Raw genomic sequence first — 134,461 nt, forward strand, 5'->3', positions numbered from 1 at the left:
GCGCGCACCGTCTCTTTGCGATTTAAAGGGCCGGTGCGACACTGATTGGCGCACGGTTTTAATTAGTGTGTTCACCTGTGCACTTCCCTATATTACCTCACTTCCCCTTCACTTCCTTGCCGGATCTTGTTGCCATTGTGCCAGTGAAAGAGTTCCTTGTGTGTTCCTAGCCTGTGTTCCAGACCTCTTGCCTTTGCCCCTGACTACGATCCTTGCTGCCTGCCCTGACCTTCTGCTACGTCCGACCTTGCTCTTGTCTCATCCCTTGTACCGCGCCTATCTCAGCAGTCAGAGAGGTTGAGCCGTTGCCGGTGGATATGACCTGGTTGCTACCGCCGCTGCAAGACCATCCCGCTTTGCGGCGGGCTCTGGCAAAACCAGTAGCAACTTAGAACCGGTCCACGCCAATCCCTCTCTGACACAGAGGATCCACCTCCAGCCTGCCGAATCCTGACAGTAGATCCGGCCATGGATCCCGTGAGGTCCCACTGCCAGTTGTCGCTGACCTTACCACGGTGGTTGCCCAGCAGTCGCAACAGATAGCGCAACAAGGCCACCAGCTGTCTCAACTGACTGTGATGCTACAGCAGCTTCTACCACAGCTTCAGCAACCATCTCCTCCGCCAGCTCCTGCACCTCCTCCGCAGCGAGTGGCCGCATCCAGCCTCCGTTTGTCATTGCCGGACAAGTTTGATTGGGACTCTAAACTTTGCCGTGGTTTTCTCTCGCAATGTTCCCTGCATTTGGAGGTGATGTCGGACCAATTCCCAACTGAAAGGTCAAAGGTGGCTTTCGTGGTCAGTCTTCTGTCTGGGAAGGCCCTGTCATGGGCTACACCGCTCTGGGACCGCAATGATCCTGTCACTGCCTCCGTACACTCTTTCTTCACGGAGATTCGAAGTGTCTTCGAGGAACCAGCCCGAGCCTCTTCTGCCGAGACTGCCCTGCTGAACCTGGTCCAGGGTAATTCTTCAGTTGGCGAGTACGCCATCCAATTCCGTACTCTCGCCTCCGAATTATCCTGGAATAACGAGGCCCTCTGCGCGACCTTCAAAAAAGGCCTATCCAGTAACATCAAAGATGTGCTGGCCGCACGAGAAATCCCTGCCAACCTGCATGAACTTATTCATCTAGCCACCCGCATTGACATGCGTTTTTCCGAAAGACGTCAGGAGCTCCGCCAGGATATGGACTTTGTTCGCACGAGGCGGTTTCTCTCCCCGGCTCCTCTCTCCTCTGGTCCACTGCAATCCGTTCCTGTGCCCTCTGCCGTGGAGGCTATGCAAGTAGACCGGTCTCGCCTGACACCTCAAGAGAGGACACGCCGCCGCAATGAGAACCTATACCTGTACTGTGCCAGTACCGAACACTTCTTGAAGGATTGTCCTATCCGACCGCCACGTCAGGAAAGACGCACTCCGATTCTGCACAAAGGTGAGACAGCTCTTGATGTGAACTCTTTTTCTCCACGTCTTACTGTGCCTGTGCGGATTTCTTCTTCTACCTTCTCCTTCTCAGCTGTGGCCTTCTTGGATTCCGGATCTGCAGGAAATTTTATTTTGGCCTCTTTCGTTAACAGGTTCAACATCCCAGTGACCAGTCTCGCCAGACCCCTCTACATCGCCTCTGTTAATGGTGAAAGATTGGACTGTACTGTGCGTTACCGCACAGAACCCCTCTTAATGTTCATTGGACCCCATCACGAAAAATTTTTATTTCTGGTACTCTCTAACTGCACCTCTGAAATTCTTCTTGGACTACCTTGGCTTCAACGCCATTCTCCTACCCTTGACTGGACCACCGGGGAAATCAAGAAATGGGGTACTTCTTGCTACAAAAAATGCCTTATGTCTGCTCCCAGTCCTGTCAGTCAAAACCCTATGGCTCCTCCGATACCAGGTCTCCCCAAGGCCTATCTGGACTATGCTGATGTTTTTTGCAAAAAAACAAGCAGAGACTTTGCCTCCTCACAGGCCTTATGACTGTCCAATTGATCTCCTCCCTGGTACTACTTCACCCCGGGGCAGAATCTATCCTCTTTCTGCTCCGGAAACACAAGCCATGACGGAGTACATCCAAGAGAATTTAAAAAGGGGATTTATCCACAAGTCTTCCTCCCCTGCCGGAGTAGGGTTCTTCTTTGTCTCCAAAAAAGACGGCTCCTTACGACCTTGCATTGATTACCGCGGTCTTAATAAAATCACGATAAAAAACCGCTATCCCCTGCCTCTTATCTCGGAACTCTTTGATCGCCTACGTGGTGCCAACATCTTTACTAAATTGGATTTAAGAGGTGCATATAATCTCATCCGCATCAGGGAAGGGGACGAGTGGAAGACCGCGTTTAACACCAGAGATGGACACTTTGAATATCTGGTTATGCCCTTTGGGCTTTGCAACGCCCCTGCCGTCTTCCAGGACTTTGTAAATGAAATTTTTCGTGATTTATTATATACCTGTGTTGTGGTCTACCTGGACGATATTTTGATTTTCTCTTCTAACCTAGAAGAACACCGCCAGCATGTCCGCATGGTTCTTCAGAGACTTCGGGACAATCAGTTATATGCCAAAATGGAGAAATGTCTCTTTGAATGCCAATCTCTTACCTTCCTACGATATTTAGTCTCTGGCCAGGGACTCCAAATGGACCCGGACAAACTGTCAGCCGTGTTGAATTGGCCCCGCCCCTCCGGACTCCGAGCTATCCAACGTTTCTTGGAGTTTGCCAATTACTACAGAAAATGTATTCCACATTTTTCCACCATTGTGGGCCCAATTGTGGCTCTTACCAAGAAATACGCCAACCCTAAGTCCTGACCTCCTCAAGCGGAAGAGGCATTCAACCGTCTCAAAACTGCCTTTTCTTCTGCTCCCGTACTCTCCAGACCTGATCCATCTAAACCCTTCTCTCTGGAGGTAGACGCCTCCTCGGTGGGAGCTGGAGCTGTACTCCGACCAAAAAACTCTTCCGGACATGGTGTTACTTGTGGTTTCTTTTCTAGGACCTTCTCTCCGGCGGAGAAAAACTACTCCATTGGTGATCGAGAACTACTGGCCATAAAACTGGCCCTCGAGGAATGGAGGCACCTGCTGGAGGGGTCCAAATACCCAGTTATTATATACACTGATCACAAGAATCTCTCTTATCTTCAGTCTGCTCAAAGGCTGAACCCTCGCCAGGCTAGGTGGTCGTTGTTCTTTGCCCGTTTTAACTTTGAGATTCATTTTCGCCCCGCTGACAAGAACATTAGGGCTGATGCCCTCTCTCATTCTTCTGATGCCTCTGAAATGGAAGCTTCCCCGCAACACATCATTCCTCCGGACTGTCTGATCTCCGCTTCTCCAGCCTCCATCAGGCAAACTCCTCCAGGGAAGACCTTCATCTCTCCACGCCAGCGCCTCAGGATTCTCAGGTGGGGACACTCCTCACACCTCACCGGCCATGCTGGTGTCAAAAAATCCATCCAGCTCATCTCTCGATTTTATTGGTGGCCTACCCTTGAAACAGATGTTGCTGATTTTGTTCGGGCTTGTACAGTCTGTGCCCGGGACAAGACTCCTCGCCAGAAGCCTGCTGGTCTCCTCCATCCTCTGCCTGTTCCTGAGCGACCATGGTCTCAGATTGCTATGGACTTTATTACTGACTTACCTTTATCCCATGGCAACACAGTTATTTGGGTGGTCGTTGATCGTTTCTCCAAGATGGCACATTTTATTCCTCTTCCAGGTCTTCCTTCTGCGCCACAGTTGGCGAAACAATTTTTTATGCACATTTTTCGCCTTCACGGGCTTCCTACGCATATCGTCTCGGATAGAGGCGTTCAATTTGTGTCTAAATTCTGGAGGGCCCTCTGTAAACAGCTCAAGATCAAATTAAACTTCTCGTCTTCCTATCATCCCCAATCCAATGGGCAAGTGGAAAGAGTTAATCAGGTTCTTGGTGACTATTTGCGACATTTTGTTTCCTCCCGCCAGGATGACTGGGCCGATCTCCTACCATGGGCCGAATTCTCATACAATTTCAAAGTCTCTGAGTCTTCCGCTAAATCCCCATTCTTTGTGGTGTACGGCCGTCACCCTCTTCCCCCCCTCCCCACTTCCATGCCTTCTGGTTTGCCCGCTGTTGATGAGGTGACTCGGGACTTCTCCACCATCTGGAAAGAGACTCAAAAATCTCTCATACAGGCCTCATCCCGGATGAAGAAACATGCAGACAAAAAAAGAAGAACTCCTCCTGTCTTTTCTCCTGGAGACAAAGTGTGGCTCTCCGCCAAGTATGTCCGCTTTCGTGTCCCCAGTTATAAACTGGGACCACGTTATCTTGGTCCTTTTAAAATCAAATGCCAAATCAACCCTGTCTCCTACAAACTCCTTCTTCCTCCTTCTCTCCGTATTCCTAATGCTTTTCATGTCTCTCTCCTTAAACCACTCATCCTTAACCGCTTCTCTCCTAAGGTTGTTGCTCCTACTCCTGTCTCTGGGTCCTCTGACATCTTCTCGGTTAAAGAAATTCTGGCATCCAAGACGGTCAGAGGTAAAAAAAAAATTCTTGTAGATTGGGAGAATAGCGGTCCGGAGGAGAGGTCATGGGAACCCGAGGACAACATCCTTGACAAGGACCTTATCCACAAATTCTCAGGTTCTAAAAAGAGGGGGAGGCCCAAGGGGGGGGGTGGGGGGGGGGTACTGTTACGCCGAGCGCTCCGGGTCCCCGCTCCTCCCCGGAGTGCTCACAGCGTTCTCCTGCTTGCAGCGCCCCGGTCAGACCTGCTGACCGGGTGCGCTGCGATAATGTCCCTAGCCGTGATGCGATTCGCGATGCGGGACGCGCCCGCTCGCGGTGCGCATCCCGACCGGCTTACCAGACTCGTTCCCCGTCTGTGCTGTCCCGGCGCGCGCGACCCCGCTCCCTAGGGCGCACGCTCGCCGGCTCTTTGCGATTTAAAGGGCCGGTGCGCCACTGATTGGCGCTCGGTTTTAATTAGTGTGTTCACCTGTGCACTCCCTATTTATACCTCACTTCCCCTGCACTCCCTATTTATACCTCACTTCCCCTGCACTCCCTATTTATACCTCACTTCCCCTGCACTCCCTATTTATACCTCACTTCCCCTGCACTCCCTCGCCGGATCTTGTTGCCATTGTGCCAGTGAAAGCGTTCCCTTGTGTGTTCCTAGCCTGTGCTCCAGACCTCCTGCCGTTGCCCCTGACTACGATCCTTGCTGCCTGCCCTGACCTTCTGCTACGTCCGACCTTGCTCTTGTCTACTCCCTTGTACCGCGCCTATCTTCAGCAGTCAGAGAGGTTGAGCCGTTGCCGGTGGATACGACCTGGTTGCTACCGCCGCTGCAAGTCCATCCCGCTTTGCGGCGGGCTCTGGTGAATACCAGTAGCAACTTAGAACCGGTCCACTAGCACGGTCCACGCCAATCCCTCTCTGGCACAGAGGATCCACCTCCAGCCTGCCGAATCCTCTAAACTTGACTTGACTATGTGCAGGACTTGACTGGTTTCAGTGACAGCAGACATAGACTTGTAGACTTACTGGAGAGACTTGTAGACTTACTGGAGAGACTTGTAGACTTACTGGAGAGACTTGTAGACTTACTGGAGAGACTTGTAGACTTACTGGAGAGACTTGTAGACTTACTGGAGAGACTTGTAGACTTACTGGAGAGACTTGTAGACTTACTGGAGAGACTTGTAGACTTACTGGAGAGACTTGTAGACTTACTGGAGAGACTTGTAGACTTACTGGAGAGACTTGTAGACTTACTGGAGAGACTTGTAGACTTACTGGAGAGACTTGTAGACTTACTGGAGAGACTTGTAGACTTACTGGAGAGACTTGTAGACTTTGGGGTACTCCAGATGCTGATCACTTGTGATCTCTGTACTTGCTGTGCTCAGTAGCAGATGGTACAAGAGAAGAGTTAGTAGCAAAGAGAGTGAATTGTTATGGCCGCCCCTTTATATAGTGGGGGGCTGGACTAAAGCCTATTGGTCAAGCTGTGGGTCATAGGTTAAAGCTGGTGCTCTCTGTGAGTACATGTGACAACAAATCATGTGACTGTATAACATAACATGTGACAAACTTATACACAGGTCCTTGAGACCTCCACAGGTCCTCTATACTATCCTGACATAGGGATCCTGTCTATACATTAAAGTGACATACACACCTTTATAAATCCAACAGGGGGAGACCCTGCAGGGGAGCCCCAGATCACTGAGGGACTCAACCTGACAAGGCCAACAGGAAGTACAGGACCGTGGACCTGTACTGGGACATCACAGGATCTTATTTAGATAGAACCAGGACTATGTGCAGAGGGAACATTCTACAGTCCTAGATAGGACCTTATATATATATATATATATATATATATATATATATATATATCACATTATGTCAGTGGAATATAAATGATATCATATATATATATATATATATATATATATAGTTAGTCTACCCTTATACCTTTACAGTAAAGAATCTCCTGGTTGGTCTACCCTTATACCTTTACAGTAAAGAATCTCCTGGTTGGTCTACCCTTATACCTTTACAGTAAAGAATCTCCTGGTTGGTCTACCCTTATACCTTTACAGTAAAGAATCTCCTGGTTCATCTACCCTTATACCTTTACAGTAAAGAATCTCCTGGTTGGTCTACCCTTATACCTTTACAGTAAAGAATCTCCTGGTTGGTCTACTCTGATACCTTTACATTAAAGAATCTCCTGGTTGGTCTACCCTTATACCTTTACAGTAAAGAATCTCCTGGTTGGTCTACCCTTATACCTTTACAGTAAAGAATCTCCTGGTTGGTCTACCCTTATACCTTTACAGTAAAGAATCTCCTGGTTGGTCTACCCTTATACCTTTACAGTAAAGAATCTCCTGGTTGGTCTACCCTTATACCTTTACAGTAAAGAATCTCCTGGTTGGTCTACTCTAATACCTTTACAGTAAAGAATCTCCTGGTTGGTCTACTCTGATACCTTTACAGTAAAGAATCTCCTGGTTGGTCTACTCTAATACCTTTACAGTAAAGAATCTCCTGGTTGGTCTACCCTTATACCTTTACAGTAAAGAATCTCCTGGTTGGTCTACTCTGATACCTTTACAGTAAAGAATCTCCTGGTTAGTATACACCTTGAGTCATAGTGAATAATATCGCCACCAACTTCTCTTCACCTTTTATAAATGGAATAATCCTGGTCCGAGTGTTGGGGAGAAGAGTTGATTATGTGTGAGGGGATGAAGGAGCTTCTAAGGATCCCTCCTCCTCCTCCTTTATTATCTCCTGGTCTCCTCCTCCCTCCTGGTCTCCTCCTCCCTCCCGATCTCCTCCTCCTTTATTATCTCCCGGTCTCCTCCTCCCTCCCGGTCTCCTCCTCCTTCATTATCTCCCGGTCTCCTCCTCCCTCCCGGTCTCCTCCTTCCTTATTATCTCCCGGTCTCCTCCTCCTTTATTATCTCCCGGTCTCCTCCTCCTTCATTATCTCCCGGTCTCCTCCTCCTTCATTATCTCCCGGTCTCCTCCTCCCTCCCGGTCTCCTCCTCCCTTATTATCTCCCGGTCTCCTCCTCCTTTATTATCTCCCGGTCTCCTCCTCCTTCATTATCTCCCGGTCTCCTCCTCCCTCTCGGTCTCCTCCTCCCTTATTATCTCCCGGTCTCCTCCTCCTTTATTATCTCCCGATCTCCTCCTCCCTTATTATCTCCAGGTCTCCTCCTCCTTCATTATCTCCCGGTCTCCTCCTCCTTTATTATCTCCCGGTCTCCTCCTCCTTTATTATCTCCCGGTCTCCTCCTCCCTCCCGGTCTCCTCCTCCTTTCTTATCTTCCAGTCTCCTCCTCCCTTATTAACCCTCCCGGTCTCCTCCTCCCTTATTATCTCCCGGTCTCCTCCTCCTTTATTATCTCCCGGTCTCCTCCTCCCTCCCGGTCTCCTCCTCCCTAATTATCTCCCGGTCTCCTCCTCCCTTATTATCTCCCGGTCTCCTCCTCCCTCCCGGTCTCCTCCTCCTTTATTATCTCCCGGTCTCCTCCTCCTTTATTATCTCCCGGTCTCCTCCTCCCTCCCGGTCTCCTCCTCCTTTCTAATCTCCCAGTCTCCTCCTCCCTTATTAACCCTCCCGGTCTCCTCCTCCCTTATTAACCCTCCCGGTCTCCTCCTCTCTTATTATCTCCCGGTCTCCTCCTCCTTTATTATCTCCCGGTCTCCTCCTCCCTTATTATCTCCCGGTCTCCTCCTCCTTTATTATCTCCCGGTCTCCTCCTCCCTTATTGTCTTCCAGTCTCCTCCTCCTTAATTATCTCCCGGTCTCCTCCTCCCTTATTATCTCCCGGTCTCCTCCTCCCTTATTATCTCCCGGTCTCCTCCTCCTTTATTATCTCCCGGTCTCCTCCTCCCTTATTATCTCCCGGTCTCCTCCTCCTTTATTATCTCCCGGTCTCCTCCTCCCTTATTATCTCCCGGTCTCCTCCTCCTTTATTATCTCCCGGTCTCCTCCTCCCTTATTATCTCCCGGTCTCCTCCTCCTTTATTATCTCCCGGTCTCCTCCTCCTTTATTATCTCCCGGTCCCCTCCTCCCTCCCGGTCTCCTCCTCCTTTATTATCTCTCGGTCTCCTCCTCCCTTAATATCTCCAGGTCTCCTCCTCCCTTATTATCCCTCCCGGTCTCCTCCTCCTTTATTATCTCCTGGTCTCCTCCTCCCTTATTATCTCCAGGTCTCCTCCTCCCTTATTATCTCCCGGTCTCCTCCTCCTTTATTATCTCCCGGTCTCCTCCTCGTTTATTATCGCCCAGTCTCCTCCTCCTTTTTTATCTCCCGGTCTCCTCCTCCTTTATTATCTCCCGGTCTCCTCCTCCCTTATTATCCCTCCCGGTCTCCTCCTCCCTTATTATCTCCCGGTCTCCTCCTCCCTCCCGGTCTACTCCTCCCTCCCAGTCTCCTCCTCCCTTATTATCTCCCGGTCTCCTCCTCCCTTATTATCTCCCGGACTCCTCCTCCCTTATTATCCCTCCCGGTCTCCTCCTCCCTTATTATCTCCAGGTCTCCTCCTCCCTTATTATCTCCCGGTCTCCTCCTCCTTTATTATCTCCCAGTCTCCTCCTCCCTTATTATCCCTCCCGGTCTCCTCCTCCCTTATTATCTCCAGGTCTCCTCCTCCCTTATTATCTCCCGGTCTCCTCCTCCTTTATTATCTCCCAGTCTCCTCCTCCCTTATTATCCCTCCCGGTCTCCTCCTCCCTTATTATCTCCCGGTCTCCTCCTCCCTCCCGGTCTCCTCCTCCCTCCCGGTCTCCTCCTTCCTTATTATCTCCCGATCTCCTCCTCCCTTATTATCTCCCGATCTCCTCCTCCTTTATTATCTCCCGGTCTTCTCCTCCTTTATTATCTCCCGGTCTCCTCCTCCCTTATTATCCCTCCCAGTCTCCTCCTCCTTTATTATCTCCCGGTCTCCTCCTCCCTCCCGGTCTCCTCCTCCTTTCTTATCTCCCAGTCTCCTCCTACCTTATTATCTCCCGGTCTCCTCCTCCTTTATTATCTTCCGGTCTCCTCCTCCCTCCCGGTCTCCTCCTCCCTTATTATCTCCAGGTCTCCTCCTCCCTTATTATCTCCCGGTCTCCTCCTCCTTTATTATCTCCCAGTCTCCTCCTCCCTTATTATCCCTCCCGGTCTCCTCCTCCCTTATTATCTCCCGGTCTCCTCCTCCCTCCCGGTCTCCTCCTCCCTCCCGGTCTCCTCCTCCCTTATTATCTCCCGATCTCCTCCTCCCTTATTATCTCCCGATCTCCTCCTCCTTTATTATCTCCCGGTCTTCTCCTCCTTTATTATCTCCCGGTCTCCTCCTCCCTTATTATCCCTCCCAGTCTCCTCCTCCTTTATTATCTCCCGGTCTCCTCCTCCCTCCCGGTCTCCTCCTCCTTTCTTATCTCCCAGTCTCCTCCTACCTTATTATCTCCCGGTCTCCTCCTCCTTTATTATCTTCCGGTCTCCTCCTCCCTCCCGGTCTCCTCCTCCCTTATTATCTCCCGGTCTCCTCCTCCCTTATTATCTCCAGGTCTCCTCCTCCTTCATTATCTCCCGGTCTCCTCCTCCCTCCTGGTCTCCTCCTCCTTTATTATCTCCCGGTCTCCTCCTCCCTCCCGGTCTCCTCCTCTTTTCTTATCTCCCAGTCTCCTCCTCCCTTATTAACCCTCCCGGTTTCCTCCTCTCTTATTATCTCCCGATCTCCTCCTCCTTTATTATCTCCCGGTCTCCTCCTCCCTTATTATCTCTCGGTCTCCTCCTCCTTTATTATCTCCCGGTCTCCTCCTCCTTTATTATCTCCCGGTCTCCTCCTCCTTTATTATCTCCCGATCTCCTCCTCCTTTATTATCTCCCGGTCTCCTCCTCCTTTATTATCTCCCGGTCTCCTCCTCCTTTATTATCTCCCGGTCTCCTCCTCCCTTATTATCCCTCCCGGTCTCCTCCTCCTTTATTATCTCCCGGTCTCCTCCTCCCTTATTATCCCTCCTGGTCTCCTCCTCCTTTATTATCTCCCGGTCTCCTCCTCCCTTATTATCTCCCGGTCTCTTCCTCCTTTATTATCTCCCGGTCTCCTCCCCCCCTATTATCTCCCGGTCTCCTCCTCCCTTATTATCTCCCGGTCTCCTCCTCCTTTATTATCTCCCGGTCTCCTCCTCCTTTATTATCTCCCGGTCTCCTCCTCCCTTATTATCCCTCCCGGTCTCCTCCTCCTTTATTATCTCCCGGTCTCCTCCTCCCTTATTATCTCCCGGTCTCCTCCTCTCTTATTATCTTCCGGTCTCCTCCTCCTTTATTATCTCCCGGTCTCCTCCTCCTTTATTATCTCCCGGTCCCCTCCTCCCTCCCGGTCTCCTCCTCCTTTATTATCTCCAGGTCTCCTCCTCCATTATTATCTCCCGGTCTCCTCCTTCTTTATTATCTCCCAGTCTCCTCCTCCCTTATTATCCCTCCTGGTCTCCTCCTCCTTTATTATCTCCTGGTCTCCTCCTCCCTTATCATCGCCCAGTCTCCTCCTCCTTTATTATCTCCCGGTCTCCTCCTCCTTTATTATCTCTCGGTCTCCTCCTCCCTTATTATCCCTCCCGGTCTCCTCCTCCCTTATTATCTCCCGGTCTCCTCCTCCCTCCCGGTCTCCTCCTCCCTCCCGGTCTCCTCCTCCCTTATTATCTCCCGGTCTCCTCCTCCCTTATTATCTCCCGGTCTCCTCCTCCCTTATTATCCCTCCCGGTCTCCTCCTCCCTTATTATCTCCAGGTCTCCTCCTCCCTTATTATCTCCCGGTCTCCTCCTCCCTTATTATCTCCCGGTCTCCTCCTCCCTTATTATCCCTCCCGGTCTCCTCCTCCCTTATTATCTCCAGGTCTCCTCCTCCCTTATTATCTCCCGGTCTCCTCCTCCTTTATTATCTCCCAGTCTCCTCCTCCCTTATTATCTCCCGGTCTCCTCCTCCTTTATTATCTCCCGGTCTCCTCCTCCCTTATTATCCCTCCCGGTCTCCTCCTCCTTTATTATCTCCCGGTCTCCTCCTCCTTTATTATCTCCCGGTCTCCTCCTCCCTTATTATCTCCCGGTCTCCTCCTCCTTTATTATCTCCCGGTCTCCTCCTCCTTTATTATCTCCCGGTCCCCTCCTCCCTCCCGGTCTCCTCCTCCTTTATTATCTCCCGGTCTCCTCCTCCCTTATTATCTCCAGGTCTCCTCCTCCCTTATTATCTCCCGGTCTCCTCCTCCTTTATTATCTCCCAGTCTCCTCCTCCCTTATTATCCCTCCCGGTCTCCTCCTCCTTTATTATCTCCCGGTCTCCTCCTCCCTTATTATCTCCAGGTCTCCTCCTCCCTTATTATCTCCCGATCTCCTCCTCCTTTATTATCTCCTGGTCTCCTCCTCCCTTATTATCGCCCAGTCTCCTCCTCCTTTATTATCTCCCGGTCTCCTCCTCCTTTATTATCACCCAGTCTCCTCCTCCCTTATTATCCCTCCCGGTCTCCTCCTCCCTTATTATCTCCTGGTCTCCTCCTCCCTCCCGGTCTCCTCCTCCCTTATTATCTCCCGGTCTCCTCCTCCCTTATTATCTCCCGGTCTCCTCCTCCCTTATTATCTCCCGGTCTCCTCCTCCCTTATTATCTCCCAGTCTCCTCCTCCCTTATTATCTCCAGTTCTCCTCCTCCCTTATTATCTCCCGGTCTCCTCCTCCTTTATTATCTCCCAGTCTCCTCCTCCCTTATTATCCCTCCCGGTCTCCTCCTCCTTTATTATCTCCCGGTCTCCTCCTCCCTTATTATCTCCAGGTCTCCTCCTCCCTTATTATCTCCCAATCTCCTCCTCCCTTATTATCTCCCGGTCTCCTCCTCCCTTATTATCGCCCAGTCTCCTCCTCCTTTATTATCTCCCGGTCTCCTCCTCCCTTATTATCTCCAGGTCTCCTCCTCCCTTATTATCTCCCGATCTCCTCCTCCCTTATTATCTCCTGGTCTCCTCCTCCCTTATTATCCCTCCTGGTCTCCTCCTCCCTTATTATCTCCCGGTCTCCTCCTCCTTTATTATCTCCCGGTCTCCTCCTCCTTTATTATCTCCCGGTCTCCTCCTCCCTTATTATCCCTCCCGGTCTCCTCCTCCCTTATTATCTCCTGGTCTCCTCCTCCCTCCCGGTCTCCTCCTCCCTCCCGGTCTCCTCCTCCCTTATTATCTCCCGGTCTCCTCCTCCCTTATTATCTCCCGGTCTCCTCCTCCCTTATTATCTCCCGGTCTCCTCCTCCCTTATTATCTCCCGGTCTCCTCCTCCCTTATTATCTCCCGGTCTCCTCCTCCTTTATTATCTCCCGGTCTCCTCATCCTTTATAATCTCCCGGTTTCCTCCTCCCTTATTATCTCCCGGTCTCCTCCTCCCTCCCGGTCTCCTCCTCCCTTATTATCTCCCGGTCTCCTCCTCCCTTATTATCTCCCGGTCTCCTCCTCCCTTATTATCTCCCGGTCTCCTCCTCCCTTATTATCTCCCGGTCTCCTCCTCCTTTATTATCTCCCGGTCTCCTCCTCCTTTATTATCTCCCGGTCTCCTCCTCCCTTATTATCCCTCCCGGTCTCCTCCTCCCTTATTATCTCCTGGTCTCCTCCTCCCTCCCGGTCTCCTCCTCCCTCCCGGTCTCCTCCTCCCTTATTATCTCCCGGTCTCCTCCTCCCTTATTATCTCCCGGTCTCCTCCTCCTTTATTATCTCCCGGTCTCCTCATCCTTTATAATCTCCCGGTTTCCTCCTCCCTTATTATCCCTCCCGGTCTCCTCCTCCCTTATTATCTCCCGGTCTCCTCCTCCCTCCCGGTCTCCTCCTCCCTTATTATCTCCAAGTCTCCTCCTACCTCCCGATCTCCTCCTCCCTCCCGATCTCCTCCTCCCTCCTGCCTCCTCCTCCTCCCTTATTATCTCCCAGTCTCCTCCTGAGCCAGTTTTTGGCTTTGTGTAACCAATTAGGGGTTAAATTGTCTTTTTCGTCTGTTTTCATCCTCAATCTAATGTTCGGAGGATGAATCATAAATGCAAAATAGAAAGTTCTAAAACAATAATTTCATAAAACCAGAATTAGTGACATAATTAGATAGTGAGGTAAAACTGCTCCAAACCGGCCCTGGGTACGTGCGGCCACCGGATGGACATAAAATAGGGACCGCGCCCGCTACCATCCACGTGACCCCCTCACCCTGTGTTATAGGGGTGCGGTATAATGGAAGGACATTCTCCCTGCTCGATCCTACATTATACCGCACCCCTATAACACAGGGTGAGGGGGTCACGTGGATGGTAGCGGGCGCGGTCCCTATTTTATGTCCATCCGGTGGCCGCACGTACCCAGGGCCGGTTTGGAGCAGTTTTACCTCACTATCTAATTATGTCACTAATTCTGGTTTTTAGTTATTAATACAATTATTGTTTCTATTTAGTATTTATGTTAATGAAGTTCGATGATTAAGAGGATAAGAGGATATCCCGTACATGACTGAGAATCAGTGAGGGGCAGCATGAGGGGCAGCATGAGGGGCAGCATGAGGGGCAGCATGAGGGGCAGCACCTCAGATGTTACATAGCACATGATGAGTGGGTCTAAATAATGGGAAGAACATCTCTATAGTAGTGTCCCCGCTCTTCTGTGTCTATAGACCTCTATAGTAGTGTCCCCGCTCTATGGTCTGTGGACCTCTATAGTAGTGTCTCTTCTCTTCTGTGTCTATAGACCTCTATAGTAGTGTCCCCGCTCTTCTGTGTCTATGGACCTCTATAGTAGTGTCCCCGCTCTTCTGTGTCTATGGACCTCTATAGTAGTGTCCCCGCTCTTCTGTGTCTATAGACCTCTATAGTAGTGTCCCCGCTCTTCTGTGTCTATGGACCTCTATAGTAGTGTCCCCGCTCTTCTGTGTCTATAGACCTCTATAGTAGTGTCCCCGCTCTTCTGTGTCTATAGACCTCTATAGTAGTGTACCCGCTCTTCTGTGTCTATAGACCTCTATAGTAGTGTCCCCGCTCTTCTGTGTCTATAGACCTCTATAGTAGTGTGCCCGCTCTTCTGTGTCTATAGACCTCTATAGTAGTGTCCCCGCTCTATGTTCTATAGATCTCTATAGTAGTGTCCCCGCTCTTCTGTGTCTATAGACCTCTATAGTAGTGTCCCCGCTCTTCTGTGTCTATGGACCTCTATAGTAGTGTCCCCGCTCTTCTGTGTCTATAGACCTCTATAGTAGTGTACCCGCTCTTCTGTGTCTATAGACCTCTATAGTAGTGTCCCCGCTCTTCTGTGTCTATAGACCTCTATAGTAGTGTACCCGCTCTTCTGTGTCTATAGACCTCTATAGTAGTGTGCCCGCTCTTCTGTGTCTATAGACCTCTATAGTAGTGTCCCCGCTCTATGTTCTATAGATCTCTATAGTAGTGTCCCCGCTCTTCTGTGTCTATAGACCTCTATAGTAGTGTCCCCGCTCTTCTGTGTCTATGGACCTCTATAGTAGTGTCCCCGCTCTTCTGTGTCTATAGACCTCTATAGTAGTGTCCCCGCTCTTCTGTGTCTATAGACCTCTATAGTAGTGTCCCCGCTCTTCTGTGTCTATAGACCTCTATAGTAGTGTCCTCGCTCTTCTGTGTTTATAGACCTCTATAGTAGTGTCCCCGCTCTATGTTCTATAGATCTCTATAGTAGTGTCCCTGCTCTATGTTCTATAGACCTCTATAGTAGTGTCCCTGCTCTATGTTCTATAGACCTCTATAGTAGTGTCCCCGCTCTTCTGTGTCTATAGACCTCTATTGTAGTGTCCCTGCTCTATGTTCTATAGACCTCTATAGTAGTGTCCCCGCTCTTCTGTGTCTATAGACCTCTATAGTAGTGTTCCCGCTCTATGTTCTATAGACCTCTATAGTAGTGTCCCCGCTCTTCTGTGTCTATGGACCTCTATAGTAGTGTCCCTGCTCTTCTGTGTCTATAGACCTCTATAGTAGTGTTCCCGCTCTATGTTCTATAGACCTCTATAGTAGTGTCCCCGCTCTTCTGTGTCTATAGACCTCTATAGTAGTGTCCCCGCTCTTCTGTGTCTATAGAACTCTATAGTAGTGTCCCTGCTCTTCTGTGTCTATGGACCTCTACAGTAGTGTCCCCGCTCTTCTGTGTCTATGGACCTCTATAGTAGTGTCCCCGCTCTATGTTCTATAGACCTCTATAGTAGTGTCCCTGCTCTATGTTCTATAGACCTCTATAGTAGTGTCCCTGCTCTATGTTCTATAGACCTCTATAGTAGTGTCCCCGCTCTTCTGTGTCTATGGACCTCTATAGTAGTGTCCCCGCTCTATGTCTATAGACCTCTATAGTAGTGTCCCCGCTCTTCTGTGTCTATAGACCTCTATAGTAGTGTCCCCGCTCTTGTGCATCTATGGACCTCTATAGTAGTGTCCCCGCTCTATGTTCTATAGACCTCTATAGTAGTGTCCCCGCTCTTCTGTGTCTATAGACCTCTATAGTAGTGTCCCTGCTCTATGTTCTATAGACCTCTATAGTAGAGTCCCCGCTCTTCTGTGTCTATAGACCTCTTTAGTAGTGTCCCCGCTCTTCTGTGTCTATAGACCTCTATAGTCGTGTCCCCGCTCTTCTGTGTCTATAGACCTCTATAGTAGTGTCCCCACTCTTCTGTGTCTATAGACCTCTATAGTCGTGTCCCCGCACTTCTGTGTCTATAGACCTCTATAGTAGTGTCCCCGCTCTTCTGTGTCTATAGACCTCTATAGTAGTGTCCCCGCTCTTCTGTGTCTATAGACCTCTATAGTAGTGTCCCCGCTCTTCTGTGTCTATGGACCTCTATAGTAGTGTCCCCACTCTTCTGTGTCTATAGATCTCTATAGTAGTGTCCCTGCTCTTCTGTGTCTATGGACCTCTACAGTAGTGTCCCCGCTCTTCTGTGTCTATGGACCTCTATAGTAGTGTCCCCGCTCTATGTTCTATAGATCTCTATAGTAGTGTCCCTGCTCTATGTTCTATAGACCTCTATAGTAGTGTCCCTGCTCTATGTTCTATAGACCTCTATAGTAGAGTCCCTGCTCTTCTGTGTCTATAGACCTCTATAGTAGTGTCCCCGCTCTTCTGTGTCTATAGACCTCTATAGTAGTGTCCCCGCTCTTCTGTGTCTATAGACCTCTATAGTAGTGTCCCCGCTCTTCTGTGTCTATGGACCTCTATAGTAGTGTCCCTGCTCTATGTTCTATAGACCTCTATAGTAGTGTCCCCGCTCTTCTGTGTCTATAGACCTCTATAGTAGTGTCCCCGCTCTTCTGTGTCTATAGACCTCTATAGTAGTGTCCCCGCTCTATGTTCTATAGACCTCTATAGTAGTGTCCCCGTTCTTTTGTGTCTATGGACCTCTACAGTAGTGTCCCCGCTCTTCTGTGTCTATAGACCTCTACAGTAGTGTCCCCGCTCTTCTGTGTCTATGGACCTCTACAGTAGTGTCCCCGCTCTTCTGTGTCCATGGACTTCTACAGTAGTGTCCCCGCTCTATGGTCTATGGACTTCTATAGTCGTGTCCCTGCTCTATGGTCTATGGACCTCTACAGCAGTGTCCCCGCTCTATGGTCTATGGACCTCTATAGTAGTGTCCCCGCTCTTCTGTGTCTATAGACCTCTATAGTAGTGTCCCTGTTCTTCTGTGTCTATAGAACTCTATAGTAGTGTCCCTGCTCTATGGTCTATGGACCTCTATAGTAGTGTCCCTGCTCTTCTGTGTCTATGGACCTCTATAGCAGTGTCCCCGCTCTATGGTCTATGGACCTCTATAGTAGTGTCCCCGCTCTTCTGTGTCTATGGACCTCTATAGTAGTGTCCCCGCTCTATGGTCTATGGACCTCTATAGTAGTATCACCGCTCTTCTGTGTCTATGGACCTCTATAGTAGTGTCCCCGCTCTTCTGTGTCTATGGACCTCTATAGTAGTGTCCTCACTCTTCTGTGTCTATAGACCTCTATAGTAGTGTCCCCGCTCTTCTGTGTCTATAGACCTCTATAGTAGTGTCCCCGCTCTTCTGTGTCTATGGACCTCTATTGTCGTGTCCCCGCTCTATGGTCTATGGACCTCTATAGTAGTGTTCCCGCTCTATGGTCTATGGACCTCTATAGTAGTGTCCCTGCTCTTCGGTGTCTATAGACCTCTATAGTAGTGTCCCCGCTCTTCTGTGTCTATAGACCTCTATAGTAGTGTCCCCGCTCTTCTGTGTCTATAGACCTCTATAGTAGTGTCCCCGCTCTCCTGTGTCTATGGACCTCTATAGTCGTGTCCCCGCTCTATGGACCTCTATAGTAGTGTCCCCACTCTATGTCTATAGACCTCTATAGTAGTGTCCCCGCTCTATGGTCTATGGACCTCTTCAGTGGGGATCAAAAGTTTGGGCACCCCAGGTAAACGTTTGTATTAATGTGCATAAAGAAGCCAAGGAAAGATGGAAAAATCTCCAAAAGGATCAGATTACAGATTAGACATTCTTATAATATGTCACCAAAAGTTACATTTTATTTCCATCATTTACACTTTCATAATAACAGAAAACAAAAAAATGGCGTCTGCAAAAGTTTGGGCACCCTGCAGAGTTAATATCTTGTACTGCCCCCTTTGGCAAGTATCACAGCTTGTAAACGCTTTTTGTAGCAGCCAAGAGTCTTTCAATTCTTGTTTGAGGTATCTTTGCCCATTCTTCTTTACAAAAGTCTTCCAGTTCTTTGAGATTTCTGGGCTGTCTGTCACGCACTGCTCTTTTAAGGTCTATCCATAGATTTTCAATTATGGTGAGGTCAGGAGATTGTGAAGGCCATGGTAAAACCTTCAGTTTACGCCTCTTGATGTAATCCCCATGGATTTCGAGGTGTGTTTAGGATCATTATCCATTTGTAGAAGCCATCCTCTCTTTAACTTCAGCTTTATCTCAGATGGCATCAAGTTAGCATCCAAAATTTGCTGAAATTTTATTGAATCCATTTTTCCTTCTACTCGTGAGATGTTCCCTGTGCCACTGGCTGCAATACAACCCCAAAGCATGATTGATCCACCCCCATGCTTAACAGTAAGACAGAGGTTCTTTTCATTAAATTCTGTTCCCCTTCTTCTCCAAACGTACCTTTGCTCATTCCGGCCAAAAAGTTTAATTTTAACCTCATCGGTCCACAGAACTTGTTTCCAAAATGCATCAGGCTTGTCTATATGTTCATTTGCAAAGTTCAAACGCTGATTTTTGTGGTGAGGACGTAGAAGAGGTTTTCTTCTGATGACTCTTCCATGAAGACCATATTTGTACAAGTATCTCTTTATAGTGGAATAGTGTACCACAACTCCAGTGTCTGACAGATCTTTCTGGAGGGATTGTGCAGTCAAACGTGGGTTTTGAATTGTTTTCCTAACAATCCTGCAAGCTGTTCTGTCTGATATTTTTCTTGGTCTTCCAGATCTTGCTTTAACTTCCTCTGTTCCTGATGACTGCCATTTCTTAATTACATTCTGAACAGAGGATATTGACATCTGAAAACGTTTTGCTATCTTCTTATAGCCTTCTCCTTCTTTGCGAGCGTCAACTATTTTCAGTTTCAGATTTCTAGACAACTGCTTAGAAGAACCCGTGGTGCTGATTGTTGGGGCAAGGTCAGATGAGTCTGGGCATTTAAAACCTTTGAGATGACATCACGTGGTCTTCCCAGATGTTGATTGAGAACAATCCATGACACTGGCAGGTCTCAGCTTAGTAAAGGGGGCAGTGCATGCTATAAATTCTGCAGGGGGCACAAACTTTTGCAGACGCCATTTTTTTGTTTTCAGTTATTTTGAAAGTGTAAATGATGGAAATAAAATGTAACTTTTGTTGACATATTATAAGAATGTCTAATCTGTAATGTGTCGCCGCTCTTCTGTGTCTATGGACCTCTATAGTAGTGTCCCCGCTCTTCTGTGTCTATGGACCTCTATAGTAGTGTCCCCACTCTTCTGTGTCTATAGACCTCTATAGTAGTGTCCCCGCTCTTCTGTGTCTATGGACCTCTATAGTAGTGTCCCCGCTCTTCTGTGTCTATAGACCTCTATAGTAGTGTCCCCGCTCTTCTGTGTCTATGGACCTCTATAGTAGTGTCCCCACTCTTCTGTGTCTATAGACCTCTATAGTAGTGTCCCCGCTCTATGGTCTATGGACCTCTATAGTAGTGTCCCCGCTCTTCTGTGTCTATGGACCTCTATCGTAGTATCACCACTCTTCTGAGTCTATAGATCTCTATAGTAGTGTCCCCGCTCTTCTGTGTCTATAGACCTCTATAGTAGTGTCCCCGCTCTATGTCTATAGACCTCTATAGTAGTGTCCCCACTCTTCTGTGTCTATGGACCTCTATAGTAGTGTCCCCGCTCTTCTGTATCTATAGACCTCTATAGTAGTGTCCCCGCTCTATGTCTATAGACCTCTATAGTAGTGTCCCCACTCTTCTGTGTCTATGGACCTCTATATTAGTGTCCCCGCTCTTCTGTGTCTATGGACCTCTATAATAGTGTCCCCACTCTTCTGTGTCTATAGACCTCTATAGTAGTGTCCCCACTCTTCTGAGTCTATAGATCTCTATAGTAGTGTCCCCGCTCTTCTGTGTCTATAGACCTCTATAGTAGTATCACCACTCTTCTGTGTCTATAGACCTCTATAGTAGTGTCCCCGCTCTATGGTCTATGGACCTCTATAGTAGTGTCCCCGCTCTATGGTCTATGGACCTCTATAGTAGTGTCTCTTCTCTTCTGTGTCTATAGACCTCTATAGTAGTGTCCCCACTCTTCTGAGTCTATAGATCTCTATAGTAGTGTCCCCGCTCTTCTGTGTCTATAGACCTCTATAGTAGTGTCCCCACTCTTCTGTGTCTATGGACCTCTATATTAGTGTCCCCGCTCTTCTGTGTCTATGGACCTCTATAGTAGTGTCCCCACTCTTCTGTGTCTATAGACCTCTATAGTAGTGTCTCCGCTCTTCTGTATCTATAGACCTCTATAGTAGTATCACCACTCTTCTGTGTCTATAGACCTCTAAAGTAGTGTCCCCGCTCTTCTGTGTCTATGGACCTCTATAGTAGTGTCCCCGCTCTATGGTCTATGGACCTCTATAGTAGTGTCTCTTCTCTTCTGTGTCTATAGACCTCTATAGTAGTGTCCCCACTCTTCTGAGTCTATAGATCTCTATAGTAGTGTCCCCGCTCTTCTGTGTCTATAGACCTCTATAGTAGTGTCCCCGCTCTATGTCTATAGACCTCTATAGTAGTGTCCCCACTCTTCTGTGTCTATGGACCTCTATAGTAGTGTTCCCACTCTTCTGTATCTATAGACCTCTATAGTAGTATCACCACTCTTCTGTGTCTATGGACCTCTATAGTAGTGTCCCCGCTCTTCTGTGTCTATGGACCTCTATAGTAGTGTTCCCACTCTTCTGTATCTATAGACCTCTATAGTAGTATCACCACTCTTCTGTGTCTATGGACCTCTATAGTAGTGTCCCCACTCTTCTGTATCTATAGACCTCTATAGTAGTGTCCCCACTCTTCTGTGTCTATAGACCTCTATAGTAGTGTCTCCGCTCTTCTGTATCTATAGACCTCTATAGTAGTATCACCACTCTTCTGTGTCTATAGACCTCTATAGTAGTGTCCCCGCTCTTCTGTGTCTATGGACCTCTATAGTAGTGTCCCCGCTCTATGGTCTATGGACCTCTATAGTAGTGTCCCTTCTCTTCTGTGTCTATAGACCTATATAGTAGTATCACCATTCTTCTGTGTCTATGGACCTCTATAGTAGTGTCCCCACTCTTCTGTGTCTATAGACCTCTATAGTAGTGTCCCCGCTCTATGGTCTATGGACCTCTATAGTAGTGTCCCCGCTCTTCTGTGTCTATGGACCTCTATAGTAGTGTCCCCGATCTTCTGTGTCTATGGACCTCTATAGTCGTGTCCCCGCTCTATGGTCTATGGACCTCTATAGTCGTGTCCCCGCTCTATGGTCTATGGACCTCTATAGTAGTGTCCCTGCTCTTCGGTGTCAATGGACCTCTATAGCAGTGTAATATAAAAAAAAACACTGGTCATCATCATTGTAGTCCACCGAATCCGAAGAAATCCCCTCCATACACATCTGAAACAAGAAGAAAAGAAAAACACAAAAATGCGTTAGTACATTTATGGTGCTCTCCTCCTCCCTGGTGAAAACGTCCATAGTGCGGTGTGTTCCCAATCAGGGAGCCTCCAGGTGTTGCTAAACTACATCTCAAAGGCTGCCTGGGAATGATGGGAATTGTAGTTTACCAACAGCTAACTCCTTCATTGCTGGGCCGGAGTAAAGCCCTCAGAGCAGATGGGAATGATCTCCTCCTACCCTCAGATGGGAATGATCTCCTGGTACCCTCAGATGGGAATGATCTCCTCGTACCCTCCACAGATGGGGCTGATCTCATACCCTCCACAGATGGGGCTGATCTCCCCACACCTTCCACAGATGGGGAAGATCTCTGCACACCCTCCACAGATGGGGCAGATCTCCTCACACCCTCCACAGATGGGGCTGATCTCATACCTTCCACAGATGGGGAAGATCTCTGCACACCCTCCACAGATGGGGCAGATCTCCTCACACCCTCCACAGATGGGGCAGATCTCCTCACACCCTCCACAGATGGGTCTGATTTCCTCACACCTTCCACAGATGGGGCAGATCTCCTCACACCCTCCACAGATGGGGCAGATCTCCTCACACCCTCCACAGATGGGGCTGATTTCCTCACACCTTCCACAGATGGGGCAGATCTCCTCACACCCTCCACAGATGGGGCAGATCTCCTCACACCCTCCACAGATGGGGCAGATCTCCTCACACCCTCCACAGATGGGGCTGATTTCCTCACACCCTCCACAGATGGGGCAGATCTCCTCACACCCTCCACAGATGGGGCTGATTTCCTCACACCCTCCACAGATGGGGCAGATCTCCTCGCACCCTCCACAGATGGGGCTGATCTCCTCACACCCCCCACAGATGGGAATTTTCTCCTCACACCCTCCACAGATGGGGCTGATCTCCTCGCACCCTCCACAGATGGGAATGATCTCCTCACACCCTCCACAGATGGGGCAGATCTCCTCACACCCTCAACAGATGGGGCAGATCTCCTCACACCCTCCACAGAATGGGCAGATCTCCTCACACCCTCCACAGATGGGGCAGATCTCCTCACACCCTCCACAGATGGGGCTGATCTCCTCGCACCCTCCACAGATGGGAATGATCTCCTCACACCCTCCACAGAATGGGCAGATCTCCTCACACCCTCCAAGAAAGAGAGAGAGAGAGAGAGAGAAAATTAGACTTATAGTATAAAAGAGACATTAAATCATTGAGTCTAAAAACAAAGGATAAAGTATATATATATATATATATATATACATATATACACACACACACACACACACACACAGATAGATATAAGATATATAGATCTATAAGGACAAGGAAGCATCTCACACAGTCCCTCAGCCCCAGAGTTCGGACTCTTTCCTGCTGGATGGACGGGATCTGCAGGGTTAATATCCAAAGTTCGGGGAGGCAGGAAGTTTTGGGAGGGGGTTGGGAATGAAGATTTTCTTTCAGTTGTCTCCCTCCTCCTCCCCCTCAGGCTTTCTTCTCCCTCTCTTGGAGGATGCTGGCAGTGCTGGGCTGACCAAGGAGACTTCAAGAGGATTGGGAGAGTGCGGGGGCAGCAAGCAGACGGATTGTCCCAGAAAAGGCTCAAACACACGAGACCGGGCTGGGTCCAGGAAAGGAAGTGGGATCTACATCCAGGACACCAGGAGTGATCTACATCCAGGAGACCAATAGTGATCTACATCCAGGATACCAAGAGTGATCTACATCCAGGAGACCAAGAGTGATCTACATACAAGAGACCGAGGGTGATCTACGTCCAGAAGACCAAGAGTGATCCATGTCCAGGAGACCAAGGGAGATCTACATCCAGGAGACCAAGGGAGATCTACATCCAGGAGACCAAGAGTGATCTACATACAAGAGACCGAGAGTGATCTACGTCCAGAAGACCAAGAGTGATCCATGTCCAGGAGACCAAGGGAGATCTACATCCAGGAGACCAAGGGAGATCTACGTCCAGGAGACCAAGGGAGATCTACGTACAGGAGACCGAAAGTGATCTACGTCCAGGAGACCAAGAGTGATCTACGTCCAGGAGATCAAGAGTGATCTACGTCCAGGAAACCAAGAGTGATCTACGTCCAGGAGACCGAAAGTGATCTACTTTCAGGAGACCAAGAGTGATCTACGTCCAGGAGACCAAGAGTGATCTACGTCCAGGAGACCAAGAGTGATCTACATCCAGGAGACCAAAAGTGATCTCCATCCAGGAGACCAAGAGGGATCTACGTCCAGGAAACCAAGAGTAATCTACATCCAGGAGACCAAGAGTGATCTACATCCAGGAGACCAAGAGTGGTCTACGTCGAGGAGACCAAGGGTGATCTAAATCCAGGACACCAGGAGTGATCTACATCCAGGAGACCAAAAGTGATCTACATCCAGGAGACCAAGAGTGATCTACATGCAGGAGACCAACGGTGATCTACGTCCAGGAAACCAAAAATGATCTACATCCAGGAGACCAAAAGTGATCTACGTCCAGAAGACAGAAGGTGATCTACGTCCAGGAGACCGAGGGGGCTCTACATCCAAAAGACCAAGGTGATCTACGTCCAAAAGATCAGGGGTGATCTATGTCCAGGAGACCAAGTGTGATCTACATTCAAGAGACCAAATGGAATCTAGATCAATGCCATAAAGTGTGATCTGGAAGGATTTCTAGAGCTAAGGGAGAGGATTGTCGGACTTGAGGTGCAGAGCTTTGTGGTAGACACTTGGACCGTAGTCTGGGATGTACAAAACGTCACATAAGGGAACATGTTCTTGGTTATGTTGAGGAACACCGCAGCTTGTTTAACTTCTGAAGGTACCACCGCCATATGGATGTATCTCCACACATCTGCCTGACACATGGTGACATCCAGCCCATAGACGTCCCGGAGAGATTCCTGGTTGATTTTTCTGATACTCTGGATTCTTCAGGGTCCCATGAAAGTCTTGACCCTCAGCTGTGGATTGACGTGTGCAGCGCTGGTGCTTGACGTTAGAGCGCCCCTCATCACGGGTGACACAGCCGCAGTCTGGTTGTGGTTTTCTGCTGAGCTCTGGGCAGTGAGGTCCTCTCATTCTTCTTGTCCCTATCTCCTGGATCAGTTATGATGAGAAGGTCTGAAATGTTGTGTTTGTTGACTTGTATATTCTACATTAGTGGAGTCTACGCTACCAACTACCCTCCTCGATATAACCTGTACACAGGGGGCGCTGCACCCCAGGGACAAGTGATGACAGCGCAGGGGGTGACACAGGCCCAGAATGGATTGCGGGCAGCAAGTCGGCACAGGTAGGTGGCAAATGTACCATCATAGGATGAAGATTCTTACCTGTATGAATGTTTTTAGTATGGTCCGGGTAGGGTATTAACCTGCATGTAGCCACTGACCTCCAGATATTGGGCGGTAGGTGATGGGCACCCACATTGTGGACAGAGAAGGACACCACACATTGGGGTAACTGACCTCCAGATATTGGGCGGTAGGTGATGGGCACCCACATTGTGGACAGAGAAGGACACCACACATTGGGGTAACTGACCTCCAGATATTGGGCGGTAGGTGATGGTCACCCACATTGTGGACAGAGAAGAGTACCACACATTGGGGTAACTGATTTCCAGATATTGGGCGGTAGGTGATGGGCACCCACATTGTGGACAGAGAAGGGCACCACACATTGGGGTAACTGATCTCCAGATATTGGGCGGTAGGTGATGGGCACCCACATTGCGGACAGAGAAGGACACCACACATTGGGGTAACTGATTTCCAGATATTGGGCGGTAGGTGATGGGCACCCACATTGTGGACAGAGAAGGGCACCACACATTGGGGTAACTGATCTCCAGATATTGGGCGGTAGGTGATGGGCACCCACATTGTGGACAGAGAAGAGCACCACACATTGGGGTAACTGATCTCCAGATATTGGGCGGTAGGTGATGGGCACCCACATTGTGGACAGAGAAGGACACCACACATTGGGGTAACTGATTTCCAGATATTGGGCGGTAGGTGATGGGCACCCACATTGTGGACAGAGAAGGACACCACACATTGGGGTAACTGATTTCCAGATATTGGGCGGTAGGTGATGCCCACATTGTTGTACAGGTCACAGATGGTTCCTCCTCACATAGATCAGTCCTGGTGATATGTCGCCCATCACCCCGTATTTCCTCTGTGCCATCATTGCTGACTTCCGTGCAGGTCATACGGGCTCAGACACACAGCGCACGTATCTGTTCACACCCATCTGCCGCCTGCACTGGGGGATTACATTACACTATATATACTGCCACTGAGTGAGGAACCATATACCGTAATATACATGGTGCCTGCACTGATAGATTACATTACACTATATATACTGCCACTGAGTGAGGAACCATATACAGTAATATACATGGTGCCTGCACTGATAGATTACATTACACTATATATACTGCCACTGAGTGAGGAACCATATACTGTAAAATATACATGGTGCCTGCACTGAGAGATTATATTACACTATATATACTGCCACTGAGTGAGGAACCATATACCGTAATATACATGGTGCCTGCACTGAGAGATTACATTACACTATATATACTGCCACTGAGTGAGGAACCATATACTGTAATATACATGATGCCTGCACTGAGAGATTACATTACACTATATATACTGCCACTGAGTGAGGAACCATATACCGTAATATACATGGTGCCTGCACTGATAGATTACATTACACTATATATACTGCCACTGAGTGAGGAACCATATACCGTAAAATATACATGCTGCCTGCACTAAGAGATTATATTACACTATATATACTGCCACTGAGTGAGGAACCATATACCGTAATATACATGGTGCCTGCACTGAGAGATTACATTACACTATATATACAGTAATATACATGGTGCCTGCACTGAGGGATTACATTACACTATATATACCGTAATATACATGGTGCCTGCACTGGGGGATTACATTACACTATATATACCATAATATACATGGTGCCCGCACTGAGGGATTACATTACACTATATTTACCATAATATACATGCTGCCTGCACTGAGGGATTACATTACACTATATATACCGTAATATACATGCTGCCTGCACTGAGGGATTACATTACACTATATTTACCATAATATACATGCTGCCTGCACTGAGGGATTACATTACACTATATATACCGTAATATACATGGTGCCTGCACTGAGGGATTACATTACACTATATATACCGTAATATACATGGTGCCTGCACTGGGGGATTACATTACACTATATATACCGTAATATATATGGTGTCCACACTGAGGGATTACATTACACTATATATATACTGCCACTGAGTGAGGAACAATATACCATAATATACATGGTGCCTGCACTGAGGGATTAAATTACACTATATATACAGCCACTGAGTGAGGAACCATATACCGTAATCTACATGGTGCCTGCACTGAGAAATTACATTACACAATATATACCGTAATATACATGGTGTCTGCACTGGGGGATTACATTACACTATATATACTGTAATATACATGGTGCCTGCACTGAGGGATTGCATTACACTATATATACTGCCACTGAGTGAGGAACCATATACCGTAATATGCATGGTGCCTGATTTGGGGGGGATTACATTACACTATATATACTGTAATATACATGGTGTCCACACTGAGGGATTACATTACACTATATATACTGCCACTGAGTGAGGAACAATATACCGTAATATACATGGTGCCTGCACTGAGAGATTACATTACACTATATATACTGCCACTGAGTGAGGAACCATATACCGTAATATACATGGTGCCTGCACTGAGAGATTATATTACACTACATATACCATAATATACATGGTGCCTGCACTGAGGGATTAGATTACACTGTATATACCGTAATATACATGGTGCCTGCACTGAGGGATTATATTACACTATATATACCGTAATATACATGGTGCCTGCACTGAGGGATTATATTACACTATATATACCGTAATATACATGGTGCCTGCACTGAGGGATTATATCACACTATATATACCGTAATATACATGGTGCCTGCACTGAGGGATTATATTACACTATATATACCGTAATATACATGGTGCCTGCACTGAGGGATTATATTACACTACATATACCATAATATACATGGTGCCTGCACTGAGGGATTAGACTACACTGTATATACCGTAATATACATGGTGCCTGCACTGAGGGATTACATTACACTATATATACCGTAATATACATGGTGCCTGCACTGAGGAATTATATTACACTATATATACCGTAATATACATGCTGCCTGCACTGAGGGATCAAATTACACTATATATACCGTAATATACATGGTGCCTGCACTGAGGGATCAAATTACACTATATATACCGTAATATACATGGTACCTGCACAAAGGGATTACATTACACTATATATACCGTAATATACATGGTGCCTGCACTGAGGGTTTACATTACACTATATATACCGTAATATACATGGTGCCTGCACTGAGGGATTTCATTACACTATATATACCGTAATATACATGATGCCTGCACTGAGGGATTACATTACACTATATATACCGTAATATACATGGTGCCTGCACTGAGGGATTACATTACACTATATATACCGTAATATACATGGTGCCTGCACTGGGGGTTTACATTACACTATATATACCGTAATATACATGGTGCCTGCACTGGGGGATTACATTACACTATCTATACTGTAATATACATGGTGCCTGCACTGAGGGATCACATTACACTATATATACCATAATATACATGATGCCTGCACTGAGGGATTACATTACACTATATATACCGTAATATACATGCTGCCTGCACTGAGGGATCAAATTACACTATATATACCGTAATATACATGGTGCCTGCACTGAGGGATTACATTACACTATATATACCGTAATATACATGGTGCCTGCACTGAGGGATTACATTACACTATATATACATGCTGCCTGCACTGAGGGATTATATTACACTTTATATACCGTAATATACATGGTGCCTGCACTGAGGGATTACATTACACTATATATACCGTAATATACATGGTGCCTGCACTGAGGGATTACATTACACTATATATACCGTAATATACATGGTGCCTGCACTGGGGGATTACATTACACTATATATACCGTAATATACATGGTGCCTGCACTGGGGGATTACTTTACACTATCTATACTGTAATATACATGGTGCCTGCACTGAGGGATTACATTACACTATATATACCATAATATACATGATGCCTGCACTGAGGGATTACATTACACTATATATACCGTAATATACATGGTGCCTGCACTGGGGGATTATATTACACTATATATACCGTAATATACATGGTGCCTGCACTGAGGGATTACATTACACTATATATACCATAATATACATGGTGCCCGCACTGAGGGATTATATTACACTATATATACCGTAATATACATGGTGCCCGCACTGAGGGATTACATTACACTATATATACCGTAACATACATGGTGCCTGCACTGAGGGATTACATTACACTATATATACCGTAATACCGTAATATAGATGGTGCCTGCACTGAGGGATTATATTACACTATATATATACTGTAATATACATGGTGCCTGCACTGAGGGATAACAATACACTATAAATACCGTCATATACATGGTGCCTGCACTGTGGGATTATATTACACTATATATACCGTAATATACATGGTGCCCGCACTGAGAGATTACATTACACTATATATACCGTAATATACATGGTGCCTGCACTGAGGGATAACATTACACTATATATACTGTAATATACATGATGCCTGCACTGAGGGATTACATTACACTATATATACTGTAATATACATGGTGCCTGCACTGAGGGATTACATTACACTATATATACTGTAATATACATGGTGCCTGCACTGAGGGATTACATTACACTATATATACCGTAATATACATGGTGCCTGCACTGAGGGATTACATTACACTATATATACTGTAATATACATGGTGCCTGCACTGAGGGATTACATTACACTATATATACCGTAATATACATGGTGCCTGCACTGAGGGATTACATTACACTATATATACCGTAATATACATGGTGCCTGCACTGAGGGATTACATTACACTATATATACCGTAATATACATGGTGCCTGCACTGAGGGATTACATTACACTATAAATACCGTCATATACATGGTGCCTGTACTGAGGGATTATATTACACTATATATACTGTAATATACATGGTGCCTGCACTGAGGGATTACATTACACTATATATACCGTAATATACATGGTGCCTGCATTGACGGATTACTTTACACTATATATACCGTAATATACATGGTGCCTGCACTGGGGGATTACATTACACTATAAATACCGTCATATGCATGGTGCCAGCATTGACGGATTACATTACACTATATATACCGTAATATACATGGTGCCTGCACTGAGGGATTACATTACACTATATATACCGTAATATACATGGTGCCTGCATTGACGGATTACATTACACTATATATACCGTAATATACATGGTGCCTGCACTGGGGGATTACATTACACTATAAATACCGTCATATGCATGGTGCCAGCATTGACGGATTACATTACACTATATATACCGTAATATACATGGTGCCTGCACTGAGGGATTACATTACACTATATATACCGTAATATACATGGTGCCTGCATTGACGGATTACATTACACTATATATACCGTAATATACATGGTGCCTGCACTGGGGGATTACATTACACTATATATACTGTACTATACATGGTGCATGCACTGAGGGATTACATTACACTATATATACTGTAATATACATGGTGCCTGCACTGAGGGATTACTTTACACTATCTATACTGTAATATACATGGTGCCTGCACTGAGGGATTACATTACACTATATATACCATTATATACATGGTGCCTGCACTGAGGGATTACATTACAGTATGAATACCGTAATATACATGGTGCCTGCACTGAGGGATTACATTACACAATATATACCGTAATATACATGGTGCCTGCACTGAGGTATTACATTACACTATATATACCGTAATATACATGGTGCCCGCACTGAGGGATTATATTACACTATATATACCTTAATATACATGGTGCCTGCACTGAGGGATTATATTACACTATATATACCGTAATATACATGGTGCCTGCACTGAGGGATTACATTACACTATATATACCGTAATACACATGGTGCCTGAACTGAGGGATTACATTACACTATATATACCATAATATACATGGTGCCTGAATTGAGGGATTACATTACACTATATATACCGTAATATACATGGTGCCTGAACTGAGGGATTACATTACACTATATATACCTTAATATACATGGTGCCTGCACTGAGGGATTATATTACACTATATATACCGTAATATACATGGTGCCTGCACTGAGGGATTACATTACACTATATATACCGTAATATACATGGTGCCTGAACTGAGGGATTACATTACACTATATATACCATAATATACATGGTGCCTGAACTGAGGGATTACATTACACTATATATACCGTAATATACATGGTGCCTGCTCTGAGGGATTACATTACAATATAAATACCGTTATATACATGGTGCCTGCAATGAGGGATTATATTACACTATATATACCGTAATATATATGGTGCCCGCACTGAGGGATCACATTACACTATATATACCGTAATATACATGGTACCTGCACTGAGGGATTATATTACACTATATATACCGTAATATATATGATGCCCGCACTGAGGGATTACATTACACTATATATACCGTAATATACATGCTGCCTGCACTGAGGGATCAAATTACACTATATATATACCGTAAAATACATGGTGCCTGCACTGAGGGATTACATTACACCATAAATACCGTAATATACATGGTGCCTGCACTGAGGGATTACATTACACTATATATACCGTAATATACATGGTGCCTGCACTGAGGGATCAAATTACACTATATATATCGTAATATACATGGTGCCTGCACTGAGGGATTATATTACACTATATATACCGTAATATACATGGTACCTGCACAAAGGGATTACATTACACTATATATACCGTAATATACATGCTGCCTGCACTGAGGGATCAAATTACACTATATATACCGTAATATACATGGTGCCTGCACTGAGGGATTATATTACACTATATATACCGTAATATACATGGTACCTGCACAAAGGGATTACATTACACTGTATATACCGTAATATACATGGTGCCTGCACTGAGGGTTTACATTACACTATATATACCGTAATATGCACGGTGCCTGCACTGAGGGATTACATTACACTATATATACCGTAATATACATGGTGCCTGCACTGAGGGTTTACATTACACTATATATACCGTAATATACATGATGCCTGCACTGAGGGATTACATTACACTATATATACCGTAATATACATGGTGCCTGCACTGAGGGATTACATTACACTATATATACCGTAATTTACATGGTGCCTGCACTGGGGGATTACATTACACTATATATACCGTAATATACATGGTGCCCGCACTGAGGGATTACATTACACTATATATACCATAATATACATGGTGCCCGCACTGAGGGATTATATTACACTATATATACCGTAATATACATGTGCCCGCACTGAGGGATTACATTACACTATATATACCGTAACATACATGGTGCCTGCACTGAGGGATTACATTACACTATATATACCGTAATATACATGGTGCCTGCACTGAGGGATTACATTACACTATATATACCGTAATATACATGGTGCCTGCACTGAGGGATTACATTACACTATATATACCGTAATATACATGGTGCCCGCACTGAGGGATTACATTACACTATATATACCGTAATATACATGGTGCCTGCACTGAGGGATTATATTACACTATATATATACTGTAATATACATGGTGCCTGCACTGAGGGATAACAATACACTATAAATACCGTCATATACATGGTGCCTGCACTGAGGGATTATATTACACTATATATACTTTAATATACATGGTGCCTGCACTGAGGGATTACATTACACTATATATACTGTAATATACATGGTGCCTGCACTGAGTGATTACAATACACTATAAATACCGTCATATACATGGTGCCTGCACTGAGGGATTATATTACACTATATATACTTTAATATACATGGTGCCTGCACTGAGGGATTACATTACACTATAAATACCGTCATATACATGGTGCCTGCACTGAGGGATTATATTACACTATATATACTGTAATATATATGGTGCCTGCACTGGGGGATTACATTACACTATAAATACCGTCATATGCATGGTGCCTGCATTGACGGATTACATTACACTATATATACCGTAATATACATGGTGCCTGCACTGAGGGATTACATTACACTATATATACTGTAATATACATGGTGCCTGCACTGAGGGATCAAATTACACTATATATACCGTAATATACATGGTGCCTGCACTGAGGGATTACATTACACTATATATACTGTAATATTCATGGTGCCTGCACTGGGGGATTACATTACACTATATATACCGTAATATACATGGTGCCTGCACTGGGGGGATTACATTACACTATATATACCGTAATATACATGGTGCCTGCACTGAGGGATTACATTACACTATATATACCGTAATATACATGGTGCCTGCACGGAGGGATTACATTACACTATATATACTGTAATGTACATGGTGCCTGCACGGAGGGATTACATTACACTATATATACCGTAATATACATGGTGCCCGCACTGAGGGATAACATTACACTAAATATACCGTAATATACATGGTGCCTGCACTGAGGGATTATATTACACTATATATACCGTAATATACATGGTGCCCGCACTGAGGTATTACATTACACTATATATACCGTAATATACATGGTGCCTGCACTGAGGGATTACATTACACTATATATACTGTAATATACATGGTGCCTGCACTGAGGGATCAAATTACACTATATATACCGTAATATACATGGTGCCTGCACTGAGGGATTACATTACACTATATATACCGTAATATACATGGTGCCTGCATCGGGGGATTACATTACACTATATATACCGTAATATACATGGTGCCTGCACTGAGGGATTACATTACACTATCTATACCGTAATATACATGGTGCCTGCACTGGGGGATTACATTACACTATATATACCGTAATATACATGGTGCCCGCACTGAGGGATTATATTACACTATATATACAGTAATATACATGGTGCCCGCACTGAGGGATTACATTACACTATATATACCGTAATATACATGGTGCCTGCACTGGGGGATTACATTACACTATATATACCGTAATATACATGGTGCCTGCACTGAGGGATAACATTACACTATATATACTGTAATATACATGGTGCCTGCACTGAGGGATTACATTACACTATATATACCGTAATATACATGGTGCCTGCACTGGGGGATTACATTACACTATATATACCGTAATATACATGGTGCCCGCACTGAGGGATAACATTACACTATATATACTGTAATATACATGGTGCCCGCACTGAGGGATTATATTACACTATATATACAGTAATATACATGGTGCCCGCACTGAGGGATTACATTACACTATATATACCGTAATATACATGGTGCCTGCACTGGGGGATTACATTACACTATATATACCGTAATATACATGGTGCCTGCACTGAGGGATAACATTACACTATATATACTGTAATATACATGGTGCCTGCACTGGGGGATTACATTACACTATATATACCGTAATATACATGGTGCCTGCACTGAGGGATTACTTTACACTATCTATACTGTAATATACATGGTGCCTGCACTGAGGGATTACATTACACTATATATACCGTAATATACATGGTGCCCGCACTGAGGGATTACATTACACTATATATACCGTAATATACATGGTGCCTGCACTGGGGGATTACATTACACTATATATACCGTAATATACATGGTGCCTGCACTGAGGGATAACATTACACTATATATACTGTAATATACATGGTGCCTGCACTGAGGGATTACATTACACTATATATACCGTAATATACATGGTGCCTGCACTGGGGGATTACATTACACTATATATACCGTAATATACATGGTGCCCGCACTGAGGGATTACATTACACTATATATACTGTAATATACATGGTGCCCGCACTGAGGGATTATATTACACTATATATACAGTAATATACATGGTGCCCGCACTGAGGGATTACATTACACTATATATACCGTAATATACATGGTGCCTGCACTGGGGGATTACATTACACTATATATACCGTAATATACATGGTGCCTGCACTGAGGGATAACATTACACTATATATACTGTAATATACATGGTGACTGCACTGGGGGATTACATTACACTATATATACCGTAATATAAATGGTGCCTGCACTGAGGGATTACATTACACTATATATACCGTAATATACATGGTGCCTGCACTGAGGGATTACATTACACTATATATACCGTAATATACATGGTACCTGCACAAAGGGATTACATTACACTATATATACCGTAATATACATGGTGCCTGCACTGAGGGTTTACATTACACTATATATACCGTAATATACATGGTGCCTGCACTGAGGGATTTCATTACACTATATATACCGTAATATACATGATGCCTGCACTGAGGGATTACATTACACTATATATACCGTAATATACATGGTGCCTGCACTGAGGGATTACATTACACTATATATACCGTAATATACATGGTGCCTGCACTGGGGGTTTACATTACACTATATATACCGTAATATACATGGTGCCTGCACTGGGGGATTACATTACACTATCTATACTGTAATATACATGGTGCCTGCACTGAGGGATCACATTACACTATATATACCATAATATACATGATGCCTGCACTGAGGGATTACATTACACTATATATACCGTAATATACATGCTGCCTGCACTGAGGGATCAAATTACACTATATATACCGTAATATACATGGTGCCTGCACTGAGGGATTACATTACACTATATATACCGTAATATACATGGTGCCTGCACTGAGGGATTACATTACACTATATATACATGCTGCCTGCACTGAGGGATTATATTACACTTTATATACCGTAATATACATGGTGCCTGCACTGAGGGATTACATTACACTATATATACCGTAATATACATGGTGCCTGCACTGAGGGATTACATTACACTATATATACCGTAATATACATGATGCCTGCACTGGGGGATTACATTACACTATATATACCGTAATATACATGGTGCCTGCACTGGGGGATTACTTTACACTATCTATACTGTAATATACATGGTGCCTGCACTGAGGGATTACATTACACTATATATACCATAATATACATGATGCCTGCACTGAGGGATTACATTACACTATATATACCGTAATATACATGGTGCCTGCACTGGGGGATTATATTACACTATATATACCGTAATATACATGGTGCCTGCACTGAGGGATTACATTACACTATATATACCATAATATACATGGTGCCCGCACTGAGGGATTATATTACACTATATATACCGTAATATACATGGTGCCCGCACTGAGGGATTACATTACACTATATATACCGTAACATACATGGTGCCCGCACTGAGGGATTACATTACACTATATATACCGTAAAATACATGGTGCCTGCACTGAGGGATTACATTACACTATATATACCGTAATATACATGGTGCCTGCACTGAGGGATTACATTACACTATATATACCGTAATATACATGGTGCCTGCACTGAGGGATTACATTACACTATATATACCGTAATATACATGGTGCCCGCATTGAGGGATTACATTACACTATATATACCGTAATATAGATGGTGCCTGCACTGAGGGATTATATTACACTATATATATACTGTAATATACATGGTGCCTGCACTGAGGGATAACAATACACTATAAATACCGTCATATACATGGTGCCTGCACTGTGGGATTATATTACACTATATATACCGTAATATACATGGTGCCTGCACTGAGGGATTACATTACACTATATATACTGTAATATACATGGTGCCTGCACTGAGGGATTACATTACACTATATATACTGTAATATACATGGTGCCTGCACTGAGGGATTACATTACACTATATATACCGTAATATACATGGTGCCTGCACTGAGGGATTACATTACACTATAAATACCGTCATATACATGGTGCCTGTACTGAGGGATTATATTACACTATATATACTGTAATATACATGGTGCCTGCACTGAGGGATTACATTACACTATATATACCGTAATATACATGGTGCCTGCATTGACGGATTACTTTACACTATATATACCGTAATATACATGGTGCCTGCACTGGGGGATTACATTACACTATAAATACCGTCATATGCATGGTGCCAGCATTGACGGATTACATTACACTATATATACCGTAATATACATGGTGCCTGCACTGAGGGATTACATTACACTATATATACCGTAATATACATGGTGCCTGCATTGACGGATTACATTACACTATATATACCGTAATATACATGGTGCCTGCACTGGGGGATTACATTACACTATAAATACCGTCATATGCATGGTGCCAGCATTGACGGATTACATTACACTATATATACCGTAATATACATGGTGCCTGCACTGAGGGATTACATTACACTATATATACCGTAATATACATGGTGCCTGCATTGACGGATTACATTACACTATATATACCGTAATATACATGGTGCCTGCACTGGGGGATTACATTACACTATATATACTGTACTATACATGGTGCATGCACTGAGGGATTACATTACACTATATATACCGTAATATACATGGTGCCTGCACTGAGGGATTACATTACACTATATATACTGTACTATACATGGTGCATGCACTGAGGGAATACATTACACTATATATACCGTAATATACATGGTGCCTGCACTGGGGGATTACATTACCCTATATATACTGTAATATACATGGTGCATGCACTGAGGAGTTACATTACACTATATATACCGTAATATACATGGTGCCTGCACTGGGGGATTACATTACACTATGTATACCGTAATATACATGGTGCCTGCACTGAGGGATTACATTACACTATATATACCGTAATATACATGATGCCTGCACTGAGGGATTATATTACACTATATATACCGTAATATATATGGTGCCCACACTGAGGGATTACATTACACTATATATACCATTATATACATGGTGCCTGCACTGAGGGATTACATTACACTATATATACCGTAATATACATGGTGCCTGCACCGAGGGATTACATTACACTATATATACCGTCATTTACATGGTGCTTGCACTGAGGGATTACATTACACTATATATACAGTAATATACATGGTGCCTGCACTGAGGGATTACATTACACTATATATACTGTAATATACATGGTGCCTGCACTGAGGGATAACATTACACTATATATACAGTAATATACATGGTGCCTGCACTGAGGGATTACATTACACTATATATACCGTAATATGCATGGTGCCTGCACTGAGGGATTACATTACACTATATATACCGTAATATACATGGTGCCTGCACTGAGGGATTACATTACACTATATATACCGTCATATACATGGTGCCTGCACTGAGGGATTATATTACACTATATATACTGTAATATACATGGTGCCTGCACTGAGTGATTACATTACACTATATATACCGTAATATACATGGTGCCTGCACTGAGGGATTATATAACTCTATATATACTGTAATATACATGGTGCCTGCACTGAGGGATTACATTACACTATATATACCGTAATATACATGGTCCTGCACTGAGGGATAACATTACACTATATATACTGTAATATACATGGTGCCTACACTGAGGGATCAAATTACACTATATATACCGTAATATACATGGTCCTGCACTGAGGGATAACATTACACTATATATACCGTAATATACATGGTGCCTGCACTGAGGGATTACTTTACACTATCTATACTGTAATATACATGGTGCCTGCACTGAGGGATTACATTACACTATATATACCATTATATACATGGTGCCTGCACTGAGGGATTACATTACAGTATGAATACCGTAATATACATGGTGCCTGCACTGAGGGATTACATTACACAATATATACCGTAATATACATGGTGCCTGCACTGAGGTATTACATTACACTATATATACCGTAATATACATGGTGCCCGCACTGAGGGATTATATTACACTATATATACCTTAATATACATGGTGCCTGCACTGAGGGATTATATTACACTATATATACCGTAATATACATGGTGCCTGCACTGAGGGATTACATTACACTATATATACCGTAATACACATGGTGCCTGAACTGAGGGATTACATTACACTATATATACCATAATATACATGGTGCCTGAATTGAGGGATTACATTACACTATATATACCGTAATATACATGGTGCCTGAACTGAGGGATTACATTACACTATATATACCTTAATATACATGGTGCCTGCACTGAGGGATTATATTACACTATATATACCGTAATATACATGGTGCCTGCACTGAGGGATTACATTACACTATATATACCGTAATATACATGGTGCCTGAACTGAGGGATTACATTACACTATATATACCATAATATACATGGTGCCTGAACTGAGGGATTACATTACACTATATATACCGTAATATACATGGTGCCTGCTCTGAGGGATTACATTACAATATAAATACCGTTATATACATGGTGCCTACACTGAGGGATTATATTACACTATATATACCGTAATATATATGGTGCCCGCACTGAGGGATCACATTACACTATATATACCGTAATATACATGGTACCTGCACTGAGGGATTATATTACACTATATATACCGTAATATATATGGTGCCCGCACTGAGGGATTACATTACACTATATATACCGTAATATACATGCTGCCTGCACTGAGGGATCAAATTACACTATATATATACCGTAAAATACATGGTGCCTGCACTGAGGGATTACATTACACCATAAATACCGTAATATACATGGTGCCTGCACTGAGGGATTACATTACACTATATATACCGTAATATACATGGTGCCTGCACTGAGGGATCAAATTACACTATATATATCGTAATATACATGGTGCCTGCACTGAGGGATTATATTACACTATATATACCGTAATATACATGGTACCTGCACAAAGGGATTACATTACACTATATATACCGTAATATACATGCTGCCTGCACTGAGGGATCAAATTACACTATATATACCGTAATATACATGGTGCCTGCACTGAGGGATTATATTACACTATATATACCGTAATATACATGGTACCTGCACAAAGGGATTACATTACACTGTATATACCGTAATATACATGGTGCCTGCACTGAGGGTTTACATTACACTATATATACCGTAATATGCACGGTGCCTGCACTGAGGGATTACATTACACTATATATACCGTAATATACATGGTGCCTGCACTGAGGGTTTACATTACACTATATATACCGTAATATACATGATGCCTGCACTGAGGGATTACATTACACTATATATACCGTAATATACATGGTGCCTGCACTGAGGGATTACATTACACTATATATACCGTAATTTACATGGTGCCTGCACTGGGGGATTACATTACACTATATATACCGTAATATACATGGTGCCCGCACTGAGGGATTACATTACACTATATATACCATAATATACATGGTGCCCGCACTGAGGGATTATATTACACTATATATACCGTAATATACATGTGCCCGCACTGAGGGATTACATTACACTATATATACCGTAACATACATGGTGCCTGCACTGAGGGATTACATTACACTATATATACCGTAATATACATGGTGCCTGCACAGAGGGATTACATTACACTATATATACCGTAATATACATGGTGCCTGCACTGAGGGATTACATTACACTATATATACCGTAATATACATGGTGCCCGCACTGAGGGATTACATTACACTATATATACCGTAATATACATGGTGCCTGCACTGAGGGATTATATTACACTATATATATACTGTAATATACATGGTGCCTGCACTGAGGGATTACAATACACTATAAATACCGTCATATACATGGTGCCTGCACTGAGGGATTATATTACACTATATATACTTTAATATACATGGTGCCTGCACTGAGGGATTACATTACACTATATATACTGTAATATACATGGTGCCTGCACTGAGTGATTACAATACACTATAAATACCGTCATATACATGGTGCCTGCACTGAGGGATTATATTACACTATATATACTTTAATATACATGGTGCCTGCACTGAGGGATTACATTACACTATAAATACCGTCATATACATGGTGCCTGCACTGAGGGATTATATTACACTATATATACTGTAATATATATGGTGCCTGCACTGGGGGATTACATTACACTATAAATACCGTCATATGCATGGTGCCTGCATTGACGGATTACATTACACTATATATACCGTAATATACATGGTGCCTGCACTGAGGGATTACATAACACTATATATACCGTAATATACATGGTGCCTGCATTGACGGATTACATTACACTATATATACCGTAATATACATGGTGCCTGCACTGGGGGATTACATTACCCTATATATACTGTAATATACATGGTGCATGCACTGAGGAATTACATTACACTATATATACCGTAATATACATGGTGCCTGCACTGGGGGATTACATTACACTATATATACCGTAATATACATGGTGCCTGCACTGAGGGATTACATTACACTATATATACCATAATATACATGATGCCTGCACTGAGGGATTATATTACACTATATATACCGTAATATATATGGTGCCCACACTGAGGGATTACATTACACTATATATACCATTATATATATGGTGCCTGCACTGAGGGATTACATTACACTATATATACCGTAATATACATGGTGCCTGCACTGAGGGATTACATTACACTATATATACCGTCATATACATGGTGCTTGCACTGAGGGATTACATTACACTATATATACCGTCATATACATGGTGCCTGCACTGAGGGATTACATTACACTATATATACCGTAATATGCATGGTGCCTGCACTGAGGGATTACATTACACTATATATACCGTAATATACATGGTGCCTGCACTGAGGGATTACATTACACTATATATATATACCGTCATATACATGGTGCCTGCACTGAGGGATTATATTACACTATATATACTATAATATACATGGTGCCTGCACTGAGGGATTACATTACACTATATATACCGTAATATACATGGTGCCTGCACTGAGGGATTATATAACTCTATATATACTGTAATATACATGGTGCCTGCACTGAGGGATTACATTACACTATATATACCATTATATACATGGTGTATGCACTGAGGGATTACATTACAGTATGAATACCGTAATATACATGGTGCATGCACTGAGGGATTACATTACACTATATATACCGTAATATACATGGTGCCTGCACTGAGGTATTACATTACAATATATATACCGTAATATACATGGTGCCCGCACTGAGGGATTACATTACACTATATATACCGTAATATACATGGTGCCTGCACTGAGGGATTATATTACACTATATATACCGTAATATACATGGTGCCTGCACTGAGGGATTACATTACACTATATATACCGTAATATACATGGTGCCTGCACTGAGGGTTTGCATTACACTATATATACCGTAATATACATGGTGCCTGCACTGAGGGATTACATTACACTATAAATACCGTCTTGTACATGGTGCCTGCACTGAGGGATTATATTACACTATATATACTGTAATATACATGGTGCCTGCACTGAGGGATTACATTACACTATAAATACCGTCATATACATGGTGCCTGCACTGAGGGATTATATTACACTATATATACTGTAATATACATGGTGCCTGCACTGAGGGATTACATTACACTTTATATACCGTAATATACATGATGCCTGCACTGAGGGATTACATTACAATATATATACTGTAATATACATGGTGCCTGCACTGGGGGATTACATTACACAACATATACCGTAATATACATGGTGCCTGCACTGGGGGATTACATTACACTATATATACCGTAATATACATGGTGCCTGCACTGGGGGATTACATTACACTATATATACCGTAATATACATGGTGCCTGCACTGGGGGATTACATTACACTATATATACTGTAATATACATGGTGCCTGCACTGAGGGATTACATTTCACTATATATAGCGTAATAAACATGGTGCCTGCACTGAGGGATTACATTACACTGTATATACCGTAATATACATGGTGCCTGCACTGAGGGATTACATTACACTATATATACCGTCATATACATGGTGCCTGCATTCAGGGATTACATTACACTATATATACCGTAATATACATGGTGCCTGCACTGAGGGATTACATTACACTATACATACCGTAATATACATGGTGCCCGCACTGAGGGATTACATTACACTATATATACTGTAATTTACATGGTGCCTGCACTGGGGGATTACATTACACTATATATACCGTAATATACATGGTGCCTGCACTGAGGGATTATATTACACTGTATATACAGTAATATACATGGTGCCTGCACTGAGGGATTATATTACACTATATATACCGTAATATACATGGTGCCTGCACTGAGGGATTATATTACACTATATATACTGTAATATACATGATGCCTGCACTGAGGGATTACATTACACTATATATACCGTAATATACATGGTGCCTGCACTGAGGGATTACATTACACTATATATACCGTAATATACATGGTGCCTGCACTGAGGGATTACATTACACTATATATACCGTAATATACATGATGCCTGCACTGAGGGATTATATTACACTATATATACCGTAATATATATGGTGCCTGCACTGAGGGATTACATTACACTATATATACCATTATATACATGGTGCCTGCACAGAGGGATTACATTACACTATATATACCGTAATATACATGGTGCCTGCACTGAGGGATTACATTACACTATATATACCGTCATATACATGGTGCCTGCACTGAGGGATTATATTACACTATATATACCGTAATATACATGGTGCCTGCACTGAGGGATTACATTAAACTATATATACCGTAATATACATGGTGCCTGCACTGAGGGATTACATTACACTATATATACCGTAATATACATGGTGCCTGCACTGAGGGATTACATTACACTATATATACCGTAATATACATGGTGCCTGCACTGAGGGATTACATTACACTATATATACTGTAATATACATGGTGCCTGCCCTGAGGGATTACAGTACACTATATATACCGTAATATACATGGTGCCTGCACTGGGGGGATTACATTACACTATATATACCGTAATATACATGGTGCCTGCACTGGGGGATTACATTACACTATATATACCGTAATATACATGGTGCCTGCACTGAGGGATTACATTACACTATATATACCGTAATATACATGGTGCCTGCACTAAGGGATTACATTACACTATATATACCGTAATATACATGGTGCCTGCACTGAGGGATTATATTACACTATATATACCGTAATATACATGGTGCCTGCACTGAGGGATTACATTACACTATATATACTGTAATATACATGGTGCCTGCACTGAGGGATTACAGTACACTATATATACCGTAATATACATGGTGCCTGCACTGGGGGGATTACATTACACTATATATACCGTAATATACATGGTGCCTGCACTGAGGGATTACATTACACTATATATACCGTAATATACATGGTGCCCGCACGGAGGGATTACATTACACTATATATACCGTAATATACATGGTGCCTGCACTGGGGGGATTACATTACACTATATATACTGTAATATACATGGTGCCTGCACGGAGGGATTACATTACACTATATATACCGTAATATACATGGTGCCCGCACTGAGGGATAACATTACACTATATATACAGTAATATACATGGTGCCTGCACTGAGGGATTATATTACACTATATATACCGTAATATACATGGTGCCCGCACTGAGGTATTACATTACACTATATATACCGTAATATACATGGTGCCTGCACTGAGGGATTACATTACACTATATATACTGTAATATACATGGTGCCTGCACTGAGGGATCAAATTACACTATATATACCGTAATATACATGGTGCCTGCACTGAGGGATTACATTACACTATATATACTGTAATATTCATGGTGCCTGCACTGGGGGATTACATTACACTATATATACCGTAATATACATGGTGCCTGCACTGGGGGGATTACATTACACTATATATACCGTAATATACATGGTGCCTGCACTGAGGGATTACATTACACTATATATACCGTAATATACATGGTGCCTGCACGGAGGGATTACATTACACTATATATACTGTAATGTACATGGTGCCTGCACGGAGGGATTACATTACACTATATATACCGTAATATACATGGTGCCCGCACTGAGGGATAACATTACACTAAATATACCGTAATATACATGGTGCCTGCACTGAGGGATTATATTACACTATATATACCGTAATATACATGGTGCCCGCACTAAGGTATTACATTACACTATATATACCGTAATATACATGGTGCCTGCACTGAGGGATTACATTACACTATATATACTGTAATATACATGGTGCCTGCACTGAGGGATCAAATTACACTATATATACCGTAATATACATGGTGCCTGCACTGAGGGATTACATTACACTATATATACCGTAATATACATGGTGCCTGCATCGGGGGATTACATTACACTATATATACCGTAATATACATGGTGCCTGCACTGAGGGATTACATTACACTATATATACCGTAATATACATGGTGCCTGCACTGGGGGATTACATTACACTATATATACCGTAATATACATGGTGCCCGCACTGAGGGATAACATTACACTATATATACTGTAATATACATGGTGCCCGCACTGAGGGATTATATTACACTATATATACAGTAATATACATGGTGCCCGCACTGAGGGATTACATTACACTATATATACCGTAATATACATGGTGCCTGCACTGGGGGATTACATTACACTATATATACCGTAATATACATGGTGCCTGCACTGAGGGATAACATTACACTATATATACTGTAATATACATGGTGCCTGCACTGAGGGATTACATTACACTATATATACCGTAATATACATGGTGCCTGCACTGGGGGATTACATTACACTATATATACCGTAATATACATGGTGCCCGCACTGAGGGATAACATTACACTATATATACTGTAATATACATGGTGCCCGCACTGAGGGATTATATTACACTATATATACAGTAATATACATGGTGCCCGCACTGAGGGATTACATTACACTATATATACCGTAATATACATGGTGCCTGCACTGGGGGATTACATTACACTATACATACCGTAATATACATGGTGCCTGCACTGAGGGATAACATTACACTATATATACTGTAATATACATGGTGCCTGCACTGGGGGATTACATTACACTATATATACCGTAATATACATGGTGCCTGCACTGAGGGATTACTTTACACTATCTATACTGTAATATACATGGTGCCTGCACTGAGGGATTACATTACACTATATATACCGTAATATACATGGTGCCCGCACTGAGGGATTACATTACACTATATATACCGTAATATACATGGTGCCTGCACTGGGGGATTACATTACACTATATATACCGTAATATACATGGTGCCTGCACTGAGGGATAACATTACACTATATATACTGTAATATACATGGTGCCTGCACTGAGGGATTACATTACACTATATATACCGTAATATACATGGTGCCTGCACTGGGGGATTACATTACACTATATATACCGTAATATACATGGTGCCCGCACTGAGGGATTACATTACACTATATATACTGTAATATACATGGTGCCCGCACTGAGGGATTATATTACACTATATATACAGTAATATACATGGTGCCCGCACTGAGGGATTACATTACACTATATATACCGTAATATACATGGTGCCTGCACTGGGGGATTACATTACACTATATATACCGTAATATACATGGTGCCTGCACTGAGGGATAACATTACACTATATATACTGTAATATACATGGTGACTGCACTGGGGGATTACATTACACTATATATACCGTAATATAAATGGTGCCTGCACTGAGGGATTACATTACACTATATATACCGTAATATACATGGTGCCTGCACTGAGGGATTACATTACACTATATATACCGTAATATACATGGTGCCCGCACTGAGGGATAACATTACACTAAATATACCGTAATATACATGGTGCCTGCACTGAGGGATTACATTACACTATATATACCGTAATATACATGGTGCCTGCACCGAGGGATTACATTACACTATATATACCGTCATTTACATGGTGCTTGCACTGAGGGATTACATTACACTATATATACAGTAATATACATGGTGCCTGCACTGAGGGATTACATTACACTATATATACCGTAATATGCATGGTGCCTGCACTGAGGGATTACATTACACTATATATACCGTAATATACATGGTGCCTGCACTGAGGGATTACATTACACTATATATACCGTCATATACATGGTGCCTGCACTGAGGGATTATATTACACTATATATACTGTAATATACATGGTGCCTGCACTGAGTGATTACATTACACTATATATACCGTAATATACATGGTGCCTGCACTGAGGGATTATATAACTCTATATATACTGTAATATACATGGTGCCTGCACTGAGGGATTACATTACACTATATATACCGTAATATACATGGTCCTGCACTGAGGGATAACATTACACTATATATACTGTAATATACATGGTGCCTGCACTGAGGGATTACTTTACACTATCTATACTGTAATATACATGGTGCCTGCACTGAGGGATTACATTACACTATATATACCATTATATACATGGTGCCTGCACTGAGGGATTACATTACAGTATGAATACCGTAATATACATGGTGCCTGCACTGAGGGATTACATTACACAATATATACCGTAATATACATGGTGCCTGCACTGAGGTATTACATTACACTATATATACCGTAATATACATGGTGCCCGCACTGAGGGATTATATTACACTATATATACCTTAATATACATGGTGCCTGCACTGAGGGATTATATTACACTATATATACCGTAATATACATGGTGCCTGCACTGAGGGATTACATTACACTATATATACCGTAATACACATGGTGCCTGAACTGAGGGATTACATTACACTATATATACCATAATATACATGGTGCCTGAATTGAGGGATTACATTACACTATATATACCGTAATATACATGGTGCCTGAACTGAGGGATTACATTACACTATATATACCTTAATATACATGGTGCCTGCACTGAGGGATTATATTACACTATATATACCGTAATATACATGGTGCCTGCACTGAGGGATTACATTACACTATATATACCGTAATATACATGGTGCCTGAACTGAGGGATTACATTACACTATATATACCATAATATACATGGTGCCTGAACTGAGGGATTACATTACACTATATATACCGTAATATACATGGTGCCTGCTCTGAGGGATTACATTACAATATAAATACCGTTATATACATGGTGCCTACACTGAGGGATTATATTACACTATATATACCGTAATATATATGGTGCCCGCACTGAGGGATCACATTACACTATATATACCGTAATATACATGGTACCTGCACTGAGGGATTATATTACACTATATATACCGTAATATATATGGTGCCCGCACTGAGGGATTACATTACACTATATATACCGTAATATACATGCTGCCTGCACTGAGGGATCAAATTACACTATATATATACCGTAAAATACATGGTGCCTGCACTGAGGGATTACATTACACCATAAATACCGTAATATACATGGTGCCTGCACTGAGGGATTACATTACACTATATATACCGTAATATACATGGTGCCTGCACTGAGGGATCAAATTACACTATATATATCGTAATATACATGGTGCCTGCACTGAGGGATTATATTACACTATATATACCGTAATATACATGGTACCTGCACAAAGGGATTACATTACACTATATATACCGTAATATACATGCTGCCTGCACTGAGGGATCAAATTACACTATATATACCGTAATATACATGGTGCCTGCACTGAGGGATTATATTACACTATATATACCGTAATATACATGGTACCTGCACAAAGGGATTACATTACACTGTATATACCGTAATATACATGGTGCCTGCACTGAGGGTTTACATTACACTATACATACCGTAATATGCACGGTGCCTGCACTGAGGGATTACATTACACTATATATACCGTAATATACATGGTGCCTGCACTGAGGGTTTACATTACACTATATATACCGTAATATACATGATGCCTGCACTGAGGGATTACATTACACTATATATACCGTAATATACATGGTGCCTGCACTGAGGGATTACATTACACTATATATACCGTAATTTACATGGTGCCTGCACTGGGGGATTACATTACACTATATATACCGTAATATACATGGTGCCCGCACTGAGGGATTACATTACACTATATATACCATAATATACATGGTGCCCGCACTGAGGGATTATATTACACTATATATACCGTAATATACATGTGCCCGCACTGAGGGATTACATTACACTATATATACCGTAACATACATGGTGCCTGCACTGAGGGATTACATTACACTATATATACCGTAATATACATGGTGCCTGCACAGAGGGATTACATTACACTATATATACCGTAATATACATGGTGCCTGCACTGAGGGATTACATTACACTATATATACCGTAATATACATGGTGCCCGCACTGAGGGATTACATTACACTATATATACCGTAATATACATGGTGCCTGCACTGAGGGATTATATTACACTATATATATACTGTAATATACATGGTGCCTGCACTGAGGGATTACAATACACTATATATACCGTAATATACATGGTGCCTGCACTGAGGGATTACATTACACTATATATACCGTAATATACATGGTGCCCGCACTGAGGGATTACATTACACTATATATACCGTAATATACATGGTGCCTGCACTGAGGGATTATATTACACTATATATATACTGTAATATACATGGTGCCTGCACTGAGGGATTACAATACACTATAAATACCGTAATATACATGGTGCCTGCACTGAGGGATTATATTACACTATATATACTTTAATATACATGGTGCCTGCACTGAGGGATTACATTACACTATATATACTGTAATATACATGGTGCCTGCACTGAGTGATTACAATACACTATAAATACCGTCATATACATGGTGCCTGCACTGAGGGATTATATTACACTATATATACTTTAATATACATGGTGCCTGCACTGAGGGATTACATTACACTATAAATACCGTCATATACATGGTGCCTGCACTGAGGGATTATATTACACTATATATACTGTAATATATATGGTGCCTGCACTGGGGGATTACATTACACTATAAATACCGTCATATGCATGGTGCCTGCATTGACGGATTACATTACACTATATATACCGTAATATACATGGTGCCTGCACTGAGGGATTACATAACACTATATATACCGTAATATACATGGTGCCTGCATTGACGGATTACATTACACTATATATACCGTAATATACATGGTGCCTGCACTGGGGGATTACATTACCCTATATATACTGTAATATACATGGTGCATGCACTGAGGAATTACATTACACTATATATACCGTAATATACATGGTGCCTGCACTGGGGGATTACATTACACTATATATACCGTAATATACATGGTGCCTGCACTGAGGGATTACATTACACTATATATACCATAATATACATGATGCCTGCACTGAGGGATTATATTACACTATATATACCGTAATATATATGGTGCCCACACTGAGGGATTACATTACACTATATATACCATTATATATATGGTGCCTGCACTGAGGGATTACATTACACTATATATACCGTAATATACATGGTGCCTGCACTGAGGGATTACATTACACTATATATACCGTCATATACATGGTGCTTGCACTGAGGGATTACATTACACTATATATACCGTCATATACATGGTGCCTGCACTGAGGGATTACATTACACTATATATACCGTAATATGCATGGTGCCTGCACTGAGGGATTACATTACACTATATATACCGTAATATACATGGTGCCTGCACTGAGGGATTACATTACACTATATATATACCGTCATATACATGGTGCCTGCACTGAGGGATTATATTACACTATATATACTATAATATACATGGTGCCTGCACTGAGGGATTACATTACACTATATATACCGTAATATACATGGTGCCTGCACTGAGGGATTATATAACTCTATATATACTGTAATATACATGGTGCCTGCACTGAGGGATTACATTACACTATATATACCATTATATACATGGTGTATGCACTGAGGGATTACATTACAGTATGAATACCGTAATATACATGGTGCATGCACTGAGGGATTACATTACACTATATATACCGTAATATACATGGTGCCTGCACTGAGGTATTACATTACAATATATATACCGTAATATACATGGTGCCCGCACTGAGGGATTACATTACACTATATATACCGTAATATACATGGTGCCTGCACTGAGGGATTATATTACACTATATATACCGTAATATACATGGTGCCTGCACTGAGGGATTACATTACACTATATATACCGTAATATACATGGTGCCTGCACTGAGGGTTTGCATTACACTATATATACCGTAATATACATGGTGCCTGCACTGAGGGATTACATTACACTATAAATACCGTCTTGTACATGGTGCCTGCACTGAGGGATTATATTACACTATATATACTGTAATATACATGGTGCCTGCACTGAGGGATTACATTACACTATAAATACCGTCATATACATGGTGCCTGCACTGAGGGATTATATTACACTATATATACTGTAATATACATGGTGCCTGCAATGGGGGATTACATTACACTATAAATACCGTCATATGCATGGTGCCTGCACTGAGGGATTACATTACACTTTATATACCGTAATATACATGATGCCTGCACTGAGGGATTACATTACAATATATATACTGTAATATACATGGTGCCTGCACTGGGGGATTACATTACACAACATATACCGTAATATACATGGTGCCTGCACTGGGGGATTACATTACACTATATATACCGTAATATACATGGTGCCTGCACTGGGGGATTACATTACACTATATATACCGTAATATACATGGTGCCTGCACTGGGGGATTACATTACACTATATATACTGTAATATACATGGTGCCTGCACTGAGGGATTACATTTCACTATATATAGCGTAATAAACATGGTGCCTGCACTGAGGGATTACATTACACTGTATATACCGTAATATACATGGTGCCTGCACTGAGGGATTACATTACACTATATATACCGTCATATACATGGTGCCTGCATTCAGGGATTACATTACACTATATATACCGTAATATACATGGTGCCTGCACTGAGGGATTACATTACACTATACATACCGTAATATACATGGTGCCCGCACTGAGGGATTACATTACACTATATATACTGTAATTTACATGGTGCCTGCACTGGGGGATTACATTACACTATATATACCGTAATATACATGGTGCCTGCACTGAGGGATTATATTACACTGTATATACAGTAATATACATGGTGCCTGCACTGAGGGATTATATTACACTATATATACCGTAATATACATGGTGCCTGCACTGAGGGATTATATTACACTATATATACTGTAATATACATGATGCCTGCACTGAGGGATTACATTACACTATATATACCGTAATATACATGGTGCCTGCACTGAGGGATTACATTACACTATATATGCCGTAATATACATGGTACCTGCACTGAGAGATTACATTACACTATATATACCGTAATATACATGATGCCTGCACTGAGGGATTATATTACACTATATATACCGTAATATATATGGTGCCTGCACTGAGGGATTACATTACACTATATATACCGTAATATACATGGTGCCTGCACTGAGGGATTATATTACACTATATATACCGTCATATACATGGTGCCTGCACTGAGGGATTATATTACACTATATATACCGTAATATACATGGTGCCTGCACTGAGGGATTACATTAAACTATATATACCGTAATATACATGGTGCCTGCACTGAGGGATTACATTACACTATATATACCGTAATATACATGGTGCCTGCACTGAGGGATTACATTACACTATATATACCGTAATATACATGGTGCCTGCACTGAGGGATTACATTACACTATATATACTGTAATATACATGGTGCCTGCCCTGAGGGATTACAGTACACTATATATACCGTAATATACATGGTGCCTGCACTGGGGGGATTACATTACACTATATATACCGTAATATACATGGTGCCTGCACTGGGGGATTACATTACACTATATATACCGTAATATACATGGTGCCTGCACTGAGGGATTACATTACACTATATATACCGTAATATACATGGTGCCTGCACTAAGGGATTACATTACACTATATATACCGTAATATACATGGTGCCTGCACTGAGGGATTATATTACACTATATATACCGTAATATACATGGTGCCTGCACTGAGGGATTACATTACACTATATATACTGTAATATACATGGTGCCTGCACTGAGGGATTACAGTACACTATATATACCGTAATATACATGGTGCCTGCACTGGGGGGATTACATTACACTATATATACCGTAATATACATGGTGCCTGCACTGAGGGATTACATTACACTATATATACCGTAATATACATGGTGCCCGCACGGAGGGATTACATTACACTATATATACCGTAATATACATGGTGCCTGCACTGGGGGATTACATTACACTATATATACTGTAATATACATGGTGCCTGCACGGAGGGATTACATTACACTATATATACCGTAATATACATGGTGCCCGCACTGAGGGATAACATTACACTATATATAGAGTAATATACATGGTGCCTGCACTGAGGGATTATATTACACTATATATACCGTAATATACATGGTGCCCGCACTGAGGTATTACATTACACTATATATACCGTAATATACATGGTGCCTGCACTGAGGGATTACATTACACTATATATACTGTAATATACATGGTGCCTGCACTGAGGGATCAAATTACACTATATATACCGTAATATACATGGTGCCTGCACTGAGGGATTACATTACACTATATATACTGTAATATTCATGGTGCCTGCACTGGGGGATTACATTACACTATATATACCGTAATATACATGGTGCCTGCACTGGGGGGATTACATTACACTATATATACCGTAATATACATGGTGCCTGCACTGAGGGATTACATTACACTATATATACCGTAATATACATGGTGCCTGCACGGAGGGATTACATTACACTATATATACTGTAATGTACATGGTGCCTGCACGGAGGGATTACATTACACTATATATACCGTAATATACATGGTGCCCGCACTGAGGGATAACATTACACTAAATATACCGTAATATACATGGTGCCTGCACTGAGGGATTATATTACACTATATATACCGTAATATACATGGTGCCCGCACTAAGGTATTACATTACACTATATATACCGTAATATACATGGTGCCTGCACTGAGGGATTACATTACACTATATATACTGTAATATACATGGTGCCTGCACTGAGGGATCAAATTACACTATATATACCGTAATATACATGGTGCCTGCACTGAGGGATTACATTACACTATATATACCGTAATATACATGGTGCCTGCATCGGGGGATTACATTACACTATATATACCGTAATATACATGGTGCCTGCACTGAGGGATTACATTACACTATATATACCGTAATATACATGGTGCCTGCACTGGGGGATTACATTACACTATATATACCGTAATATACATGGTGCCCGCACTGAGGGATAACATTACACTATATATACTGTAATATACATGGTGCCCGCACTGAGGGATTATATTACACTATATATACAGTAATATACATGGTGCCCGCACTGAGGGATTACATTACACTATATATACCGTAATATACATGGTGCCTGCACTGGGGGATTACATTACACTATATATACCGTAATATACATGGTGCCTGCACTGAGGGATAACATTACACTATATATACTGTAATATACATGGTGCCTGCACTGAGGGATTACATTACACTATATATACCGTAATATACATGGTGCCTGCACTGGGGGATTACATTACACTATATATACCGTAATATACATGGTGCCCGCACTGAGGGATAACATTACACTATATATACTGTAATATACATGGTGCCCGCACTGAGGGATTATATTACACTATATATACAGTAATATACATGGTGCCCGCACTGAGGGATTACATTACACTATATATACCGTAATATACATGGTGCCTGCACTGGGGGATTACATTACACTATATATACCGTAATATACATGGTGCCTGCACTGAGGGATAACATTACACTATATATACTGTAATATACATGGTGCCTGCACTGGGGGATTACATTACACTATATATACCGTAATATACATGGTGCCTGCACTGAGGGATTACTTTACACTATCTATACTGTAATATACATGGTGCCTGCACTGAGGGATTACATTACACTATATATACCGTAATATACATGGTGCCCGCACTGAGGGATTACATTACACTATATATACCGTAATATACATGGTGCCTGCACTGGGGGATTACATTACACTATATATACCGTAATATACATGGTGCCTGCACTGAGGGATAACATTACACTATATATACTGTAATATACATGGTGCCTGCACTGAGGGATTACATTACACTATATATACCGTAATATACATGGTGCCTGCACTGGGGGATTACATTACACTATATATACCGTAATATACATGGTGCCCGCACTGAGGGATTACATTACACTATATATACTGTAATATACATGGTGCCCGCACTGAGGGATTATATTACACTATATATACAGTAATATACATGGTGCCCGCACTGAGGGATTACATTACACTATATATACCGTAATATACATGGTGCCTGCACTGGGGGATTATATTACACTATATATACCGTAATATACATGGTGCCTGCACTGAGGGATAACATTACACTATATATACTGTAATATACATGGTGACTGCACTGGGGGATTACATTACACTATATATACCGTAATATAAATGGTGCCTGCACTGAGGGATTACATTACACTATATATACCGTAATATACATGGTGCCTGCACTGAGGGATTACATTACACTATATATACCGTAATATACATGGTGCCCGCACTGAGGGATAACATTACACTAAATATACCGTAATATACATGGTGCCTGCACTGAGGGATTATATTACACTATATATACCGTAATATACATGGTGCCCGAACTGAGGTATTACATTACACTATATATACCGTAATATACATGGTGCCTGCACTGAGGGATTACATTACACTATATATACTGTAATATACATGGTGCCTGCACTGAGGGATCAAATTACACTATATATACCGTAATATACATGATGCCTGCACTGAGGGATTACATTACACTATATATACCGTAATATACATGGTGCCTGCATCGGGGGATTACATTACAGTATATATACCGTAATATACATGGTGCCTGCACTGAGGAATTACATTACACTATATATACCGTAATATACATGGTGCCTGCACTGGGGGATTACATTACACTATATATACCGTAATATACATGGTGCCCGCACTGAGGGATAACATTACACTATATATACTGTAATATACATGGTGCCCGCACTGAGGGATTATATTATACTATATATACAGTAATATACATGGTGCCCGCACTGAGGGATTACATTACACTATATATACCGTAATATACATGGTGCCTGCACTGGGGGATTACATTACACTATATATACCGTAATATACATGGTGCCTGCACTGAGGGATAACATTACACTATATATACTGTAATATACATGGTGCCTGCACTGAGGGATTACATAACACTATATATACCGTAATATACATGGTGCCTGCACTGGGGGATTACATTACACTATATATACCGTAATATACATGGTGCCCGCACTGAGGGATAACATTACACTATATATACTGTAATATACATGGTGCCCGCACTGAGGGATTATATTACACTATATATACAGTAATATACATGGTGCCCGCACTGAGGGATTACATTACACTATATATACCGTAATATACATGGTGCCTGCACTGAGGGATCAAATTACACTATATATACCGTAATATACATGATGCCTGCACTGAGGGATTACATTACACTATATATACCGTAATATACATGGTGCCTGCATCGGGGGATTACATTACAGTATATATACCGTAATATACATGGTGCCTGCACTGAGGAATTACATTACACTATATATACCGTAATATACATGGTGCCTGCACTGGGGGATTACATTACACTATATATACCGTAATATACATGGTGCCCGCACTGAGGGATAACATTACACTATATATACTGTAATATACATGGTGCCCGCAGTGAGGGATTATATTATACTATATATACAGTAATATACATGGTGCCCGCACTGAGGGATTACATTACACTATATATACCGTAATATACATGGTGCCTGCACTGGGGGATTACATTACACTATATATACCGTAATATACATGGTGCCTGCACTCAGGGATAACATTACACTATATATACTGTAATATACATGGTGCCTGCACTGAGGGATTACATAACACTATATATACCGTAATATACATGGTGCCTGCACTGGGGGATTACATTACACTATATATACCGTAATATACATGGTGCCCGCACTGAGGGATAACATTACACTATATATACTGTAATATACATGGTGCCTGCACTGGGGGATTACATTACACTATATATACCGTAATATACATGGTGCCTACACTGAGGGATAACATTACACTATATATACTGTAATATACATGGTGCTTGCACTGGGGGATTACATTACACTATATATACTGTAATATACATGGTGCCTGCACTGGGGGATTACATTACACTATATATACTGTAATATACATGGTGCCTGCACTGGGGGATTACATTACACTATATATACTGTAATATACATGGTGCCTGCACTGAGGGATTACATTACACTATATATACCGTAATATACATGGTGCCTGCACTGGGGGATTACATTACACTATATATACCGTAATATACATGGTGCCTGCACTGAGGGATTATATTACACTATATATACCGTAATATACATGGTGCCTGCACTGAGGGATTACATTACACTATATATACCGTAATATACATGGTGCCTGCACTGGGGGATTACATTCCACTATATATACCGTAATATACATGGTGCCTGCACTGAGGGATTATATTACACTATATATACCGTAATATACATGGTGCCTGCACTGGGGGATTATATTACACTATATATACCGTAATATACATGGTGCCTGCACTGAGGGATTATATTACACTATATATACTGTAATATACATGGTGCCCGCACTGAGAGATTACATTACACTATATATACCGTAATATACATGGTGCCTGCACTGAGGGATTATATTACACTATATATACCGTAATATACATGGTGCCTGCACTGAGGGATCACATTACACTATATATACCGTAATATACATGATGCCTGCACTGAGGGATTACATTACACTATATATACCGTAATATACATGGTGCATGCACTGAGGGATTATATTACACTATATATACCGTAATATACATGATGCCTGCACTGAGGGATTACATTACACTATATATACCGTAATATACATGGTGCCTGCACTGGGGGATTACATTACACTATATATACCGTAATATACATGGTGCCTGCACTGGGGGATTACATTACACTATATATACAGTAATATACATGGTGCCTGCACTGAGGGATTACATTACACTATATATACCGTAATATACATGGTGCCTGCACTGAGGGATTACATTACACTATATATACAGTAATATACATGGTGCCTGCACTGAGGGATTACATTACACTATATATACCGTCATATACATGGTGCCCGCACTGAGGGATTACATTACACTATATATACCGTAATATACATGGTGCCTGCACTGAGGGATTATATTACACTATATATACCGTAATATACATGGTGCCTGCACTGAGGGATCACATTACACTATATATACCGTAATATACATGATGCCTGCACTGAGGGATTACATTACACTATATATACCGTAATATACATGGTGCCTGCACTGAGGGATTATATTACACTATATATACCGTAATATACATGATGCCTGCACTGAGGGATTACATTACACTATATATACCGTAATATACATGGTGCCTGCACTGGGGGATTACATTACACTATATATACCGTAATATACATGGTGCCTGCACTGGGGGATTACATTACACTATATATACAGTAATATACATGGTGCCTGCACTGAGGGATTACATTACACTATATATACCGTCATATACATGGTGCCTGCACTGGGGGATTACATTACACTATATATACCGTAATATACATGGTGCCTGCACTGAGGGATTATATTACACTATATATACCGTAATATACATGGTGCCTGCACTGGGGGATTATATTACACTATATATACCGTAATATACATGGTGCCTGCACTGAGGGATTATATTACACTATATATACTGTAATATACATGGTGCCCGCACTGAGAGATTACATTACACTATATATACCGTAATATACATGGTGCCTGCACTGAGGGATTATATTACACTATATATACCGTAATATACATGGTGCCTGCACTGAGGGATCACATTACACTATATATACCGTAATATACATGATGCCTGCACTGAGGGATTACATTACACTATATATACCGTAATATACATGGTGCATGCACTGAGGGATTATATTACACTATATATACCGTAATATACATGATGCCTGCACTGAGGGATTACATTACACTATATATACCGTAATATACATGGTGCCTGCACTGGGGGATTACATTACACTATATATACCGTAATATACATGGTGCCTGCACTGGGGGATTACATTACACTATATATACAGTAATATACATGGTGCCTGCACTGAGGGATTACATTACACTATATATACAGTAATATACATGGTGCCTGCACTGAGGGATTACATTACACTATATATACCGTAATATACATGGTGCCTGCACTGAGGGATAACATTACACTATATATACTGTAATATACATGGTGCCTGCACTGGGGGATTACATTACACTATATATACCGTAATATAAATGGTGCCTGCACTGAGGGATTACATTACACTATATATACCGTAATATACATGGTGCCTGCACTGAGGGATTACATTACACTATATATACCGTAATATACATGGTGCCCGCACTGAGGGATAACATTACACTAAATATACCGTAATATACATGGTGCCTGCACTGAGGGATTATATTACACTATATATACCGTAATATACATGGTGCCTGCACTGAGGGATTACATTACACTATATATACCGTAATATACATGGTGCCTGCACTGAGGGATTACATTACACTATATATACCGTAATATACATGGTGCCTGCACTGGGGGATTACATTACACTATATATACCGTAATATACATGGTGCCTGCACTGAGGGATTACATTACACTATATATACAGTAATATACATGGTGCCTGCACTGAGGGATTACATTACACTATATATACCGTCATATACATGGTGCCCGCACTGAGGGATTACATTACACTATATATACCGTAATATACATGGTGCCTGCACTGAGGGATTATATTACACTATATATACCGTAATATACATGGTGCCTGCACTGAGGGATCACATTACACTATATATACCGTAATATACATGATGCCTGCACTGAGGGATTACATTACACTATATATACCGTAATATACATGGTGCATGCACTGAGGGATTATATTACACTATATATACCGTAATATACATGATGCCTGCACTGAGGGATTACATTACACTATATATACCGTAATATACATGGTGCCTGCACTGGGGGATTACATTACACTATATATACCGTAATATACATGGTGCCTGCACTGGGGGATTACATTACACTATATATACAGTAATATACATGGTGCCTGCACTGAGGGATTACATTACACTATATATACCGTAATATACATGGTGCCTGCACTGAGGGATTACATTACACTATATATACAGTAATATACATGGTGCCTGCACTGAGGGATTACATTACACTATATATACCGTCATATACATGGTGCCCGCACTGAGGGATTACATTACACTATATATACCGTAATATACATGGTGCCTGCACTGAGGGATTATATTACACTATATATACCGTAATATACATGGTGCCTGCACTGAGAGATCACATTACACTATATATACCGTAATATACATGATGCCTGCACTGAGGGATTACATTACACTATATATACCGTAATATACATGGTGCATGCACTGAGGGATTATATTACACTATATATACCGTAATATACATGATGCCTGCACTGAGGGATTACATTACACTATATATACCGTAATATACATGGTGCCTGCACTGGGGGATTACATTACACTATATATACCGTAATATACATGGTGCATGCACTGAGGGATTATATTACACTATATATACCGTAATATACATGATGCCTGCACTGAGGGATTACATTACACTATATATACCGTAATATACATGGTGCCTGCACTGGGGGATTACATTACACTATATATACCGTAATATACATGGTGCCTGCACTGGGGGATTACATTACACTATATATACTGTAATATACATGGTGCCTGCACTGAGGGATTACATTACACTATATATACCGTCATATACATGGTGCCTGCACTGAGGGATTATATTACACTATATATACCGTAATATACATGGTGCCAGCACTGAGGGATAACATTACACTATATATACCGTAATATACATGGTGCCTGCACTGACGGATTACATTACACTATATATACCGTAATATACATGGTGCCTGCACTGAGGGATTACATTACACTATATATACCGTAATATACATGGTGCCTGCACTGGGGGATTACATTACACTATATATACCGTAATATACATGGTGCCTACACTGGGGGATTACATTACACTATATATACTGTAATATACATGGTGCCTGCACTGAGGGATTACATTACACTATATATACCGTCATATACATGGTGCCTGCACTGAGGGATTATATTACACTATATATACCGTAATATACATGGTGCCTGCACTGAGGGATTACATTACACTATATATACCGTAATATACATGGTGCCTGCACCGAGGGATCACATTACACTATATATACCGTAATATACATGGTGCCTGCACTGGGGGATTACATTACACTATATATACAGTAATATACATGGTGCCTGCACTGAGGGATAACATTACACTATATATACCGTCATATACATGGTGCCTGCACTACAGACCGAGAAGAGACTGCTGGAGATTTATCAGACCTGTCCAGAGGGAAAGCTGCTGAGTTTCCCATAACAACCAATCAACAGGGACGTGTGATAATAGGACGCTCTAATGTGTGATAATAGGACGCTCTAATGTCTGACGTGTGATAATAGGACGCTCTAATGTGTGATAATAGGACGCTCTAATGTGTGATAATAGGACGCTCTAATGTGTGATAATAGGACGCTCTAATGTCTGACGTGTGATAATAGGACGCTCTAATGTCTGACGTGTGATAATAGGACGCTCTAATGTGTGATAATAGGACGCTCTAATGTGTGATAATAGGACGCTCTAATGTCTGACGTGTGATAATAGGACGCTCTAATGTCTGACGTGTGATAATAGGACGCTCTAATGTCTGACGTGTGATAATAGGACGCTCTAATGTCTGACGTGTGATAATAGGACGCTCTAATGTCTGACGTGTGATAATAGGACGCTCTAATGTGTGATAGTAGGACGCTCTAATGTGTGATAATAGGACGCTCTAATGTGTGATAATAGGACGCTCTAATGTGTGATAATAGGACTTTCTAATGTCTGACGTGTGATTATAGGACGCTCTAATGTGTGATAATAGGACGCTCTCATGTCTGACGTGTGATAATAGGACGCTCTAATGTCTGACGTGTGATAATAGGACGCTCTAATGTCTGACGTGTGATAATAGAACGCTCTAATGTCTGACGTGTGATAATAGGACGCTCTAATGTCTGACGTGTGATAATAGGACGCTCTAATGTCTGACGTGTGATAATAGGACGCTCTAATGTCTGACGTGTGATAATAGAACGCTCTAATGTCTGACGTGTGATAATAGGACGCTCTAATGTCTGACGTGTGATAATAGGACGCTCTAATGTCTGACGTGTGATAATAGGACGCTCTAATGTCTGACGTGTGATAATAGGACGCTCTAATGTCTGACGTGTGATAATAGGACGCTCTAATGTCTGACGTGTGATAATAGAACGCTCTAATGTCTGACGTGTGATAATAGGACGCTCTAATGTCTGACGTGTGATAATAGGACGCTCTAATGTCTGACGTGTGATAATAGGACGCTCTAATGTGTGATAGTAGGACGCTCTAATGTGTGATAATAGGACGCTCTAAAGTGTGATAATAGGACGCTCTAACGTGTGATAATAGGACGCTCTAACGTGTGATAATAGGACGCTCTAATGTGTGATAATAGGACTTTCTCATGTCTGACGTGTGATAATAGGACGCTCTAATGTGTGATGTGTGATAATAGGACGCTCTAATGTCTGACGTGTGATAAGAGGACGCTCTAATGTGTGATAATAGGACGCTCTAATGTCTGACGTGTGATAAGAGGACGCTCTAATGTGTGATAATAGGACGCTCTAATGTCTGACGTGTGATAATAGGACGCTCTTATGTCTGACGTGTGATAAGAGGACGCTCTAATGTGTGATAATAGGACGCTCTAATGTGTGATAATAGGACGCTCTAATGTGTGATAATAGGACGCTCTAATTTCTGACGTGTGATAATAGGACGCTCTAATGTGTGATAATAGGACGCTCTAATGTGTGATAATAGGACGCTCTAATGTGTGATAATAGGACGCTCTAATGTGTGATAATAGGACGCTCTAATGTCTGACGTGTGATAATAGGACGCTCTAATGTGTGATAATAGGACGCTCTAATGTCTGACGTGTGATAATAGGACGCTCTAATGTCTGACGTGTGATAATAGGACGCCCTAATGTGTGATAATAGGACGCTCTAATGTGTAATAATAGGACGCTCTAATGTCTGACCTGTGATAATAGGACGCTCTAATGTGTGATAATAGGACGCTCTAATGTCTGACGTGTGATAATAGGACGCTCTAATGTGTGATAATAGGACGCTCTAATGTGTGATAATAGGACGCTCTAATGTGTGATAATAGGACGCTCTAATGTGTGATAATAGGACGCTCTAATATCTGACGTGTGATAATAGGATGGTCTAATGTCTGACGTGTGATAATAGGACGCTCTAATGTGTGATTATAGGACGCTCTAATGTGTGATAATAGGACGCTTTAATGTCTGACGTGTGATAATAGGACGCTCTAATGTGTGATAATAGGATGCTCTAATGTGTGATAATAGGACGCTCTAATGTCTGACGTGGGATAATAGGACGCTCTAATGTGTGATAATAGGACGCTCTAAGGTGCGATAATCGGACGCTCTAATGTCTGACATGTGATAATAGGACGCTCTAATGTGTGATAATACGACGCTCTAATGTGTGATAATAGGACGCTCTAATGTGTGATAATAGGACGGTCTAATTTCTGACTTGTGATAATAGGACGCTCTAATGTGTGATAGTAGGACGCTCTAATGTGTGATGATAGGACGGTCTAGTGTGTGATAGTAGAGCGTCCTGTTATCACACGTCAGACATTAGAGCGTCCTATTATCACACATTAGAGAGTCATACTATCACACAGAGCATCCTATCATCACACAATAGGACGCTCTAATGTGTGATAATAGGACGCTCTAATGTCTGACGTGTTATAATAGTACGCTCTAATGTGTGATAATAGGACGCTCTAATGTCTGACGTGTGATAATAGGACGCTCTAATGTCTGACGTGTGATAATAGGACGCTCTAATGTGTGATAATAGGACGCTCTTATGTCTGACGTGTGATAATAGGACGCTCTAATGTGTGATTTTAGGACGCTCTAATGTCTGACGTGTGATAATAGGACGCTCTAATGTGTGATAATAGGACGCTCTAATGTGTGATAATAGGACGCTCTAATGTCTGACGTGTTATAATAGTACGCTCTAATGTGTGATAATAGGACGCTCTAATGTGTGATAATAGGACGCTCTAATGTCTGACGTGTGATAATAGGACGCTCTAATGTCTGACGTGTGATAATAGGACGCTCTAATGTGTGATAATAGGACGCTCTAATGTGTGATAATAGGACGCTCTAATGTCTGACGTGTGATAATAGGACGCTCTAATGTCTGACGTGTGATAATAGGACGCTCTAATGTCTGACGTGTGATAATAGGACGCTCTAATGTCTGACGTGTGATAATAGGACGCTCTAATGTCTGACGTGTGATAATAGGACGCTCTAATGTGTGATAGTAGGACGCTCTAATGTGTGATAATAGGACGCTCTAAAGTGTGATAATAGGACGCTCTAATGTCTGACGTGTTATAATAGTACGCTCTAATGTGTGATAATAGGACGCTCTAATGTGTGATAATAGGACGCTCTAATGTGTGATAATAGGACGCTCTAATGTGTGATAATAGGACGCTCTAATGTCTGACGTGTGATAATAGGATGCTCTAATGTCTGACGTGTGATAATAGGACGCTCTAATGTGTGATTTTAGGACGCTCTAATGTCTGACGTGTGATAATAGGACGCTCTAATGTGTGATAATAGGACGCTCTAATGTGTGATAATAGGACGCTCTAATGTCTGACGTGTGATAATAGGACGCTCTAATGTGTGATAATAGGACGCTCTAATGTGTGATAATAGGACGCTCTAATGTGTGATAATAGGACGCTCTAATGTGTGATAATAGGACGCTCTAATGTCTGACGTGTGATAATAGGACGCTCTAATGTCTGACGTGTGATAATAGAACGCTCTAATGTCTGACGTGTGATAATAGGACGCTCTAATGTGTGATAATAGGACGCTCTAATGTCTGACGTGTGATAATAGGACGCTCTAATGTCTGACGTGTGATAATAGGACGCTCTAATGTGTGATTTTAGGACGCTCTAATGTCTGACGTGTGATAATAGGACGCTCTAATGTGTGATAATAGGACGCTCTAATGTGTGATAATAGGACGCTCTAATGTCTGACGTGTGATAATAGGACGCTCTAATGTGTGATAATAGGACGCTCTAATGTGTGATAATAGGACGCTCTAATGTCTGACGTGTGATAATAGGACGCTCTAATGTCTGACGTGTGATAATAGGACGCTCTAATGTCTGACGTGTGATAATAGGACGCTCTAATGTGTGATAGTAGGACGCTCTAATGTGTGATAATAGGACGCTCTAATGTCTGACGTGTGATAATAGGACGCTCTAATGTGTGATAATAGGACGCTCTAATGTGTGATAATAGGACGCTCTAATGTCTGACGTGTGATAATAGGACGCTCTAATGTGTGATAATAGGACGCTCTAATGTGTGATTATAGGACGCTCTAATGTCTGACGTGTGATAATAGGACGCTCTAATGTGTGATAATAGGACGCTCTAATGTGTGATAATAGGACGCTCTAATGTGTGATAATAGGACGCTCTAATGTCTGACGTGTGATAATAGGACGCTCTAATGTGTGATAATAGGACGCTCTAATGTGTGATAATAGGACGCTCTAATGTCTGACGTGTGATAATAGGACGCTCTAATGTCTGACGTGTGATAATAGGACGCTCTAATGTGTGATAATAGGACGCTCTAATGTCTTACGTGTGATAATAGGACGCTCTAATGTGTGATTATAGGACGCTCTAATGTGTGATAATAGGACGCTCTAATGTGTGATAATAGGACGCTCTAATGTGTGATAATAGGACGCTCTAATGTCTGACGTGTGATAATAGGACGCTCTAATGTGTGATAATAGGACGCTCTAATGTGTGATAATAGGACGCTCTAATGTGTGATAATAGGACGCTCTAATGTGTGATAATAGGACGCTCTAATGTCTGACGTGTGATAATAGGACGCTCTAATGTCTGACGTGTGATAATAGGACGCTCTAATGTCTGACATGTGATAATAGGACGCTCTAATGTGTGATAATAGGACGCTCTAATGTGTGATAGTAGGACGCTCTAATGTGTGATAATAGGACGGTCTAATTTCTGACTTGTGATAATAGAACGCTCTAATGTGTGATAATAGGACGCTCTAATGTGTGATAGTAGGACGCTCTAATGTGTGATGATAGGACGGTCTAGTGTGTGATAGTAGAGCGTCCTGTTATCACACGTCAGACATTAGAGCGTCCTATTATCACACATTAGAGCGTCCTATTATCACACATTAGAGCGTCCTATTATCACACATTAGAGCGTCCTATTATCACACATTAGAGCGTCCTATTATCACACATTAGAGAGTCCTACTATCACACATTAGAGCATCCTATTATCACACAATAGGACGCTCTAATGTGTGATAATAGGACGCTCTAATGTGTGATAATAAGATGGTCTAATGTCTGACTTGTGATAATAGGACGCTCTAATGTGTGATAGTAGGACGCTCTAATGTGTCATAATAGGACGCTCTAATGTGTGATAATAGGACGCTCAAATATGTGATTATAGGACGCTCTAATGTGTTATAAATAAGACGCTCTAATGTGTAATAATAGGACGCTCTAATGTGTGATAATAGGACAATTTAATGTCTGACGTGTGATAACAGGACGCTCTAATGTGTGATAATAGGACGCTCTAATGTGTGATAATAGGACGCTCTAATGTGTGATAATAGGACAATTTAATGTCTGACGTGTGATAACAGGACGCTCTAATGTGTGATAATAGGATGGTCTAATGTCTGACTTGTGATAATAGGCCGCTCTAATGTGTGATAATAGGACAATTTAATGTCTAATGTGTGATAATAGGACGCTCTAATGTGTGATAATAGGACGCTCTAATGTGTGATAATAGGACGCTCTAATGTCTGACATGTCGTAATAGGACGCTCTAATGTCTGACGTGTCATAATAGGACGCTCTAATGTGTGATAATAGGACGCTCTAATATGTGATAATAGGACGCTCTAATGTGTGATAATGGGACGCTCTAATTTTTGAAAATAGGACGGTCTAATGTCTGACATGTGATAATAGGGCGCTCTAATGTGTGATAATGGGATGCTCTAATTTGTGAAAATAGGATGCTGGCTACAAGGGGGGTCCTGCTATCTACAAGGGGGATCCTGCTAACTATAAGGAGAGTCCTGCTATCTACAAGGGGGGCCCTGCTATCTACATGAGGGTTCTGCTGGCTACAAGGGGAGGCCTGCTATCTACAAGGGGGGCGGGCTGCTATCTACAAGGGGGGGCTGATATCTACAAGGGGGGGGGGCTGCTATCTACAAGGGGAGGCTGATATCTACAAGGGGGGGGCCTGCTATCTACAAGGGGGGCCCTGCTATCTACAAGGGGGACCCTGCTATCTACATGGGGGTTCTGCTGGCTACAAGGGGAGGCCTGCTATCTACAAGGGGGGGGGCTGCTATCTACAAGGGGGGGCTGATATCTACAAGGGGGGGCCTGCTATCTACAAGGGGGGCTGATATCTACAAGGGGGGCACTGCTATCTACAAGGGGGTCCTGCTATCTACAAGGGGGGCCCTGCTATCTACAAGGGGGGGCTGCTATCTACAAGGGGAGTCCTGCTATCTACAAGGGGGTTCTGCTGGCTACAAGGGGGGTCCTGCTATCTACAAGGGCTGCCCTGCTATCTACAAGGGGGGCCCTGCTATCTACAAGGGGGGTCCTGCTATCTACAAGGGGGGGCCCTGCTATCTACAAGGGGGGCCCTGCTATCTACAAGGGGGGCCCTGCTATCTACAAGGGGGGGGGGGGCTGCTATCTATAAGGGGAGGCCTGCTATCTACAAGAGGGGGCTGCTATCTACAAGGGGGCCTTCTATCTACAAGGGGGGCCCTACTATCTACAAGGGGGATCCTGCTATCTTCAAGGGTTGCCCTGCTATCTTCAACGGGGGCCCTGCTATCTACAAGGGGGGTCCTGCTATCTACAAGGGGGTTCTGCTGGCTACAAGGGGGGCCCTGCTATCTACAAGGGGGGTCCTGCTATCTACAAGGGAGTTCTGCTGGCTACAAGGGGGGGGGGCTGCTTTCTACAAGGGGGGCCTGCTATCTACATGGGGGGGCCTGCTATCTACAAGGGGGTTCTGCTGGCTACAAGGGGAGGCCTGCTATCTACAAGGGGGTCCTGCTATCTACAAGGGGAGGCCTGCTATCTACAAGGGGGTCCTGCTATCTACAAGGGGGGGCTGCTATCTACAGGGGGGTCCTGCTATCTACAAGGGGGTTCTGCTGGCTACAAGGGGAGGCCTGCTATATACAAGGGGGGTTCTGCTATCTACAAGGGGGGCCCTGCTATCTACAAGGGGAGCCCTGCTATCTACAAGGGGAGCCCTGCTATCTACAAGAGGGTCCTGCTATCTACAAGGGGAGGCCTGCTATCTACAAGGGGGGGGGCTGCTATCTATAAGGGGGGCCTTCTATCTACAAGGGGGGGCCTGCTATCTACAAGGGGAGGCCTGCTATCTACAAGGGGGCCCTGCTTATCTACAAGGGGGGCTGCTATCTACAAGGGGGGCCTTCTATCTACAGGGGGGGGGCTGCTATCTACAAGGGGGGGCTGCTATCTACAAGGGGGGCCTGCTATCTACAAGGTGGGCCTTCTATCTACAAGGGGGGGCTGCTATCTACAAGGGGGGCCTTCTATCTACAAGGAGGGGCTGCTATCTACAAGGGGGGCCTTCTATCTACAAGGGGGGCCTGCTATCTACAAGGGGGGCCTTCTATCTACAAGGGGGGCCTGCTATCTACAAGGGGGGCCTGCTATCTACAAGGGGGGGGCCTTCTATCTACAAGGGGGGGCTGCTATCTACAAGGGGGGGGGGCTGCGGTCTACAGGGGGCTGCTACTAATGTCTGCCCCTATCTATACTCCATACTATTACAGACAATCTTACAGCAGAGTCACCTGCACTAACTTGAATTTATAGGTAGATAAGTCAGGTGACCCGGATTCTGTCGCCGCTCATCATGTGATCATCACCGCAATCGCTCCGGAGACCTCATCACCAATATGCCCTGTTCTGTCCAATGGAGAAGAGAGAAATCTTGGCTCATACTACAGCAGCCGCCTCCATTGTACACAACAAGGACCCCACATATATACGGTAATCAGCGCCAGAGACCGCGTCACCCTGGGGTCAGATTCCCTTTATAATATAAGTACTCGGACGTGGGATCGGACAGTACTAGAATTACAGTATCGGTACTCGGACTTAAAAAAAATGGTATCGGGACATCCCTAGTAACTGTATGGACCTACAGAATAAAGATGTGGTGTCAATTTTACCGAAAAGTGCGTAGAATCGGAAGCCTCCAAAAGTTACAAAAGTTTTTATTTTGAATTTTGTCCCACAAATATTATTTTTCTGCTTTCGCTGCAGATTTTGCAGTGAAATGATTGATTTTGTTACAAATTTAAATTGGTGGCGCAAAAAAAATAAACCCTCATGGGTCTGTAGGTGGAAAACTATAAGCGTTATGATTTTTAGAAGGTGATGAGGAAAAAATGAAAGTGCAAAAATGAAAAATGGCCGTGTCCTTAAGGGGGTGTGTGTATATACAGAACAGACCAAAAGTTTGGACACCTTCTCATTCAGAGTTTTCTTTATTTGTAGATTCTCACTGAAGGCATCAACACTATGAATGATCACATGTGAGAGGTTACAAACACTGTGCGTGAACAGTGAGTAGAAGTTTGCAGGAGGCAGACATTTAACTGGCCGGGAAAAGCCCACCAGTTGATAGTCAGGGCACGCTGGATTGTTTATTTAGTCACTAGACGGTCTAGGGTTTTGTTTGTTCCTGTTTTATGTTTTATTTATCCTGCAACCTGTCTAACAAAGCTGGTGAGGGGCCGGACTTGCATAATGAACTGTTGTTTGCCTGCTGATAGAAGTGGAAACTTGTCCTGTGGCGGTGTCAAGGATGTGGTGTCCCGGTACCGTATCCTATCCGGTACCTTTTATTGTGGGTCCCCATAGCCAGAGTCCCTAGGACGTCGGGGTCCCAATTGTCTAGTTCACCCCTAGTCACCCCTCATCCAGTTGGTAATTGTCCAGTAACCACTTAGGATTTGGATGTATAAGATTAAATAAATGTAAATAAATAGTTAATTACCTGCCCATAGCGTAGCAGGACCTGCGGATCACGTGGTCAGGTGAACTCTATGGTATTTCTGCTTGAGGGCCTTTGGAAGTCCTTGTGACGTAGTCAATCCCATCACACATTGTAACAGTGAGTGACAGATGTTCGGACAAATCAGATTAGCCCCGCCCCTGCCCATATAAGGGAGCGGCGGCCATGTTCTCGCTCTCTTGTTCCTCTGCAAGCAAGCAAGAAGCATCTGCGCTGCTGAGATCAGTTGAGTCTAGGCCTGTACCTTCTGAGTGTATCAACCCCCACGCACTCTGCAGGATCACCGGACCTTATCTATCCCCTAAATCCGGACGGATCTGCAATAACTACCCTAAATTCAGAGACTTTTAATATCATTCAAGGTCCGCAACAATTGTCAGTCATTGAGATATATGGAGACTGTTTGCCTGAGACTGTCATTGTTCAGTGGATGTACCGCAAGCACTTAAGCAAAGTACCTTGTGGACCTTCAGTCATTTTATTACATGCACCCAGTGGCGTACCAAGGGGGGGTGCCAGGGGTGGACTGACCCACCGCCGCCACCACTACTGAGGATCCAGGACACTCGTCCCAGATCCCCAGCAGACAGCGCTACATTCTCCTGTATACTCGATACACGTACATACAGGAGAAGGCGTCGCCTCTGTGTGAGCCGCAGGAGACGGGACCTCCGCCCCCACGCAGCACGCAGTACAGGCGCCGGGGACGTCACTCATCAGCGCCTGTACTGTGGAGGGGAGAAGACGCGGCCCTGCAGCTGAGGAGATCGATGCGTGGGACATCAGGTGAGCATCATTTGTTATTTATTTATCAACTCTACATTTACCTATGGGGGAGGGGGGGGGCTACTCTACATATACCTATGGGGGGGGGTTACTCTACATATACCTATAGGGGAGGGGGGTTACTCTACATATACCTATGGGGAGAGGGGGGGGCTACTCTACATATACCTATGGGGGGGGGGGTTACTCTACATATACCTATAGGGGAGGGGGGTTACTCTACATATACCTATGGGGGGAGGGGGGTTACTCTACATATACCTATGGGGGAGGGGGGGGCTACTCTACATATACCTATGGGGGAGGGGATGGGTTACTCTACATATACCTATGATGGAGGGGGGGGCTACTCTACATATACCTATGGGGGGAGGGGGGGGGGGGTTACTCTACATATACCTATAGGGGAGGGGGGTTACTCTACATATACCTATAGGGGAGGGGAGTTACTCTACATATATACCTATGGGGGAGAGGGGGGTTACTCTACATATATACCTATGGGGGAGAGGGGGGGTTACTCTACATATACCTATAGGGGAGGGGGGTTACTCTACATATACATATAGGGGAGGGGGGTTACTCTACATATACCTATAGGGGAGGGGGGTTACTCTACATATACATATAGGGGAGGGGGGTTACTCTACATATACCTATGGGGAAGGGGGGGGGGTTACTCTACATATACCTATAGGGGAGGGGGGTTACTCTACATATACCTATGGGGGAGAGGGGGGTTACTCTACATAAATACCTATGAGGGAGAGGGGGGTTACTCTACATATACCTATAGGGGAGGGGGGTTACTCTAGATATACCTATGGGGGGGGGGTTACTCTACATATACCTATAGGGGAGGGGGGTTACTCTACATATACCTATGGGGGAGGGGGGTTACTCTAGATATACCTATGGGGGGGGGTTACTCTACATATACCTATAGGGGAGGGGGGGTTACTCTATATATACCTATGGGGGAGTTACTCTACATATACCTATAGGGGAGGGGGGTTACTCTACATATACCTATAGGGGAGGGGGGGTTACTCTACATATACCTATGGGGGTGGGGGGGTTACTCTACATATACCTATAGGGGAGGGGGGTTACTCTACATATACCTATAGGGGAGGGGGGCGGTTACTCTATATATACCTATGGGGGAGGGGGGGAGGGGGGCGGTTACTCTACATATACCTATGGGGGAGGGGGGGGTGTTACTCTACATATACCTATAGGGGAGGGGGGTTACTCTACATATACCTATGGGGGAGGGGGGGGGTTACTCTACATATACCTATGGGGGAGGGGGGTTACTCTACATATACCTATGGGGGAGAGGGGGGTTACTCTACATATACCTATAGGGGAGGGGGGTTACTCTACATATACCTATAGGGGAGGGGGGTTACTCTACATATACCTATGGGGGAGGGGGGTTACTCTACATATACCTATGGGGGAGGGGGGGGGCTACTCTACATATACCTATGGGGGAGGGGGGGTTACTCTACATATACCTATGGGGGGAGGGGGGGGGCTACTCTACATATACCTATGGGGGAGGGGGGGTTACTCTACATATACCTATGGGGGAGGGGGGGGGGGCTACTCTACATATACCTATGGGGGAGGGGGGGTTACTCTACATATACCTATAGGGGAGGGGGGTTACTCTACATATACCTATAGGGGAGGGGAGTTACTCTACATATATACCTATGGGGGAGAGGGGGGTTACTCTACATATATACCTATGGGGGAGAGGGGGGGTTACTCTACATATACCTATAGGGGAGGGGGGTTACTCTACATATACATATAGGGGAGGGGGGTTACTCTACATATACCTATAGGGGAGGGGGGTTACTCTACATATACATATAGGGGAGGGGGGTTACTCTACATATACCTATGGGGAAGGGGGGGGGGGGGTTACTCTACATATACCTATAGGGGAGGGGGGTTACTCTACATATACCTATGGGGGAGAGGGGGGGTTACTCTACATAAATACCTATGGGGGAGAGGGGGGTTACTCTACATATACCTATAGGGGAGGGGGGTTACTCTACATATACCTATGGGGGAGGGGGGTTACTCTAGATATACCTATGGGGGGGGGGTTACTCTACATATACCTATAGGGGAGGGGGGTTACTCTATATATACCTATGGGGGAGTTACTCTACATATACCTATAGGGGAGGGGGGTTACTCTACATATACCTATAGGGGAGGGGGGGGTTACTCTACATATACCTATGGGGGTGGGGGGGTTACTCTACATATACCTATAGGGGAGGGGGGTTACTCTACATATACCTATAGGGAGGGGGGCGGTTACTCTATATATACCTATGGGGGGAGGGGGGAGGGGGGCGGTTACTCTACATATACCTATGGGGGAGGGGGGGGTGTTACTCTACATATACCTATAGGGGAGGGGGGTTACTCTACATATACCTATGGGGGAGGGGGGGTTACTCTACATATACCTATGGGGGAGGGGGGTTACTCTACATATACCTATGGGGGAGAGGGGGGTTACTCTACATATACCTATAGGGGAGGGGGGTTACTCTACATATACCTATAGGGGAGGGGGGTTACTCTACATATACCTATAGGGGAGGGGGGTTACTCTACATATACCTATGGGGGAGGGGGGGTTACTCTACATATACCTATGGGGGAGGGGGGGGCTACTCTACATATACCTATGGGGGAGGGGGGGTTACTCTACATATACCTATGGGGGAGGGGGGGGGGCTACTCTACATATACCTATGGGGGAGGGGGGGTTACTCTACATATACCTATGGGGGAGGGGGGGGGCTACTCTACATATACCTATGGGGGAGGGGGGGTTACTCTACATATACCTATAGGGGAGGGGGGTTACTCTACATATACCTATAGGGGAGGGGGGTTACTCTACATATACCTATAGGGGAGGGGGGTTACTCTATATATACATATGGGGAAGGGGAGGGGGGGTTACTCTACATATACCTATGAGGAAGGGGAGGGGGGGAGGGGTTACTCTACATATACCAATGGGGAAGGGGAGGGGTTACTCTACATATATACCTATGGGGAAGGGGGGGGTTACTCTACATATACCTATGGGAAGGGGGGGGGTTACTCTACATATACCTACGGGGAAGGGGAGGGGGGGTTACTCTACATATATACCTATGGGAAGGGGGGGGGTTACTCTACATATACCTATGGGGAAGGGGAGGGAGGGTTACTCTACATATATACATATGGGGAAGGGGGGGGGTTACTCTACATATACCTATGGGGAAGGGGAGGGGTTACTCTACATATACCTATGGGGAAGGGGAGGGGTTACTCTACATATACCTATGGGGAAGGGGAGGGGGGGAGGGGTTACTCTACATATACCTATGGGGAAGGGGAGGGGTTACTCTACATATACCTATGGGGAAGGGGAGGGGGGAGGGGTTACTCTACATATACCTATGGGGAAGAGGGGGTGTGTAATTGCATATACATGTGGGAAAGAGGGGGGTGTAACTGCATATACCTATGGGAAAGGGGGGGGAGTAACTGCATATACCTATGGGAAAGAGAGGGGGGTGTAGCTCTGCTTATACCAATGGGGAAGAGAGGGGGGGGGGGTGTAACTGCTTATACCTATGGGAAAGAGGGGGTGTACCTGCTTATACCTATGGGAAAGAGGGGAGGGGAAGGTAACTCTGCCTATACCAATGGGGAAGCGAGGGGGGGGGGGATTCTGCCTATGCCTATGGGAAAAAAGGGGTTTAACTCTGCCTATACCTATGGGAAACGGGGGGAGGGGTTTTAACTCTGCCTATACCTACGGGGAAAGGGGGTGGGGGGGACTCTGCTGCCTATACCTAAGGAGAAAGGGGGGTTAACTCTGTTCCTATACCTATTGGGAAGGGGGTTTAACTCTGATGCCTATACCTACAGGGAAGGGGGGCTACCTAACTTTATACCTGGATGCCTAACTACTTACCTACATACCCAGCTACCTAACTATGTACATACCTGGCCTTCATCCATGGCTGCCTAACTACCTAGCTAGCCCCCTACCTAACTTGTCACCTACCTACATATCTGGCTTCCTGATCTACCTACCTAGTTACCTATTTACCTGGCTACCTACCTACCTGCCCGTTTACTGTGCAGGACACCAAGGAGGGCATTATTACAGTTTGTGGGCCTATAGATGGAAAGATTGTGTAGAGGAGGGGAGAGCACTGAAAATATGCAGAGTCTGACATGTTTGTCCTGCAGATGTGAAGAGATCCACATGGCGGTCTTATCTGGACGGAGAAGAAAAGGAAAGAAGACGCCACTGATCAGAAGAGACGTAATTGTGAGTCCCAAAATGTAACTGCAATCACTTATAGTTACATAGTTACATAGTTACTTATATGGTATACACATCCTGTGTACAGCTGATATCTACCGCCATATGGTCCTGTATATAGTCACTTATATGGTATACAGATCCTGTGTACAGCTGATATCTACTGCCATATGGTCGTGTATATAATCACTTATATGGTATACAGATCCTGTGTACAGCTGATATCTACTGCCATATGGTAATGTATATAATCACTTATATGGTATATACATCCTGTGTACAGCTGATATCTACCGCTATATGGTCCTGTATATAATCACTTATATGGTATACACATCCTGTGTACAGCTGATATCTACCGCCATATGGTCCTGTATATAGTCACTTATATGGTATACAGATCCTGTGTACAGCTGATATCTACTGCCATATGGTCCTTTATATAATCACTTATATGGTATATACATCCTGTGTACAGCTGATATCTACCGCCATATGGTCCTGTATATAAGCACTTATATTGTATACAGATCCTGTATACAGCTGATATCTACCGCCATATGGTCCTGTATATAGTCACTTATATGGTATACAGATCCTGTGTACAGCTGATATCTACTGCCATATGGTCCTTTATATAATCACTTATATGGTATATACATCCTGTGTACAGCTGATATCTACTGCCATATGGTAATGTATATAATCACTTATATGGTATATACATCCTGTGTACAGCTGATATCTACCGCCATATGGTCCTGAATATAAGCACTTATATTGTATACAGATCCTGTATAGTATAGTATACTGGTCTGTATATAGTGGTTTTATTCAGTACAGTATGGCGGTATTATCCAGTTGTTGTGTGGTGGTATATATTTACTCCTTGTATACCAGTATTATTGGTCATGGAAATTTACCTATGTTAAAGTGTTTCTTATATATATACATTTTAGTTTATTGTGTGTGGGATTTAGGTGGAATCGGGGCGTGGCAGAAGATTGACGAGCTGCAGAGCCTAGTAGGGGCCCTGGCTTTTATTTGGTCCGTGGGCCCCGAGTGTTGTCAATCCGCTCCTGGGAGGGGGTGTAATTAAGGGGGGGGGGGGGGAGGAGGGGGGTAAATAAAGGGGGGGGGGGAAAGGGAGGGGGGGTATTTAAGGGGGGGGGGGTGCGGGTGTGGGGGGGCCAAACAAAGGGTCAGCCCCGGGTGCCAAATGCTCTAGATACGCCCCTGCATGCACCTATCGTTTCTGGGAAGGGCGGAGATAGGCTGGAGAATTACCTCAGCATACTAGCCCTCAGCCTGGCGTCACAAACTATAGGGTTAACATTAACCCCTTATCTACTACAACATCCCAACTACCCTACACCCCCAAGGCTTAGGGACAATCCCAGAGCTATCCCCGGGGTGGAATCCTTACAATTTATATATCTCATATGTATTGAGGAGGTAAGACGAGGCGTCTTTTTCTCTGAGCTGCAGTTGGATCGTTGCTCGTGTATCTGATCAGTGACACAGTGTATCCGATCAGTGACACTGCTCAGGAGATTCCACGTGTCTGCTTTGTGTCCCCATCTACTGGCCACATCATATACTGCATGATATAGAGATATATTATCCTCCATCCTTATACTCCCCCCATAGAGTAACTGATCCGCGCCCCTTGTGTCACATTTATTAGTGTCCTCGCCCTTTGTGTATCCGGCTTCCTGTGTGTTAATTATTACAATCCACAACTATAATAGGCCCGTCCAGAAGCCGGAGCATCCCTTGTGCACCGACTACACTTCTCCTCACCACCTACAGTCTTATGTGCGCTGTTAACCCTGTCACCGCCGGTGCCCTGCCTGGTATGACAAGTGCGATGTACGACACTTTGTAGCATAAGACAACATAAAAACAGTGTAAAAAAAACTGATGTAAAACTCGTATAGATAAAATGTAACATGTAAAGCGATCTGTACCTGGATACTATATGGCAGGTTTATCTTTTATCTGTATCTATACCATCTTACGCCTGTTTTAGGAGTCATGTGGTTATGAGATTTTAGGGGGGTGTTTTTTTTTTTCTCCAAATGTCGTACTTCTTGTTTTTTTTGGGGGGGGGGAGGGACTGACCAATGGGAGGAGTTGGTGTAATTTTTTCTTCTGGCGTGTAGAATAGATAAAGGTCCAATACACTAGGTCTGTAACCTAAGGAAGGGACCTGGTTCCCTGAAACGCGTTGTTTAAAGGACAATAGTGAATAGTGTTAATCTGAACAGGGACATCTGCCGCCATCTAGTGCAGCATCCAGGACATTACTGTTACACTCACTTCTTTTGCATTAACGTTTTTTAGTGTCCCCTCATCTTCCTGTGTGTTGCTCCCATTCCTGTTGCCCCCTGTGTGTTACAATTATTATCTTCCCCCCAGTATCATGACATTATGTGGAGTGAGGTGCGGTATAGTTTGACATTATATAACGCTTGTTTTTCTTTTCCAGGAACTGGTGCGCTTATGTGGTGACGCGGACGGTGACCTGTATGGTGGAGGATGGGGTGGAGGCCTATGTGAAGCCTGAGTATCAGCCATGTGTCTGGGGTCAGATCCAGTGTCCCCGCACTGTCGTGTGAGTATAATGGACGGGGTGTCAGGGCCACATGTGAAGGTTCTGTTATCTGCCCGGAAAAATGGTTTTATATGTTTCTTGTCCTTCAGCAATCCTGTTCTCCTCCTCCTTCTGCTCCGGTCACTGATCTCCTCCTCCTCCTTCTGCTCCGATCACTGTTCTCCTCCTCCTCCTTCTGCTCCGGTCACTGTTTTCCTCCTTCTTCTGCTCCGGTCACTGTTCTCCTCCTCCTTCTTCTACTACGGTCATTGTTCTCCTTCTTCTTCTGCTCCAGTCACTGTTCTCCTCCTTCTTCTTCTGCTCCGGTCACTGTTCTCCTCCTTCTTCTTCTGCTCCGGTCACTGTTCTCCTCCTTCTTCTTCTGCTCCAGTCACTGTTCTCCTTCTTCTGCTCCGGTCACTGTTCTCCTCCTTCTTCTGCTCCAGTCACTGTTCTCCTCCTTCTTCTGCTCCGGCCACTGTTCTCCTCCTTCTTCTGCTCCGGTCACTGTTCTCCTCCTTCTTCTGCTCCAGTCACTGTTCTCCTTCTTCTGCTCCAGTCACTGTTCTCCTCCTTCTTCTGCTCCGGTCATTGTTCTCCTCCTTCTTCTGCTCCGGTCACTGTTCTCCTCCTTCTTCTGCTCCGGTCACTGTTCTCCTCCTTCTTCTGCTCCGGTCACTGTTCTCCTCCTTCTTCTGCTCCGGTCACTGTTCTCCTCCTTCTTCTGCTCCAGTCATTGTTCTCCTTCTTCTTCTGCTCCGGTCACTGTTCTCCTCCTTCTTCTGCTCCGGTCACTGTTCTCCTCCTTCTTCTGCTCCAGTCATTGTTCTCCTTCTTCTTCTGCTCCAGTCACTGTTCTCCTCCTTCTTCTGCTCCGGTCACTGTTCTCCTCCTTCTTCTGCTCCGGTCACTGTTCTCCTCCTTCTTCTGCTCCAGTCATTGTTCTCCTTCTTCTTCTGCTCCGGTCACTGTTCTCCTCCTTCTTCTGCTCCGGTCACTGTTCTCCTTCTTCTTCTGCTCCAGTCATTGTTCTCCTTCTTCTTCTGCTCCAGTCACTGTTCTCCTCCTTCTTCTTCTGCTCCGGTCACTGTTCTCCTCCTTCTTCTTCTGCTCCGGTCACTGTTCTCCTCCTTCTTCTTCTGCTCCGGTCACTGTTCTCCTCCTTCTTCTTCTGCTCCGGTCACTGTTCTCCTCCTTCTTCTTCTGCTCCAGTCACTGTTCTCCTCCTTCTTCTGCTCCGGCCACTGTTCTCCTCCTTCTTCTGCTCCGGTCACTGTTCTCCTCCTTCTTCTGCTCCAGTCACTGTTCTCCTTCTTCTGCTCCAGTCACTGTTCTCCTCCTTCTTCTGCTCCGGTCATTGTTCTCCTCCTTCTTCTGCTCCGGTCACTGTTCTCCTCCTTCTTCTGCTCCGGTCACTGTTCTCCTCCTTCTTCTGCTCCGGTCACTGTTCTCCTCCTTCTTCTGCTCCGGTCACTGTTCTCCTCCTTCTTCTGCTCCAGTCATTGTTCTCCTTCTTCTTCTGCTCCGGTCACTGTTCTCCTCCTTCTTCTGCTCCGGTCACTGTTCTCCTTCTTCTTCTGCTCCAGTCATTGTTCTCCTTCTTCTTCTGCTCCAGTCACTGTTCTCCTCCTTCTTCTTCTGCTCCGGTCACTGTTCTCCTCCTTCTTCTTCTGCTCCGGTCACTGTTCTCCTCCTTCTTCTTCTGCTCCAGTCACTGTTCTCCTCCTTCTTCTGCTCCGGCCACTGTTCTCCTCCTTCTTCTGCTCCGGTCACTGTTCTCCTTCTTCTTCTGCTCTGGTCACTGTTCTCCTCCTTCTTCTGCTCCGGTCACTGTTCTCCTCCTTCTTCTGCTCCGGTCACTGTTCTCCTCCTTCTTCTGCTCCGGTCACTGTTCTCCTCCTTCTTCTGCTCCAGTCATTGTTCTCCTTCTTCTTCTGCTCCGGTCACTGTTCTCCTCCTTCTTCTGCTCCGGTCACTGTTCTCCTTCTTCTTCTGCTCCAGTCATTGTTCTCCTTCTTCTTCTGCTCCAGTCACTGTTCTCCTCCTTCTTCTTCTGCTCCGGTCACTGTTCTCCTCCTTCTTCTTCTGCTCCGGTCACTGTTCTCCTCCTTCTTCTTCTGCTCCAGTCACTGTTCTCCTCCTTCTTCTGCTCCGGCCACTGTTCTCCTCCTTCTTCTGCTCCGGTCACTGTTCTCCTTCTTCTTCTGCTCTGGTCACTGTTCTTCTTCTTCTTCTGCTCCGGTCACTGTTCTCCTCCTTCTTCTGCTCGTTCACTGTTCTCCTCCTTCTTCTGCTCCGGTCACTGTTCTCCTCCTTCTTCTGCTCCGGTCACTGTTCTCCTCCTTCTTCTGCTCTGGTCACTGTTCTCCTCCTTCTTCTTCTGCTCCGTTCACTGTTCTCCTCCTCCTTCTTCTGCTCCAGTCACTGTTCTCCTTCTTCTTCTGCTCCGGTCACTGTTCTCCTCCTTCTTCTGCTCCGGTCACTGTTCTCCTCCTTCTTCTGCTCCGGTCACTGTTCTCCTCCTTCTTCTGCTCCGGTCACTGTTCTCCTCCTCCTTCTTCTGCTCCAGTCACTGTTCTCCTTCTTCTTCTGCTCGTTCACTGTTCTCCTCCTTCTTCTGCTCCGGTCACTGTTCTCCTCCTTCTTCTGCTCCGGTCACTGTTCTCCTCCTTCTTCTGCTCTGGTCACTGTTCTCCTCCTTCTTCTTCTGCTCCGTTCACTGTTCTCCTCCTCCTTCTTCTGCTCCAGTCACTGTTCTCCTTCTTCTTCTGCTCCGGTCACTGTTCCCCTTCTTCTTCTGCTCCGGTCACTGTTCTCCTCCTCCTCCTTCTGCTCCGGTCACTGTTCTCCTCCTTCTTCTGCTCCGGTCACTGTTCTCCTCCTTCTTCTGCTCCGGTCACTGTTCTCCTCCTTCTTCTGCTCCGGTCACTGTTCTCCTCCTTCTTCTGCTCCGGTCACTGTTCTCCTCCTTCTTCTGCTCCAGTCACTGTTCTCCTTCTTCTGCTCCGGTCACTGTTCTCCTCCTTCTTCTGCTCCGGTCACTGTTCTCCTCCTTCTTCTGCTCCGGTCACTGTTCTCCTCCTTCTTCTGCTCCGGTCACTGTTCTCCTCCTTCTTCTGCTCCGGTCACTGTTCTCCTCCTTCTTCTGCTCCGGTCACTGTTCTCCTCCTTCTTCTGCTCCGGTCACTGTTCTCCTTCTTCTTCTGCTCCGGTCACTGTTCTCCTCCTTCTTCTGCTCCGGTCACTGTTCTCCTCCTTCTTCTGCTCCGGTCACTGTTCTCCTCCTTCTTCTGCTCCGGTCACTGTTCTCCTCCTTCTTCTGCTCCGGTCACTGTTCTCCTCCTTCTTCTGCTCCGGTCACTGTTCTCCTCCTTCTTCTGCTCCAGTCACTGTTCTCCTTCTTCTGCTCCAGTCACTGTTCTCCTCCTTCTTCTGCTCCGGTCATTGTTCTCCTCCTTCTTCTGCTCCGGTCACTGTTCTCCTCCTTCTTCTGCTCCGGTCACTGTTCTCCTCCTTCTTCTGCTCCGGTCACTGTTCTCCTCCTTCTTCTGCTCCGGTCACTGTTCTCCTCCTTCTTCTGCTCCAGTCATTGTTCTACTTCTTCTTCTGCTCCGGTCACTGTTCTCCTCCTTCTTCTGCTCCAGTCACTGTTCTCCTCCTTCTTCTGCTCCAGTCATTGTTCTCCTTCTTCTTCTGCTCCAGTCACTGTTCTCCTCCTGCTTCTTCTGCTTCGGTCACTGTTCTCCTCCTTCTTCTTCTGATCCGGTCACTGATCTCCTCCTTCTTCTTCTGCTCCGGTCACTGTTCTCCTCCTTCTTCTTCTGCTCCAGTCACTGTTCTCCTCCTTCTTCTGCTCCGGCCACTGTTCTCCTCCTTCTTCTGCTCCGGTCACTGTTCTCCTTCTTCTTCTGCTCCGGTCATTGTTCTCCTCCTTCTTCTGCTCCGGTCACTGTTCTCCTTCTTCTTCTGCTCTGGTCACTGTTCTTCTTCTTCTTCTGCTCCGGTCACTGTTCTCCTCCTTCTTCTGCTCCGTTCACTGTTCTTCTTCTTCTTCTGCTCCGGTCACTATTCTCCTCCTTCTTCTGCTCCGTTCACTGTTCTCCTCCTTCTTCTGCTCTGGTCACTGTTCTCCTCCTTCTTCTTCTGCTCCGTTCACTGTTCTCCTCCTCCTTCTTCTGCTCCAGTCACTGTTCTCCTTCTTCTTCTGCTCCGGTCACTGTTCTCCTCCTTCTTCTGCTCTGGTCACTGTTCTCCTCCTTCTTCTTCTGCTCCGGTCACTGTTCCCCTTCTTCTTCTGCTCCGGTCACTGTTCTCCTCCTCCTCCTTCTGCTCCGGTCACTGTTCTCCTCCTTCTTCTGCTCCGGTCACTGTTCTCCTCCTTCTTCTGCTCCGGTCACTGTTCTCCTCCTTCTTCTGCTCCGGTCACTGTTCTCCTCCTTCTTCTGCTCCGGTCACTGTTCTCCTCCTTCTTCTGCTCCAGTCACTGTTCTCCTTCTTCTGCTCCAGTCACTGTTCTCCTCCTTCTTCTGCTCCAGTCATTGTTCTCCTCCTTCTTCTGCTCCGGTCACTGTTCTCCTCCTTCTTCTGCTCCGGTCACTGTTCTCCTCCTTCTTCTGCTCCGGTCACTGTTCTCCTCCTTCTTCTGCTCCGGTCACTGTTCTCCTTCTTCTTCTGCTCCGGTCACTGTTCTCCTCCTTCTTCTGCTCCGGTCATTGTTCTCCTCCTTCTTCTGCTCCGGTCACTGTTCTCCTCCTTCTGCTCCGGTCACTGTTCTCCTCCTTCTTCTGCTCCGGTCACTGTTACCCTCCTTCTTCTGCTCCGGTCACTGTTCTCCTCCTTTTTCTGCTCCGGTCACTGTTCTCCTCCTCCTTCTGCTCCGGTCACTGTTCTCCTCCTTCTTCTGCTCCAGTCACTGTTCTCCTCCTTCTTCTGCTCCAGTCACTGTTCTCCTCCTTCTTCTTCTGCTCCGGTCACTGTTCTCCTCCTTCTTCTGCTCTGGTCACTGTTCTCCTCCTTCTTCTTCTGCTCCGGTCACTGTTCTCCTCCTCCTCCTTCTTCTCCGGTCACTGTTCTCCTCCTTCTTCTGCTCCGGTCACTGTTCTCCTCCTCCTCCTTCTGCTCCGGTCACTGTTCTCCTCCTTCTTCTGCTCCGGTCACTGTTCTCCTCCTTCTTCTGCTCCAGTCACTGTTCTCCTTCTTCTGCTCCGGTCACTGTTCTCCTCCTTCTTCTGCTCCGGTCATTGTTCTCCTCCTTCTTCTGCTCCGGTCACTGTTCTCCTCCTTCTTCTGCTCCAGTCACTGTTCTCCTCCTTCTTCTGCTCCGGTCACTGTTCTCCTCCTTTATCTGCTCCGGTCACTGTTCTCCTCCTTCTTCTGCTTCGGTCACTGTTCTCCTCCTTCTTCTGCTCCGGTCACTGTTCTCCTCCTTCTTCTGCTCCGGTCACTGTTCTCCTTCTTCTGCTCCGGTCACTGTTCTCCTCCTTCTTCTGCTCCGGTCATTGTTCTCCTCCTTCTTCTGCTCCGGTCACTGTTCTCCTCCTTCTTCTGCTCCGGTCACTGTTCTTCTCCTTCTTCTGCTCCGGTCATTGTTCTCCTCCTTCTTCTGCTCCGGTCACTGTTCTCCTCCTTCTTCTGCTCCGGTCATTGTTCTCCTTCTTCTTCTGCTCCGATCACTGTTCTCCTCCTTCTTCTGCTCCGGTCACTGTTCTCCTCCTTCTTCTGCTCCGGCCACTGTTCTCCTCCTTCTTCTGCTCCGGCCATTGTTCTCCTTCTTCTTCTGCTCCGGTCATTGTTCTCCTCCTTCTTCTGCTCCGGTCACTGTTCTTCTTCTTCTTCTGCTCTGGTCACTGTTCTTCTTCTTCTTCTGCTCCGGTCACTGTTCTCCTCCTTCTTCTGCTCCATTCACTGTTCTCCTCCTTCTTCTGCTCCGGTCACTGTTCTCCTCCTTCTTCTGCTCCGGTCACTGTTCTCCTCCTTCTTTTGCTCTGGTCACTGTTCTCCTCCTTCTTCTTCTGCTCCGTTCACTGTTCTCCTCCTCCTTCTTCTGCTCCAGTCACTGTTCTCCTTCTTCTTCTGCTCCGGTCACTGTTCTCCTCCTTCTTCTGCTCTGGTCACTGTTCTCCTCCTTCTTCTTCTGCTCCGGTCACTGTTCCCCTTCTTCTTCTGCTCCGGTCACTGTTCTCCTCCTTCTTCTGCTCCGGTCACTGTTCTCCTCCTTCTTCTGCTCCGGTCACTGTTCTCCTCCTTCTTCTGCTCCGGTCACTGTTCTCCTCCTTCTTCTGCTCCGGTCACTGTTCTCCTCCTTCTTCTGCTCCGGTCACTGTTCTCCTCCTTCTTCTGCTCCAGTCACTGTTCTCCTTCTTCTGCTCCAGTCACTGTTCTCCTCCTTCTTCTGCTCCGGTCATTGTTCTCCTCCTTCTTCTGCTCCGGTCACTGTTCTCCTCCTTCTTCTGCTCCGGTCACTGTTCTCCTCCTTCTTCTGCTCCGGTCACTGTTCTCCTCCTTCTTCTGCTCCGGTCACTGTTCTCCTTCTTCTTCTGCTCCGGTCACTGTTCTCCTCCTTCTTCTGCTCCGGTCATTGTTCTCCTCCTTCTTCTGCTCCGGTCACTGTTCTCCTCCTTCTTCTGCTCCGGTCACTGTTCTCCTCCTTCTTCTGCTCCGGTCACTGTTACCCTCCTTCTTCTGCTCCGGTCACTGTTCTCCTCCTTCTTCTGCTCCGGTCACTGTTCTCCTCCTTCTTCTGCTCCGGTCACTGTTCTCCTCCTTCTTCTGCTCCGGTCACTGTTCTCCTCCTTCTTCTTCTGCTCCGGTCACTGTTCTCCTCCTTCTTCTGCTCTGGTCACTGTTCTCCTCCTTCTTCTTCTGCTCCGGTCACTGTTCTCCTCCTCCTCCTTCTGCTCCGGTCACTGTTCTCCTCCTTCTTCTGCTCCGGTCACTGTTCTCCTCCTTCTTCTGCTCCGGTCACTGTTCTCCTCCTTCTTCTGCTCCGGTCACTGTTCTCCTCCTTCTTCTGCTCCAGTCACTGTTCTCCTTCTTCTGCTCCGGTCACTGTTCTCCTCCTTCTTCTGCTCCAGTCACTGTTCTCCTTCTTCTGCTCTGGTCACTGTTCTCCTCCTTCTTCTGCTCCAGTCACTGTTCTCCTCCTTCTTCTGCTCCGGTCACTGTTCTCCTCCTTCTTCTGCTCCGGTCATTGTTCTCCTCCTTCTTCTGCTCCGGTCACTGTTCTCCTCCTTCTTCTGCTCCAGTCACTGTTCTCCTCCTTCTTCTTTTCCGGTCACTGTTCTCCTCCTTTATCTGCTCCGGTCACTGTTCTCCTCCTTCTTCTGCTCCGGTCACTGTTCTCCTCCTTCTTCTGCTCCGGTCACTGTTCTCCTCCTTCTTCTGCTCCGGTCACTGTTCTCCTTCTTCTGCTCCGGTCACTGTTCTCCTCCTTCTTCTGCTCCGGTCATTGTTCTCCTCCTTCTTCTGCTCCGGTCACTGTTCTCCTCCTTCTTCTGCTCCGGTCACTGTTCTTCTCCTTCTTCTGCTCCGGTCACTGTTCTCCTCCTTCTTCTGCTCCGGTCACTGTTCTCCTCCTTCTTCTGCTCCGGTCATTGTTCTCCTTCTTCTTCTGCTCCGATCACTGTTCTCCTCCTTCTTCTGCTCCGGTCACTGTTCTCCTCCTTCTTCTGCTCCGGTCACTGTTCTCCTCCTTCTTCTGCTCCGGTCACTGTTCTCCTCCTTCTTCTGCTCCGGTCACTGTTCTCCTCCTTCTTCTGCTCCGGTCACTGTTCTCCTCCTTCTTCTGCTCCGGTCACTGTTCTCCTCCTTCTTCTGCTCCGGTCACTGTTCTCCTCCTTCTTCTGCTCCGGTCACTGTTCTCCTCCTTCTTCTGCTCCGGTCACTGTTCTCCTCCTTCTTCTGCTCCGGTCACTGTTCTCCTCCTTCTTCTGCTCCGGCCATTGTTCTCCTTCTTCTTCTGCTCCGGTCACTGTTCTCCTCCTTCTTCTGCTCCGGTCACTGTTACCCTCCTTCTTCTGCTCCGGTCACTGTTCTCCTCCTTCTTCTGCTCCGGTCACTGTTCTCCTCCTTCTTCTGCTCCGGTCACTGTTCTCCTCCTTCTTCTGCTCCGGTCACTGTTCTCCTCCTTCTTCTGCTCCGGTCACTGTTCTCCTCCTTCTTCTGCTCCGGTCACTGTTCGCCTCCTTCTTCTGCTCCGGTCACTGTTCTCCTCCTTCTTCTGCTCCAGTCACTGTTCTCCTCCTTCTTCTGCTCCAGTCACTGTTTTCCTCCTTCTTCTTCTGCTCCGGTCACTGTTCTCCTCCTTCTTCTGCTCTGGTCACTGTTCTCCTCCTTCTTCTTCTGCTCCGGTCACTGTTCTCCTCCTCCTCCTTCTGCTCCGGTCACTGTTCTCCTCCTTCTTCTGCTCCGGTCACTGTTCTCCTCCTTCTTCTGCTCCGGTCACTGTTCTCCTCCTTCTTCTGCTCTGGTCACTGTTCTCCTCCTTCTTCTGCTCCAGTCACTGTTCTCCTTCTTCTGCTCCGGTCACTGTTCTCCTCCTTCTTCTGCTCCGGTCATTGTTCTCCTCCTTCTTCTGCTCCGGTCACTGTTCTCCTCCTTCTTCTGCTCCAGTCACTGTTCTCCTCCTTCTTCTGCTCCGGTCACTGTTCTCCTCCTTTATCTGCTCCGGTCACTGTTCTCCTCCTTCTTCTGCTCCGGTCACTGTTCTCCTCCTTCTTCTGCTCCGGTCACTGTTCTCCTTCTTCTGCTCCGGTCACTGTTCTCCTCCTTCTTCTGCTCCGGTCATTGTTCTCCTCCTTCTTCTGCTCCGGTCACTGTTCTCCTCCTTCTTCTGCTCCGGTCACTGTTCTTCTCCTTCTTCTGCTCCGGTCACTGTTCTCCTCCTTCTTCTGCTCCGGTCACTGTTCTCCTCCTTCTTCTGCTCCGGTCATTGTTCTCCTTCTTCTTCTGCTCCGATCACTGTTCTCCTCCTTCTTCTGCTCCGGTCACTGTTCTCCTCCTTCTTCTGCTCCGGTCACTGTTCTCCTCCTTCTTCTGCTCCGGTCACTGTTCTCCTCCTTCTTCTGCTCCGGTCACTGTTCTCCTTCTTCTGCTCCGGTCACTGTTCTCCTCCTTCTTCTGCTCCGGTCACTGTTCTCCTCCTTCTTCTGCTCCGGTCACTGTTCTCCTCCTTCTTCTGCTCCGGCCATTGTTCTCCTTCTTCTTCTGCTCCGGTCACTGTTCTCCTCCTTCTTCTGCTCCGGTCACTGTTACCCTCCTTCTTCTGCTCCGGTCACTGTTCTCCTCCTTCTTCTGCTCCGGTCACTGTTCTCCTCCTTCTTCTGCTCCGGTCACTGTTCTCCTCCTTCTTCTGCTCCGGTCACTGTTCTCCTCCTTCTTCTGCTCCGGTCACTGTTCTCCTCCTTCTTCTGCTCCGGTCACTGTTCGCCTCCTTCTTCTGCTCCGGTCACTGTTCTCCTCCTTCTTCTGCTCCAGTCACTGTTCTCCTCCTTCTTCTGCTCCAGTCACTGTTCTCCTCCTTCTTCTTCTGCTCCGGTCACTGTTCTCCTCCTTCTTCTGCTCTGGTCACTGTTCTCCTCCTTCTTCTTCTGCTCCGGTCACTGTTCTCCTCCTCCTCCTTCTGCTCCGGTCACTGTTCTCCTCCTTCTTCTGCTCCGGTCACTGTTCTCCTCCTTCTTCTGCTCCGGTCACTGTTCTCCTCCTTCTTCTGCTCCGGTCACTGTTCTCCTCCTTCTTCTGCTCCAGTCACTGTTCTCCTTCTTCTGCTCCGGTCACTGTTCTCCTCCTTCTTCTGCTCCGGTCATTGTTCTCCTCCTTCTTCTGCTCCGGTCACTGTTCTCCTCCTTCTTCTGCTCCAGTCACTGTTCTCCTCCTTCTTCTGCTCCGGTCACTGTTCTCCTCCTTTATCTGCTCCGGTCACTGTTCTCCTCCTTCTTCTGCTCCGGTCACTGTTCTCCTCCTTCTTCTGCTCCGGTCACTGTTCTCCTCCTTCTTCTGCTCCGGTCACTGTTCTCCTTCTTCTGCTCCGGTCACTGTTCTCCTCCTTCTTCTGCTCCGGTCACTGTTCTCCTCCTTCTTCTGCTCCGGTCACTGTTCTCCTTCTTCTGCTCCGGTCACTGTTCTCCTCCTTCTTCTGCTCCGGTCATTGTTCTCCTCCTTCTTCTGCTCCGGTCACTGTTCTCCTCCTTCTTCTGCTCCGGTCACTGTTCTTCTCCTTCTTCTGCCCCGGTCACTGTTCTCCTCCTTCTTCTGCTCCGGTCACTGTTCTCCTCCTTCTTCTGCTCCGGTCATTGTTCTCCTTCTTCTTCTGCTCCGGTCATTGTTCTCCTCCTTCTTCTGCTCCGGTCACTGTTCTCCTCCTTCTTCTGCTCCGGTCACTGTTCTTCTCCTTCTTCTGCCCCGGTCACTGTTCTCCTCCTTCTTCTGCTCCGGTCACTGTTCTCCTCCTTCTTCTGCTCCGGTCATTGTTCTCCTTCTTCTTCTGCTCCTATCACTGTTCTCCTCCTTCTTCTGCTCCGGTCACTGTTCTCCTCCTTCTTCTGCTCCGGTCACTGTTCTCCTCCTTCTTCTGCTCCGGCCATTGTTCTCCTTCTTCTTCTGCTCCGGTCACTGTTCTCCTCCTTCTTCTGCTCCGGTCACTGTTACCCTCCTTCTTCTGCTCCGGTCACTGTTCTCCTCCTTCTTCTGCTCCGGTCACTGTTCTCCTCCTTCTTCTGCTCCGGTCACTGTTCTCCTCCTTCTTCTGCTCCGGTCACTGTTCTCCTCCTTCTTCTGCTCCGGTCACTGTTCTCCTCCTTCTTCTGCTCCGGTCACTGTTCTCCTCCTTCTTCTGCTCCGGTCACTGTTACCATCCTTCTTCTGCTCCGGTCACTGTTCTCCTCCTCCTTCTGCTCCGGTCACTGTTCTCCTCCTTCTTCTGCTCCGGTCACTGTTCTCCTCCTTCTTCTGCTCCGGTCACTGTTCTCCTCATTCTTCTGCTCCGGTCACTGTTTTCCTCCTCCTTCTTCTGCTCCGGTCACTGTTCTCCTCCTCCTTCTTCTGCTCCGGTCACTGTTCTCCTCCTTCTTCTGCTCCGGTCACTGTTCTCCACCTTCTTCTGCTCCGGTCACTGTTCTCCTCCTCCTCCTTCTGCTCTGGTCACTGTTCTCCTCCTTCTTCTGCTCCGGTCATTGTTTTCCTCGTTCTGGTCACTGATTTTTTCCTTCACCTGACCTGGTTACTGTAGTCTTTATCCTCCTTCTTCTGCTGTCACGGTTCTCCTCCCTTTTCCTTTTTGTGATGTTCAGAGTCCCCGTTGCTCTCTCTTTTCTGGTGCCCACCTTGATGCACTGCTGCTGATATATATATATATACCCCCTCCCATGTATGATCTGCTCTCACTGTGGTCATCCTGTCTCAGCACAAGGTTCTATAGGATCTGATTTACTCCATAGAATGATTTGCCGCTTTCCATCTGCCATCGTTTATCTTGTCTTGCATCCTATCTCAGGTACCGCAGCTACATGAGACCCCGGTACAAGATCGCCTACAAGACTGTGTCAGACATGGAATGGAAATGCTGCCATGGATACTCCGGAGACGACTGCACAGAGGGACCGACCAATGGAGCTCAGGTCACAACCACTAGGCCAAGGCCGAGGCCGGTTAGACCCAATCTCTCCGGATCCGGTGGAGGAAACCATCTGAGTGGATCTGGAGGTGAAAGTTAGTCTATCCCCTCAGCCATATATGTGTATGATCAGGACTATGACCAGAATGTGTCGGCCACCAAAATAATAGAATTCAATTACTCATAAAGGAACCTGTGAAATAGCCGCTAAAGATCAATGCATTTCCCTTCTACATGTCCCTTACTCCCCGATCTGAGCTCTGGACCCCTCTTCTGTCCGTCAGACCCCACATCTTCAGTCAGAGACGCCCTTGTGACCTCCTGTCCCCGCTTCTGTCCGTCTGGCCCCCCATCTTCAGTCAGAGACGCCCTTGTGACCTCCTGTCCCCGCTTCTGTCCGTCTGACCCCCCATCTTCAGTCAGAGACGCCCTTGTGACCTCCTGTCCCCTCTTCTGTCCATCAGACCCCACATCTTCAGTCAGAGACGCCCTTGTGACCTCCTGTCCCCACTTCTGTCCGTCTGACCCCCCCTCTTCAGTCAGAGACGCCCTTGTGACCTCCTGTCCCCTCTTCTGCCTGTTTGACCCCACATCTTCAGTCAGAGTAGCCCATGTGACCTCCTGTCCCCTCTTCTGTCTGTCTGACCTTACATCTTCAGTCAGAGAAGCACTTGTGGCCTCCTGTCCCCTCTTCTGTCCTTATGACCCCACATCTTCAGTCAGAGAAGCACTTGTGGCCTCCTGTCCCCTCTTCTTTCCGTCTGACCCCACATCTTCAGTCAGAGAAGCCCTTGTGACCTCCTGTCCCCTCTTCTGTCCGTCTGACCTTACATCTTCAGTCAGAGAAGCCCTTGTGACCTCCTGTCCCCTCTTCTGTCCTTATGACCCCACATATTCAGTTAGAGACGCCTTTGTGACCTCCTGTCCCCTCTTCTGCCCGTTTGACCCCACATATTCAGTCAGAGACGCCCTTGTGACCTCCTGTCCCCTCTTCTGCCCGTTTGACCCCACATATTCAGTCAGAGACGCCCTTGTGACCTCCTGTCCCCTCTTCTGTCCCTGTGACCCCATATCTTCAGTCAGAGAAGCCCTTGCGACCTCCTGTCCCCTCTTCTGTCCATCTGACTTTACATCTTCAGTGAGAGAAGCCCTTGTGACCTCCTGTCCCCTCTTTTGTCCTTATGACCCCACATATTCAGTTAGAGAAGCCCTTGTGACCTCCTGTCCCCTCTTCTGTCTGTCTGACCTTACATCTTCAGTCAGAAAAGCCCTTGTGACCTCCTGTCCCCTCTTCTGCCCATCTGACCCCACATCTTCAGTCAGAGACGCTCTTGTGACCTCCTGTCCCCTCTTCTGTCCGTCTGACCCCACATCTTCAGTCAGAGAAGCCCTTGTGACCTCCTGTCCCCTCTTCTGTCCTTATGACCCCACATATTCAGTCAGAGAAGCCCTTGTGACCTCCTGTCCCCTCTTCTGTCCCTCTGACCCCATATCTTCAATCAGAGATGCCCTCGTGACCTCCTGTCCCCTCTTCTGCCCGTTTGACCCCACATATTCAGTCAGAGACGCCCTTGTGACCTCCTGTCCCCTCTTCTGTCCCTGTGACCCCACATCTTCAGTCAGAGAAGCCCTTGTGACCTCTTGTCCCTTCTTCTGCCCGTCAGACCCCACATCTTCAGTCAGAGAAGCCCTTGTGACCTCCTGTCCCCTCTTCTGTCCGTCTGACCCCACATCTTCAGTCAGAGAAGCCCTTGTGACCTCCTGTCCCCTCTTCTGTCCCTCTGACCCCACATCTTCAATCAGAGAAGCCCTTGTGACCTCCGGTCCCTGCTTCTGTCTGTCTGACCTTACATCTTCAGTCAGAGAAGCCCTTGTGACCTCCTGTCCCTTCTTCTGCCCGTCAGACCCCACATCTTCAGTCAGAGAAGCCCTTGTGACCTCTTGTCCCCTCTTCTGTCCGTCAGACCCCACATCTTCAGTCAGAGACGCCCTTGTGACCTCCTGTCCCCTCTTCCGTCCTTATGACCCCACATATTCAGTCAGAGAAGCCCTTGTGACCTCCTGTCCCCTCTTCTGTCCTTATGACCCCACATATTCAGTCAGAGACGCCCTTGTGACCTCCTGTCCCCTCTTCTGCCCGTTTGACCCCACATCTTCAGTCAGAGGAGCCCTTGTAACCTCCTGTCCCCTCTTCTGTCTGTCTGACCTTACATCTTCAGTCAGAGAAGCACTTGTGGCCTCCTGTCCCCTCTTCTTTCCGTTTGAACCCACATCTTCAATCAGAGAAGCCCTTGTGACCTCCTGTCCCCTCTTCTTTCCGTCTGACCCCACATCTTCAGTCAGAGAAGCCCTTGTGACCTCCTGTCCCCCCTTCTGTCCGTCTGACCTTACATCTTCAGTCAGAGAAGCCCTTGTGACCTCCTGTCCCCTCTTCTGTCCTTATGACCCCACATATTCAGTCAGAGACGCCCTTGTGACCTCCTGTCCCCTCTTCTGCCCGTTTGACCCCACATCTTCAGTCAGAGGAGCCCTTGTAACCTCCTGTCCCCTCTTCTGTCCATCTGACCTTACATCTTCAGTCAGAGAAGCCCTTGTGACCTCCTGTCCCCTCTTCTGTCCTTATGACCCCACATATTCAGTCAGAGAAGCCCTTGTGACCTCCTGTCCCCTCTTCTGTCCGTCTGACCCCATATCTTCAGTCAGAGATGCCCTCGTGACCTCCTGTCCCCTCTTCTGCCCGTCTGACCCCACATCTTCAGTCAGAGACGCTCTTGTGACCTCCTGTCCCCTCTTATGTCTGTCTGACCTTACATCTTCAGTCAGAGAAGCCCTTGTGACCTCCTGTCCCCTCTTCTGCCCGTTTGACCCCACATCTTCAGTCAGAGGAGCCCTTGTAACCTCCTGTCCCCTCTTCTGTCCATCTGACCTTACATCTTCAGTCAGAGAAGCCCTTGTGACCTCCTGTCCCCTCTTCTGTCCTTATGACCCCACATATTCAGTCAGAGAAGCCCTTGTGACCTCCTGTCCCCTCTTCTGTCCTTATGACCCCACATATTCAGTCAGAGACGCCCTTGTGACCTCCTGTCCCCTCTTCTGCCCGTTTGACCCCACATCTTCAGTCAGAGGAGCCCTTGTAACCTCCTGTCCCCTCTTCTGTCCATCTGACCTTACATCTTCAGTCAGAGAAGCCCTTGTGACCTCCTGTCCCCTCTTCTGTCCTTATGACCCCACATATTCAGTCAGAGAAGCCCTTGTGACCTCCTGTCCCCTCTTCTGTCCGTCTGACCCCATATCTTCAGTCAGAGATGCCCTCGTGACCTCCTGTCCCCTCTTCTGCCCGTCTGACCCCACATCTTCAGTCAGAGACGCTCTTGTGACCTCCTGTCCCCTCTTCTGTCTGTCTGACCTTACATCTTCAGTCAGAGAAGCCCTTGTGACCTCCTGTCCCCTCTTCTGCCCGTTTGACCCCACATCTTCAGTCAGAGGAGCCCTTGTAACCTCCTGTCCCCTCTTCTGTCCATCTGACCTTACATCTTCAGTCAGAGAAGCCCTTGTGACCTCCTGTCCCCTCTTCTGTCCTTATGACCCCACATATTCAGTCAGAGAAGCCCTTGTGACCTCCTGTCCCCTCTTCTGTCCTTATGACCCCACATATTCAGTCAGAGACGCCCTTGTGACCTCCTGTCCCCTCTTCTGCCCGTTTGACCCCACATCTTCAGTCAGAGGAGCCCTTGTAACCTCCTGTCCCCTCTTCTGTCCATCTGACCTTACATCTTCAGTCAGAGAAGCCCTTGTGACCTCCTGTCCCCTCTTCTGTCCTTATGACCCCACATATTCAGTCAGAGAAGCCCTTGTGACCTCCTGTCCCCTCTTCTGTCCGTCTGACCCCATATCTTCAGTCAGAGATGCCCTCGTGACCTCCTGTCCCCTCTTCTGCCCGTCTGACCCCACATCTTCAGTCAGAGACGCTCTTGTGACCTCCTGTCCCCTCTTCTGTCTGTCTGACCTTACATCTTCAGTCAGAGAAGCCCTTGTGACCTCCTGTCCCCTCTTCTGCCCGTTTGACCCCACATCTTCAGTCAGAGGAGCCCTTGTAACCTCCTGTCCCCTCTTCTGTCCATCTGACCTTACATCTTCAGTCAGAGAAGCCCTTGTGACCTCCTGTCCCCTCTTCTGTCCTTATGACCCCACATATTCAGTCAGAGAAGCCCTTGTGACCTCCTGTCCCCTCTTCTGTCCGTCTGACCCCATATCTTTAGTCAGAGATGCCCTCGTGACCTCCTGTCCCCTCTTCTGCCCGTCTGACCCCACATCTTCAGTCAGAGATGCTCTTGTGACCTCCTGTCCCCTCTTCTGTCTGTCTGACCTTACATCTTCAGTCAGAGAAGCCCTTGTGACCTCCTGTCCCCTCTTCTGTCCCTTTGACCACATATCTACAGTCAGAGAAGCCCTTGGTACCTCCTGACCCCTCTTCTGTCTGTCTGACCCCACATCTTCAGTCAGAGAAGCCCTTGTGATCTCCTGTCCCCTCTTCTGTCCGTCTGACCCCACATCTTCAGTCAGAGAAGCCCTTGTGACCTCCTGTCCCCTCTTCTGTCCATCTGACCCCACATCTTCAGTCAGAGAAGCCATTGTGACCTCCTGTCCCCTCTTTTGTCCGTCTGACCCCACATCTTCAGTCAGAGAAGTCCTTGTGACCTCCTGTCCCCTCTTCTGTCCCTCTGACCCCACATCTTCAGTCAGAGAAGCCCTTGTGACCTCCTGCCCCCTCTTCTGTCCTTATGACCTCACATGTTCAGTCAGAGAAGCCCTTGTGACCTCTGGACTCCTCTTCTGTCCTTCTGACCCCACATTTTCAGTCAGAGAATCCCTTGTGACCTCCTGTCCCCTCTTCTGTCTGTATGATTTCACATCTTCAGAGAAGCCCTTGTGACCTCCTGTCCCCTCTTCTGTCCGTCTGACCCCACATCTTTAGTCAGAAAAGCCCTTGTGACCTCCTGTCCACCATGTTGCCATCTTTGGTTTTCCACCTGCACCTGCGGTTTCTTACACTTCACTTTCTCTCTTCCTCTCTGCAGTTTCTCTCTGGGTTCTGTCTTCTCTTCAAGTTCTTCACGGCCTCCTAACTTGTGGTCATCATACAGCTCTCCCAATGTGAGGTATCACCAGCCTATCCTTGTAAAGAAGCCTGAGGACATGGGGCAGACTTAACGCAATACTGATTAACCCTTCTGTGGTTTCTGTTAGGTCAAGGAGACTCTGAGAAAGTGAAGCAACTGGAGGACAAGGTGCAACGTCTGACCAAGGATCTGCAGAGCTTACAATCTACATTACAAGGGATGACTGAAAAATTCCAGTCTGAGATCCGTCTTACTGTGGAAAATGTGCTGAACGGAAAGCCGCCAGCAGACTCCAGCCAGTCCGACATGTCCGAAAAACTCAATGACATTCAAACTATCCTCACAAACCTGGACAAGAAGGTTAAGGACCATGACCAAGAACTACTGAACCACAACAAGCCCCCTGACCGCTCCGATATTACAGACCTGAGAGGAGACATCTTACGAGAGGTGGAAAGAAGGATGCAGCAGTCATGTTCTTCCTGTCTCTCAGGAGTGGAGGGCTTCCGGAATCAACAAAATGAGGACAGGGACCGCGTACGGGGGCTGGAGAAACTTATCAATTCTGTGGATCAGAGAAACAGAGAAGCCGTGCAGAACATCCAGTCCCGTGTGGTGGAGCTGACTACGCGGCTGCCGAAGGATTGCTGCACGGAAGTCACTGATCTGCGCAGAAGAGTAAGCGAGGCTGAAAAGAGAGCGGACACCTTATCCGGATCTGTCATTGACCTGACCGTCCGTCTAGACAAGGAACTAGGGGAGGAGAACAAAAATGATATCAGCCCTGGGGACACAAACCTGGACAGCCGCCTGTCAGCCATTGAGGGGCGGATGAATACCACCAGCAGGACCCTCGAGGAACATTACTACCACTACAGAGACGAGATGAGACATTATTTCCAGGATGAAATCGATAAACTTAAGAATGATCTAAAGAATCGGATTCAAGGAAACGACTACAAGATCAGCATCCTGCTCACAGAGTTCGGCAACAGTTCTGGCTTCAGAGATGTGATGGAGCAAAAGATGCTGGATTTCTCTCATGACATTAACTCCCTGAAAGATCGTGTCGGAAAGAATGAAGATCACATTAAAAAAATCGGTGACGATGTCCAGATCCTGAGCAGCCAGGTGTCCAGCTCCGTCCACCATTGTAGGGAGCAGTGCAGCAAGCAGAGTACAGACCTCACTGAAGCCGTGTCTGACCTGGAGAATCGGGTGAAGCAGAACACCGACCGGATCCAGATCATCCACTCTGGTGTCACCGAGCTGAGGGGATCGGGCAACAAGATACAAGGGACGCTGAATGACCTGGACGACGAGCTGACCAACATCAAGACCTTCGTGGACGCCAGTGGAGATTCCTTTACAAAGTTATTTAATGACTTAAAAGATGCCCAGGACAGGTTCACGACCACCATCGTGGATGACCTGGACAGGTTTGATCTGAACATTGCTCAGTATCAGAATGACACCAATGGGAAGATGCTGGACATGGAGAACACTATCGCCTCTGTTAAAAAGATGATCCAGTTCGACTATCACAGCTGTGGGCAGGTCTGCTCCAACCTCCAGGAAGAAGTGGGCAAGTTAAAGGAGCAGGTGGAGGAGTGCACGGGCACCTGTCAGGCCATCCAAAAGAAGGCCGAGGAGGGCCTGAGCGGCTCCAACAAACCCCTCGATGGCTTCACTGTCTTCGGAGGAAGCTCCAGCGGAGAACTGAAGCATCTACAGGGAGAACTCTCCAATATCATCGTCACCTTCACGTCCTTGAACGACAGCGTTAAAGATCTGCAAGAAAGTGTGGAGAAACATGAGACGGACATCCATGACCTGGGGACCACCAAGCACAAGCTCATCTCTGAGATCAACAAACTCCAGGAGGAGGTGACGGAGCACATCAAGGACAACACCGAAAGGCTGCACGTCTTCCAAAACCAAATCAACAGCTTCAGTAACCTGGTGATGGAGGAGAGCCAAGAGTGCCGGCGGTCTTCAGGAGGCCTAGACGACCGGGTGTCCAAGCTGGAGAACGTCTGCCTCAAGCTGGACACAGTGTCAGACAGTCTGCACAAGATCAAGGAGACCCTGAACAAGCATGTGACGGGCCTGTGGAGCTGCGTGCAGGAGGTGAACAGCACCCTGAGGACCCACACCGCCTGGTTCGATAAACTGCACAATAAGCAGCTGAATGGAATCAATGGCCGACTGAACACCCTGAACAACTCCATGATAATCCTCTCCTCCGAGTTCCAGAACTTCACCCTCCAGGACTTTATGGGTAAGACACAGGAGATCATTAGAACAGACCTGTGGGTAGGGTAAATCCCGATATGTTGCCCCATATACTATACCAGTGTTTCCCAACCAGAGCGCCTCCAGCTGTTGCAAAACTACAACTCTCAGCATGCCCGGACAGCCAACGGCTGTCCAGGCATGCTGGGAGTTGTAGTTTTGCAACAGCTGGAGGTGCCCAGTTTGGGAAACACTGACTTATACTATATATAGTCCAACATGCTGGGAGTTGTAGTTTTGCAACAGCTGGAGGCGCCCAGGTTGAGAAACACTATTTCTGAGAATTCTGCAGACTGGATACAATTGTATCAAATGCTCAACTAGTTTAGATGGATGTAATGAAAGCAAGTGGATACAATACATGCTGGGAGTTGTAGTTTTGCAACAGCTGGGGGCACCCCTGGTTGGGAAACACTGACCTATACTATATACTACTATATAGTCCAACATGCTGGGAGTTGTAGTTTTGCAACAGCTGGAGGTGCCCCTGGTTGGGAAACACTGACCTATACTATTTACTACTATATAGTCCAACATGCTGGGAGTTGTAGTTTTGCAACAGCTGGAGGTGCCCCTGGTTGGGAAACACTGACCTATACTATTTACTACTATATAGTCCAACATGCTGGGAGTTGTAGTTCTCGTTTGGGGCAGCTGCTGAGCCACAGGCTGTATAAGGGCATGCTGGGAGTTGTAGTTCTCGTTTGGGGCAGCTGCTGAGCCACAGGCTGTATAAGGGCATACTGGGAGTTGTAGTTCTCGTTTGGGGCAGCTGCTGAGCCACAGGCTGTATAAGGGCATGCTGGGAGTTGTAGTTCTCGTTTGGGGCAGCTGCTGAGCCACAGGCTGTATAAGGGCATGCTGGGAGTTGTAGTTGGTAACTAACTGCAACTCCCGAATTTTATGGAAAAAAAAAAGAGATAAAAAAATCCCATCAAAACAAAAATGGTAAAAACTACAGATCGGGGTGCAAAAAATGACCCCCATACAGGCCCCGTATACGGAGAAATAAAAAAGTTATAGGGGTCAGAATAGGACAAAATTTCCCCGCATATGTGTAGCCTGTGATGTCACGCATATATAATTATGCAAATTTGTATGGTCGGTATTTTTTGGCAAGAAAGGTGGCACCCTACCTGCAGGGGAGGAGGGGGCCTATATGTCCGTGCAATAAATCCTTCCCCCATACACTCACATGGAAGTCACTAGAGAGACCATTGTGCCTCAGGGGACAGTTCAGGCTTCAATCTGGTTATGACCCCAATAATCTGTCAGACCCCAAATGTTTGGCCCTGTTGACCCCACTGAGGGCAGAGATGGGATGGCACCAGGGACGTACACAGACTGACGGATGCCTGGCGATGCAGGGCGGAGGCTCGTAACGTTACGGCCACGCCCCCTCAATGCAAGTCTATGGGAGGGGGGCCTGGACCTGCATTGAGGGGGCGTGGCCGTGACGTCACGAACCTCCGGTGCTGCACCCGATGCTCTGAACGAAAGCCGGGTTCAGCAGGGAGATCGAGGGAGTCCCCAGTGGCATGACCCCCACGATCAGACATCTTATCCCCTATACTTTGGAAGGATTGCTGAGCTCAGGCAAATGTCTGGCAAGCTGTGAGGGCATCAGAGGGCAAGAGCATTAGAAGGGCCGGTGCCGAAGCCCCTTTGTCCCTGTAAGGCAGTGTCCTAAGTCTGAAAAAACCTTATTAGACCCAGCCGCACGTTCCCCAACATACTGGACTCACCAACCACAATCTAGGTTCACACTTGTGATTTTTGGGCAGTTCTTTTCTTGATGCCCTTACAGACTTGTGCCCTGGACAGTTGCCCATTTTGCCTATTATACATTAGAGTTGATGAACATAGTATCATAATGGGGTTGTGAGGAATCATCTTGGGGCAGGAGTAAGTGGTAAGGTATTTATCTCCCCATGGACACATGGTCTCCCCGTCCCCCATGGACACATGGTCTCCCCGTCCCCCATGGACACATGGTCTCCCCGTCCCCCATGGACACATGGTCTCCCCGTCCCCCATGGACACATGGTCTTCCCGTCCCCATGGACACATGGTCTCCCCGTCCCCCATGGACACATGGTCTCCCCGTCCCCCATGGACACATGATCTCCCCGTCACCCCATGGACACATAGTCTCCCCGTCACCCCATGGACACATGGTCTCCCCGTCCCCCATGGACACATGGTCTCCCCGTCCCCCATGGACACATGGTCTCCCCGTCCCCCATGGACACATGGTCTCCCCGTCCCCCATGGACACATGGTCTACCCGTCCCCATGGACACATGGTCTCCCAGTCCCCCATGGACACATGGTCTCCCTGTCCCCCATGGACACATGGTCTCCCCGTCCCCCATGGACACATGGTCTCCCCGTCCCCCATGGACACATGATCTCCCCGTCACCCCATGGACACATAGTCTCCCCGTCACCCCATGGACACATGGTCTCCCTGTCCCCCAAGGACACATGGTCTCCCTGTCCCCCATGGACACATGGTCTCCCTGTCCCCCATGGACACATGGTCTCCCAGTCCCCCATGGACACATGGTCTCCCCATCCCCCATGGACACATGGTCTCCCCGTCCCCCATGGACACATGGTCTCCCCGTCCCCCATGGACACATGGTCCCCCCATCACCCCATGGACACATGGTCTCCCCGTCACCCCATGGACACATGGTCTCCCTGTCCCCCATGGACACCTGGTCTCCCTGTCCCCCATGGACACCTGGTCTCCCCGTCCTCCATGGATACATGGTCTCCCCGTCACCCCATGGACACATGGTCTCCCCGTCCCCCATGGACACATGGTCTCCCCGCCCCCATGGACACATGGTCTCCCCGTCCCCCATGGACACATGGTCTCCCTGTCCCCCATGGACACATGGTCTCCCCGTTCCCCATGGATACATGGTCTCCCCATCCCCCATGGACACATGGTCTCCCCGTCCCCCATGGACACATGGTCTCCCTGTCCCCCATGGACACATGGTCTCCCTGTCCCCCATGGACACATGGTTGCCCCATGGACACATGGTCTCCCGATGCCCCTTGGACACATGGTCTTCCAGTCCCCCATGGACAGATGGTCTCTCCGTCCCCCATGGACACATGTTCTCCCGTCCCCCATGGAAACATGGTCTCCCTGTCCCCCATGGACACATGGTCTCCCCGTCTCCCATGGACACATGGTCTCCCCGTCACCCCATGGACACATGGTGTCCCCGTCTCCCATGGACACATGGTCTCCCCGTCACCCCATGGACACATGGTGTCCCCGTCCCCCATTGGCACATGGTCTCCCCGTCACCCCAAGGGCACATGGTCTCCCAGTCACCCCATGGACACATGGTCTCCCCGTCACCCCATGGACACATGGTCTCCCTGTCCCCCATGGACACATGGTCTCCCCGTCCCCCATGGACACATGGTCTCCCCGTTCCCCCATGAGCACATGATCTTCCCGTCCCCCATGGACGCATGGTCTCCCCGTCCCCCATGGACACATGGTCTCCCCGTCCCCCATGGACACATGGTCTCCCCGTCCCCCATGGACATGTCAAGATTATTACACTCTACACAACAGATATTATTAAACTCTGTTCACACCATAGAGCCCAGAAGCTCCTGTCAGGATTCTGTCGTATTGTTCCTATTCTTCCTGTTCTCTGGATATGTGTGAGCTCTGCCTAATAGATGTTTATCACATGTATTCACCTCGTGTCAGGATTCAAAATGAAAAATAATTTTTCTATATTAGGACCCCCAGGTTTACCAGGGCCCCCAGGACCAATTGGGAGAACAGGGCCACAAGGTCCACAAGGGCCACAGGGACCACCTGGGAAAAATGGAGCTCCTGGAAAGGAAGGACCTGTTGGACCACCAGGTAAGAGTTTATATCCTGGTGTGAGGAGACATGTTCAACTTTAATGTATGTGCTGCATGAGGGGCCATGATGTGCGGCCACCCCAGGTTAGGGTCATGGTTATGGGTTAGTGTCATGGTTATGGGTCGTGGGTTAGTGTTGTGGTTATGGGTCGTGGTTATGGGTCGTGGTTTAGTGTTGTAGTTATGGGTCATTAGATAGTGTCATGGTTATGGGTCGTGGGTTAGTGTTGTGGTTATGGGTCATGGGGTTAGTGTCGTGGTTTTGGGTCGTGGGTTAGTGTCGTCGTTATGGGTTAGTGTCGTGTTTATGGGTTGTGGGTTAGGGTCATGGGTTAGTGTCATGGTTATGGGTCGTGGGTTAGTGTCGTGGTTATGGGTCATGGGTATGGGTCGTGGGTTAGGGTCATGGGTTAGTGTCGTGGTTATGGGTCGTGGGTTAGTGTCGTGGTTATGGGACGTGGGTTAGTGTTGTAGTTTTGGGTCGTGGGTTAGTGTTGTGGTTATGGGTCGATGGTTAGTGTTGTGGTTATGGGTCGTGGGTTAGGGTTGTGGTTATGGGACGTGGGTTAGTGTTATGGGTCATTAGATAGGGTCGTGGGTTAAGGTCGTGGGTTAGTGTCGTGGTTATGGGTCGTGGGTTAGGTTCGTGGGTTAGTGATGTGGTTATGGGTCGTGGGTTAGGGTCGTGGTTATGGGTCGTGGGTATGTGTCGTAGTTATGGGTCGTGGGTTAGTGTGGTTATGGGTCGTGGGTTAATGTCGTGGGTTAGTGTCGTGGTTATGGGTCGTGGGCTAATGTTATGGGTCGTTAGATAGGGTCGTGGGTTAGGGTCGAGGGTTAGCGCTATGGTTATGGGTCGTGGGTTAGGGTCGTGGTTATGGGTCGTGGGTTAGTGTTATGGGTCATTAGATAGGGTCGTGGGTTAGGGTCATGGGTTAGTGTCATGGTTATGGGTCGTGGGTTAGTGTGGTAGTTATGGGTCGTGGGTTAGTGTCGTGGTTATGGGTCGTGGGTTAGGGTCGTGGTTATGGGTAGTGGGTTAGTGTTATGGGTCATTAGATAGGGTCGTGGGTTAGGGTCGAGGGTTAGTGTTGTGGTTATGGGTCGTGGGTTAGGGTCGTGGTTATGGGTCGTGGGTTAGTGTTATGGGTCATTAGATAGGGTCGTGGGTTAGGGTCATGGGTTAGTGTCATGGTTATGGGTCGTGGGTTAGTGTGGTAGTTATGGGTCGTGGGTTAGTGTCGTGGTTATGGGTCGTGGGTTAGTGTCGTGGTTATGGGTCGTGGGTTAGAGTTATGGGTCATTAGATAGGGTCGTGGGTCGAGGGTCGAGGGTTAGTGTTGTGGGTTGTGGGTTAGTGTCGTGGTTAGGGTCAGACCTCATAAAGTTTTCTGGACTCAGGTTACGGTCATGTGACTAGGCTCATGTTGGACGTGTCTTTATTTTGTCAGGTGACATCTTATTTAATTGGGTGTATAAGCGTTGGGGTCGAGGTTCCCCATAAGATACGAGAACATCTACAACCCTTAACTGAACCTGTTGAGTCTCATTTTACTACAATTGTATTTAGGTTTTTAAGGTCAGGTTCAGGTTGTGGCCCCTGGAGGATATTGTACATTGTCTGTGGGGTTATCACTAGATCTGTCAGTAATTCTAATATTTCTGCTTTTTTCTTATAGGACTTCAAGGAGAACAAGGTGAGACTGATATACAGAGTAAAGGTGTCCTAGTTATGGCTGCATACCAGGGCTATAATGTGCTGGATTCATAGTATAATATATACAATATATGTGAGACTGATATACTATAGCAGATATCACCACTATATACATTATATACATCACCACTTGTACATTGTGATTTCAGGTCCAATGGGTTTGCCGGCTGATCTTCTTCAGGTCTCTTTCTCGGCCGCTCTCACTTATCCATTAACTGAGCCGGGAACTATTGGATTTGATAAACTCTTGGTAAATGACGGGAACGCCTATGATGCATCAACAGGTGAGTAGAGATTTCCTCATAAAGAAGAAGAGCCGTGTGTGTAGTCACAGATACAATAGTCACCATCCCAGGACCCTAATGATAATACCTATCAGGTTGCAGGCAGAGAGAAGGGGGGGGGGGTTACAGGCTGCAGGCAGAGAGAAGGGGGGTGGGTTACAGGCTGCAGGCAAAGACAAGGGGGTTACAGGCTGCGGGCTGAGAGGAGGGGGTTACAGGCAGTGGGCAGAGAGGAGGGGGTTACCGGCTGCGGGCAGAGGGGAGGGGTTTACAGGCTACAGGCAAAGAAAAATGGGTTACAGACTGCGGGCAGCAGGCAGAGAGGAGGGGGTTACAGGCTGCGGGTAGAGAGGAAGGGGTTACAGGCTGCAGGCAGAGAGGAGGGGTTACAGGCTGCGGGCAGAGAGGAGGGGTTACAGGCAGCGGCCAGAGAGGAAAGGGTTACAAGCAGTGGCCAGAGAGGAGGGGTTACAGGCAGCGGCCAGAGAGGAGGGGTTACAGGCTGCGGGCAGAGAGGAGGGGGTTACAGGCTGCGGGCAGAGGGGAAGGGGTTACAGGCTGCAGGCAGAGAGGAGGGGTTACAGGCTGCGGGCAGAGAGGAAGGGGTTACAGGCAGTGGCCAGAGAGGAGGGGCTACAGGCAGTGGCCAGAGAGGAGGGTTTACAGGCAGCAGCCAGAGAGGAAGGGGTTACAGGCTGCAGGCAGAGAGGAGGGGTTACAGACTGCGGGCAGAGAGGAAAGTGTTACAGGCTGCAGGCAGAGAGGAGGGGTTACAGGCTGCCGGCCGAGAGTAAGGGGTTACAGGCAGCGTCCAAATAGGAGGGGTTACAGGCAGCGGCCAGAGAGGAAGCGGGTACAGGCAGCGGCCAGAGAGGAGGGGGTTACAGGCTGCAAGCAGAGAGGAGGGGGTAACAGGCTGCGGGCAGAGAGGAAGGGGTTACAGGCTGCGAGCAGAGAGGAGGGGTTACAGGCTGTGGGCAGAGAGGAGGGGTTACAAGCTGCGGGCAGAGAGGAGGGGTTACAGGCTGCGGGCAGAGAGGAGGGGTTACAGGTTGTGAGCAGAGAGGAGGGGTTACAGGCTGTGGGCAGAGAGGAGGGGTTACAAGCTGCGGGCAGAAAGGAGGGGTTACAGGCTGCGGGCAGAGAGGAGGGGTTACAGGCTGCGGGCAGAGAGGAGGGGTTACAGGTTGCGAGCAGAGAGGAGGGGTCACAGGCTGTGGGCAGAGAGGAGGGGTTACAGGCTGCGGGCAGAGAGGAGGGGTTACAGGCTGTGGGCAGAGAGGAAGGGGTTACAGGCTGCGAGCAGAGAGGAGGGGTCACAGGCTGAGGGCAGAGAGGAAAGGGTTACAGGCTGCGAGCAGAGAGGAGGGGTTACAGGCTGCGGGCAGAGAGGTGGGGTCACAGGCTGTGGACAGAGAGGAAGGGGTTACAGGCTGCGGGCAGAGAGGAGGGGTTACAGGCTGTGGGCAGAGAGGAGGGGTTACAGGCTGTGGGCAGAGAGGAGGGGTTACAGACTGTGGGCAGAGAGGAGGGGGTCACAGCCTGTGGGCAGAGAGGAGGGGTTACTGGCTGTGGCAGAGAGGAGGGGGTTACAGACTGCGGGCAGAGAGGAGGGGTCACAGGCTGTGGGCAGAGAGGAGGGGTTACAGGCTGTGGGCAGAGAGGAGGGGTTACAGACTGCGGGCAGAGAGGAGGGGGTCACAGCCTGTGGGCAGAGAGGAGGGGTTACTGGCTGTGGCAGAGAGGAGGGGGTTACAGACTGCGGGCAGAGAGGAGGGGTCACAGGCTGTGGGCAGAGAGGAGGGGTTACAGGCTGCGGGCAGAGAGGAGGGGTCACAGGCTGTGGGCAGAGAGGAGGGGTCTCAGGCTGTGGGCAGAGAGGAGGGGTTACCGGCTGCGGGCAGAGAGGAGGGGTTACAGGCTGTGGGCAGAGAGGAAGGGGTTACAGGCTGTGGGCAGAGAGGAAGGGGTTACAGGCTGCGGGCAGAGATGAGGGATTACAGGTTGCGAGCAGAGAGGAGGGGTCACAGGCTGAGGGCAGAGAGGAAAGGGTTACAGGCTGCGAGCAGAGAGGAGGGGTCACAGGCTGAGGGCAGAGAGGAAAGGGTTACAGGCTGCGAGCAGAGAGGAGGGGTTAGAGGCTGCGGGCAGAGAGGAGGTGTCACAGGCTGTGGACAGAGAGGAAGAGGTTACAGGCTGCGGGCAGAGAGGAAGGTGTTACAGGCTGCGGGCAGAGAGGAGGGGTTACAGGCTGCGAGCAGAGAGGAGGGGTTACAGGCTGCGGGCAGAGAGGAGGGGTTACAGGCTGCGGGCAGAGAGGAGGGGTTACAGGCTGTGGGCAGAGAGGAGGGGTTACAGGCTGTGGGCAGAGAGGAGGGGTTACAGACTGCGGGCAGAGAGGAGGGGGTCACAGCCTGTGGGCAGAGAGGAGGGGTTACTGGCTGTTGCAGAGAGGAGGAGGTTACAGACTGCGGGCAGAGAGGAGGGGTCACAGGCTGTGGGCAGAGAGGAGGGGTTACAGGCTGCGGGCAGAGAGGAGGGGTCACAGGCTGTGGGCAGAGAGGAGGGGTCACAGGCTGTGGGCAGAGAGGAGGGGTTACCGGCTGCGGGCAGAGAGGAGGGGTTACAGGCTGTGGGCAGAGAGGAAGGGGTTACAGGCTGCGGGCAGAGATGAGGAATTACAGGCTGCGGGCAGAGAGGAGGGGTTACAGGCTGCAGGTAGAGAGGAGGGGTTACAGGCTGGGGGCAGAGAGGAGGGGTTACAGGCTGCAGGCAGAGAGGAGGGGTTACAGGCTGGGGGCAGAGAGGAGGGGTTACAGGCTGCAGGCAGAGAGGAGGGGTTACAGGCTGCGGGCAGAGAGGAGGGGTTACAGGCTGCGGGCAGAGAGGAAGGTGTTACAGGCTGCGGGCAGAGATGAGGGGTTACAGGCTGCGTGCAGAGAGGAGGGGTTACAGGCTGCAGGCAGAGAGGAGGGGTTACAGGCTGCGGGCAGAGAGGAAGGGATTACAGGCAGTGGCCAGAGAGGAGGGGCTACAGGCAGTGGCCAGAGAGGAGAGTTTACAGGCAGCAGCCAGAGAGGAAGGGGTTACAGGCTGCAGGCAGAGAGGAGGGGTTACAGGCTGCGGGCAGAGAGGAAGGGATTACAGGCAGTGGCCAGAGAGGAGGGGCTACAGGCAGTGGCCAGAGAGGAGAGTTTACAGGCAGCAGCCAGAGAGGAAGGGGTTACAGGCTGTGGGCAGAGAGGAAGGTGTTACAGGCTGCAGGCAGAGAGGAGGGGTTACAGGCTGCGGGCAGAGAGGAAGGTGTTACAGGCTGCAGGCAGAGAGGAGGGGTTACAGGCTGCCGGCCGAGAGTAAGGGGTTACAGGCAGCGTCCAAATAGGAGGGGTTACAGGCAGCGGCCAGAGAGGAAGCGGTTACAGGCAGCGGCCAGAGAGGAGGGGGTTACAGGCTGCAAGCAGAGAGGAGGGGGTAACAGGCTGCGGGCAGAGAGGAAGGGGTTACAGGCTGCGAGCAGAGAGGAGGGGTTACAGGCTGTGGGCAGAGAGGAGGGGTTACAAGCTGCGGGCAGAGAGGAGGGGTTACAGGCTGCGGGCAGAGAGGAGGGGTTACAGGCTGCGGGCAGAGAGGAGGGGTTACAGGTTGCGAGCAGAGAGAAGGAGTTACAGGCTGTGGGCAGAGAGGAGGGGTTACAAGCTGCGGGCAGAAAGGCGGGGTTACAGGCTGCAGGCAGAGAGGAGGGGTTACAGGCTGCGGGCAGAGAGGAGGGGTTACAGGTTGCGTGCAGAGAGGAGGGGTCACAGGCTGTGGGCAGAGAGGAGGGGTTACAGGCTGCGGGCAGAGAGGAGGGGTTACAGGCTGCGAGCAGAGAGGAAGGGGTTACAGGCTGCGAGCAGAGAGGAGGGGTCACAGGCTGCAGGCAGAAAGGAGGGTTTACAGTCTGCGGGCAGAGAGGAGGGGTTACAGGCTGCAAGCAGAGAGGAGGGGTTACAGGCTGCGGGCTGAGAGGAGGAGGTTACAGGCTGCGAGCATAGAGGAGGGGTTACAGGCTGCGGACAGAGAGGAGGGGTTACAGGCTGCGGGCAGAGAGGAGGGGTTACAGGTTGCGAGCAGAGAGGAGGGGTTACAGGCTGCGAGCATAGAGGAGGGGTTACAGGCTGCGGACAGAGAGGAGGGGTTACAGGCTGGGGGCAGAGAGGAGGGGTTACAGGCTGCAGGCAGAGAGGAGGGGTTACAGGCTGGGGGCAGAGAGGAGGGGTTACAGGCTGGGGGCAGAGAGGAGGGGTTACAGGCTGCAGGCAGAGAGGAGGGGTTACAGGCTGCGGGCAGAGAGGAGGGGTTACAGGCTGTGGGTAGAGAGGAGGGGTTACAGGCTGTGGGCAGAGAGGAGGGGTTACAGGCTGCGAGCAGAGAGGAGGGGTTACAGGCTGCAGGCAGAGAGGAGGGGTTACAGGCTGCGGGCAGAGAGGAGGGGTTACAGGCTGCGGGCAGAGAGGAAGGTGTTACAGGCTGCGGGCAGAGATGAGGGGTTACAGGCTGCGGGCAGAGAGGAGGGGTTACAGGCTGCAGGCAGAGAGGAGGGGTTACAGGCTGCGGGCAGAGAGGAAGGGATTACAGGCAGTGGCCAGAGAGGAGGGGCTACAGGCAGTGGCCAGAGAGGAGGGTTTACAGGCAGCAGCCAGAGAGGAAGGGGTTACAGGCTGCAGGCAGAGAGGAAGGGGTTACAGGCTGCGGGCAGAGAGGAAGGTGTTACAGGCTGCAGGCAGAGAGGAGGGGTTACAGGCTGCGGGCAGAGAGGAAGGTGTTACAGGCTGCAGGCAGAGAGGAGGGGTTACAGGCTGCCGGCCGAGAGTAAGGGGTTACAGGCAGCGTCCAAATAGGAGGGGTTACAGGCAGCGGCCAGAGAGGAAGCGGTTACAGGCAGCGGCCAGAGAGGAGGGGGTTACAGGCTGCAAGCAGAGAGGAGGGGGTAACAGGCTGCGGGCAGAGAGGAAGGGGTTACAGGCTGCGAGCAGAGAGGAGGGGTTACAGGCTGTGGGCAGAGAGGAGGGGTTGCAAGCTGCGGGCAGAGAGGAGGGGTTACAGGCTGCGGGCAGAGAGGAGGGGTTACAGGCTGCGGGCAGAGAGGAGGGGTTACAGGTTGCGAGCAGAGAGGAGGGGTTACAGGCTGTGGGCAGAGAGGAGGGGTTACAAGCTGCGGGCAGAGAGGAAGGTGTTACAGGCTGCAGGCAGAGAGGAAGGTGTTACAGGCTGCGGGCAGAGAGGAGGGGTTACAGGCTGCCGGCCGAGAGTAAGGGGTTACAGGCAGCGTCCAAATAGGAGGGGTTACAGGCAGCGGCCAGAGAGGAAGCGGTTACAGGCAGCGGCCAGAGAGGAGGGGGTTACAGGCTGCAAGCAGAGAGGAGGGGGTAACAGGCTGCGGGCAGAGAGGAAGGGGTTACAGGCTGCGAGCAGAGAGGAGGGGTTACAGGCTGTGGGCAGAGAGGAGGGGTTGCAAGCTGCGGGCAGAGAGGAGGGGTTACAGGCTGCGGGCAGAGAGGAGGGGTTACAGGCTGCGGGCAGAGAGGAGGGGTTACAGGTTGCGAGCAGAGAGGAGGGGTTACAGGCTGTGGGCAGAGAGGAGGGGTTACAAGCTGCGGGCAGAAAGGAGGGGTTACAGGCTGCGGGCAGAGAGGAGGGGTTACAGGCTGCGGGCAGAGAGGAGGGGTTACAGGTTGCGAGCAGAGAGGAGGGGTCACAGGCTGTGGGCAGAGAGGAGGGGTTACAGGCTGCGGGCAGAGAGGAGGGGTTACAGGCTGTGGGCAGAGAGGAAGGGGTTACAGGCTGCGAGCAGAGAGGAGGGCTTACAGGTTGCGAGCAGAGAGGAAGGGGTTACAGGCTGCAGGCAGAGAGGAGGTGTTACAGTCTGCGGGCAGAGAGGAGGGGTTACAGGCTGCGAGCAGAGAGGAAGGGTTACAGGCTGCGGGCAGAGAGGAGGAGGTTACAGGCTGCGAGCATAGAGGAGGGGTTACAGGCTGCGGACAGAGAGGAGGGGTTACAGGCTGTGGACAGAGAGGAGGGGTTACAGGCTGTGGGCAGAGAGGAGGGGTTACAGGTTGCGAGCAGAGAGGAAGGGGTTACAGGCTGCGAGCAGAGAGGAGGGGTTACAGGCTGCGGGCAGAGAGGAGGAGGTTACAGGCTGCGAGCAGAGAGGAGGGGTTACAGGCTGCGGACAGAGAGGAGGGGTTACAGGCTGTGGACAGAGAGGAGGGGTTACAGGCTGCGGGAAGAGAGGAGGGGTTACAGGCTGCGGGCAGAGAGGAGGGGTTACAGGCTGCGGGCAGAGAGGAAGGGGTTACAGGCTGCAGGCAGAGAGGAGGGGTTACAGGCTGTGGACAGAGAGGAGGGGTTACAGGCTGTGGGCAGAGAGGAGGGGTTACAGGTTGCAAGCAGAGAGGAAGGGGTTACAGGCTGCGAGCAGAGAGGAGGGGTTACAGGCTGCGGGCAGAGAGGAGGAGGTTACAGGCTGCGAGCAGAGAGGAGGGGTTACAGGCTGCGGACAGAGAGGAGGGGTTACAGGCTGTGGACAGAGAGGAGGGGTTACAGGCTGCGGGCAGAGAGGAGGGGTTACAGGCTGCGGGCAGAGAGGAGGGGTCACAGACTGTGGACAGAGAGGAGGGGTTACAGGCGGCGAGCAGAGAGGAGGGGTTACAGGCTGTGGACAGAGAGCAAGCGGTTACAGGCATCGGCCAGAGAGGAGGGGGTTACAGGCTGCAAGCAGAGAGGAGGGGGTAACAGGCTGCGGGCAGAGAGGAAGGGGTTACAGGCTGCGAGCAGAGAGGAGGGGTTATAGGCTGTGGGCAGAGAGGAGGGGTTATAAGCTGCGGGCAGAGAGGAGGGGTTACAGGCTGCGGGCAGAGAGGAGGGGTTACAGGCTGCGAGCAGAGAGGAGGGGTTACAGGCTGTGGGCAGAGAGGAGGGGTTACAGGCTGTGGGCAGAGAGGAGGGGTTACAGACTGTGGGCAGAGAGGAGGGGTTACAGGCTGCGGGCAGAGATGAGGGATTACAGGCTGCGGGCAGAGAGGAGGGGTTACAAAGCTGCAGGTAGAGAGGAGGGGTTACAGGCTGGGGGCAGAGAGGAGGGGTTACAGGCTGCAGGCAGAGAGGAGGGGTTACAGGCTGCGGGCAGAGAGGAGGGGTTACCGGCTGCGGGCAGAGAGGAAGGTGTTACAGGCTGCGGGCAGAGATGAGGGGTTACAGGCTGCGGGCAGAGAGGAGGGGTTACAGGCTGCAGGCAGAGAGGAGCGGTTACAGGCTGCGGGCAGAGAGGAGGGGTTACAGGCTGCGGGCAGAGAGGAGGTGTTACAGGCTGCGGGCAGAGAGGAAGGGGTTACAGGCTGCAGGCAGAGAGGAGGGGTTACAGGCTGTGGGCAGAGAGGAGGGGTTACAGGCTGTGGGCAGAGAGGAGGGGTTACAGGTTGCGAGCAGAGAGGAAGGGGTTACAGGCTGCGGGCAGAGAGGAGGGGTTACAGTCTGCGGGCAGAGAGGAGGGGTTACAGGCTGCGAGCAGAGAGGAGGGGTTACAGGCTGCGGGCAGAGAGGAGGAGGTTACAGGCTGCGAGCATAGAGGAGGGGTTACAGGCTGCGGACAGAGAGGAAGGGTTACAGGCTGTGGACAGAGAGGAGGGGTTACAGGCTGTGGGCAGAGAGGAGGGGTTACAGGTTGCGAGCAGAGAGGAAGGGGTTACAGGCTGTGAGCAGAGAGGAGGGGTTACAGGCTGCGAGCAGAGAGGAGGGGTTACAGGCTGCGGACAGAGAGGAGGGGTTACAGGCTGTGGACAGAGAGGAGGGGTTACAGGCTGCGGGCAGAGAGGAGGGGTTACAGGCTGCGGGCAGAGAGGAGGGGTCACAGACTGTGGACAGAGAGGAGGGGTTACAGGCTGCGAGCAGAGAGGAGGGGTTACAGGCTGTGGACAGAGAGCAAGCGGTTACAGGCAGCGGCCAGAGAGGAGGGGGTTACAGGCTGCAAGCAGAGAGGAGGGGGTAACAGGCTGCGGGCAGAGAGGAAGGGGTTACAGGCTGTGAGCAGAGAGGAGGGGTTATAGGCTGTGGGCAGAGAGGAGGGGTTTTAAGCTGCGGGCAGAGAGGAGGGGTTACAGGCTGCGGGCAGAGAGGAGGGGTTACAGGCTGCTGGCAGAGAGGAGGGGTTACAGGTTGCGAGCAGAGAGGAGGGGTTACAGGCTGTGGGCAGAGAGGAGGGGTTACAAGCTGCGGGCAGAGAGGAGGGGTTACAGGCTGCGGGCAGAGAGGAGGGGTTACAGGTTGCGAGCAGAGAGGAGGGGTCACAGGCTGTGGGCAGAGAGGAGGGGTTACAGGCTGCGGGCAGAGAGGAGGGGTTACAGGCTGTGGACAGAGAGGAAGGGGTTACAGACTGGGAGCAGAGAGGAGGGGTCACAGGCTGAGGGCAGAGAGGAAGGGGTTACAGGCTGCGGGCAGAGAGGAAGGTTTTACAGGCTGCGGGCAGAGATTAGGGGTTACAGGCTGCGAGCAGAGAGGAGGGGTTACAGGCTGTGGGCAGAGAGGAGGGGTTACAGGCTGTGGGCAGAGAGGAGGGGTTACAGGCTGTGGGCAGAGAGGAGGGGTTACAGACTGTGGGCAGAGAGGAGGGGGTCACAGGCTGTGGGCAGAGAGGAGGGGTTACAGGCTGTGGGCAGAGAGGAGGGGGTTACAGACTGCGGGCAGAGAGGAGGGGTCACAGGCTGTGGGCAGAGAGGAGGGGTTACAGGCTGCGGGCAGAGAGGAGGGGTCACAGACTGTGGGCAGAGAGGAGGGGTTACAGGCTGCAGGCAGAGAGGAGGGGTTACAGGCTGTGGGCAGAGAGGAAGGGGTTACAGGCTGCGGGCAAAGAGGAGGGGTTACAGGTTGCGAGCAGAGAGGAAGGGGTTACAGAATGCGGGCAGAGAGGAGGGATTACAGTCTGCGGGCAGAGAGGAGGGGTTACAGGCTGCGAGCAGAGAGGAGGGGTTACAGGCTGCGTGCAGAGAGGAGGAGGTTACAGGCTGCGAGCAGAGAGGAGGGGTTACAGGCTGCGGACAGAGAGGAGGGGTCACAGACTGTGGACAGAGAGGAGGGGTTACAGGCGGCGAGCAGAGAGGAGGGGTTACAGGCTGTGGACAGAGAGCAAGCGGTTACAGGCATCGGCCAGAGAGGAGGGGGTTACAGGCTGCAAGCAGAGAGGAGGGGGTAACAGGCTGCGGGCAGAGAGGAAGGGGTTACAGGCTGCGAGCAGAGAGGAGGGGTTATAGGCTGTGGGCAGAGAGGAGGGGTTATAAGCTGCGGGCAGAGAGGAGGGGTTACAGGCTGCGGGCAGAGAGGAGGGGTTACAGGCTGCGAGCAGAGAGGAGGGGTTACAGGCTGTGGGCAGAGAGGAGGGGTTACAGGCTGTGGGCAGAGAGGAGGGGTTACAGACTGTGGGCAGAGAGGAGGGGTTACAGGCTGCGGGCAGAGATGAGGGATTACAGGCTGCGGGCAGAGAGGAGGGGTTACAAAGCTGCAGGTAGAGAGGAGGGGTTACAGGCTGGGGGCAGAGAGGAGGGGTTACAGGCTGCAGGCAGAGAGGAGGGGTTACCGGCTGCGGGCAGAGAGGAAGGTGTTACAGGCTGCGGGCAGAGATGAGGGGTTACAGGCTGCGGGCAGAGAGGAGGGGTTACAGGCTGCAGGCAGAGAGAAGGGGTTACAGGCTGGGGGCAGAGAGGAGGGGTTACAGGCTGCAGGCAGAGAGGAGGGGTTACAGGCTGTGGGCAGAGAGGAGGGGTTACAGGCTGTGGGCAGAGAGGAGGGGTTACAGGTTGCGAGCAGAGAGGAAGGGGTTACAGGCTGCGGGCAGAGAGGAGGGGTTACAGTCTGCGGGCAGAGAGGAGGGGTTACAGGCTGCGAGCAGAGAGGAGGGGTTACAGGCTGCGGGCAGAGAGGAGGAGGTTACAGGCTGCGAGCATAGAGGAGGGGTTACAGGCTGCGGACAGAGAGGAAGGGTTACAGGCTGTGGACAGAGAGGAGGGGTTACAGGCTGTGGGCAGAGAGGAGGGGTTACAGGTTGCGAGCAGAGAGGAAGGGGTTACAGGCTGTGAGCAGAGAGGAGGGGTTACAGGCTGCGAGCAGAGAGGAGGGGTTACAGGCTGCGGACAGAGAGGAGGGGTTACAGGCTGTGGACAGAGAGGAGGGGTTACAGGCTGCGGGCAGAGAGGAGGGGTTACAGGCTGCGGGCAGAGAGGAGGGGTCACAGACTGTGGACAGAGAGGAGGGGTTACAGGCTGCGAGCAGAGAGGAGGGGTTACAGGCTGTGGACAGAGAGCAAGCGGTTACAGGCAGCGGCCAGAGAGGAGGGGGTTACAGGCTGCAAGCAGAGAGGAGGGGGTAACAGGCTGCGGGCAGAGAGGAAGGGGTTACAGGCTGTGAGCAGAGAGGAGGGGTTATAGGCTGTGGGCAGAGAGGAGGGGTTTTAAGCTGCGGGCAGAGAGGAGGGGTTACAGGCTGCGGGCAGAGAGGAGGGGTTACAGGCTGCTGGCAGAGAGGAGGGGTTACAGGTTGCGAGCAGAGAGGAGGGGTTACAGGCTGTGGGCAGAGAGGAGGGGTTACAAGCTGCGGGCAGAGAGGAGGGGTTACAGGCTGCGGGCAGAGAGGAGGGGTTACAGGTTGCGAGCAGAGAGGAGGGGTCACAGGCTGTGGGCAGAGAGGAGGGGTTACAGGCTGCGGGCAGAGAGGAGGGGTTACAGGCTGTGGGCAGAGAGGAAGGGGTTACAGGCTGGGAGCAGAGAGGAGGGGTCACAGGCTGAGGGCAGAGAGGAAGGGGTTACAGGCTCCGGGCAGAGAGGAAGGTTTTACAGGCTGCGGGCAGAGATTAGGGGTTACAGGCTGCGAGCAGAGAGGAGGGGTTACAGGCTGTGGGCAGAGAGGAGGGGTTACAGGCTGCGAGCATAGAGGAGGGGTTACAGGCTGCGGGCAGAGATTAGGGGTTACAGGCTGCGAGCAGAGAGGAGGGGTTACAGGCTGTGGGCAGAGAGGAGGGGTTACAGGCTGTGGGCAGAGAGGAGGGGTTACAGGCTGTGGGCAGAGAGGAGGGGTTACAGGCTGTGGGCAGAGAGGAGGGGTTACAGACTGTGGGCAGAGAGGAGGGGTTACAGGCTGTGGGCAGAGAGGAGGGGTTACAGGCTGTGGGCAGAGAGGAGGGGGTTACAGACTGCGGGCAGAGAGGAGGGGTCACAGGCTGTGGGCAGAGAGGAGGGGTTACAGGCTGCGGGCAGAGAGGAGGGGTCACAGACTGTGGGAAGAGAGGAGGGGTTACAGGCTGCAGGCAGAGAGGAGGGGTTACAGGCTGTGGGCAGAGAGGAAGGGGTTACAGGCTGCGGGCAGAGAGGAGGGGTTACAGGTTGCGAGCAGAGAGGAAGGGGTTACAGAATGCGGGCAGAGAGGAGGGATTACAGTCTGCGGGCAGAGAGGAGGGGTTACAGGCTGCGAGCAGAGAGGAGGGGTTACAGGCTGCGTGCAGAGAGGAGGAGGTTACAGGCTGCGAGCAGAGAGGAGGGGTTACAGGCTGCGGACAGAGAGGAGGGGTTACAGGCTGTGGACAGAGAGAAGGGTTACAGGTTGCGAGCAGAGAGGAAGGGGTTACAGGCTGCGGGCAGAGAGGAGGGGTTACAGGCTGCGGGCAGAGAGGAGGGGTTACAGGCTGCGAGCAGAGAGGAGGGGTTACAGGCTGCGGACAGAGAGGAGGAGGTTACAGGCTGTGGACAGAGAGGAGGAGGTTACAGGCTGCGAGCAGAGAGGAGGGGTTACAGGCTGCGGACAGAGAGGAGGGGTTACAGGCTGTGGGCAGAGAGGAGGGGTTACAGGTTGCGAGCAGAGAGGAAGGGGTTACAGGCTGCGGGCAGAGAGGAGGGGTTACAGGCTGCGGGCAGAGAGGAGGGGTTACAGGCTGCGAGCAGAGAGGAGGAGGTTACAGGCTGCGAGCAGAGAGGAGGGGTTACAGGCTGCGGACAGAGAGGAGGGGTTACAGGCTGCGGGCAGAGAGGAGGGGTTACAGGCTGCGAGCAGAGAGGAGGAGGTTACAGGCTGCGAGCAGAGAGGAGGGGTTACAGGCTGCGGACAGAGAGGAGGGGTTACAGGCTGTGGACAGAGAGGAGGGGTTACAGGCTGCGAGCAGAGAGGAGGAGGTTACAGGCTGCGAGCAGAGAGGAGGGGTTACAGGCTGCGGACAGAGAGGAGGGGTTACAGGCTGCGGGCAGAGAGGAGGGGTTACAGGCTGCGAGCAGAGAGGAGGAGGTTACAGGCTGCGAGCAGAGAGGAGGGGTTACAGGCTGCGGACAGAGAGGAGGGGTTACAGGCTGTGGACAGAGAGGAGGGGTTACAGGCTGTGGGCAGAGAGGAGGGGTTACAGGCTGCGGGCAGAGAGGAGGGGTCACAGACTGTGGACAGAGAGGAGGGGTTACAGGCTGCGAGCAGAGAGGAGGGGTTACAGGCTGTGGACAGAGAGGAGGGGTTACAGGCTGCGAGCAGAGAGGAGGGGTTACAGGCTGCGAGCAGAGAGGAGGGGTTACAGGCTGTGGGCAGAGAGGAGGGGTTACAGGCTGCAGGCAGAGAGGAGGGGTTACAGGCTGCAGGCAGAGAGGAGGGGTTACAGGCTGTGGACAGAGAGGAGGGGTTACACGAAAACAAATGTGTGAGACCCTCTTGCCGGTCAGCCGTATGCACCCACCATGGTCATTCTCTGTGTGTGTCTGTGTGTGTGTCTGTCTCTGTGTGTCTCTCTGTGTGTGTGTGTGTGTCTCTCTGTTTGTGTGTGTGTCTGTCTGTGTGTGTGCCTGTCTCTGTGTGTCTGTGTGTGTCTGTCTCTGTGTGTGTCTCTCTCTCTCTCTCTGTCTGTCTCTCTCTCTGTGTGTGTATGTCTCTGTGTTTGTGTCTGTCTCTGTGTGTGTGTCTCTCTGTGTCTCTGTGTCTCTGTGTGTGTGTGTGTCTCTGTGTGTCTGTCTCTGTGTGTGTGTCTCTGTGTGTGTGTCTCTCTGTGTCTCTGTGTGTGTGTGTGTCTCTCTGTGTGTCTGTCTCTGTGTATGTGTCTCTCTGTGTGTGTGTCTCTGTGTATGTGTCTCTCTGTGTGTGTGTCTGTCTCAGTGTATGTGTCTCTCTCTCTGTGTGTCTCTCTCTCTGTGTGTCTCTCTCTCTCTCTGTGTGTCTCTCTGTGTGTGTGTGTGTGTCTCTCTTTCTGAGCTGAGTTTTCATTCCAACATGGACGAGGTGAATGATAAATAAAAGGGTTCTGAAGGGTCCTGATGGGTATAATGAAAGGTCCTGATGGGTATAATGAAGGGTCCTCATGGGAATAATGAAGGGTCCTGATGGGTATAATGAAGGGTCCTCATGGGAATAATGAAGGGTCCTGATGGGTATAATGAAGTGTCCTGATGGGTATAATGAAGGGTCCTGATGGCTATATTGAAGGGTCCTGATGGGTATATTGAAGGGTCCTGATGGGTATTAAGCTCTGCGGAATCTGTAGGCGCTATATAAATAAAATAAATAAATGGGTATAATGAAGGGTCCTGATGGGAATAATGAAGGGTCCTGATGGGTATAATGAAGGGTCCTGATGGGTATAATGAAGGGTCCTCATGGGAATAATGAAGGGTCCTGATGGGAATAATGAAGGGTCCTGATGGGTATAATGAAAGGTCCTGATGGGTATAATGAAGGGTCCTCATGGGAATAATGAAGGGTCCTGATGGGTATAATGAAGGGTCCTGATGGGTATAATGAAGGGTCCTGATGGGTATATTGAAGGGTCCTGATGGGTATAATGAAGGGTCCTGATGGATATAATGGAAGGTCCTGATGGGTATAATGAAGGGTCCTGATGGGTATTAAGCTCTGCGGAATCTGTAGGCGCTATATAAATAAAATAAATAAATGGGTATAATGAAGGGTCCTGATGGGAATAATGAAGGGTCCTGATGGGTATAATGAAGGGTCCTGATGGGTATTAAGCACTGCGGAATCTGTAAGCGCTATATAAATAAAATAAATACATGGGTATAATGAACGGTCCTGATGGGAATAATGAAGGGTCCTGATGGGTAAAATGAAGGGTCCTGATGGGTATATTGAAGGGTCCTGATGGGTATAATAAAGGGTCCTGATGGGTATTAAGCACTGCGGAATCTGTAAGCGCTATATAAATAAAATAAATAAATGGGTATAATGAAGGGTCCTGATGGGAATAATGAAGGGTCCTGATGGGAATAATGAAGGGTCCTGATGGGTATATTGAAGGGTCCTGATGGGTATAATGAAGGGTCCTGATGAATATAATGGAAGGTCCTGATGGGTATAATGAAGGGTCCTGATGGGTATAATAAAGGATCCTGATGGGTATAATGAAGGTTCCTGATGCGAATAATGAAGGGTCCTGATGGGTGTAATGAAGGGTCCTGTTGGGAGTAATGAAGGGTCCTGATGGGAATAATGAAGGGTCCTGATGGGAATAATGAAGGGTCCTGATGGGAATAATGAAGGGTCCTGATGGGAATAATGAAGGGTCCTGATGGGAATAATGAAGGGTCAAGGACCTTCCCAACTCTCATCATCCATTTGACTGGACTTCTTTCCACAGTTTTATTAACCATGCACATTCCTTCCAGTAACAACTCTATTTTCCGCAGGTATCTTCACCGCACCTGTGGCCGGACGATACTACTTCAGCGCCATATTAACAGGCTACAACAATGAGAAGATTGAAGCCGTCCTCTCCAAATCAAACATCGGCATCGCCCGTGTGGACTCTGCTGGTTATGAGCCTGAGGGCCTGGAGAAGAAGCCTCTAGTGGAGAACAAGACGCCCCCTGGTGCCCTGGCTGTCTTTAACATTATTCTGCAGCTGAACGCTGGGGAAACCATCTGTATCGACCTGGTGACCGGCCGTCTGGCCTATTCTGACGAGCCCCTGACCATCTTCAATGGAATTCTTCTCTATGAGGGGGAGGTGGACCTGGAATAGACCCCATCGGTTCTGTCCTTCTGAGGAGACCGTTCCCTGTGTAAGAGGAAGGACAAAGCGTTTCCATCTTCAGTTTAAGTAACTTTCAGCTGTGACATCTGTTGGGGCTCAGGAAGAACATGGGGGACCCTGTGCCCTCAGATACTGAGCCCTGGAGAGCACCGCAGAACCGCTCCACGAGCCTGTTATCAGTATTAAGACCACAACGTACCTCACTCATTCAGCCAAACCACTTACAGATGTGATCCGTCACCCCCACGCCTGCGGCTCCTGAGGATCCATGGCTGCCAATCCATATATGTGTGTTAACCCTTTTATACAGCCCAACATGTTCATTAGGTGGAGCCATAGTAACCTGGTGGGTGAAGACCTTCCAAACCCAATGGATGTCAAAAGTTGTGCAGTACTGGGGGGGGGGGGGGGGGAGGGTAACAGAGATGTCTACACGACCGTATGTGGGGAGCACTTTCATGTTAAAGGGGGTTCTTTAATGACTTCTATACCCTGTCCATTAAACGTCATCACTAAGACCCCTACGGATAACTGGTTGTTGGAAAGTGACTGTGCATGGGCAACCACCACACCAATATGTGACCCTCTCAGGCTCAGTAGGGCTTAGACCTATCGTCTGTCTTCAGGATACTTTTTTACATATAAATACAGTGGTGAAAAGCAGAGAATAAAGAGTATCTGAAGATGTGAGACCCCGGATGACCCCCATGTGAGCAGCACATACTAAGCACCACTTATAAGTTACATGGCCCCTACACTGCAGCTTTTTCACTGCATATTTATAAGACTGGGACATAGATGAACGACTCAAGTATCCTGAAGACCACATGTACAGTACCCTGGTCACCAAGCGGGAGACCCCACACCTCACGCTCCGCACCCCCGCACAGTGCTTTTACCTATTTATATATTTATACAGAAGCATGAACCCCCCATTCTCCTCTTTTATTCTTGTATAAATGGACACCAGTCCCTAATATGAGGCTCCTGGGGTTTGATCTTGTCCCCTGCCCCAGTCCTCATGAAAGGAAGAATAGAGAGGCAAGGAGACAGGAGAACCAGGACATTTCCCAAAATACTGCAAATGTGACATTGTTCTGAAGTAGCTATATGAGGAGCTAGAAGCCAAAGAGACAGACACCGAGAGATGAGATAGACACCGGATGGGTGGGGGGGGGGGGATGAGATAGACATCAGGGGGGAGAATGAGATAGACACCGGGGATGAGACAGACTCTGAGGAATAATATAGACTCACTGGGTTACTGTGGGAAAAGATTCTGACATCAAGTGTCTACAGGACCTTCACGTATCAGACGCCCCTGAACCGTAGAATGTGTTGAGAAATCCTCCATAATGATTGGATCTACTCACTGGATTACATTTATGCCTACTACATTTTACAAACAGCAGTTGGGACAACAAAACAATGGGGGACATGATCTGCAAGGAAAGGGTGGGACATGATTTACAAGGAAAGGGTGAGACATGTTCTACAAGGGATTGGGGACATGATCTACAAGGAATAGGGGACATGATCTACAAGGAAAGGGTGGGACATGTTCTACAAGGAAAGGGTGAGATATGATCTACAAGGAATAGGGGACATGATCTACAAGGAATAGGGGGCATGATCTACAAGGAAAGGGTGGGACATGATCTACAAGGAATAGGGGGCATGATCTACAAGGAAAGGGTGAGATATGATCTACAAGGAATAGGGGACATGATCTACAAGGAATAGGGGACATGATCTACAAGGAATAGGGTGGGACATGATCTACAAGGAATAGGGGGCATGATCTACAAGGAATAGGGGACATGATCTACAAGGAATAGGGGACATGATCTACAAGGAATAGGGGACATGATCTACAAGGAAAGGGTGGGACATGATCTACAAGGAATAGGGGACATGATCTACAAGGAAAGGGTGGGACATGATCTACAAGGAATAGGGGACATGATCTACAAGGAAAGGGTGGGACATGATCTACAAGGAATAGGGGACATGATCTACAAGGAAAGGGTGGGACATGTTCTACAAGGAAAGGGTGAGATATGATCTACAAGGAATAGGGGACATGATCTACAAGGAATAGGGGGCATGATCTACAAGGAAAGGGTGGGACATGATCTACAAGGAATAGGGGACATGATCTACAAGGAAAGGGTGGGACATGTTCTACAAGGAATAGGGGACATGATCTACAAGGAATAGGGGACATGTTCTACAAGGAATAGGGGACATGATCTACAAGGAATGGGTGGGACATGATCTACAAGGAATAGGGGGCATGATCTACAAGGAATAGGGGACATGATCTACAAGGAATAGGGGACATGATCTACAAGGAATAGGGGACATGATCTACAAGGAAAGGGTGGGACATGATCTACATGGAATAGGGGACATGATCTGCAAGGAAAGGGTGGGACATGTTCTACAAGGAATAGGGGACATGATCTACAAGGAATAGGGGACATGATCTACAAGGAAAGGGTGGGACATGATCTACAAGGAATAGGGGGCATGATCTACAAGGAATAGGGGACATGATCTACAAGGAATAGGGGGCATGATCTACAAGGAATAGGGGACATGATCTACAAGGAATAGGGGGCATGATCTACAAGGAATAGGGGACATGATCTACAAGGAATGGGTGGGACATGATCTACAAGGAATAGGGGGCATGATCTACAAGGAATAGGGGGCGTGATCTACAAGGAAAGGGTGGGACATGATCTACAAGGAATAGGGGACATGATCTACAAGGAATAGGGGACATGATCTACAAGGAATAGGGGACATGATCTACAAGGAAAGGGTGGGACATGATCTACAAGGAATAGGGGACATGATCTACAAGGAAAGGGTGGGACATGATCTACAAGGAATAGGGGGCATGATCTACAAGGAATAGGGGACATGATCTACAAGGAAAGGGTGGGACATGATCTACAAGGAATAGGGGGCATGATCTACAAGGAATAGGTGGGACATGATCTACAAGGAATAGGGGACATGATCTACAAGGAAAGGGTGAGATATGATCTACATGGAATAGGGGACATGATCTACAAGGAATAGGTGGGACATGATCTACAAGGAATAGGGGGCATGATCTACAAGGAATAGGGGACATGATCTACAAGGAATAGGGGGCATGATCTACAAGGAATAGGGGACATGATCTACAAGGAAAGGGTGGGACATGTTCTACAAGGAAAGGGTGAGATATGATCTACAAGGAATAGGGGACATGATCTACAAGGAATAGGGGGCATGATCTACAAGGAAAGGGTGGGACATGATCTACAAGGAATAGGGGGCATGATCTACAAGGAATAGGGGACATGATCTACAAGGAATAGGGGGCATGATCTACAAGGAATAGGGGACATGATCTGCAAGGAATAGGGGGCATGATCTACAAGGAATAGGGGGCATGATCTACAAGGAATAGGGGGCATGATCTACAAGGAATAGGGGACATGATCTGCAAGGAATAGGGGACATGATCTGCAAGGAACATACATTTTCCGTATTTTTGGTCCTAATTTAGCCGTTATTCACCACTGTCTCTGACACATAAGAAGTCACAGTTCTGCTGATAATAAAACATTTTCCATCTCACAAAACACAATTAAGGATGAGCCACGCTGACCGCAGCAATAACCTCATCGAGCTCCCAGGAGGCCATCATCTGATATCTACTGTTGTTACCCCAAGAAGCTGCCGAGCCAGGACCGACTGTGACCTAAGCACAACTGTCCTCTAGGCCGGATGTCCTGATCTCGAGCCATACTTATTATTATCTTTTAATGTATAGTTTTGGATTTTCAATAAAGTTTATTGTTAAAAAAACCACAAAATGAATAAAGTCGTCTGATTGAAATGATAAAAGAAGGAAGCTAAAGGACTGGAAACGTTATGACAAGCTGGGTGGGGAATACCCCTTTAAGTGTGAAAACACCAGGGCAAACTGATAGGCGCCACATTCTGGCCAGGTGACAGAAAGCCTGTGTGTTCATGCCACGTTATCCCGCCCATTATGTGTGGCCCTTGTCCGTACACTGCAGTATACATCATCATCCCTTTATGACAGGTTAACAAAAAGTACATGGTGTGGTAGCCCTTGGGGGGTGTATGGTAGCTGGGGTGTTGGTTAGGTAGATGAGGGGTTAAGGTTAACCCTATAGTTCGTGACGCCAGGCTGAGGGCTAGTATGCTGAGGTAATTCTCCGGCCTATCGCCGCCCTTCCCAGTCACGATAGGTGCATAACATGATTGAAGGTCCACAAGGTAGTTGAACTTCAACTTGGATAAACTTTACTTAAATGCTTGCGGTACATCCAATGCACAATAACAGTCTCATGCAAACAGTCTCTATATAGTTCAGTGACTGACAGTTGTTGCGGACCTTGAATAATAATACAAGTCTCTGAATTTAGGATAGTTTGCGAAGATCCGTCCGGTTTTAGGGGATAGATAAGGTCCGGTGATCTTGCAGAGTGCTTAGGGACTGATACACTCACGATTCAGAATAGATCAGCCGTTGCCGCAAGGCTCAGGCCTAACTCACTGCGGAAGATAGCTGCGCAGATCCTGCTCGTTTGACAGCCCGGAAACAAGAGAGAGAATCATGGACGCAGCTCCCTTATATGGGCAGGGGCGGGTGTTTTGATTGGTCCAAATATCTGTCACTCACCATCACAAAGCATGGTGGGCGCAATACGTCACAGGGACCTCCAAAGGTCCTTAAGCAAAAACCATAGAGTTCACCTGATCACGTGACCTGAAGGTCCTGCTATGCACCGGACAGGTAATTAACTATTTATATACATTAGTACTGTTATATTTACATAAATCCTGAATAAAACCATTAGTTTAATGACTATCTAGATGAGAGGTGAAAAGGGGTAGACTAGACAAAAAGGACCCGACGTCCTAGGGACTCTGGCTATGGGGACCTATATACACAGGTACCGGATAGGATGCGGTACCGGGACACCACAAACCCCCTTACTTAAGATAAGTCGACCTCGACGCCTGTCCCCTAAGACAGAGGGACTAGGACTAGAACAGGATGATCTATGAATTTGCTATTCATCCTAAGTAAACATTGAACACATTTACATTCTCTGATACTCTTACTAGTATCTGAACTAGACAATAGAAATCTATCTAGACATTAGTGCTATCTTGACATAAATGCTATCTAGACATTAATGCTATCTAACCCTTTAGTTTCTAGCTTCATAGGCATTTTTATTAAACTTATTATACACTTTAAAGCTTACTAGACAATTAGGCAGCTATCTGACATGTAGTTTCTAGCTCCTAAGACATTTTATTAGCTCTCTACACATTTTTATGAGGCTAATCTGAATATTAGTACAGCTCTCTATACCTTTAGTTTCAAGCTGACTAGACATTTTTATTATCTCACACATTTTATTCACCAACAATGAGTACACAAAAGGTTATACTGGCTAGCCGGAAGCTAGGTCACAGTAAGGATGGCTGCTGGGGTCTGTCAGCTACACACTACTTACCCCTAGAGCACTTTCAAAACAACCTAACTAGGTTATTCTTAGAAATAAGTTTTTAATTCTATATTCTCAAGAGCACCTACTGGCCAGGCAGAGCATCTCACACACGCAAAGAAGGAAAAGAAGAAGTGTACCTAACAGTGGCAGGAATTGGGTATAAATATGCTACAATTCCTAAGTGTTTACTTAAGTGAGACATATTTTGTTTTTGTGTATGTACTGGAGAAACTTGAGGTAGTACATTTAAGTGAGTAGTTTAGAGTACTGAAAAGTGATAGGCAGAGCATTGAAGTGGGTAACCCAAGGTACTATGTGTGTAGGTACTAAATGTGAGTCCTGGTACCGAGTCATTAGGAGTTCCTTCACTTGGGGTTTCTTCAAGAGTTTCAGTCCCCGAGAGACCAGCTGGAGGGCTGGAAACAGAAGCAATATCTTCGGTTGGACTGGGGGATTCTCTGAGGACAGGTGGAGTAGTGGCATCAGTACTTGGAGCAGTCACTGGAGCAGGACTGACGCTGGGTGTAGCAACCAATGGTGGTTGACAGGGAGCAACACCCAATGGCAACTGACTAGGCGGTACAGCTACTGGCAACTGTTTGGGTGGAGCAACCAGTGGCGGCTGGCTGGATGGAGCTGGGAACGGTATATCCCAATACATGGTAGGCTGCTGAGATGGGAACAAAGGGACGTCCATAGTGGGATGAATTCCTTCTCCTGGCACATATTCTCTCACTGGCCTTGTTGGAGGTGGAGTAGAAGTAGCAGGAGGAGCAGAAGGGGTAAGAGGAGATGGGCCAAGCACATCTTGTTTCAGGCACATTTTTATCCTATTCCTGTGGACCACCTGTGGCTCGAACCCGTCTTTCTGTATCTCGTGCACTTCCGTTTAGGATAAGGGACTGCAGTAATGGTGTATTGCTCCGTTTCCCACAAGGAGTCCAGTTTATGGGTTCTAGGAAATTTTCGAAGCCACACTTTATCTCCAAGCTGCAAGGGCTGAGCCGAAGCATGTCGATTACAATCTTTCTGCTGGCGTTCATGAGCTTCACCCATTTTCTTCTCAACAATGTCTTTGGCTTCCTCAATTCTTCGTTGATGCTCTGACACCCAACCTTGGGAAACCTGAGGAGAATTGTTGAAAGGTGCCTGTAGCCCGAAGGTTCGATCCTTTGGCAATTGGCCGTGTCGGCCCATCATCAGGAAAAAAGGCGTGTACTCCGTAGAGCAGTGGACAGTGTTGTTGTAAATTTCTAGGAGTTCAGGCAACAACTGAGGCCACTCTTCGTGCTTTGAAATAGAGGCAGCTCTAAGCATCTGGATGAACACTTGATTGATCCTTTCGCAGAGTCCATTCCCTTGGGGATGGTAGGCCGTCGTCCGGAGCTTCTTGCAATCATGCAACTGGCAAAGTTCCTGGAACAACTGGGCTTCAAAGGCGGTTCCCCGATCCGTGAGGACCGATTCGGGACACCCCAGAGGTTGGATCTAATGTCGATAGAAGAGTGGGCGGCAGTCTTGGCGGTAAGATCCTTGACAGGGACAACGACCACCCACTTGGAATAATGATCCACCATGGTGAGAGCATGACAATAGCCAGATCGAGTGGGAGCCAGCTTCACATGATCCAAGGCAACAATTTGATTCGGCCTTTCTGTACAGATGGGATGAAATCTCCTCCTGACGGTGATATCTGTCTTATGGACCCCGAAGTGTCCTGATTGATCATGATAGGCATTCAGGACCATGGCTGCATCTCTTCTGGGAACCACAATCTGGTGTATGCAGTCTCCGGAAACTGGGTCCAGGGAATTTCGGTAGACCAGCACTTTGTGCAGGAACAGGCGATTCCTCTGCCGCCACAGCCGCTTTAACGCAAAATCTCCGTGGGCCTTGCTCACCCAAGTGGGCACTTTCTTGTGGAGGCAATAGTCTAGGAGGTCCCTGATAACCCGGCTTTCATCCTGAAGTGTCTTCCAGGTGGATAGATCTTCAGGGACTTTGGGAGATTCAGGTCCGTCACCCGCCTGGGCAGTTAGAGCGCTCTAGCTCATGAACCTTCGGTAGAAGGGAGGCATTTCCACATCTTCCCACACTTCCTCAGTTGGAGGTGCTTCTCCCGGGGCCATGCGAGAAAGTACATCCGCATTAACATTGTTTTTTCCGCTGCGATACTTAATGTTGAGAGGTCCAATGCTGTTCCAGCGCTCCCAACTTAGCAGTGTTCAAATGGGCCAAGGGGTTGTTATCAGTGTAGACCGTGAAAGGAGTAGCAGCCAGATAGTCCTTAAACTTCTCAGTAATGGCCCAGACCAGGACCAAGAGCTCCAGCTTGAAGGAGCTATAGTTGGCATCATTCTTCTCAGCACCTCGGAGATGCCGGCTGGCATAGGCAATCACCCTCTCTTTGCCATCTTGCACTTGAGATAAGACCGCCTCCAGACCTTCAAAGCTAGCGTCTGTGTACAAACGGAACGGCAGGCTGTAATCAGGATATGCCAAAATGGGGGGGGCTCTGTGAGGAGGTATTTCAGGGCTCGAAAGGCATCTTCCTGCTCTTCAGCCCACTGTATGGGGAGCCTCCCATTATAATTATCCCGGGCAGTCCCTCTCAGTAATTCGGTTAAGGGCCCAGCAATTTGAGCAAAATGGGAGATGAAGCGCCGGTAATATCCAGCAAATCCCAGGAAACTTCGGACGTCTCGCACCGTCCTGGGTGTGGGCCACTCTTTCACAGCACTCACTTTATCTGGATCAGGCTGGACTCCTTGAGCACTGACAACATGTCCTAGGTAGTGCACTTGAGGCTTTAGCAAGTGACATTTGGAAGGTTTTTACCTTGAGTCCATGTCGGATAAGGACTTGGAAAACTTCTTTCAGGTGATCCAGGTGTTCCTGATATGTTCGAGAATAGAAGATGACGTCATCTAAATACAACAAAACACTCTGGAAGTTAAGATGCCCCAAGCATCGCTCCATCAGGCGTTGGAAAGTAGCCGGTGCATTGCACAGTCCAAAGGGCATACTTTTGAACTTGAAGAGACCCATAGGGGTCACAAATGCGGTCTTCTCTCTATCCTCTTCTGCCATTGGCACCTGCCAGTAGCCGCTCGTCAGATCCAGTGTGGAAAAGTAGGCGGCCAACCACAATGCAGTCAAAGATTCTTCGATGCGAGGGAGAGGATAGGCATCCTTATGAGATATGCTGTTCAATTTCCGGTAATCCACGCAAAAGTGGATAGTCCCATCTTTTTTCTTCACCAGGACCAAAAATGCAGCCCAAGGACTCCTTGGATGACATCAGCCTCTTTCATCTCCACGCGCATTTTCTTTATGGTCTGATACATCCCAGGAGCCACAGGGCGATGTCTCTCTTTAATGGGTGGATTGTCCCCAGTGAGAATCCTATGTTTGATCATGGTGGTCCTGCCAAAGTCTGTGGGAAACTTGCTGAAAGCTTCCTGATATCTCTTAGCTACCTGGATGACTCCTTCCACCTGTTCCTTGGAGGTATCTTCGCCTCCCATTTGCAGTTGGCTCCACCAAGGTTCCGCAGGATTCTGGTCAGGTCCTCGTTGAGCCACTTGTGACTTCGAGACCACATCTCTGACGTCCAAATGGTGCAGGGTAGCCACTGGTGTATACTTGGGTAGTTGGAGCGCAACTTGAGAGAGGTTAATAAGTCTCACTGGGACCTTCCCATTCCATACGGTTACCAGGCTTCTAGCAGCTCGCACCAAGGGGCAATCTTCCAGTAGAAGGGGTTAGAAGAGCGCTTGGTAATCTTGATTTTTCACCCCGGGTCGGGCACGACACCAAATAACTGTCCGTGACTCTAGACTAATGGCTCGGATATCTTGAATCCTTACTCTACAGATTTCTCCTTGATGATTCACGAACTTCTGTTCTGCTTGGAGGATTTTGAGGTGGTGTTGGGCAGTTCGTCGGCCAGGGGGTGACAGGTGAGGGAGAGATGCATGCAGTGCACAGACAATATCATCAAAACAGTGCCTAATAATATTCATGCCTAAGATGAAGTCAGCTGCCCCTTCATCCCTAACACTGGTGACAATCACACCCTGCCTTTCTAGGACATGCTTTCCCACCTGCACCGTGGGCTCCCAGTAGCCATGTCTGGGTACTTGGTTCCTGTTCCCTGCGATTACTCTAAACTCCGCTTCCTGAGGTTCACACAACCTTTCTGGGCCCCAATACTTATAGAAAACCCCCTGTGGAATAGTGGATACCTGAGACCCCGTATCTATCAGAGCTTGTAACCGAATAGCTTCAATCGTCACCTGTACATAAGGACAAGGAGCTACATACATAGACAGTCCCTTCTTGTCGTTGGTTGATTCTGGACCTTCAGACGCTACTCCTGGGGTGCGGTCCTTGACCCCAGGGGATGCCCATTTAATGCCCAGCATTGGCTCTTCCAGCGTCCATTTTTGTTACAATAACTACAGACGGGTCTCTGACTCCCAGGTGGTCTCACAGGAGGGGTACTAGGTGGACCAACAGGGCAAGGGTCAGCCTTCTTAGGTGGTGGTGTTGCAGATCTAGGAGGATTTGGCCATACAGCCATCTCTTTAACCCCTTAAGGACTCAGCCCATTTTGGCCTTAAGGACTCAGACAATTTAATTTTTACGTTTTCATTTTTTCCTCCTCGCCTTCTAAAAATCATAACTCTTTTATATTTTCATCCACAGACTAGTATGAGGGCTTGTTTTTTGCGCGACCAGTTGTCCTTTGTAATGACATCACTCATTATATCATAAAATTTATGGCGCAACCAAAAAACACAATTTTTGTGGGGAAATTAAAAAGAAAAACGCAATTTTGCTAATTTTGGTTTCGTTTTCACGCCGTACAATTTACGGTAAAAATGACATGTGTTCTTTATTCTGAGGGTCAATTCGATTAAAATGATACCCATTATTACATACTTTTATATTATTGTTGTGCTTAAAAAAAATCACAAACTTTTTAACCAAATTAGTACGTTTATGATCCCTTTATTTTGATGACCTCTAAATTTTTTATTTTTCCGTATAAGCGGCGGTATGAGGGCTCATTTTTTGCTCCATGATCTTAACTTTTTTTTGACACCACATTTGCATATAAAAAACTTTTAATACATTTTTTATAATTTTTTTTTATAAAATGTATTATAAAAGTAGCAATTTTTGACTTTTTTTTTTTACGTTCACTCCGTTCACCGTACGGGATCATTAACATTTTATTTTAATAGTTTGGACATTTACGCACGCGGCGATACCAAATATGTCTATTAGATTTATTTTTTACGCTTTTTGGGGGTAAAATAAGAAAAAACTTACGTTTTACTTTTTATTGGGGGAGGGGATTTTTCACTTTTTTTTTACTTTAACTTTTACATTTTTTTACATTTTTTTTTTACACTTGAATAGTCCCCATAGGGGACTATTCATAGCAATACCATGATTGCTAATACTGATCTGTTCTATGTATAGGACATAGAACAGATCAGTGTTATCGGTCATCTTCTGCTCTGCTCGATCACAGACCAGAGCAGGAGACGCCGGGAGCCGCACGGAGGAAGGAGAGGGGACCTCTGTGCGGCGTTATGAATGATCGGATCCCCGCATCAGACTGGTGACGCAGTCTTCTTAAATACCATACTTATGGGTGTGTTCTTTACATATGTGGGCGTGGTTATACTATGTCTTATATCCATAAATATACTTATCTCTATATATCTCCTCCTAGTAGTTTGGTTTGAGTATATCTTTAATGGGTGTATACATTATGTCATGCTTAACTTGCATACTGATTGGACATTACTACCTTCACATATATGGTGGGCCTGTGACTAGAATAGTATACGTAGCTCTAGCTAAGCAATATCTATCTATAGTGTTCAGCTATAGCCTAAAGGTCACGGCATCCATCTTGTATCACAAAATACCAGACTCTTAGCTCAATACCTTGCATGAGTTATAATTGTATATTAAATATTTTAACAAAAATGGTCCATCAGTACTCAATTGCCCTGATCGGGCGTGATGCCGTCAGACTTCTGTACCCCCTCTAATGCGCTTTGTAAAGCTACTGCATATGCTCTGAGGGTCTCGCCCGGCTTCATATAGTCTGAATCGTACCTCTGAGGGGGAATGAGATTCAAACACTTGAGAAAGTCCTTCAAAAATCTGTCCCACTGTGGCCTTATCAGCCGCCGGCCAGGTGCGCAGTTCCTCCAAGGCGGGTCCCTGGAGCTGTCCCAGAAGCAGCTGTATCTGTTGATGAGGGGTTAATGCATAAAATCCGAAGAGGCTGTAAAACTTCTCTTTAAAGTCTCTCAATGTAAAATCAGTAGCGAGGAAGAAAAATCCCTTTCAAAGGGCGCTGCTGTTGTCCTGGTGAGATGAAGATAAGAAGCCCGAGGCAGAAGTATTTTGCTAGGTATAGCTTCTTTATTGGTGCAGAATCATAGCAAGCAGGGATACAGACAGGATAACGCGTTTCGGGGGACAGCGCTCCCTTCTTCAGATCAGTGCTAACAAATGGTGGGGGTTACATGGTATATATACATGTCACCAAAGATATATATAACCCTACATATATAGTAGGTAAAGGTATGTATTTGTAATTATGACACCAAAAAGAGAACCATACCACAAATTAAACAGAAAAGTAATAGAATGTACAAAATCAACTTTATTAATACAATTTAGTAATAAAAAATAGATATTAAAATTAAAACAAAAAATGAATAGGCACTAGTAGACATACAAAGATATAGGACAATGGTAGGACACAAATACATCAAAATATGCAAGTATAAGGAGTAAATGCCACAGTAGCTGGTAGGATACAAGAGTAATACCTGCCAAAAGTATAGAATAAAGGGTGCCAAACCATACCTACACCTGAACCCCAACGATCGTTTCGCTATTATGCTGCTTCTTCAGGGGGCGGCATAATAGCGAAACGATCGTTGGGGTTCAGGTGTAGGTATGGTTTGGCACCCTTTATTCTATACTTTTGGCAGGTATTACTCTTGTATCCTACCAGCTACTGTGGCATTTACTCCTTATACTTGCATATTTTGATGTATTTGTGTCCTACCATTGTCCTATATCTTTGTATGTCCACTAGTGCCTATTCATTTTTTGTTTTAATTTTAATATCTATTTTTTATTACTAAATTGTATTAATAAAGTTGATTTTGTACATTCTATTACTTTTCTGTTTAATTTGTGGTATGGTTCTCTTTTTGGTGTCATGGTATATATACACTTAAAATGGGCGCCAAACATAAGGGGGAGGGGCTACAGTAAAAAGGGGCACATACTGTAAGAGCATAATACATAAATCAAAATAGACATCTAGAACATAGAAACCTATTCTAATACATGGAATAGTCTGATGGAATGGCGCTATTATAGAAAAACACAAAGTAAAATCATTGGTGAACAGTGGATCATGTGCACGTATCTGGTGCCGCTGGCCGCAGCCCCGGAATGTCTGTCGGAAGCGTCCAGCCAGAGAGCGTTGCCCGGGAGACGCGCGACGCGCAGAGGTGCAGCGCGTCATGGGCAGCGCTCGGGAGGCTGACTCGCCATGACAGGCGCTGAAGTCCCTCGCTGGGGCCCGCAGGAGGGAACATGTCAGGGTAACAGTATATGGTATATAGGCAGTGATAATATATGTATATAGACATCAGTAACAATATCAGTATATATGGGCATCTCAAACTGGAGCCAATGATGTGGCAATAAAGAACGTGGCAAATGTAACAGCGGGATATGACACCAAAAAAGAGGGAAATAATAACTCTATATAAAGCTAAATATATGGTAAATAGGGAACAGGGCCAAAGCAGAAAAAAAAGGGGGGGGGGATTATAGGAGTGTAAAAAACCAAAAACGCCCCATATGTGAGTAACTATGAGGTACAACATATATTCATGAGTATATACCTGTATCATAAGTACATGTATGTATCGAAAAAAATAATAATATATATATATTGGGGGGGGGGGGATTATAGGAGTGTAAAAAACCAAAAACGCCCCATATGTGAGTAACTATGAGGTACAACATATATTGCCTGTATCATAAGTACATGTATGTATCGGAAAAAAAGAAAATATATATAGATATATATTGGGGGGGGGGGATTATAGGAGTGTAAAAAACCAAAAACGCCCCATATGTGTGTAACTATGAGGTACAACATATATTCATGAGTATATACCTGTATCATAAGTACATGTATGTATCGAAAAAAATAATAATATATATATATATTGGGGGGGGGGGGGGGGGGGGATTATAGGAGTGTAAAAAACCAAAAACGCCCCATATGTGTGTAACTATGAGGTACAACATATATTCATGAGTATATACCTGTATCATAAGTACATGTATGTATCGGAAAAAAAGAAAATATATATAGATATATATTGGGGGGGGGGATTATAGGAGTGTAAAAAACCAAAAACGCCCCATATGTGTGTAACTATGAGGTACAACATATATTCATGAGTATATACCTGTATCATAAGTACATGTATGTATCGGAAAAAAAAAATATATATAGATATATATTGGGGGGGGGGGGGAATTATAGGAGTATAAAAAACCAAAAACGCCCCATATGTGAGTAACTATGAGGTACAACATATATTCATGAGTATATACCTGTATCATAAGTACATGTATGTATCGGAAAAAAAAAAAGAAAATATATATATATATATATATATATATATATATATATATACATATATATTGGGGGGGGGGGGGGGAAGGGGCAGAGACAGAAAACAAAAAACACTTTTTTACTTTTAATGAGACCATTTTCAATGACTGATTTTATCCTTGTATTTTTAATCGATATATATATTTATATCCCTTATCAATTGTTGTTTTTATTATGCACCTATTTGGACTTTTTTCGTCCTCGGGCACTTTAGTATTGATATTTTCACGGATCTAATAGTATTTCTCTATCAC

At 46.9% G+C, this 134,461-nt stretch overlaps 1 protein-coding gene across 1 annotated transcript; it reads left to right on the top strand.

Moving 5' to 3' along the window:
• Positions 1-23,257: 23,257 nt before the first annotated feature.
• EMILIN1 (elastin microfibril interfacer 1) lies at positions 23,258-121,579 on the top strand. Its single transcript, XM_056554101.1, has 8 exons — positions 23,258-25,038; positions 79,835-79,960; positions 91,428-91,636; positions 96,795-98,948; positions 102,744-102,869; positions 104,551-104,568; positions 104,738-104,872; positions 119,560-121,579. Exons 1-8 carry the CDS (start codon positions 24,854-24,856, stop codon positions 119,892-119,894), a joined length of 3,288 nt encoding a protein of 1,095 aa, XP_056410076.1. The 5' UTR covers positions 23,258-24,853; the 3' UTR covers positions 119,895-121,579.
• The last annotated feature ends 12,882 nt before the right edge of the window (positions 121,580-134,461 follow it).

This window comes from Hyla sarda, unplaced genomic scaffold (assembly GCF_029499605.1).
Source record: "Hyla sarda isolate aHylSar1 unplaced genomic scaffold, aHylSar1.hap1 scaffold_557, whole genome shotgun sequence".
Classification (NCBI taxonomy): Eukaryota; Metazoa; Chordata; class Amphibia; order Anura; family Hylidae; genus Hyla; species Hyla sarda.

Bases quoted from the DNA above. Each gene is read 5' to 3' on its own strand.
- EMILIN1 (XM_056554101.1), top strand. From the start codon at position 24,854: ATGATGAGAAGGTCTGAAATGTTGTGTTTGTTGACTTGTATATTCTAC. The intron at 91,637-96,794 runs GTGAAAGTTAGT...GGTTTCTGTTAG, and splicing joins CCATCTGAGTGGATCTGGAG to GTCAAGGAGACTCTGAGAAA. The intron at 98,949-102,743 runs GTAAGACACAGG...TTTCTATATTAG, and splicing joins CACCCTCCAGGACTTTATGG to GACCCCCAGGTTTACCAGGG.